Source organism: Podarcis bocagei (assembly GCF_964188305.1).
Source record: "Podarcis bocagei genome assembly, chromosome: 14".
NCBI classification, from domain to species: domain Eukaryota; kingdom Metazoa; phylum Chordata; class Lepidosauria; order Squamata; family Lacertidae; genus Podarcis; species Podarcis bocagei.
In genome coordinates, this window is record NC_138139.1 from 46,603,454 (window position 1) to 46,714,800 (window position 111,347).

The 111,347-nt window shown below is 48.5% G+C and overlaps 3 protein-coding genes across 11 annotated transcripts in view; 1 reads left to right on the plus strand and 2 right to left on the minus strand.

Moving 5' to 3' along the window:
• Nucleotides 1–14,872, plus strand: part of PARN (poly(A)-specific ribonuclease) — a 59,915-nt gene extending 45,043 nt beyond the window's left edge. Inside the window, exons 23-24 of the mRNA XM_081169534.1 lie at nt 1,456–1,640; nt 13,913–14,872. Coding sequence (XP_081025660.1) covers nt 1,456–1,640; nt 13,913–13,965 — 238 coding nt within the window. The 3' untranslated portion in view covers nt 13,966–14,872. The remainder of the gene's footprint in view (nt 1–1,455; nt 1,641–13,912) is intronic.
• A 36,293-nt stretch (nt 14,873–51,165) lies between these two features.
• LOC308572881 (uncharacterized protein) lies at nt 51,166–62,136 on the minus strand. 9 transcript variants are annotated; one of them, XM_081169347.1, is made up of 5 exons: nt 61,446–62,136; nt 59,778–59,835; nt 58,474–58,519; nt 54,912–57,507; nt 51,166–54,464 (listed from the first exon to the last, which is right to left on the minus strand). In XM_081169347.1, exons 1-5 carry the CDS (start codon nt 61,758–61,760, stop codon nt 51,255–51,257), a joined length of 6,225 nt encoding a protein of 2,074 aa, XP_081025473.1. In that variant the 5' UTR covers nt 61,761–62,136; the 3' UTR covers nt 51,166–51,254. The 9 variants fall into 9 exon arrangements, with proteins under 9 accessions (XP_081025473.1, XP_081025471.1, XP_081025469.1 ...); XM_081169345.1 differs by having other exon boundaries at nt 51,166–54,140; nt 54,357–57,507; XM_081169343.1 differs by having other exon boundaries at nt 51,166–52,712; nt 52,824–57,507; nt 61,446–62,135.
• Nucleotides 62,137–64,549: 2,413 nt separating this feature from the next.
• CLCN7 (chloride voltage-gated channel 7) lies at nt 64,550–104,705 on the minus strand. The gene is made up of 25 exons (XM_081169476.1): nt 104,524–104,705; nt 97,971–98,042; nt 96,540–96,611; nt 95,892–95,957; nt 94,953–95,085; nt 91,566–91,675; nt 91,079–91,159; nt 90,293–90,355; nt 89,259–89,342; nt 87,803–87,896; nt 85,022–85,086; nt 84,782–84,898; nt 83,895–83,949; nt 83,104–83,164; nt 81,655–81,793; nt 79,816–79,909; nt 77,845–78,014; nt 76,393–76,444; nt 74,538–74,665; nt 73,377–73,462; nt 72,569–72,701; nt 71,220–71,279; nt 69,097–69,273; nt 68,837–68,917; nt 64,550–66,600 (listed from the first exon to the last, which is right to left on the minus strand). Exons 1-25 carry the CDS (start codon nt 104,641–104,643, stop codon nt 66,514–66,516), a joined length of 2,400 nt encoding a protein of 799 aa, XP_081025602.1. The 5' UTR covers nt 104,644–104,705; the 3' UTR covers nt 64,550–66,513.
• Between the last annotated feature and the right edge of the window lie 6,642 nt (nt 104,706–111,347).

Consider the following 111,347-nt stretch of genomic DNA (forward strand, 5'->3'; position numbering starts at 1 on the left):
AAAGCCGCCCAGAGTGGCTGGGGAAACCCAACCAGATGGGCGGGGTAGAAATAAATTATTATTATTATTATTATTATTATTATTATTATTATTATTATTATTATTATTATTACAGTGGTACCTCAGGTTACATACGCTTCAGGTTACATACGCTTCAGGGTTAAGAACTTTGCTTCAGGATGAGAACAGAAATCGTGCAGCGGCAGCAGGAGGCCCCATTAGCTAAAGTGATACCTCAGGTTAAGAACAGTTTCAGGTTAAGAACAGACCTCTGGAATGAATTAAGCTCTTAACCCGAGGTACCACTGTATAGCTGTCAGGGTAAAGGGGTGTGTCTTCAGCACTCAGTGGAAGCTGTCCAATGAAGAGGCTCAACACACCTGTGCAGGGGCGGGGTTTATGCAGATTAGGGGTTCCCACAGAGGAATGTTCTATCCTGAGCCGCCACCTCCCAAAATTCCAGGGGTGTCGGAACTACCAAGAGGTCCTCCTCTGCCAGTCTTGATACCTGAGACGGCCTGTAGGGAAGGATTCAACCTTTCAGATATCTGAGACCTGAGCCATTTAAGGCTTTAAACACTTAATGTGAGCACCTTGAACTAAGCTTGTGAATGAACCAGCAATCAGCGTGGCTGTTTTGGAACAAAGGTCATGTGAACCTTCTCCTGTTTTATTTATTTCACAAAGCTTGATTGTAGGGAGAAAAAAATCCTCAGAGCCAGTACATTGACTTCATCCCATCTTGTTCAATTGGTAATTCTGTGCAAGAATCACTGATTTTATTTTAAACATTTTCATCCCATTCTTCAGCTGAAAGGGCTCCCAGAATGGCTTAGAAATATGTCCTTACATGACATGTAAGGAAAAAGGATTTAGGGAGAAATATAAAAATCTGCTGGAAAGGAAAACTGCTATCTCCTGTCAAGGCTATTACACTTAAGAGAGTTAATATGGATAGACAGTGGCCACCTAAAAGGGAATTGCTGTACTTTACGGGGGCGGGGGGACCACCCAAACTGAAATCAATGGAAAATATAAGGAACCATGTTACAGTTTTAAACATACGTTTAAAGAAGACTGGAAAACATCTATTGAATATATGGGAAATAATTGTGTATAGCTGAAAACGCTGGCAGCATTCAGATAAATTCAACAGTGTAAATAACTTTTGATATAATGGAATACTGAATGGTATCATTTTTGTAAAATATGCAGGGATTTATGGTATGTAAAATGCAAAATGGAAAGAGAAGAAGGGAAATAAGTCGGTATTTTAAGGATGTAAAATGAGTATTTTAAATTGTAAAACAGAAAATTTAATTATATATATATATATATATATATATATAACAAAACAGAAGGAAAAGGGATTTGGGTGTTGGGGGAGGAGGCGGCAAAAGCAGACTTCTGCATGAGAACCTGAGAACGTCCTCTTTTCTCTCTTTCCCGCCCCAGTTTTTCAGCTACCAGCACCGTGGGGAAGAGAAGCATGAGCCCCATTCAAGAGGAGAGTGGCTGTGACGACGTGGAAGAGAGCGAGATGCAGGAGGATCCCCCAGACTCCTTTGCGGAGCCCTTGGAAGAGGGGAAGAAAAAAGCCAAGAAGTTCAAGAAAGCCAAAAGGGAACATGCCTCAGCAGGTAGGTAGAATACGTAGGTGTGTTGATAAATCAGCACGTCTGGTGCCGCAGAGAGCTTGATTAAGCTCTGCATGGATTTAGGTTTAGTGGGTGGTGCTTGTGGGGTGAGTTTGGCTCTGCCGGTTTGGTAGGGCTGGATGGGGGGGGGGGGAGAGAAACACACTGGTGCTAGAGGTGCTTCTTAGTCTGCCACAGCATTTGACAGCTCTGCATTTGTGGCCGGCCGCTACAATAAGCCAGCAGCAGTAATTTCACTTTGTTGTTGTCGTTGAGTCGTGTCCAACTCTTCGTGACCCCCTGGACCAGAGCACGCCAGGCACTTCTGTCCTCCACTGCCTCCCGCAGTTTGATCAAACTCATGCTGGTAGCTTCAAGAACACCATCCAACCATCTCGTCCTCTGCCGTCCCCTTCTCCTTGTGCCCTCATTCTTCCCCAACATCAGGGTCTTTTCCAGGGAGCCTTCTCTTCTCATGAGGTGGCCAAAGTATTGGAGCCTCAGTTCTGGAAGGATCTGTCCTTCCAGTGAGCACGCAGGGCTGATTTCCTTCAGAATGGAGAGGTTTGATCTTCTTGCAGTCCATGGGACTCTCAAGAGTCTCCTCCAGCACCAGAATTCAAAAGCATCAATTCTTCGGCGATCAGCCTTCTTTATGGTCCAGCTCTCACTTCCATACATCACTACTGGGAAAACCATAGCTTTTACTATACGGACCTTTGTTGGCAAGGTGATGTCTCTAATTTTTAAGATGCTGTCTAGGTTTGTCATTGCTTTTCTCCCAAGAAGCAGGCGTCTTTTAATTTCGTGACTGCTGTCACCATTTGCTAATTTGCTAATTTCACTTTAGCAAAGGCACAAGTTTGTTGTTGTCGTTGAGTCATGTCCAACTCTTTGTGACCCCATGGACCAGAGCACGCCAGGCACTCCTGTCTTCCACTGCCTCCCGCAGTTTGGTCAAACTCATGTTCGTAGCTTAGAGAACACTGTCCAACCATCTCTTTTTTTAAAATAATTTTTATTAATTTTCCAACACAAATAAACAATCATATCAAAATTTCCACAAATTTAACTCTGTTTGGACTTCCTTCAGCTTCTCTGACAATCATCCATATTTACCTCTCAGTTACACATTTCTTCGGTTTATATTGCCATTAACCTTCCCTCCCACTTCTATTTCTTTCTAACAATATATCTCAACTTTCACAGTGCTTCTTGAAACCCCACTAGTGTTGTTTGCACATCTGTCAGAGCTGCTTCAAGATCCTAGCTCACAGAGGATCACGCTAGCCAGCGGTCATTAAGTAAAAGTCTTTATTGAATTACAGTTTCCATTCTCACGCTGCTGTCTGCAACTCTACGTCTACTAGCTAGATCGGCGAGGCTCCGTCTGAGTCTCCGCCCCGTGCGCACCAACTTAATATCCTAGCCTTGCTCCACCTTTTCCTCCTGACTGTCCTCCTCTGGGTCCCTCTACCCCCCGGGGCTTCTTCCTTCCGGGATTCTTCTGACGCTGACCCGGACCCTTCTGCCTCCTTGCGCCGGGCTTTAGGACCTGGTTCCCTTTCGGGGCTGCTCACTGCGCCGCCTTCCTCTGCATTTGAACTTGGCGCGCGCGCCCAACCTTCCACTTTCCTCTTAACCGTTTCTTCGCTCCCCGATGGAGGTGTGGCCACTCCTGACTCCTGCCCTCCCTCCTGTGGTGAGCTGCCAGCGCTTCCCCCCTGGCTCCTTTCCTCTTCCCTGCTTCCTGGCGGTGACGCTGGTCCCGATTTCCAGCTGCTCCCCCCTGAGTCTCCTCTGGCTCTATCTTCCTGGGGTGCCTCTCTAGATTCCCCCCTTGCCCTGGCCACTGGTGCTCCTTTCTGTGAATCCTCTGATTCACTGGAAAGACTGGGAGATCTCGGGTCGTCGTCATCACTCATCCTTTCCTCTGTCTCCTCCCCTTCGCTCTCTGTTTCCTCCCTTGCCCGTGCCTCTGCACCTAAACCCCTGACATCCATCCCCCCCTCGAAGCCCCCCAGTCCCCCCTCCCCTCCTTCCGGTGCTGGAGCTGGGGGCTGCTGTTGCAAAGGGACGAACGTCGGATATCGGTCGCTTCCCGTGGCAGGCCTCCATCGGAACTCTTCCGGGTCTTCCTCCCTGCTCTCGTTGACGACAGTCACCTCCTCTTCCATCTCTGTGCCGCCGTGCTCGAAACCAGGGTCGTCCCCGAAAATGTCCATGTCCGTCTCTCCCGCACTTCCTCCAGGCGGCGTTGCTCGGCCGGAACAGTCCAGCCACTTCCTGCGGAACTGCTCCTCCGGCCTATCGTCCCACCAATACGAGGGTTCTGAGACAGATCCCGAGGGTGACCCCTCCGGGGAACGGACGTCTCGTGTCGGTTCCTCGTCCGAGTCGAACCCCCGGAACGTGCTGTCCGAAAGCGTGGGCGTGAAAAGCCAGTCGTCGAAAAGGTCCGCTGGCATAGGTCTATGTGGGAAGAGGGCATGAAACTCGTCTTTGAGCAGAGGTTCGTCTAAAGCGTAGCCCGGCACCCAGCTGTTCGCACTGGCCGGGGTGCCCTCCCTGGCGAGAAAGTATTCTACTCCCTCTTCCCCCCATCTGGAGTCCAAAATCTCCGTGACTTCGTTGATGCGCTCCTCCTGTGCCACTCCCGCGTGCCCCGTTCCTTCTCTGAGCGGACTCGGCGCCGTTCCGGGTTCCTGGAACCTGTGCGGTGCCTTGTAGGGAGTGAGCACCGATCTGTGGAACACCGGATGCATTCTGGAACCCTCCGGAAGCGCCAGCCTGAAAGCCACCGGGTTGACCTGCTCTTCGACTTGGTAGGGCCCCAGTTGTTTATGCCCTAGTTTCTTCTTGGCCAACGACCTGGCCGGCACTGCGTGGGCTGCTAACCAGACCCAGTCTCCCACGTGGATCTCTTCGCCAACCCTTCTGTGTTTGTCCGCTTGTACCTTGTATGCGTGTTTAGCCAGCTCCAGGTGGCGCCGCAGCTGATCGTGGACTTCCTGCAGCTCCGACGCGAACGCATCTGCTGACTGCGGCTCCCCTTCTCCCCTGCATTCCAGTCCCGGGAAGGTTCTAGGGTGCCGCCCGTTGTTGGCGAAGAACGGCGTGACGCCCGTGGATACGTGCTTCGTGTTGTTGTAGGCAAACTCTGCAAGCGGCAGGTAATCCACCCACGTCGCAGGCTGTTGGTTCGCATAACATCTCAGGTACTGCTGCATGATGGCATTGGCTCGCTCCGCTTGCCCGTTGGTCTGCGGGTGTCTCGCCGACGCCAGATTGATCTTGACGTTTAGGAAGCCCATCAGCTTCTGCCAGAAGTTCGAGATGAACTGCCGCCCGCGGTCGGACAGAATAGACCGTGGCAGACCGTGAACCTTGAACACGTGGTCTATGAACAGTTTGGCGGTTTGCTCTGCCGTGGCCACCTTAGCACACGGAATGAAATGCGCCATCTTGGAGAACAGGTCCACCACCACCAACACTGCCGTCTTGCCCCTTGAGCTGGGCAGATCCGTGACAAAGTCCAGAGCCACCCTTTCCCAAGGTTCGACCGGAGTTTGCAGCGGCTCCAACAGTCCAGCCGGCGGTTTGTGCACCGGCTTTGCCCTCTGGCAGGTGTCACACCTCGCTACGTAGTCTGCGACCTCCCCTCTCATTCCAGGCCACCAGAAATCCCTGGCTACTAATTCCACCGTCTTCTCCTTGCCAAAGTGCCCGGCCGTGGGTGCGTCGTGCAGCTGCTGTAGCACCTTGGCTCGAAGTTCGTCACCCGGCACGTAGATGGCCCCTTTACGGATGAGCAATCCATCTCGTAGCTGGAAACCGTTGGCCGCTGCCTTGCCCCCTCGCACCTCTGCCATCTTCGTTTGTGCGAAGGAGTCCCCCTGCAACGCTCGCCGCACCGCCTCTAGGTCCACGGTCGCCGCGGCGCACGCCCACACTGTCGGTGCAAAGATGTGCATGGCGGCCGCTGGTGTTGCGTCCTCCAGATACTGTGGCTTGCGGGAGAGAGCGTCTGCCATGATGTTGGTGTCCCCCGGGACATACTCTATTCGGAAGTCGAAGTCCGCAAAGAACTCAGCCCAACGTATCTGCCTCTGGTTCAGGAACTGTGCCGTGCGCCAGTGTTCCAGATTCTTGTGGTCCGTGCAAACCTGCACCGTGTGCTTGGCGCCGATCAGAAAGTGCCTCCACGCCTTGAACGCTGCATGAATGGCCAGCAACTCCCTGTCCCATATGGTGTAGTTCTGCTCGGACTTGCTGAGCTTCCTGGAGTAAAACGCTCCCGGCCGCCACACGCCCTGCTGGTCCTTCTGCAGCAGGACCGCCCCCACTGCTCTGTCCGAAGCGTCTGTCTCCACCCTCATCGGCATGCTGGGGTTGACATGAAGCAGCTGCTCTTCCGACGCGAAGAGACGCTTGAGGGCCTGAAAGGACTGCTCCGCCTGCTCTGTCCAGATGAACTTCTTCTTCTTGGAGCTAAGGGTGTCAGTGATGGCCGCCGTCTGCATCGCGAAGCCCTTAATAAACTTGCGATAGAAGTTCGCAAAGCCGACAAACCGTTGGACCTCCTTCCGGTTGCGTGGGCTCTTCCAATCCAACACTGCTCGAACCTTGGCGCTGTCCATGGCGAGCCCCTTGTCAGACAGCTTGTAGCCCAGAAAATCCACCTCCGGCACGTCAAATTGGCACTTCTCCAGCTTGGCGTAGAGCCTGTGTTGCTTTAGCCTGCCCAGCACTTCCTTGACGTGCTTGTCATGTTCTTGCTGCGACTCCGAAAAGATCAGGATGTCATCCAAGAAACAGACGCACGTCTTGTAGAGAAGTCCCGCCAACACGTGATGCATAAATGCTTGAAAAACGTGAGCGCCATTTTGCAGTCCAAAAGGCATAACTCTGTATTCGTAGGTACCCAGTGGCGTGAACATGGCTGTCTTCCACTCATCACCTTCCCGCATGCGAATGAGGTTGTACGCCCCCCGCAGGTCCAACTTGGTGAACACCTTTCCCTTCCGTACCTTCGCCAGGAGGTCGTCGATGCGGGGCATGGGGAAGTCCGACGGCTTGGTCACACTGTTCAAAATCCTGTAATCCACTACGAGTCTTTTTTGGGGCGTGTCTCGCTTCTTAACAAAGAATACAGGACTGCCCCCCACTGCCTTAGACTCCCGGATGAAACCGCGCTCCAAATTATGATCGATGAAGTCTTTGAGTTCCTGCAGTTCGTCCTCAGACATGGAATACAGCTTCCCTTTAGGCAGCGCCGCCCCCGGCAGCAGGTCAATTTTGCAGTCATATGGTCTGTGAGGGGGTAGCCTGTCCGCCTCCTTCTCGCAGAAAACTTCCAGAAATTCTGCGTACTTGTGGGGAATCGCTTGCAGTGTGCCTAGCAGCAGCTGTGACTCCTCTTCCTCTCCTTCCTGCCTGGGTACGATGCAGTGTTCAGCACAAAAGGAAGAGCCGAAGACCAGCTGCCTCTGGAACCAAGCCATCGTTGGGCTGTGCTTGTCCAGCCAACTCATACCCAATACAATGGGCGTGTCAGACAGTTGAGTGACGTTGAAGCTGATGACTTCCCTGTGATTCCCAAGTCGCATCACCATTGGTGGCGTCTGCTTCACCACTTGCCCCCCTAGCAGCTCCCTGCCATCCACCGTGACAACCTGCAGGGGCAGTGTGGCCGGCAGCAACTGCACAGCGTGCCTGTCGACAAATTCCTGCCCTATAAAGTCCGCGTTGCTGCCGGAGTCGATGGTGATTGGCACGTCCATGGTGATTCCATTGGGCAGCTGGAGAGATGCTGTGAGCCTCACTACTGGTTTGGGCGGGAGGGGGTTCACTGGCTGTAAAATTTCTGGGGACTGCGTCACTAACACGTCTGGCTGGGCCCCAGTGCCTCTTCCTCCAGCCAGACATTGTCGTTTCCCTGCTGTGGTCCTCCCTGCTGCGTTGCTGCAGTCACCATTGCTGAGGCTGCAGTAAGCTTGTGGGGCCTCTGGGGACACTCTTTCGCCATATGCCCTGGCTGCTCACAGACGTAACACTTCCTGGTCCCTCTAGGAGGCTTCGCCTTCACTGCTGCCGGTGCTAGGGCTCTGGTTGCTGACTGAGCCCTTGCACCTCCAACCTCCATAGGTTCGGCTCCTCCTCCTGGCGGAGGCGTGGATTGCGCCCGTGCTGCTTCTCTGGGAAAGAAGGAGGGGCCCCCGGCTGGTTCGCGCCCTCCACGTCCTTCGTCCTTGCTCCACGGACGTCCTTCCAGCCTCACCCCCACAGCCAGTGCCCTCTGAACGACCTCCTGGGTGGTTCGGGGTCTCTCCCCCCTCGCTATCTCATCTTTAATCGAGTTGTGCAGTCCCTCCCAAAAGAGGTCTCTTACAGGAGCCGAATCTCTGTCCCATTCCAGGGCGCTGACCAAGGCGAAAAAGCGGGCATGATACTGTCTGACGCTGGCCCTCCCTTGTCTCAGCCCATGCACCTCCTTCCGTGCAAGATCAATGTCAATACTTGATAAGAAACACCCATCCATCGCTTTAATAAAGGCATCCGCATTCTGGAGCGCCGGATCGTTATCTCTCCATAAATTGCGCAACCATGCTTTCGCCCCCCCATGCAGATGGGACATGATGAACCCCACTCTCTCCTGTTCATCTCTAAAGTCTTTATGCAACAGTTGCAGTGCGCACAGTACGTCGGCTCTAAAGTTGGGATACTGTTGCAGGTTCCCATCGAAGTGAGAGAGCAGTCCGCCTGTCCGTCTCGCCAACCCAATTCCCTCCTGCCGGGGTGTTTGCTTTGCCAGTACGTCTAACCTGACCTGGAGATCCCTGCAGGCGGCAGCTGCCTCGTCCTCTCTCTTCCTGGATGCGAGAACCTCGGCGTTCAGTTGTGCCACTGCTTTTCTGAGGTCCTCTATCTGCTGCTCAGCCGTCATGTCTCCTGCCGTTCGTGAGCTCGCTAGTGGGCGCCTGTTTCTCTCCCCTCCTCGAGGCTGCAGATGCCCACAATGTGCAGACGGAGCCTACTGTCAGAGCTGCTTCAAGATCCTAGCTCACAGAGGATCACGCTAGCCAGCGGTCATTAAGTAAAAGTCTTTATTGAATTACAGTTTCCATTCTCACGCTGCTGTCTGCAACTCTACGTCTACTAGCTAGATCGGCGAGGCTCCGTCTGAGTCTCCGCCCCGTGCGCACCAACTTAATATCCTAGCCTTGCTCCACCTTTTCCTCCTGACTGTCCTCCTCTGGGTCCCTCTACCCCCCGGGGCTTCTTCCTTCCGGGATTCTTCTGACGCTGACCCGGACCCTTCTGCCTCCTTGCGCCGGGCTTTAGGACCTGGTTCCCTTTCGGGGCTGCTCACTGCGCCGCCTTCCTCTGCATTTGAACTTGGCGCGCGCGCCCAACCTTCCACTTTCCTCTTAACCGTTTCTTCGCTCCCCGATGGAGGTGTGGCCACTCCTGACTCCTGCCCTCCCTCCTGTGGTGAGCTGCCAGCGCTTCCCCCCTGGCTCCTTTCCTCTTCCCTGCTTCCTGGCGGTGACGCTGGTCCCGATTTCCAGCTGCTCCCCCCTGAGTCTCCTCTGGCTCTATCTTCCTGGGGTGCCTCTCTAGATTCCCCCCTTGCCCTGGCCACTGGTGCTCCTTTCTGTGAATCCTCTGATTCACTGGAAAGACTGGGAGATCTCGGGTCGTCGTCATCACTCATCCTTTCCTCTGTCTCCTCCCCTTCGCTCTCTGTTTCCTCCCTTGCCCGTGCCTCTGCACCTAAACCCCTGACAACATCACACGTTCTTTTCAGATAATCAACAAATTTCACCCAGTCCTCGATGAACTTTTGGTTTCGAAGATATCTAATTTTCCCAGTTAATCTGTCCAATTCTGCATAGTCTGTCAGCTTCAGTCTCCATTCTTCTACCGTCGGTATTTCTTCTTGTTTCCATTTCTGGGCCAGTAGGATTCTTGCTGCTGTAACTGCATATTGGAAAAGTTTAAAGTCCTTTCTTCTTATTTCCTTTCCTGTAATCCCTAAAAGAAAAATCTCTGGTTTCTTTACAAATGTACATTTTAACATCTTTTTCATTTCATTGTATATCATCTCCCAAAATCCCTTCACTTTCTTACATTCCCACCACATGTGATAAAACGTTCCTTCTGTTTCCTTACATTTCCAACACTTATTACACGTCTTATACATTTTTGCTAATTTTACCGGTGTGATATACCATCGGTAGAACATTTTCATAATATTTTCTTTTAGTGCCATACAAGCAGTGAATCTTAAGTTCTCCTTCCACAATTTTTCCCAATCCTCAAACTGTATATTGTAACCAAAATCTTTGGCCCATTGTACCATTACCGATTTAACTTCCTCATCTTTCATATTCCATTCCAACAGTATTTTATACATTTTTGACAAAATTTTACAATCATTATTTATCACTTCTGTCTGGAACTTTGAATCTTTTTCTACATAACCCCTTTCTTTAATACCTTTTTTAAACATTTCATTAACCTGAAAATAATGCAACCAGTCATAAACATGAGAACACTGTCCAACCATCTCATCCTCTATCGTCCTCTTCTCCTTGTGCCCTCCATCTTTCCCAACATCAGGGTCTTTTCCAGGGAGTCTTCTCTTCTCATGAGGTGCCCAAAGTCTTGGAGCCTCAGCTTCAGGATCTGTCCTTCCAGTGAGCACTCAGGGCTGATTTCCTTCAGAATGGATGCGTTTGATCTTCTTGCAGTCCATGGGACTCTCAAGAGTCTCCTCCAGCACTGTAATTCAAAAGCATCAATTCTTTGGCGATCAGCCTTCTTTATGGTCCAGCTTTATTGTTAAAGTAAAGGCACAAGTTACCTTTACTTAATTCTAGTGTCAGACTAGGCCAGTGTTAGTTAACACAAAACAGGGTTAGGGTACAGCAGGATTCTACTTGGCCAGGGTCAGCAACCCACGGCTCCGGAGCCGCATGTGGCTTTTACACCTTTGCCGCGGCTCCGGGGCAGATACTAGCGAGGGGAGGAGGCGCATTGTGCGCCCCGACACTCCCCACTGTGGCGGGCGCTGTACTGGCTGTGATGTCGCATGGGGGCGGTGCGTGCGTTAGTAACGCACCGTCCCAACGTCACCTTCCCGCCCGCTGTCAGATCGCGGCTCCGGAGATATATATGTTTTAAATGTCGCAATGGTTTTGCGGCTCCCAGTTGTTTTTTTCCTTCGAAAACGGGTCCAAGTGGCTCTTTTTGTCTTAAAGGTTGCAGACCCCTGTACTTGGCAAAGGTTTGATTTGTGGCAGCTGGGTAGCTCAGTTGGTAGAGCACGAGGGTCGTGGGTTCGAGCCCCAGGTTAGGCGAAAGATTCCTGCATTGCTGGGGGTTGGACTAAATGACCCTCATGGTCCCTTCCAGCTCTCCGATTCTATGATTTTTTGAGCAGTGATGCTGGTATCTTGTGTCAGCCCTCCAACACGTCTGCTCACAACTCAGCACTGCCAAGCTGCTTCTCTCTCTTTTTTTAACTGCATCTTAATTTATCTTAGGTCTCACATCATTCTTGAAGCTACTACTGAAGTTAATCAAATGCTGCGACGGAATTTAAGCTCCTATAATTCTTTTTCAAATATATTTTAAAGACTTTCCATTTAGATACAAACACCTGTTTTGGTTTGTTCTTTATTTTTTCAGAGAAACTGTCTAGTTCCGCATATTCAATCAATCTTTGAATTCATTCCTGCATAGATGGAAGTTTTTCAGATTTCCAAATTGCAGCAGTTAGGACTCTTGCTGCCACTGTAGCATATAAAAAGATGTCCTTTATTTTTTAAGGGAAGTTCAAATCCGTAATTCCCAGAAGGTAAGCTTCTGGTTTTTTATTGAAAAAGATTTTTAACAGTTTTTGTGTAATTCTAAATGGATGTCCTCCCAAAACACCTCAATTTTCTTGCATTGCCACCACATATGGTAGAAAGTGCCTGATTTTTCTCCACATCTCCAGCAGTCACCCAGGACACCTTTGTGCTTCTCATTATGCACAAGCAAACTGCAACTAAATGGGAGAATAATTCAAGCTGCCCACATGTGACTGAATAGCAGGCCTCTTTGTCCCGAAGGGCTTGTAAACGTCTCGATTATTGCACTCTGCTCCATGTGAGGCTACCGTTGCACCATATCCAGAAGCGCCAGCTGCTACAAAATGCTGGAACTAGACTATTGATGGGAACAGGATATCGCCAGCACATAACCCAGGAGTTTACAAGCTTGGTGCCCAGATATTACGAGGCCAGGTTCAGGTTCCTGTATTTATTGACAAGGCCCTTAGCAAGTTGGAGCCAGCTGATCCCTTATATCCCTGCCTGGTCACTAAGATATTGGGACAGTCTCTGTTGGTCGTCCCCCATGGCTCAGATATGCAGCTCATATTGACTAGAAGCCATGCATTGACCATAGTGACCCTTGCCTGACCGAGATTAGATGGGCTCTGAGCTTCAGGCATATGATAGTGACTTCCTTACTCCAGGTAGTGTTTGGAATAACTGTTTTATGATGAGTTTTAACGGTTTTATTTTCCGTGTGGTTTATTTTTATGTACACCGCTTTAAAAACGCTAATGACCAAGTGGTTGTATTAGTGCTTGACACTACAGCTCCTCAGTTATTTGAGCAGTCATCCCCACACACTAAGTTCTTGAATGCTGTCGCAGGCTGAGAAGCAATTCCGACACTGGTGTGTTTTCCTTCCCTCCAGGCCTGTCAAACTGGCAAAGCCAAGCCTGCCTTCTTACTACTTACAACCACCCTCCTCCTCCTTAGTCTCAGGGTTGCCTCCTGTATGACTCTGCAGGGAGGATGACGGAGACCAAACTAGGATTCGGTGGTTCTGCCTATTGCTGGCTCTAGCGCCACCTGCTGTTGGCCTCCCTGTCTTCTGCTCTTACCAGTCCCACTCAGCCATTTGCTGGGAGTTGTAGCCCAACTACAGGTTTGGAAAGGCTGCTTTTGGAAAGGGCAGCAGGTTTGGAAAGGCTGCTTTTAGTTACGGAAGCTCTGCATAGCTGCCCTGCGTGCCCCAAGTCGCCCTTGACTATAAGACACATTTTTACACCCAAAGGGCAGCGGCCATGACAGCCACAGCCATCCTCGGTCCGTAACGTCACTGTGCCGCTTTGTGGCTAAATGAGGCCCTGACACCCTTCCAAATTACGTTGTTTGAGACCCAGCTTTATTTATTTATTTATCTAAATATTGATTGATTGATTGATTGATTGATTGGGTCTATATATCACCTGCTCGCCAAGGCTCCCAAAGCATCTTGCAATGTAAGCACTAAAACAAATACAGTGGCACCTTGGTTTTCAAACGTCTCTGTTGACAAACATTTTGGAACCCGGACGCCGTAAACCCGAAGTAAATGCTTCCGTTTTCGAACGGCTTCCCCTGAGTTTTTCTCAATTTTCCCAGTTAAATTTGCAAACCGCCCTTTGCACCTTGGTTTTCAAACGTTTCAGAAGTCGAACGGTCTTCCGGAACGGATTACGTTCAAAAACCGAGGTGCCACTTATTATCTTATAACACGAAGACTTGGCAGAGCCTTCTGAGGGTCCCTGAGCTCCCCGGCCTTGGTCCTTACTCGGGATCCCTGCCCAGGCATGAGCAGAGTCTGCTCTTCCGCTTTGACACACGAGACCATAGAATTGCCATTGGAAGGGACCATGAGGATCATCTAGACCAGCAGTTCTCAACCTGTGGGTCCCCAGATGTTCTTGGACTACAACTCACATCATCCCTGAGCCAGCGTGGTGTAGTGGTTAAGAGCGGTGGACTCGTAATCTGGTGAACCAGGTTCGCTTCCCTGCTCCTCCACATGCAGCTACCTTGGGCTAGTCACACTTCTCTGAAGTCTCTCAGCCTCACTCACCTCACAGAGTGTTTGTTGTGGGGGAGGAAGGGAAGGGAGAATGTTAGCCGCTTTGAGACTCCTTCGGGTAGTGATAAAGCGGGATATCAAATCCAAACTCTTCTCTTCTTCTTCTTCTTCTCTGGTCTTGCTAGCTAGGGGTGCTGGGAGTTGTAGTTCAACAACATCTGGGGACCCACAGGTTGAGAAAGGCTGATCTAGTCCAACTCCCTGCAGTACAGGAATCTTTTGCCCAACTCAGGACTCGAACTTGACAACCATGAGATTCAGAATCTCGTGCTCTTGCCAGCTGAGCTATCCCAGCTGTTAGGATGCTCTCCATAACCACTGCGTCATGTGCTTTCCTCCAGAAGACCTCCAGGCCCAGCCCACCCAACTTTTTGACGTTCCAGACACGTGGTAGCATCCGGCTACGACACCAGCGCGAAGCAGACTCCCAGTTCGGACGAATCTGCAGCCCCTCGCACCTCGGCCGGGCTGCCCTTTATTTTAAAACGAAGTGGGGGGGCACGCGTTTATATTAATATACACGAATAAAAAGCAAGATGTCTCTCAGCAATCAGTTTAATTTTTTTTAATTAAAGAAAACCCTACGGAACAATCATCGCTGCCGCCACTCCCCCACCTTCGTACATGTGTGCGTGTAACGCGTCGGCTTTGTTGCTTAACCTGAAATCTTACTTTTTGCTCGTCGTAAATGTTAGAAGACTGAGTGTTTGGTATTGATCACCTTTAAACGGCATGTACCCTGTGAAATTCGCAAAAAGAAGAACCTGTGTGTGTTGTAACTTTGCTCCGCTGCTCCATCAAGGGGGGGCCGGGGGGCGGTTTCTACGCAAGTTGTCTTTAGTCCAGATTTTCACCTGTTGTTGCAAGTTGGCCAGTAACAAAATGCTTTCAGCCACTTGACTCCCTTTCATTCCTCTCTTTCTAGGATCTGTACCCCCACCCACCCCTTTTCCTCCCCCGGCCCCTTAAATTAACATCCTTTGACTTGTCTTTTTTTTGGGGGGGGCACTATTTCCCTCAACCTCACCTTTCATTCGGGAAGTATTTGAGTGTTATATAGAGGTGGGAGGGGGGGGTCATCCTTTTCCTGCTCCCTTTTCCCCCTAACTTTGTGGGTTCTACAAATGGAGACCTGCGACATTAACCAGCCTTAGTTTAAAATACAAAACAAAAGATCTGCTTTGGTAGATTTCATAAACTTGGTTTGATATTTAACATTTTTGTATCATGGAAATGAGAATATGGGGGGCGGGGAATGTATTTCCATAAAGTGAAAATTAAAGATTTTTTTTTTCTTAGGACTTGGGTCTCTCTGTGTGTGCTTTTAAAGAACAATTTTGAATCAGAATCAGAAGAACATTTTATTTGCATCAGCCACTAGCCATAGCAATAAAATAAGAATACAACGTACTGAAGCTAGAAGTAAAAACTTAACTATACAAAATACATTCTGCAGGTTTACAAAAAACCACAATGTTCTTGTTCCCCCACCTTGCAAAAAAAACAACAACCAACCATTTTAGGGTTAATAAGGATTGCATCACAAGCTGTAGAAGAGGGAACAGGTTTTCCCAGCCAGATTTTTTTTTATTTTAAAAAGTTCCAGTTGCTTGTTGATCAATGAGCGCAACCTCGGATGAAGACCGTGCTGAATCTTTTCTATCACCCATTCGCCTTGCTCAAATCATGGGTTTGAGAAAGAGCTCTGCGAGGTAGGCTCACACTATTCATGGCCACTTGGGAGGGGGTCTGAGTGACTTAGCAGAAGGCTGGGGAACCCTGAGCTTCCAGAGATTGTTGGACTCCCAGCTCCCATCAGCCCCAACCAACATGGCCAATGGTATGATGGGAGATTGTAGCCAATGAAAGGCCAAACATCCCCAGCCCTGCACTTATGCCTCTCCACAGTCTCTGCAACATGGAGCCCACCAACTGTTACTGGACTCCATGGTGATGGGCTGGGCTGCTGGGAGCTGGAATCTGGCAGCATCCAGAGAGGCATTAGGTGGGATCCCCCCACTCTTCCAAGACATGCTGCCATTGAGCCTCTTGGGCTTGCTGATCAGAAGGTTGGCAGTTCGAATCCCCATGACGGGGCGAGCTCCTGTTGCTCTGTCCCAGTTCCTGCCAACCTAGCAGTTTGAAAGCACACCAGTGCAAGTAGATAAATAGGTACCGCTGCGGTGGGAAGGTAAACGGCGTTTCTGTGCGCTCTGGTTTCCGTCACAGTGTCCCATTGCGCCAGAAGCGGTTTAGTCCTGCTGGCCACATGACCTGGAAAGCTGTCTATGGACAAGCGCCAACTCCCTCGGCCTGAAAGAAGATGAGCGCCGCAACTCCATAGTCGCCTTTGACTGGACTTGACTGTCCAGGGGTCCTTTACATGCTTAAAGCAACGTCATACCACTTCAAGCCACCATGATTTCCCACCAGAGAATCCTGGGCACTGTAGTTTTAAGGTGCTAAAAGTTGTCAGGAGAGCTACGGTTCCCAGAGTTCCCTGGGAAGAAGGGCTGATTTGTTAAAACCACCATGGAAAACGTAACTCTGGGAGATGAAGAGGGCTCTCCTAAGAACTCTCAACACCCTTAACAGCTCCCAGGATTGTTTGGGGAGGACTGTTCAAAGCCATGTGACACTGCTTTAAAGGTGTCGCGCAGACGGGGCCTGGGTCTCTCAATAGCAACTCCATAGTCGCCTTTGACTGGACTTAACCGTCCAGGGGTCTTTTACCTTTTGCTGCCATGTAATGACCAGATTCATCTTGCAACCCTTTTGCACCCAGCAAGCTGGGAAAGGAACAAAGTTCAGCAGCAGAGGTTCCACGTTCAATCTGTCTCCAGGTAGGATTGAGAAGCTCCTTCCTGAACCCCTGGACAGCTGCTACTTGTCACAGAATTGTAGAGTTGGAAGGGGGGGTCCCCAGGATCATCTGTTTACAGTGGTGCCCCGCAAGACGAATGCCTCGCAAGACGAAAAACTCGCTAGATGAAAGGGTTTTCCGTTTTTGCGTTGCTTTGCTAGACGAATTTCCCTATGGGCTTGCTTCGCAAGACGAAAACGTCTTGCGCTTTTTTAAAAAAGCCGCTTGAAGAGGCGCAGTTGCGATGGACCGTGCTTCGCAAGACGAAAAACATCGCAAGACGAAAAGACTCGCGGAACTAATTCTTTTCGTCTTGCGAGGCACCACTGTATTAATAATATTTTATTACGAGGATTGCATTTATAAAAAGATACGAGCAAGGGGGAAGTGAGAATGAAGAAAAAAAGAATACTGTTCTATTACCCTCCATTTATACAGATGTATATATTCTTATCCTAATACACAATTGTCAATATAGTCTGTGGAGACTCATTCCAAATACCATTGAAGTAGGTTCATATGTTACCAATGGTAGCTTACGGCTTGAATTTTAATGCATCCCATTTATCTGTTGACGGTATCGTAATCTGCTGAAGGTCTTCCTAATGTTTCGGTGGAATCTCTTTCCTCAATACAGACACAACTGGAAGGACTAAGAGACACAACACCGCAATAATAAGACAAACAGTGGGTCATTGCTTGTGGCCTTTGTCGTGGTTTTCAGGAAATCCTTGCTTACCGCCGCCAAACGCTGCGCTCTCTTCGTGAGCCGTAACAAAGGCAAATTGCTCGGCTCCCCTGCTCTCCCCGGGGCAGCGAGAGAATAAATATGGAATTTGCTTGCATATTTGTTCTACAAAGCTTCTGGCCTCGGCTGGCTCTCGACGTCTGCCAGATGAGCAGATGTTTTGGCTGTAGAGGATCCCACCGCAAACTGCGCGGCTCCTTGCTGCAAAGGCGGTTTTGTTTAAGCGAAGACAGAAGTGTCCTTGTGTAGGCCGACGGCTCTGGCTCCAGGCTAGAATCAAAAGTGACGTTCCGTTCCCCGCACACACACCCCAAAACAGAAGCATTGCTCTCCAGCTGCAGCGTTGGCCCAGGCACTTGGGCAACCGGGAAGCAGTTTTCCATACCCTAAAAAAAATAGAGTCCAGCCACACAGCCCAAAAGTACTGCAAGAAGTTAGGGGGCTTTTCGAGCCCACCAGAACAGCTAGACATCAAGTTAAAAAAAGGTAAAGGGACCCCTGACCATTAGGTCCAGTCGTGGCCGACTCGGGGGTTGTGGCGCTCATCTCGCTTTATTGGCCGAGGGAGCCAGCATACAGCTTCCGGGTCATGTGGCCAGCAGGACTAAGCCGCTTCTGGTGAACCAGAGCAGCGCACGGAAACGCCGTTTACCTTCCTGCCGGAGCGGTACCTATTTATCTACTTGCACTTTGACATGCTTTCAAACTGCTAGGTTGGCAGAAGCAGGGACCGAGCAATGGAAGCTCACCCCATCGCAGGGATTTGAACCACCGACCTTCTGATCAGCAAGTCCTAGGCTCTGTGGTTTAACCCACAGTGCCATCTGTGCCCCTAGACATCAAGTACATCATGGCAATGTTGGGAATCTTTTTCCAGGCCGGGGGCTGGCATAGACTGGTTGGATACAGAGGAAAAGTGGGAGGAACCAGCTGAGGAACCCCTAAGGCAACCTTTCTCAACCTGTGGGTCCCCAGATGTTGTTGAACTACAACTCCCATCAGCCCTAGCTAGCAAGGCCAGAGATCAGGGATGGTGGGAGTTGTAGTCCAACAACATCTGGGGACCCACAGACTGAGAACCCACTGCCCTAAGAAGGCTCAGAGCCCAGGGATTGGGAGTGGGATGACAGTGAGTGGTCAGAGGGAGGAGAGAGAAAACCCTGGGAAGAGCGAGGTGTCAGAAGTTGAAGGAGTAACAGGGGGCTCAGTGAGCGGGGACAGCCTGTGGCAGAGAGCAGTCCAGAATCCGAGGCAGAAGCGGAGGCTGGAGAGGAGCAGGGCCAAGAGGCAGAGATTAGGCAGGCTGCTAAAGAGGTCAATGGGTCTCCCCCTTCTGCGGCAACCAGCTTCCCTCCCTGCCAGTCTTCCACAACCAGAAGAGGTAAAGAAGACAGTCAAGGCCGGGGGCGGAGCCTGAGGACACCGCTGGCATCCATCTCTCGACCAAGTCAAACTGCTGCCAATACTTATCTTTTAGGTATTGCATGTGCACAGATCCAGCCCATGCTTAAGGCAACCATTTGGCATGCGGCAAGAACGGTTTATTGAGCAGCGGCCCGAATTGGAAGCGTTTATCCGCCGCCGCCCGCATTCCGCAGAGCGGAGGAGCTAATTTACGTTAGTAATTACGAGTGCTGAACAGAACAGGACAGTTAATTAGATGATGATCGGGCGATGCTGAAACCAGGCAAGAGGCAGAACAAGCTGAAGCAGATGGCATTTACTTTATTTTATTTTTGGAAGAACGTGAGAAGAGCTTGCTGGATCAGGCCAAACAGGGGGCCCTCATCCTGTTCTTAACAGTGGCCAACAAGATTGCCCCCTAGGGAAGCCCACAAACAGGGTCTGAGTCCTCCAAGTGGATTCAGAACAGGCATAGACTGAGCTATCCAGAAAGATGGCCAGTCTTATCACGTGTGTTTACTACTTTGGGCTCCATTGGGAAGGCAGCTGGGATATGAATGTAATTAATATTGTTACTGTTATCATTTTATTTTAGTATTATCATTTAGTAGAACAGTACAGTGGTGCCCCGCAAGACGAATGCCTCGCTAGACGGAAAACTCGCTAGACGAAAGAGTTTTCCGTTTTGGAGGTGGTTCGCAAAACTAATCTCCTATTGGCTTGCTTCGCAAGACGACAATGTCTTGCGAGTTCCTGCTGGTTTTTTTTCCTCCCCCCCCCCCTTTTCTAAGCTGCTAAGCCGCTTATCAGCTGATCTGATCAGCAGATAAGCCACTAAAAGCCGCTAATAGCGCTAATCCGCTAATCTGTCAATGGGCTTGCTTTGCAAGACGAAAAAACCGCTAGACGAAGAGAATCACAGAACGGATTCTTTTCGTCTTGCAAGGCACCACTGTATCCTATGCTTCTAAGCTGCGCCAGGGATGCGAATGTGGAACTGAAGCGGTGCGGTGCAAAGTTTAGAAGCAAACAAGCAAGGCCGCTGGGCCCTTCCAAACTGTGCCCAAATTCTCAGTGTGCACCAGTTTCTTATCACTCTTGTTTACTGCTCATTAGGGTGAAAATATTTCCCTTTTCAACAATGCCATTAGCGGTGAATGAAATGGGAGTGGGGGAGAGAGGGAGGCTCAGGAAAGCCAGCCAAAGCAAAGTCTGAAGTCTGCCTTGTTATTTGTGCTATGTAGCCACTATAAAATGCAGCTGCTAAAATGGCAGCAAGGCAACCTCCAGAAGTCACTGGACTCCAACTCCCATCAGCCCTCTCTGTTGGCCATGCTGGGCTGGGATGGATGGGAGCTGGGGTTCACCAAGATGTGGATGCACACAGTTGAAGAACACGACCCTGGACTCCCTAGATCAGGCATAGGCAAACTTGGCCTATCCAGATGTTTTCGGACTACAACTCCCATGATCCCAAGCTAACAGGACTAGTGGTCAGGGATGATGGGAATTGTACTCCCAAAACATCTGGAGGGCCGAGTTTGCCTATGCCTGCCCTAGATGGTGGGCAAGGCTGATCGACAAGTCTGAAGGTCCCTCCAGACTAGGGCTGGGCGATATAATGTTAAATCGTCCCAAACCAGTTTGAAGTCCACAGCATGATATCGGTTTTGACTTGGCGATATATCCCAACTCATGATATGTTTCCATGTGTGTGCTATGCAAAAACCAGAATTGGGGGGGGGGGGACCGTTAAGCCAACTACTGTCTCTACATAGCTCCATCCTTATTTCAGACATCATGATATATCGGTATATAAGGATGTTTAGCTGGTGATACATCACAATATTGAAAACCAGTTCTCACCCAGCCCTATCTACTCCAGACTGGTGTGTGCATGTGTCCTGCAACATGTCAAAATGCAATAATAGTGTATTAATGGTAATTTTTGGGACACGGGTGGTGCTGTGGGTTAAACCACAGAGCCTAGGACTTGCTGATCAGAAGATTGGCGGTTCGAATCCCCGCAACGGGGTGAGCTCACTCCCTGCTCCTGCCAACCTAGCAGTTCGAAAGCACGTCAAAGTGCAAGTAGATAAATAGGTACCACTCCGGGAAGGTAAACGGCGTTTCCGTGCGCTGCTCTGGTTCGCCAGAAGCGGCTTAGTCCTGCTGGCCACATGACCTGGAAGCTGTATGCCGGTTCCCTTGGCCAATAAAGCGAGATGAGCGCCGCAACCCCAGAATTGGCCACGACTGGACCTAATGGTCAGGGGTCCCTTGACCTTTAATGGTAAATTTATTCTGGGCTGTCCATGCATCTTCTAGCCATTATTGCTTCTTCTGCAACGCTCCCCCCAACATTTCTGTTCTTCTGCTGTCGTGGGCAGCTTTGCACTACAGCGCAACAAAAAAAGACACAAGCAGTTTCTCCTAATGCAAATGCCATTTTCACTGACGCATGCATGTCTATTTACACTTTCTCCAAAATATTTGCATCCTCGTAAACATTCTCTGGCTGTAGCGCTGCACTGCAGAACTTGTGTGACTTTCAAAGGATGGCTTGCCTTTAAATCAGAACAGAATTGAATTCCTTGCCCCACCATCCTTTCAAAGCTTTGCATGGCTTCAGTGCAGATTCCCGTGCCAAGGTAAAGGCAGTGCCAGATTTACATATAAGCTAAACAAGCTATAGCTTAAGGTCCCACTCCCTTGGAGGCCCCCCAAAAATTTAAAGGGGGAAAAAACTGGATGTACATTTCCAAAATAAAAGATAAAAAGCAAATAAAATAAAACCTACATACAGCAACAGTGTTTTGTGTTGTGTAGGCTCCTGTGATGTAAGTCATGGGCCCTGCCTGCTCCCTAAAAAATCACTGGTTTGCTCATTTCTTTATATAGGGTGCCTACATTCTGCACAGACTGGTTGCATGGCAACATGTGCAAATGGCTTGAGATACCTATTAGGTCCATAAATTACCATATAGCATATATTCAATACAAAAAAGAGCGACAATTTGTTGTTGACAAAGGACAGCTGGACATATAAAGGGCCCCATTACCGTCAGTAGCTTAGGGCCTCATCAAACCTAAATCCGGCCCTGGGTAAGGGTCACAGCCATGGCTCTGTCACTCAGTGGCGTAGCGTGGGTTGTCAGCACCCGGGGCAAGGCAAGTAATTTGCGCCCCCTAACCCTAACCCCCAGATGTTGCGCCCAGTGCCGCCGGCCCCCCCTGCACCCCCCACGCTACACCACTGCTGTCACTTTAACCTCTAGCTCCACAAACCAGGGACACTACTCCCCCAGTAGACTGCCCACTAGGCAATGCAGCCTTCAGGCTGGGAAAGCTTCCTCAGCCCTGCTGTACACATTACCGTATTGGCCTGAATATAAGCTGCACTATTTCCCCAAATTCCGACCGTGGAAAGTTAAAGTGGAACTGAAATTCGTGACCTTACAAAAATTAGCTTTTACGGTGTCACTGCTGAAACATGCAGCAAAACGGGGGGGGGGGGGAATGTTTTATTGCCGATTTGCAAGCTTGAGACTGTTTAACTCACTTGCGGGTCCTCTCTGGTACCCGTAGGATTTTCTTATACATTTCCCATTTAAGGGTGTGAGTGCCTGCGGAATTGTAGTAATTGAATAGCAATTTGCAATTTTAGCAATTGTAATTTTTGGGTAGTCTTCCCTCCCCCCCCCCCCAATAATTTTAAAGGTGCGGCTTAATTGTGGGTGTGGCTTATATTCGAGCCAATACGGTACTTACTACAAAGAATGGAGGTAGAAACTGTCTCTCATGCCTTGTTACGCTGCCGTTTCTACGGGAATATAAGCTCAGTATTTATTACACCTGCTATGCAAAAATCTCCAAATGAATCCGAACTTCAATGTCTAAAATCCCTGGTAGAGGACAAGGATCCTGAGATCACATTGGGGGTAGCCAAATTCTGTGCAATTGCCCTAAAACTTAGGGAACAAGCTGTGCTACCATAATGATTAAGGCCTTAAATGATAATTTTATGTTTTAGTGATTAAGTTTTAATTTATATATTTTTTAAACTGTTGCTATACAGTCATACCTCGGGTTAAATATGCTTCGAGTTGAGCACGTTCGAGTTGCTCTCCTCGGCAACCAGGAAGTAATGGAGCGCATGTGCAGACGCTCAAAATGACGTCACGCGCATGCGCAGAAGCACAAAAAAGCGGCGCGCGTGTGTGCAGACACACCGTCGCTAGTTACATTTACCTCTAGATGTGAACGGGGCTCCAGAACGGATCCCATTCGTATCTAGAGGTACCACTGTATCTGTTTTGTCCCTGTTATACCTAATTGCAAATTCAAATGTATCCCTAACGTGTTTTATGACTTCCTTGATATTGTATGTGAGCTGGAACTGGTCTGTGACCGAAGTAATAAACTCATTCATATGGTACTCACTACAAAGAAAGTCCCGGCTTGTTCGATGGCGTTTATTCTGAGGCTGGTATGTCCAGGCCTGCCGTCAGATTCGGAACAAAACGCATCCTGTATTTTGGCCTGCAGTCAGCTCAGCTCTCGGCTATGGCAAGGCTCCCAGACCGCTTGGGCTGTTGTCCTGTGCTTGCTTCCTAATGGGTTTCAAAGATCAAGAGCGCTTGGAGCGTTTGCTAAGCCATCTACCTGCTTTTCCCCGAGGGTGTCATCACCCAGAAACTCCCAGGGCAGGGCGTTCCTGAATGCACCAAACAGCAGCAAAGATGAATGCGCCAGGCATTTAGACAATGCCTGCATTCCACAGGACCTTCCCCGAGCATTTGGCATTTCAGGCTATGCTCGGTTTCCTACGCGGCTGGGTCACAGCACATGCCGCTGCCAGAAACGGTCCGTGTGGCTGCCACTTTTGTGAAGCAAGCTCTCCCTCCAATGCTATTGCTTTTATATTGTGTGATGCGGTGAGTTCCCGTTGCTCGATCCCTGCTCCTGCCAACCTAGCAGTTCGAAAGCACGTCAAAGTGCAAGTAGATAAATAGGTACCGCTCTGGCGAGAAGGTAAACGGCTCTGGTTCGCCAGAAGTGGCTTAGTCATGCTGGCCACATGTACGCCGGCTCCCTCGGCCAATAAAGCGAGATGAGCGCCGCAACCCCAAAGTCGTCCACAACTGGACCTAACGGTCAGGGGTCCCTTTACCTAATGCACAACTGCACCTTAGGCTCCCAGGAGCATCAGAAGAGCTGGCTGGATTAGAAGAAGGGCCCATCTAATTCAGCGTCCTGCTTCGTCTCCACCTCCTGTTTGGCTCCCTTGCCTTTCACCCCACCAGTTCCCACCAACACTGATGGAATCGCCACCACTTGCAGCAAGCCAAGTCCTCTAGGCCAGTGTTTCCCAACCGGTGTTCCGTGGCACACTAGTGTGCCGCGAGACGTTGCCTGGTGTGCCGTGGGAGGGAGGCGGGCGAGTCGGGCGGCGAGAGGCGGGGCGGCGGCGGCGAGGAGAGGCCGCCCAGCGCGGGGCTCTCGCCGTCTGCTTGCCTGGCTGCCTGCGTGGCGCTGACGTCACGGGGCTGTAACGTGCCCCACATAGGCACACGCGGGGCGGCGAGCGAGCTCCCTCCCACATCCCATCGCCGCTCGCTTCGGCCGGCCTACTGGGCTGTCGCAGGCGGAAGGCCTGCGCATGCGCGAGGTTTTCGCGCCTTCGGGATTCCCTTCACGCCTTCCTCCTCCCGGGTCCTTGAGAGCGCGGGAAGCGGCAGCGCGAGACCGGCGTTGAGCCTGGTAGGTATTGCGCTTGCCAAGGCAGTCATTTGGGAAATGAAAACTTGCAAAGCAAGCAACCAGTTCAATCTGAAGTACGTGTATGCTTAATATCCTGTATCTGAAACCTGTTCTGCCCCCTCCCCCACACTTGGTGCCATTTTCATCTACACATGCAGCAGAGTAAGTTGACCCAGAATAGTACCAATTCAGATGGCAGATGGGAGAATGACAGTGCTGAATGCTTTCCCATGTAGAACAGTCCCTGCAAATAAAAACCTAGCATATTTGGAAGAGGGATGCTAGCCTAACCATTACCTTCTATGCTGTTACTATTTTTTTATTTTTTTTTTACATAAGTAAAAAGTGACCTTTCCCCATCTGGCATGATACAAGCCCATTCTTACAACTCAGAATTTTTTTGACTATTTCAGCTACATATGTAGAATATGCCTTCATTGATTCCTATTAAAGAGAGTTACTTTATATATAGTCAATATAGGCACAGAGTTAATTTTTTAAACATTTTCTAATGGTGGTGTGCCTCGAGATTTTTTTCATGAAACAAGTGTGCCTTTGCCCAAAAAAAGGTTGGGAAACACTGCTCTAGGCGACAGCTATACCATGTGAGAAAATTCAGGGCTTCGTTCATCCCCGCAGTATACTCCAGAGAAGCAGGCTGTTCTCTCTGACCTGCATCACCATGCCTTCCAAAGAGGATGGGCTTCTCTCTCTCCTGACTGGGCCAGGAGTGCAGGAGAGCAAGGGCAGCGTTCCAGAAAAAGCAGACAGACAAAAGTCTTCCTCCCTCTCTCATAACACATCCAGTGCCGATGCTGAATGTTGGACGATTGGGGAGAGATAAAAGGAAGTATTTCTTCACGCAGTGCATACTTAAACAGGGGGCAGTAATGGCAACCAACCTGGGTGTGTTTTAAGACTTTACGTTAATATATAAATTAAATGTTCATAAATTTACAAGGCAAACACATACATAAGTATATAAACCACGTGTCTGAAATAGTACAGGAGAGCATTTTGACTCTCCCAAATTGACCTCAAATGTTTCTCTGCAAGGAGGAAGGAAATGGGAAAGTCTCCCCATTGTCGTATTTGCCATCACAAAAGAATGGCCGGGCTGCCAAAGTAAAGCCATCAATGGCCATTGTCAGGTATCCTGGCAGACAGGATTTCTGTTGTAGACCACCTCCTTCTGTGATGTTGTTAGGAGCTCGTCCTACACTTGAGTAGAACTCTGGCAGAGACACATGCCTGACTGGCATGTTCTCTCCCTCCTGGTAGATCGTTCAGGAGCTTCAAAAGCTTTCTTCTGCCTGAACATCACAGCGACTGATGCCAACAGACATCGGCACACTTAGGGATCCACAGAGTTTGCGCAGTTGCATAACGGACCTCAGCAACTCAGCATTTTGGCTAATCCACTTTATTTACATATAAACACACACGGAGCCCTGCAACATGGCTCCCTCTCTCTCTAGCATCAGACAGCAAAGAGAAAGAACGAAGGACAACCGTCCCACTTCACGGAATACAGTAACACAAACATCCTGTCTCCGTCACTTCCCACTTTGTGGAGCCAAAACATACACCGTCATGTGAAAGACAACAATCCCATGACTGAAATCACGGAGCAGGAATTCTAACAGTATGTATGATATGATGCTCTTCCGGCTTGTCAACATCCTCCTTAAATTGTGGTACCCAGAATTGGATGCAGCGTTCCAGGTGTGGTCTGACCAAGGCAGCATAGAGTGGATTAAAAGAGGATTATTAGACAAATGCACAGAGGAGAGGGTTATCCATGGCTATTAACCATGATGGCTCGGGCTCTGCCTCCACGGCTGGAGTCAGTATTGCTCCCATATACCAATTTCTGGAAATCTCAGGAGGGGAGATGGCGCCTGTGTTCAGGTCCTACTTATGAGTTTCTCACAGGGAGAGTCTGGTTGGACACCAAGAGAACAGGAAGCTAGATGGACCCTGGCCTGATCCAGCAGGACTCTTCTGATCATAGCTGTAAACTTTCCCCTTTTCTTCCAAGGAATCCTATTCAGAATAAGGGAATTCCCCTTTTTAAAAGGGAAACGTTGACAGCTATGCTTCTGATGTCTTTATGAGTTCTCTAGCAACCAGCAGATACAGCACATGGTTGATTTAAGCACTGATCACAGCAAAAGGAGCCACCGGCAACTGGTTGCTCTGGCAAGCGGTCAGAATCCTGCTCAGATTCTAACATAAACTGGCGATGTTCAGGGTATTTATTCCAAAGAGATGAATCACCGAGCTGCGAGAAAGAAGATGAAAACACAAGTCATTGGCGCTTTCATCCAGATTTTTTAAAAAGAAGAAGAAAGAACACTTAAAAAAAAAAAAGAGATTATTTTCAGCCCTTCACTGGATATTCAGGAAATTGCTGCACCTTCCAGAGTATTAATCACACACTGACAGGGTGCCAAAGATGTGAGGCAGGAATGCTGAGCAAACCAACCCGAGCTGAGGAATTCTGGAACGGGTTTGTAGGGGAAAGGGAAGAGGGAGGTCTGGGAGGATTAAACTCTCCTGCTCCTTCCAGCTGGGATCAGTTCCCCTCTCCAGAGGGAACCAACCTACTGAAGGCCATTAATCATTATGGCCTGAGGCATCTCCCAGTCCTCAAGTCTAGAGTGAGGGAGATAAGACTGTCTTTCACCTCCCCAGATGTCTTCAGGGCCATTCAGTTGCCGGTCACAATCTGCAGGCTGCCAGCTTCCTTCTGAGCTTTCCAATGGATATATTAATATTAATATTAATATTAATATTATTCTCAAGAAAATCACCATTTTATAGTTCAAATCAGGGAAAATAAATACAGTAAATGGACAAAAGTACAAAGAACATGCATCACACAGGGAAGGGAAAGGAAGCCACGATCGGAAGTGGTAACAACGAAACTGACCAATCACTGTGCTAGATTCCAACTCCTACTTCACACATTAAACGCTCACTTCTGTCCAAGACTCAGGAAACACCGTGACAGGAAATGAGGCCGCCATTGGGGTGGCAACAGAACTGACAATTGTAGCAGGAACCCCCCCACCCCAATCATTCTGTTTGCACAAACTTCACACACACTCACACTCGCACACTACATACGCCACATTTCTGTTATAAATTCATAGAAAATCAACCATACATCGGATTTGCACTGTTCCATTTTTTACTCCATGTGACAAGAACTATCAAAGGGGGGTGCTTGGTTTCTGGTCAGCCATAATCCCTTCAGCATACCAGCACATCCACAGGAGCCCTGCCCAGTTGCTATGTCAACCCTGATAATCCCAGACAGAAGACAATCAAAAATCACAAAGAACAGTGGATTCACCACAGGCTGAAACAAAGGACAATGATCAGATTTTCCCTCTGGGGGCAGGAAACTGCAAACTCCCCATTGTCACCTGGAAAGTACTCATGGGGAGGGGGAAAGGAGGAACCAGCTGGGTGACAGGACACTCAGGTTACCACCACAACTCCTCCCTCAACCCCTCCTTTCTGTAATGTATGCATGATGTCAACCCCTCCTTTCTGTAATGTATGCATGATGTTTCTGGGGGTGGGCTTGACCTGGAGGAGGGGAATTTCAAAAGTTTTTATAAGGCCTTGCAGCCCATTGTTCTGGGTCTTTCCTCTCTCCTGCAAGTGAGGGGAACACCCTGATGCATCAGTTCAATAAAGGCCAAGCCTACAGGCTGCTGTTTTGCTCCAAGTTATCCTGGTTGGTGTCTTTGTTTTGTCCAAGAGAGCCCTCGGATTTTTCCTATAACACAATTCACCATGCTAGAGAAGAAACTATTAAAAAAAAAAGCTTCTTCTCCCGTTAGATTCACAACACTGGAGCCTTGTTCTCTGGTTTCCAAAGACTAAACTACAGGTAACATTACTGTTTTGCTATTAGCATCCAATCAGGATTGGGACATCTGTGAAAGACAGAGAAGGCTGCTGCTGCTGTTTTTAAACCTTCTCCTCCTGTCTGAGGCACCCCAGAAACTTCTATTTAACAAAGAATGCTGCAGCACGATTGCTGACAGGAGTGAGGTCTTGTCACCATATAACACGTGTGCTCAGAGGTCAAGAAGACTCCTGAGAACTAGTCTGTTAAGGGCAGTGTTTTTCTGGGGGTACGCAGGGGTACACATACCCCTAAACAATGGACATATATTTAAAATCTCAGCAGCATCACCCTCCAGCTAGATGCGGACAGAGGCCCCATGGGTGGAAATACAGGACAAACTGCATCCTGTGTTGAATCAATACAGGACGTAGGATTTTACACTGAAATACTGGTCGATTCTGGATGGGTGGCAACGCTATGTAACTGTTGCCCTCTCTTAACTCTGTGGACTTCGCCTGCACACCTCTGCTTGCTTGATCACTGGATAAGGAGGGCAGTCAGCAAAGAAGGAATGGGTACAAAAACTTATGGAATATGCAGGAAAGGCGAAACTTACCAGAAGAATAAGAAATTACGATAACAAACTTTTTTAAACAAAAGAATGGAAATGGTTTGTCGAATATTTACAAAGCAAATATTTACAGATAAATTGCAGACAGATAAAAACATTAGCAGGATTGTTGTAATAACCTGCAGTTTCATAAGTGTGTATCCAATGAGAATAGGGACGTCCTAAGGAAAAGTGAGATGCTGTTTTGCAGGGATTAGCCAAGTCTACAAAACATTTTTACAGGGGAGTAATAAATTTACACACATTCACTTAAAACACACCCTTGCCACGCACATGCACACAAACACAGCATATTCAAGTACTTTCTTTCTTTCTAAAGACAGATAAAGTAGACTCACTTAGAGTCAGTTCCAGCAGGGCAATGCAAGAAAGCATGCCAATTTTGATTATTTATACATCGTTCTTAAAGGCACCACCAGCAGAAACAAGAATGAAAGTCAGAGGAAAACAATATTAAAATGCAAGGAACAGAATCAGCACAATAGCCTAAGCTGGCCTTCCCGACCCAAGATTGTCCAGTAGTTTTGGACTACAACTCCCATCAGCCCCCTACCATCCTGGCCATGTTGCCTGAGGCTGATGGGAGTTGTAGTCCAAAGCATCTGGAGGGCCTCAGTTAAAGGAGATTGGCTTGAGCAAATCAAAAGGCCTGTGCCTTTGAGTGGAAATGGCATCCAAGTTGGCACCAGGCAATCTTCCCTGGGAAAAGCATTCCCAAGTCAGGGTGCTACAACAGATAAGGCCCCGTCACAAGCAGGGATGGGGGGAGAAATTCAATTCAGTTCACATTTAAAGGCAAACTTAGCAAACACACATTTTTCCAAAACAAGTAGCAAACAAAAACACCGCCATCCTGCAAAATTGGCACTTCTCCAAATTTTGCAATCCAGTTCTCCAGCCAAGTAAGTAATGTGTATTTAAAAAGCCTAGAGTAAAGCCTGCATATTAAGGCATATACAGTGGTACCTCGGGTTAAGTACTTAATTCATTCTGGAGGTCCGTTCTTAACTTGAAACTGTTCTTAACCTAAAGCACCACTTTAGCTAATGGGGCCTCCTGCTGCCGCCGCGCCGCCGGAGCCCAATTTCTGTTCTTATCCTGAAGCAAAGTACTTAACCCGAGGTACTACATCTGGGTTAGCGGAGTCTGTAACCTGAAGCATATGTAACCTGAAGCGTATGTAACCCGAGGTACCACTGTACTAATGAAAACAGCATACAAAAGTTATATGTGGTGGGAAAATATGTACATTAGGCAAAACTACATACAAAAATGTGTATAATGGATAGATTTGCATTAAAATGCCGATGCAGAACAAACTGATGCAGGAATGTGTAGAACTGAGCTCGAGATTGAAAAAATAAGAAAGTGAAACCAAATTTGTGTAGATTTACTCATCCGTAAACCACACACCATATGCATCCCTCCTCATCCCAAACTATTGTGGGGAGGGGGGGCTGCAGCAAGGTCTTGAAGTCAGGTCTCTACCTGCAGGACTGATGCCTCCTCTACAGGTCAAATCCATCTGTTCCCAACTCTTTAATGGTCCTTAATGGTGCCCCAAATCCACCACCTTGGGGGTCTGCCTCACCTTACCTCATGGTCGAGAGCATGCAGTTAGCAAGAGTCATAACCATGCAGTGATCTTCCATCACGGCTGAAAAATGGCTCCATAAATAACACGGTCAAATATTTTAACAGCCCTTCACTAGATTAATGTACTATTGCCTTGAAATGACAACTTGAGTTTAAAATAATAGAGTGGGGGGGGGGGAGAATGCAGTTTACTTTGGGCCAAGTCAAATACCATCTGGCTCAACAACTCCCTAAATATTTGAAGCCACACCCCAGACTAGAAAAATGGGGTGGAGGGTAGGAGGAGGAGAGCAAAAGCTGGTTTTCAGCCACAATATTTAGAGCTCCTGATTAATTCTGAGTCACGGAGGAATCTTGGAATCCTGGTCTCCCTCTTTCTCGTGAAACACAATCCTCAATGAAGGCCTTCTCGGTAGTGGCGCCTGCCCTGTGGAACGTCCTCCCATCAGATGTCAAGGAAATAAGCAACTACCATGGTACCTCAGGTTAAGTACTTTAAGTACTTCAATTCGTTCCGGAGGTCCGTTCTTAACCTGAAGCACCACTTTAGCTAATGGGGCCTCCTGCTGCTGCCGTGCCGCCGGAGCACAATTTCTGTTCTCATCCTGAAGCAAAGTTCTTAACCCGAGGAACTATTTCTGGGTTAGCGGAGTCTGTAACCTGAAGCGTATGTAACCCGAGGTACCACTGTATCTTACTTTTAAAAGACATCTGAAGGCAGCCCTGTTTAGGGAAGTTTAGGGAATGTTTAGTGTTGTATTGTGTCTTTAACATTCGGTTGAGAGTCACCCAGAGTGGCTGGGGAAACCCAGCCAGATGGGCAGGGTATAAATAATAAATTATTATTATTATTATTATTATTATTATTATTATTATTATTACATCCGAGAGATTACAGAAGGGATAGAAAGAGCCACCGGCCATTACAGAAGGGAAACTGAGGATCTTCTAGTCCAAACCCCTGAATGCAGAAATATTCTGCTGTCCCACACAGGGATCGAACCTGCAACCTTGGCATTATGAGTACCACACTCTAACCAACTGAGCTATGCCAGAGCCAGGCCTAAGAGCTTCTGCATTCCCAGTGGGATTTTGGATTTACAAGACCTTGCCCAAGAACACCTGAGGACGAAACTCAAAAGTTGCTCCTTAGCTCTTGAAAGGTGGGGTTGGGAGGGAGGAGGAAAGGGAGGCAAAACTAATTTTTTCTTCACATGGCACATAATCGAACTACGGAACTCACTTTCACAGGAGGCAGTGATGGGTACCAACAAGGATGGCTTTAGAACTGGAGGAGAAAGGCTATGAATGAATGACTTCTACACACGGTGCCTATGCTCAGGGCCGGATTTAGGTTTGATGAGGCCCTAAGCTACTAAAGGTAATGGGGCCCTTTGTATGCCAAGTTGTCCTTTGTCAACAACAAATTGCCGCTGTTTTTTTGTATTGACTATCTGCTATATGGTAATTTATGGACCTAATAGGTATCTCAAGCCATTTGCACATGTGGCCATGCAACCAGTCCATGCAGAATGTAGGCACCCTATATATAGAAATGAGCAAACCAGTGATATTTTAGGGAGGAGGCTAGCAGGTGGGGCCCATTACTTACATTATAGGAGCCTACTCAACACAAAACACTGTTGCTGTATGTAGGCTTTATTTTATTTGTTTTTTTACCTTATATTTTGTAAATATAAATCCAGTTTTCTTTTCCTTTAATTTTTTTTGGGGGGCCCCCAAGAGAGTGGGGCCCTAAGCTATAGCTTGTTTAGCTTATACATAAATCTGGCACTGCCTATGCTTCTGAAAACTGGAAATCACAAGAGGGGAGAGCAGTGGTGTAGCGTGGGGGGTGCAGGGGGGGCCGGCCGCACCGGGCGCAACATCTGGGGGTTAGGGTTAGGGGGCGCAAATCCACGGGTTAGGGGGCGCAAATTACTTGCCTTGCCCCGGGTGCTGACAACCCACGCTACGCCACTGGGGGAGAGGGCTCCTGTACTCAGGTCTTGCTTGCAAGCTTCCCGTAGGCATCTGGTCGGCTATGATCTAGTTGAGATTCTTGCATTGCAGCGGGTTGGACTAGATGACCCCCTGGGTTCCCTTCCAACTACCATTCCATTATGATGATGATGATGATGATGAATATACCGCCCTATACCCGGGGGTCTCAGGGCAGTTCACAGAATAAAATCAAGACATAAAACCACAAAGCACCCAACAAAAATAAAACAACAACACAACAGCCCCCCCCCCAATTTAAAAAAAAAAAACACATTTTAAAAGGGCATAGGATGTAAATCAGATCAACCAAAGGCCTGGTTGAAAACGAAAGTTTTTGCCTGGTGTCTAAAGATGCACAGTGGTACCTCAGGTTAATAACTTAATTTGTTCTGGAGGTCCATTCTTAACCTGAAACTGTTCTTAACCTGAAGCACCACTTTAGCTAATGGGGCCTCCCGCTGCCACCGCTGCACGATTTCTGTTCTCATCCTGAAACAAAGTTCTTAACCCGAGGTACTATTTCTGGGTTAGCGGAGTCTGTAACTTGAAGCGTCTGTAACCTGAAGCATATGTAACCCGAGGTACCACTGTATAATGAAGGCGTCAGGCAAACTTCCCTAGGATTCTTGATGAGCCCTTGGTCTGATCCAGCAAGCCTCTTCTGTTGTTCCTGTGACAGGAAGGACCCTGCCTTGGAAGATACAATCCCAGGTCTCAGTGTGTATCCTGCCAACCACAGCCCCAACAACCAGTTCCAAATTCCCTGCCGTATCTGTTTTTGTTTTTCCCCCAAAGTCACCAATCAGCCCAAGATGGAGAGCGGTTATCAGGCTCTTCCCGCCTGTCAACTTAGCCCACCAAAATATTTATCTGCTCACTACAGTCAAAGCACGAGGCGTTGGCACTGGGCTCGACGAGCAAGCGGTCCTCAAAAGAGATCCCAGCAACTTGCCCACAACGTTGCTTTTATTTTATTTTTTTTATAAAAAATTTATTCCTTTTTCTTTTTCATTCATTACATACACCTCAAATTCTTAACATTTACTATGTATTCCTCACTCCCTCCCCTCCTAGGCTTCCCCCAACTCCCGCTTCTGGTTTGTTTCTCCTTTCACCCACTTTGCTACCTCCTGACAGAAAAAGTTACTAATAACATAACATCAAACCTAAAAACATACAAGTAAAAGTAAGTACACCGTAATCTTTCTCTATCTTCTACACGCTTTTCTAATACAGATAGTGTGAATGTTTATTTAAAATCCACACAACGTTGCTTTTAATTTAGCTTTTCTTTCTGGGAAGGAAACCTTGTCAGCAGGTATCAACGCTTCCTAAGCTCAGGACGGAACTAACCGCCCAGTAACTCCCAGCAAAAGTCCCAGAGAATACAATTTGGGTAACAGATGTACAGTAGTGCTGTTTCGCCCAAGAAACAAGTACTATGGACAAAACCCTTGTCAAACTGGGAAAGGCCATGGCCTAGTGGTCATAGAATCATAGGATTGTAGAGTTAGGAGGGATCATTCAAGTCCAACCCCCTGCAAGGCAGGAATACCCAGCTGTCCCATGCGGGGATCGAACTCGCAATCTTGGCATTATTGGCACCATGCTCTAGCCAACTGAGCTATCCGGGCAGAGCATCCGTCTTGCAGGCAGAAGGTCCCCTAAGCTAAGAAAATCCAGCACTGTTCAAGCAGTTCCCCCAAATTCAGCTGAAAACCCAACTTTGATTTGCTCCTTGCAAACAGCTGAAAGCCTGCAAATTTTGACAATAAACCTGATTTGCAATGGTGGTTGAATAATTTTGATGGCAACTGTATCTGAGTTTCTAGCACTGCTTGCAGGGCTCTATTGAATGGCCTTCTGGTGTGTGGAAAGGCGACGCAAGCAGCCCTGGATGAGGCAGGTGTCTCAGGTGCTTTGGGACATGTAGGGGCAGCCCGACTGCGCCCTCGGATTCACTCCAAGACCCGTCCAACGAGAAGCACACGTTCCCAAGGCTCTCCCGCTCCCGTCTCTAGCGAAACGCAATCCCATCCCTGCCAAGCCGCTCCCGGGAGGCCCCCAGCGGCGCTCGAGACGTCTTCCCGGGATTTACGACTGACTAAACCCGTTGATCAACAGGTGGTCCTCCTCGGCGGGGTTTAGGCTAAAAATAAGGCAAAGGTAAACGCAGCTCCGTGGGCCCACAGGTGTTTTCCTCCACACCAAGCCGTCGGTGGCTCCAGCCTTGGAGAAAAGTCGGCCGACCTGAGTCCGGCCGACCGGAAGGATACTGCAAGAGCAATAAGGATTTTTAGGGGCATTATGGTGGTGCAAAAGAAACACATCTGCCCCCAAAAGTCCCTCATTTTCCCTGCGTTGAAGAGCAATGATGGTGCTGGGTAAATAAGTTTATGTTTCACACTCGTACAAAGAGCTCCGAGTGCCAGGCGAGGTTACGATACAGTCCAATAATCTTTATTGTCATTGTCCCATACAGAACAACGAAATTGAAAAAATCTACATCAGACATTCAAAAACCAACAAGCCAGCTATCCCAGCTATCCCAGCCTGGTTAACCCCCTAAAAACTCTGATACCCCATAATTAAATACATAATAAAAAATTCTCTGTCCTCCCACCTTTTCTCTGCACAACCACCTTGTGAGGTAGGCTGAAAGAGAGAGAGTAACGGGCCTACAATAACGCAATGAACTTCATGGCTGAAGGGGGTTTGCGCCTGGGTCTCCCAAGCTCTCGTCCGACCTCCTGACCAACCGCTACACCACAAAGTGAATCTTGGCATATATACTAACCATGTATATATTCTTAAGTTGTGGGTTTTCGGCAAAGTCCCTAATAAATAAATCGTTGAGATCCAGTGTTAGAAGACCCCTTTAAATTAATGGACATGACTAAGGCTGTGAACAAGCCAGATGTTTAAAGCACATCCCCTTCTCTCTCTCTCTCTCTCTCTCTCTCTCTCTCTCTATATATATATATATATATATCCCAGAAACTGTAGTTTAAGGGTGCTGGGAGTTGTAGCACAGTGCAGGGGTAAACTACAGTTCCCAAAAAAAGGGCCAGGGGGTGGGTGTCATGGTATGTAAACAGCCTTAGGTCCGTTCATTTCGCTGCATCTAACTGAGTGGGGATATACAGTGGTGCCTCGCAAGACGAAAATAATCCGTTCTGTGATTCTCTTCGTCTAGCGGTTTTTTCGTCTTGCGAAGCAAGCCCATTGACGGATTAGCGGATTAGCGCTATTAGCGGCTTATCTGCTGATCGGATCAGCTGATAAGCGGCTTAGCGGCTTAGAAAAAGGGCGGGAGGGGAAAAAACCACCAGGAACTCGCAAGACATTGTCGTCTTGCGAAGCAAGCCCATAGGAGATTCGTTTTGCGAAGCACCTCCAAAACGGAAAACTCTTTCGTCTAGCGAGTTTTCCGTCTTGCGAGGCATTCGTCTTGCGGGGCACCACTGTACAACCCTACATTACACAGAGGAAAGTCAGGCAGCCCACGACAATTTGAACATAACAGGCAAGCATTGAACAAGAGCCCATTCACATGTTGCTGTCATAAACCCAGGTTTGCATACCAAGGCAATGTTGGCTCCCAAGTTTTGGGGCGGCCTCGGGTGAGAGAGTAAGTGCTTCCCTTACTTCCATCGTTGCCAACTGCTGAGGCTCCTCTGCCTCGATACCAGACAAAGCCAATGAGCAAGCAGGCAATGGCAGTCGCTCCTCTGCCTTTCTCACCGCTGGAATTGGCTCAATTATCCCCTCCAGGCTGGAGGGGCAGGTAAACAAGCAAGCTGCAATGGTGAAAAGGAGGGAAAAGGTTCGTTGTCCGGGAGGAGGGAGCTATTGGGGTGCGAGGCCTCAGCACATGCCGACCTATGACCCCGACCCTGTGCACCAAACGGGCATTGAACAGAGAGCCAAAGCAAATGCCAATTCTCAGGGCAGGTCTGCTATGCCGCACAGAATTATTTGGATACAATTCTGTACGCACTGCAGGTCCCTATTTAACATATACAACCAGCATTAAGAGAGGAGGGACGGGCAAATTCGCCAGCTTTCGTTTCCCTCAGTTTTTCGTTTTTTCAGTCTTCAGTTTTCCACATTTTCACATCGGTTTATGATTTATTTATTTTTAAGTCCTCATGAAAATTCGACAGCATCAGTGCAAATTTCTCCTAATAAGACACGTTTGCACGCATTTTGCCTAATATGCTTTTCTTTTCTTTTTTGCAAAGTGGTTTCCCCAAATATAATGCATTTTTTGCAGGGTATTTTCACTAATGTATGCATATTTATGCACAGTTTACCCTGGTGTATGTATTTCTGCAGCCCTTCCTCGGCTGGAGGACTGCATTGCACAGAACTGTGGATTTTGAAGGAATGTTCTGTGTTTTGGTTCTCACGTTGATTCAGAAAGTACCAGTTAGGAGAGTCTGCCTCCATAAGGGAACTGATTCTAATTTCTCCTACATCCAATATGGCAACATACTTGTAATGTACTTCAAAGAACAAACACATTTGTTCATGTGTTACAAGCAATTTAACACATATAGGTGAGCTTACTGCTGGTTGTGTATGTAAAATTCCTTGCTACATTCATCACACACAACGTTTTTAGATGTACACGCTGACAGAATCTGGGGTGCAGAGAAGCCCATCGCCCCCTACAGAGTCAGGTTTCATCAGTCCAGCCTCCCACCTTCCCACAAGACGATTATGGCTCTCTCTCGAAACATGAAATCCTCGTCCAAAATCCTTATCTGGTTTGTACCTTTCTTAGGCCAATGACACAGTCACAAAACAGCATGCAAGCTTCTGAGTACCTCAGGACTCTTCCTCAGGCTTGATGGTAAAGAAAACGAAGAGTTCTGGGGAACTCAGATGCCTTGGGGGCTATTTTTGAAGGCAACTCAGAAACTACAACTAAGCAGAATGCGGCAGCTAGACTGGTGACAGGGAGTGGCCGCTGGGACCCTACAACACCGGTCTGAAAGGATCTTCACTGGCTCCCAGTATGTTTCCGAGTACAATTCAAAGTGTTGGAGTTGACCTTTAAAGCCCTAAATGGCCTCGGTCCAGTATATCTGAAGGAGCGTCTCCACCCCCATCGTTCTGCCTGGACACTGAGGTTCAACATCAAGGGCCTTCTGGCGGTTCCCTCATTGCGAGAAGCCAAGTTACAGGGAACCAGGCAGAGGGCCTTCTTGGTAGTGGCACCCGCCCTGTGGAACACCCTCCCACCAGATGTCAAAGGGAAAAACAACTACCAGACATCTGAAGGCAGCCCTGTTTAGGGAAGCTTTTAATGTTTGATGAATTATTATGTTTTAATATTTTGCTGGAAGCTGCCCAGAGTGGCTGGGGAAACCCAGCCATAATGGCATGGTATAAATAATAAATTATTATTATTATAACAAATGAGAAGGTAGGGTACCAGGCTGACGGCCTTCTCGGTAGTGGCGCCCACCCTGTGGAACGCCCTCCCATCAGATGTCAAGGAGACTAATAACTACACAACTTTTAGAAGACATCTGAAGGCAGCTCTGTATAAGGACATTTTTAATGTTTGACGCTTTATTTTGTTTTTATATGTGCTGGAAGCCGCGAAGAGTGGCTGGGGAAACACAGTCAGAAGGGCAGGTTGTTGTTGTTGTTGTTTTGTAATATTCTGGTTTGCCTAAGAAAGGTAAGGCCCCGATATGGATATGGGATTTCCCTTCTTTTTATAAAGAAGAACATCATGAGCTAATTGGGTACTCTACCCATAGACAGAGGCATAAATAGACAAAGGAACAGACCTGAGGAAGGAGACCACAGGACCCTTAGCGCCCTCCTACTCCATGCTCTTTGGTTGGGGAGAGAGAATGGAGGTCTTGCTTGCCAAAACAGACCACAATACAGTGGTACCTCGGGTTAAGAACTTAATTCGTTCTGGAGGTCTGTTCTTAACCTGAAACTGTTCTTAACCTTTAGCTAATGGGGCCTCCCACTGCCGCTGTGCGATTTCTGTTCTCATCCTGAAGCAAAGTTCTTAACCCGAGGTACTGTTTCTGGATTAGCGGAGCCTGTAACTTGAAGCGTCTGTCACCTGAAGCGTCTGTAACTCGAGGTACCAGTGTATATGGAAACTGTAACATGGCTATCCTGTGAAACGGGCCCTTCTCCAAATTTTGCAAGGCAGTTCTCAAACCTAATGTATGTAGAATGTAGATATTACGGCAAAGTGTGCATCGAAGTACAGTCATACCTCATGTTACGGACGTCTCAGGTTACGTGTACTGTCCTCATAGCAGAGCGTTAAACAATTTTGTGGTCATGGCTTGGGGGTGTGTGCACAGGGTACATCATGCCCCTGCCTGGGGTCAAAAAGAGGGTCCTCGTAGCCAAAGGAGGGGAGCCAGAAAATTCCTGTTACCTCAGAAAACATTTGCTTTTTATGCACGAAGACGAGCACTGACATTTTCAGTAAGCCTACATAAAACGCCAAGACACTTATTCTTCTGCCAACGTGCCCCACCCCCCTAGCAACTTCTCTCAGGCAACCCAGAAGTGGCAGCCCTGAAGCCCTGGCAAAAGATAGCATGAGCAGGTAAGGCGAGAAGGCAGGTTTGCCTTGCCCCTCCCGCAGGAGATGTGCTCCGCCTACTGACAAGACTGCCCTCTGCCACTGAGGCCGAATAACCGCTAAGAAGGGAAGCTGACGGGCAGCTCTGGGAGAGTGAAAGGGGAAATGAAAGAAGAATGGCAGACAAAATTAATGGACAATGTAGAATTGGACAAAATGACAGGAAGGATTCGAAACCTGCAGGACCAGAGATTCACAGAAGATTGGAAGAAGTATATGAACTACCTGAAGAGCAATTGTAATCAACAAATTACGCTACTAGGACTACAAGAAGTTTTGTAAGGAGAAATATATGAAACGTTACAAAGTAGAAAAAGAATAGAGATATTAGTTATGAGATTTAAATGTAATAGGGAAAGTAAGAAATGTATATTAAGAGATTAGATGGGAAAATTTTCAGATGAGATTGATGGAAGTAAAAAAAAATTGTATAAGATGTAAAAGTATGTTTAATTACTGTTGAAAATGATATGTTAAAAAACTAATAATAATTTATATAAAAAAAACAAAAACAAAAGGGGAGGACACAAAGAATGGCTGCTCCAGGGTCAAAAACGCCTTCAAAGGATGACCCAGAGTTCAGTGGACCTGCCTGCTCATTTTCCATAACTTCTTTGCCTTACATTCTGTTGCAAGCAGAGGCGGTCTTTTCCTCCCATCAGCTCTGCACCCCCACAAAAAAAAAAGCTCATCCAACACTCTTTGGACACTTCAGACACTTTTTCAGCTTGCTTCTAACAGATTCAGCAAAGCCACTGTTGCACAACCACACGGTTCCTTCACAAACCGTAACATACTTTAAAAGATTCCAGATGTCAAAAAGGCACACAGGAACTGGAAGCGGGGCAGCTATGCAACGCTCGCAAAAACGTTTTGCAATGAGAACGCGTCAATCTTTTGGCAAGATCTACCTAATAAACACCATCCAAGTTCAGGGCCGGCCCACCTGTCTGTAAGACAAGGTAAGGCGACCGCAACAGGCGGCAGGATCCACAGGGGCAGCAGATCCTGGTGTAGATCTTTATTCCCACCCGCCAATCCATGTTCCTGATGCAGATATTAACTCACCCCTTCTTCCCTGCTGGGGAGGGGGTGCCATTTTGTGGTTTGCCTCAGGTGTCAAAATGTCTTGAGCAGACCCTGACCAAGGTAATACCTAGCTCAATTCTGAGTGAGGCACAGTTGAATATATTACAGTATTCCGTTTTAGGTTGGTTTCATTTTTCGTTTGAATCTATGTTGCATCTTTGTTTTCGTATTTCACTCCAAGTTCATTTTCTGTAGAAAAGCAACTAATACAGTAAATCTAAAAAAAATGCGTAATGAATTAAATTCCGGTATCGTTAATGGGGAAAGGCCTGCTAGAAGCGTGTGGTTTTTTTAATCTGCTTTTCCTGTCACATGTTAATCTCGCAGCTGATTTCCTGTCCATGAGGACTGCTGGAGTTCTCAAGGAATTTCCCCTGGACAAATGGAGGGACAGTTCTCACATCACACGACCAGGGTTAGCCAAAAACATTTTGGCACCTGAGGCGAACCACAAAACACCACGCTCCCTTCCTGCAAGGGAACGAGGGGTGACTGATTATTTACATCAGGAATTTAGGTTGCTCGACTTGTGGATGATTTGGTGCTTTTGCACAACAAAACTGTTTCCACTCACCCCCCAAAAAGGAAAAACACTCCTGGATATATATATTTTACAGTAAGGAAATTGGCAGGGAAATGCACTGAAAATGTGTGGGGTAACAGGGACTTGGCGCAACATTGTATAAACGCCCCATAAATAAATTAGAATGAATAGCCAATAAACAACAGAAGGCACAAAGTGGAATTTGTGCAAAGCAATCAAGAGGAGAACTCAAGAAACAGGCTGCCTGCAGGTGACCCAAGGCTGATTTGCTACGCCAGTTAAGATGCAGGTATTTTGTTAAGATACAGGTATTTTGTAGAAACTCCATGCAAACCCTCCGCTCTCTCAGCCACCGCAAAACAGGGTTCCTTTGCAGACCAACGTGAGCTCCAGAAGAGGGACTTTGTGGGCCAGTTGGATAAAACGTAAGCTCATCTCGCCCCCAAAACCCCGACTCTGGAACCACCGCATCCAAAAGTTCACTTTTATTTCACAGATTGCTCCACTGGATTTTTTCCCTGCCTAGATTTCTCCCTTACGAGAGTTTCCCAACCCTCCTGACAAGCTGAGACGAGACAGCAAAATTTCCTGCACTGTGCAGAAAGACACACACACACCCCCATCTCCCCACCAACCAAGCGCAGATCTTACTCAGAGTCTGCTGACTCTCATTCACGGCCAGATAGCAAAGTCTTTGAAGGATCAGATTTACGCTTGTTATCAAGGGTGGGGTTAAGCTCTGGTAGAAATGAGCTGCAAGAGCCACAATCTGATGGGAACTTTGAACATCCAGATCACCCCAGTCTCTGCAGAATTCACTAGACCACAGTCCTGTGGCAGACCATGGAAGCAGCTTCACAGTGGTGGCTGCAGAGTAGACCTCTGAATTTGGCTCCCCTGAAATCCCTCAAAGACCAGAACAACCCGCCTCTTCTTACCCCAGAGGCAAATCTGCGCACCATGTGCTTTCCGACAGGCCCCATCCCAACCTCTGCTGTTTTCCTTCCAATTTACCATCACCTCCCCAATACGCTCTGTGCCATGGGTGCAGCCCAGGGAGGGGGGCAGGGAGGGGCACCTGCCCCCCCCCAAATCAGTAGAAGTCCAATAAAAATACAGAGCAAACTGAGGTTCTGCTGCCCCTAACAAAAGGCCTGCCCGCCCCCCGCCACAAAAATCCTGGCTATACCCATGCTCTGCACCCGCAACTTTCTTCAGAAACACAGATTTGTAAGAAGTGCTTCACTGGATCAGATCAAGGACTCATCCAGCCCAGTGGAATTCTCCCTCTGGGGGTATACTGGGCCTATCCATGGAGGTTCCATGCATTACTTTTATAGAATCATAGAATCATAGAATCATAGAGTTGGAAGAGACCACAAGGGCCATCGAGTCCAACCCCCTGCCAAGCAGGAAACACCATCAAAGAACTCCTGACATATGGTTGTCAAGCCTCTGCTTAAAGACCTCCAAAGTAGGAGACTCCACCACACTCCTTGGCAGCAAATTCCACTGTCGAACAGCTCTTACTGTCAGGAAGTTCTTCCTAATGTTTAGGTGGAATCTTCTTTCTTGTAGTTTGGATCCATTGCTCCTGGTCCGCTTCTCTGGAGCAGCAGAAAACAACCTTTCTCCCTCCTCTATCTGACATCCTTTTATATATTTGAACATGGCTATCATATCACCCCTTCTCCAGGCTAAACATGCCCAGCTCCCTTAGCCGTTCCTCATAAGGCATCGTTTCCAGGCCTTTGACCATTTTGGTTGCCCTCCTCTGGCTACACCCATGGCACAGAGCGTATTGGGGAGGTGATGGTAAATTTTAATTTACTGCTTTGCAGAAGCCGCTGACACCTCAACTGCCCTGTTCTGCGCAATACTATTCATTATTATTTAAACCATATATTTCCCCCGTCCTCCCTGCACAGGTCACAAGGCAGCACCATTTCACACAAAAAAAGACAAAGCATGCAAAAAAACCAACAGCCCTAAAAACCCACGGATTACACCCAGAAGTCAAAACTGACAGCAGGAGTCTTGGCGAAAGCCAAGGTTCTCTGGAATAAAAAGCCAGGCATGCCTGTTTGTTTTCCAGATGCGGCACCTGAGATTTCAGTGATGCACCCACCCACCTCAAAGCCTGCAAGGGAGGGGGGAGGTAGGTGAGATAGCTCAGTTTGTAGAGCATGAGACTCCTAATCTCGGGTCACGGGTTCGAAGCCCACGTGGGGCCAAAGATTCCTGCGTTGCAGGGGGTTGGACTGGATGACCCTCGTGGTCCCTTCCAACTCTACAATTCTATGATTCTACGGGCTTCTAAAATTATACACCACGTGGAGAAAGCAGAGAGAAGTTTTTCCGCCTCTCTCCTAAAACTTGAGCTCAGCACCACCCAGTCCAGCTGATGGTCAGGCAAGAGTAAGTTCTTATTGTTATTATTAATGCAAAGCTGTCAACGTTTCCCTTTTCTTGCGAGGAATCCTATTTGGAATAAGGGGATTTCCCTTAATAAAATGGGAACGTTGACAGCTATGTATTAATGTGCGAAACTCACTGACACAAGACCCGAGGGTTTTAGGAGGGGTTGAGGCCCATTCATGCATCAACGGCTCCTCTTTGTGTTGGATAAGCGGAACCTCCATACCTAAGTGCAGTCTACCTCTGAATCCCAGGTAGTCAGGGCTGTCAGCTTCAGGCATCCCATGGGGAGAAGGGCTGCATCCAGCCGGCCAGCCAGCAAGCAAGCGCCCTGGCTTAGGGACCCTCCAGCAACCCTCGATCCAGCAGGGTCTCCTTCCGAGATGTCCTTACGAAGCCCCCAAAGGGAACTGTCTGAGCACGTACAAAGCAGGCTGTGTCTGGCACCATCGCTGTCCTCCAGGAGGCTGGACGCGCTGTATTTTGCAAAGCAAAGCAGCCACGTGGAGACAGTCAAGCCATTGCGGGGGGGGGGGGGAGTCAGGCCAGCGGAGCCAGGGCTCCACGTGGGTCTTTTTTGGGGGGGGGGCTTGGTTTCTGCATCCCCGTCCTTTAAAAATAAAATAATAAAATGCTCTCGTGTCCCAACCCCGCCAAGCCACCTGCTTCCTGAGTTCCACATCTCGGGCAGAGCAAGGAGCCCAGCTCCAGGGGGTGGGACGGGAGCGCGCGCCCCCCCCCACTCCTCTCTCTCTCTCTCTCCAGCCGAGCAGGCGGGCGCCAGTGTCTGCTGCGCGCTCCCGGGGGAACCCCGGTGCTCCGTCTGGCTGGCTGGCGGCTTCCGCCTCCCCCCGCCTGCCCCCCCATCTGACAAAAGCCCACCGGGGTGGGAGGGGGGAAAGGGGGCGGGGAGCTGCCAGGGGGGTCTCCCCCCCCCGCACTTCTGATTGCATAACACCAAGAGACAGGCAAGGGAGAGAGGGAAGGAAGGAGGGGGTGCAGCCCGCCCCCCCTCTTTACCCCCCTCCTCAAATACACCTGCAGGCGAGGATCCCCGCGCGGAGGAGAGACCCGGGGGAATCCCCAGAGGGGCTCCCCCGAGAGGACTCACCCGGCGGCGTTGCACAGGCGGGGGTGTCAGAAGAGATTCCGCCAGCGGCGGCGGCGGCTGGGGGGGGGGGCACGGGGAATCTCCCGGCTGCCTGGGGCCGAGGCCGGGGAGGGGGAAGAGGCGACCGGGCGCCTCCCGGCGTGGCCGCCGCCTCTCCCTCCCTCCTTGGCTGCCTGGCTGCTTCTCCTCCCCGGCGAAAGCGTGACTCAGGCGGGTGGCGGTGGGGAGGGGGGTGTTTTGGCCGGGACCCCCCCCCCAAAAAAAATCTTACCGCGGCCGATCGCCCATGAGGGAGTCTCCCCGAGTTGTCTGCCTGTCTGCTTGCCTGGCTGCCCCGCGGGGCAGCGACTCCTCTGCCCGCCCCGTCGGCGGAGACAGGGGGGTGTGGCCCGCCAGCCAAGGGAAGGCTGGCCCAGGCAGGGAGAAGAGCTCTGGCTGTGGGGTGGGGTGGTGGCATATAAAGCCGATTTGCGGGGGGGGGGGGACTGGGGAAGCGGCTGTCTGCTTCCCCCCCAAAAAAATCGCTCCGGTCCCACATCTGGCCAGAGGTGTCTCTGCGCTGCCAGGGTGCCCCCTCTTTCTCTCTCTGCAGTTGAAGTGTTGGTGAGCACCCCGGGACCTCGCGCAACGGGGGCCCTTCCTCGCCCATGCAAAGGCCTGGAGCTCACGCATTAAAGGAAAAAGAACGAGGAGGGGAGAAGAAAAGCTGCTGCTCCCCCCAACACTCCGTCTCCGCTTTGCAATATCCCCCTGCCTCTTTAAGAAGCAACAAGCAACCGCGCGCCCGGAGCGTAGGAACAGGCTCCCAGGCTTCGCCAAGCCGGCGCCCCTTGCAGACGTTGCCGACTGCAACTGAGATGCCAAGCGGGACGCAGGGAGGCGACAGGCAAGCAGGTAAGGTCCCTGCCCCGACCAGCTTGCTTGCAGTCCAACATGCTCCGGAAGGGGATCGGGGTGTAGTATAGGCGCTGGAAGAAAGAGGAGACTTTGCAGCACAGCCAGGGCTCTTGCGTTATCAGGCAGCTGCAGCAGGGAGAGAAGCAAGCGAGTAGATGCAATTTTGAAATTGCCACCACGCCCACCCGCAGCTACACAAGGCTCCGGAGCTGGAGGAGAAAGGCCTCGCGGACGGTTCTGTAGGAACAGCAGCTGGAACCAGCGACCGCAGGCGCAACTTGGATGTTTCCACACTTTATTCCTGCCTGGGGGAAAGGGCAAGAATGGCTGTTTGCCTCTTCTCCTCCACCACCTGATCTCAAAACATATTACTGTATGGGGCCTTCTGAAGGACTGCCGCAGTTACCAGGAGTCGTTCACGTATATCTGCGCCTGTCTTAGGGACTAGAATCTTAACTTTTAAAGTGCATGCCCAGGATTCATCTAGTTTCTGCACTTGGAACACAATCCCGCCTGTCATTGCAGGGGGTTGGATTGGTGACCCTCAGGGTCCCTTCCAACTCTACAATTCTACTATCTTCTTACACACCTGAGTTCAATTACATTTATATTATATTTTGTATTAATTGTATTGCATTGTATCTAACAAAAATACTTAATTTTATAAAAAATTTATAATTTTAATTTTATAAAATTAATTTAATTTTTTTAAAAAAAGGTTCTGTAGCCTCCAGCAGCTTGCCTGGAAGCTGCGTAGCATAGGCTGATATTCCACCCCTATTATTATTCATTATTATGATTTATTAAATGTATCAAATGCCTATGTTTCTCAGCGACTCACGATAAAATCCTAGACATTTCAGGACTAGGTATGATCAGATAGAACAGGCTCACTGTACATGTTCAGAGGTACTGTCCTCTTTTTAAATATTGCATCTTATGGCATGACTCTAAGAAAGCAAACACGAGTTCTGAGCCCCAGCGAGCCTTTTGCATACATTAGGCACTGCCTCCACACCCATTGGCTGAAATTCTGTGATGTCATAGTGGCTTCCGCAATGAGGCAGGCCATCTGTACAGTCACAGAATGCGCCTGAACATTCCAACTGCTAGGGAGGAAAATCATCAGTGCAAAGGGACAAGGAACATCAGATAACATGTGCTGTTGTGGGTGGAAAATATTAGGAAGCTGCCTTGTACCAGCTCAGACCATTGGTCCCATCTAGTTCAGTACTGTCCACACTGACTGCCAGCAGCTCTCCAGGGTTTCAGATGGCCTCTCTCCCTGCAGTGTGGAGATGCGAGCGACCACTGAGTATGATCTTTCCTCTGAAATAAGGCATACATAGAATACGTAGAAAAAACCCCAATACATTAACTAATGCTTTCTACTTTGGGGGGAGGGAGGGGCAAAAATTGCAATTTTGTTCTGACTATTCCCCAATTTCCAAAAGCTAGCATTTAATAACATTTAGGTAAAAAAGTAGCATTTAGTAACATTTAAGCAGCTCATCAGTGGGATATGCTAAAATACACAATTTAAAAACAAAACTTCCCCAAACTTCCCATAAACACAGTTTCTTACTGTTATCTTTTGAGCCATCAGCATTCAGGTCATTCGAAAGAACCATTCTGCCAGTTCAATTAGCAATAACTGCTTGTTTATCATCCGAGGTCACACTCCGAACAATCCCTGGGAACCGAAACCAAGGCGGAAACTTCTCGGTGGCTCGCATTACTTGGTTCAGTATTATTGCTGCCGCTCACTTTTAATTTCCTTTGCGGAATGCGCCCTGGGAATCATTTATTGAGATAAATAAATAAACAGCAGGATGGATTTGCTGCCCTCCAATGGTCGCACATGAGGTCTGATTTGCAAAAGCAAAAAGTTCTGTTGCAAAAGAGGGCGCTGCCTGAATTTCAGCAGGTGCGGTTATTGTGGCCTTTGTGACAGACATGAAGAGTCACCTGTTGAACTTTTGCCTGCTGTGCAGGAGGCTGACCAGAAGAATAGGAATCAACCTTCACTGTCAGAGAACAATGCAAATCATTATAGCATCTTATGCACTAAGGAATAGGAATTTGCACCATAGGCTTGCAACCAGGCTGAAACTGGTTGTCTTATTTACATTTGCGCCTTGCTGTTCCCTAATTGTAATTTTTTTAAAAAATAAGATATTTATTAAAAAAAATAGATATAAGAAAAAAATGAAAAATAAACATACAAAATAATAAACAATTAAAAACACATATTAATTTTCAATGACATAACTTCCATACCCTTATTTCCTCCTACCTTCCCTTCTTTGTATTCCAGTTCAATTTGTTAGTTCAGCAAATCCTTACCATTAAACTTTTACCCATTTATAATCCTTTTTTCATGTCTCCTAAAGCATTACAGCTGGAAACCACTTAGTTTCTATCCAACATCTTTCTAACATTCATTCATTTTACAATATTTCTTTAAATAGTCCTTAAATTTATTCCAGTCTTCTTTCACCGACTCTTCTCCCTGGTCTCGGATTCTGCCAGTCGTCTCAGCCAGGCTGTTCCCTAATTGTAATCAAGGCAGTTGCCAGCTGCTGCTCCTCCCCCCCCCCCCAACGTCTCACTCTTTTTTGCTCTGCAAATCCGGTTTCCTTTCCGACAACCTGCAAGCACAGTTAAGTCTGGTGCTGCAAGAACGCCCTCTAGTGGCTCCAGGTGTGTTTTCCCCCCTGGATGCTGCTCACCACTGTTGTGAATTGCGCCGTGATGCGCCTTTCATCATGAGGACTAGAACATTATCTTTCCATAATGCAAGGCATTTAAGAAGTATCGCCATTCCCAGCCCAGCAAAAGCACTTAAGTGGAGGTGTTGAGCGTGCAATGACTACGTTGCCTTTCCTCCCCTCGCTTTGTTTCTTGGGGGAAAGCTTGGCGCGTGGTGGGTTGCTCTTATAAGGCGCAGGAGCTAGGAAAAGAAATCGGCAACCCCAGCAGTGCAAGGCAATTCCAGGCTGATCGATCTCCCTTTAACGTGGGAAAAACCCCTTAAATCAAAAGCCGACCTGGTACGATTAAGGCGCAGGACCCTGACGAGTGAATGCTCTCCCCGTGTTTGCTTTCACGTGGGAAACAAACGGAGTCGAGCTGAGATCGCTAGATTCCCTTGCGGTGTGGCTCCTCGCCCCCCCTTTTTTATTCTTCTTCTTTAAACTTTCGCTTTCGGGTCTTAAATTGCCCTAAAAATGAGCCCCTCCCTCTCATTCTCTCTGGCGCGCCCACCGGGGCGAGGGGAAGAGGCATTCGGCCCGCACGGGGTTTTAGCGAGGCACGGACGGGGTTCGAACCCGTGATCTTCGGTTTACGAGACCGACGCCTTACCACTTGGCCACCGCGCCTGCGTTGAAAGTCTCGCCTCACTCCCATCTAGGCTGGCGCCGCTCCCGAGGCGGCGGCGACGCCGGCGCGCGCCCCCGACGCTCGCTGTGCTGTCTTGCTTTTTTTTTCTTGTCCGCCGCCAAGCGGCAGCCCTGGGAAGTGCACTCCTTGGAACTCCACACACCCCCAGCACACACCTCAGTGCGCATGCGCCTGGGTGTTCGCTTGGGTCTGTTGCAAAAAGACGGTCCGATCCCGTTCTTGCAACTCCGCACCGAGCAAACGCAGAGGAGCCCCGGGAAGAGACAGGACACCTGCGAGGAGGCGGGCACATGCCCCCCACCCAAATCCCCGATTGCGAGCTGCTCTTTCCTTTTCATTTAATTTTTGTTCCACTAAAGCAGATCGGTGGACAAACACAGTATTGAAAGTTGCACAAGGCTGTCATTGAACTTATTATTCCAAAACATTGCAAAAAAAAAAACACCACCCATTTTTCCATGAATCAAGCTTGTTTTATATGTAATATTGTAAGCTAATTTAATTATTGATTTACGTGTAAGCTAAACAAGCTATAGCTTAGGACCCCACTCTCTTAACCCCCCCCCCAAAAAATTCCACTATTAATATACTTCTTAATTGAATTTCAGTTCAACAATTACTTTGATAAAATACATATTTTGTTACGTGCAAATGGCTTTAGATACCTATTAGATCCATAAATTAACATACAGCATATATTCAACACAAAAACCAGCGGCCATTTGTTGTTGACAAAGGACAGCTGGACATATAAAGGGTCCCATTACCTTCAGTAGCTTAGGGCCTCATCAAACCTCCATCATGGATGCTTGAGTTGAGATTCCTGCATAAAATACTTTTTATGTATGCAGCGGCGGGGGCGGGAATGCTACTAGCCCAGAGATGGAGGAAGGAGGAGTACCAACAAAAGAAGAATGGCAGATGAAACTCATGGACTATGCAGAGATGGCGAAACTGACGGGAAAGATCCGAAACCAGGAAGATCAAGTATTTTCTAAAGACTGCAGTAAATTTGTAATTTATTTAAAAGATCACTGCAAACGGTTAAAATCTTCGGCAGGGATGTAATGACACTTGTAATGTGGCAATTACTTATGATAATTATGGTTATTTAAAATAGATGGATAATGGTAAAAGATGCAGCAATAATAATAATAATTTATTTATACCCCGCCCATATGGCTGGGTTTCCCCAGCCACTCTGGGCAGCTCCCAACAGAATATTAAAATACAATAACCTATTAAACATTAAAAGCTTCCCTAAACAGGGCTGCCTTCAGATGTCTTCTAAAAGTCTGGTAGTTGTTTTTCTCTTTGACATCTGATGGGAGGGCATTCCACAGGGCGGGCGCCACTAACGAGAAGGCCCTCTGCCTGGTTCCCTGTAGCTTTGCTTCTTGCAATGAGGGAACTGCCAGAAGGCCCTCGGAGCTGGAGCTTAGTGTCTGGGCTGAACGATGGGGGTGGAGACGCTCCTTCAGGTATACTGGACCAAGGCCGTTTAGGGCTTTCAAGGTCAGCACCAACACTTTGAATTGTGCTCGGAAACGTACTGGGAGCCAGTGTAGGTCTTTAAATTTTAAACATGGAACCCATGGAGGGAGGGAGGGTGGCCTGAAAGTTCAAAAGAACCTTGTACTTTAATGTTTGAAATGGTTATGTTAAAATGCATAAAATTATGAAAAAACAATAAAAAATTATTTTAAAATAAAAAGATACAGTATTCCTGCATTGCAGGGGGTTGGACTAGATGACCCTTGGGTCCCTTCTAACAATTCTGTGTTTCTGTGGGCCAACAATAACACCTTGACTTTGGCCCAGGAGCAAATGGACAACCAGTGCAGAAACTCTGATCAGGCTTCCTAGTTGCAGTTTAGTTACTCTGCCAACAGCTTGCGATGAGTGGAGCGGGCAAATCTGCTCATTTTCAGTTTCTCTCTGTTTCTTATTTCCCCCATCTTTAAATTCTCCACACATTTCCACATCCGTTATTTTATTATTATTTTTAAAGTCCTCATGAAACTCCACCAGCATTTTAGTGCAAATGTCTAATGCAGGCAACAACTATTTTGCATGTGTTCAAAGAACAAGCAACCACGCATGCGCGCATTGCCGCAACCCAGATGGGGCCAGAAAAGGGGGTGGGGTCGTACAAAAGAGGGCATAATGGGGCACGGTGGACTTCCATGCTTTCCGCTGATGCGCACGGGGGTCAGGAACGCAACCCCCCTGCAAAATGGTCATTGCCCGTATACATCTTTTGTATGAAATTCCGCCCAATATAGACATTTATGCAATGCATTTCCCTAATGTTTATTTTTCTCCCAATAATATGAATCTCTAGACGTTATTTTCATTTGCACGTGCATCTATTTGCACACTTTACCCCAGTATATTATTTTTTTCCCACACATTACTTGGCAGGAGATCTGCGCTGCAGAATTAAATCGGAATGCAAATTTCAAAGGCTATCGCTGTGTTTTGGTTTGCAGAGTGCTTTAGAAAGTGTGGGGTTTTGTAGCAAACGGAACCAAATTTTTCCTTCCTCCATCCCTAGGAGTGAGAATCTCCCCACGACATTAGCAAACTGTCATAAAACAGCAGAAGAAGGCCAGCAGCTGGGCTTCGCTTTCAGGCAAATATCTTTAATAGTTTCTTCCTCCCCACCCCAATATTCCTTCTGCTTCTGAAGAAATCCCCTTCTCTCTCTAAGACGTCACAGCAGGTTTTTTTGCCACCCCTTTTGCCTCCTTTTCCAAGCCGGAAGGAGCAGAGTTAGTTGGAGCAGTTTTGGATTTGCTATCCCATCGCACCACCTGGGGAACCCGGTTCCCGTTCATTTTCAAAATCCGCTTTGGAAGGACCCAGCAAACAGGTTTGACTGCCACCCCACTTTTATCCAGGGACATGCAGACGTAACAGAAGGGCCGGCTCGGCTTGGGCTGAGGGTCAGCGGAATGGCTCGGCTGTGCCGATTTCTTTGTTTTCCTTCCTCTTGCCTCTTTGTCAAAGCCAACGTGGACCTGCAGCTCTGCTCCCTGGGATGGAAGCAGCCGGGCTTCCATTTTCTTCTTCAAGTGCAGATTCAGTTTCTCTTTCACCAGGTCCAGCTCGAGGAAGAGGCTTGCCCTTATAATGGAGGCCTCCTTTTTCCGGATCCTGGCCTTCTCCATCTCTGGCTTGCTTCCACCGGCCACCCCTTTCTCCGTTTCTGCCTCCTTTCCACCAGTGGAAGGAGAAGGAAGCAGGGAGCCAGACTCAGTCGCTGGTTCCTTTTGCCCACTCCTTGCTTTCTCAGCTCGGCCAGCCTCTTTCGCCTTCTCTTCAAAGAAAGGCAAAAGAACCCTGCGGCGCACCCCTTCCGACTCCTTTTGCTGCTGCTTTGTAGTTCCAGTACTTCCACCGACCTCTGTTCCTTCCTTATCCAGGGAAACCGGGAGAACCTTTTGGACTGGCCCTCCCTCCTCCTCCTTTGGCTGCTCCTTTGTTTCTGCAGTCCCAGGACTTCCACCAACCTCTGTGTCTTTCTTCTCAAGGGGAACTGGGAGAACCTTCTGGGCTGGAGCTCCCTCCTGCTGGTCCTTTGCCTGCTCCTTTGTTTCTGCAGTCCCAGGACTTCCACCGACCTCTGTGTCTTTCTTCTCAAGGGGAACTGGGAGAACCTTCTGATCTGGCCCTCCCTCCTGCTCCTTTGGCTGCTCCTTTGATTCCACAGTTCTAGTAGTTCTACCAACCATCGTTCCTTTCTCATCAAAGGTAACCTTGTGAACCTTCTGGGCTGTCCCTGCCTCCTGCTCCTTTGGCTGCTCCTTTGTTTCTGCAGTCCCAGGACTTCCACCGACCTCTGTGTCTTTCTTATCAAGGGGAACTGGGGGAACCTTCTGGCCTGGAGCTCCCTCCTGCTCCTTTGGCTGCTCCTTTGTTTCTGCTGCCCCAGGACTTCCACCGACCTCTGTGTCTTTCTTATCAAGGGGAACAAGAAGAACCTTCTGATCTGGCCCTCCCTCCTGCTCCTTTGGCTGCTCCTTTGTTTCTGCAGTCCCAGGACTACCACCGACCTCTGTGTCTTTCTTATCAAGGGGAACTGGGAGAACCTTCTGATCTGGCCCTCCCTCCTGCTCCTTTGGCTGCTCCTTTGTTTCTGCAGTCCCAGGACTACCACCGACCTCTGTGTCTTTCTTATCAAGGGGAACTGGGGGAACCTTCTGGCCTGGAGCTCCCTCCTGCTGGTCCTTTGGCTGCTCCTTTGTTTCTGCTGCCCCAGGACTTCCACCGACCTCTGTGTCTTTCTTATCAAGGGGAACTGGGAGAACCTTCTGATCTGGCCCTCCCTCCTGCTCCTTTGGCTGCTCCTTTGTTTCTGCTGCCCCAGGACTTCCACCAACCTCTGTGTCTTTCTTTTCAAGGGGAACTGGGAGAACCTTCTGATCTGGCCCTCCCTCCTGCTCCTTTGGCTGCTCCTTTGTTTCTGCTGCCCCAGGACTTCCACCGACCTCTGTGTCTTTCTTATCAAGGGGAACTGGGAGAACCTTCTGATCTGGCCCTCCCTCCTGCTGGTCCTTTGGCTGCTCCTTTGTTTCTGAAGTCCCAGGACTACCACCGACCTCTGTGTCTTTCTTATCAAGGGGAACTGGGGGAACCTTCTGGCCTGGAGCTCCCTCCTGCTGGTCCTTTGGCTGCTCCTTTGTTTCTGCTGCCCCAGGACTTCCACCGACCTCTGTGTCTTTCTTATCAAGGGGAACTGGGAGAACCTTCTGATCTGGCCCTCCCTCCTGCTCCTTTGGCTGCTCCTTTGTTTCTGCAGTCCCAGGACTTCCACCGACCTCTGTGCCTTTCTTATCAAGGGGAACCGGGAGAACCGTCTGGACTGGACCTGTCTCCTGCTCCTTTGACTGGTCCTTTGATACCGTAGTTCCACTGACCATTGCTCCCTTGTCAACAAAGGTAACCTTGTGAACTGGCGCTCCTTCCACCTGCATTTTTTGGTCCTTTGATTTTGCAGTTGCAGTTCTTTCACCAATATCTTTTTCTTTCACATCAAGGGAAATATTGTGGTGTATCCCTCCCACCACCTCCTTCTGGAGGTCCCTTGATTCCACAGTTACAGTTCTCCCAGTGATCACTATTCCTTTCTCATCAAAGGAGATTGGAAGAACCTTGTGGTCTGGCCCTTCCTTCACCTCCTTTTGGTGGTCCTTTGATTCCACCATAAGAGTGCTTCCACTCATCTTTGTTACTTTTTCATCAATGGAAATGGCAAGAACCTTGTGGCATGGTCCTCCCTCTACCTCTTTTGGTTGGTCCCTTGATTCTACCATAAGAGTGCTTCCACTTATCTCTGTTATTTTCTCATCAATGGAAATTGCAATAACCTTGTGGCATGGTCCTCCCTCTACCTTCTTTGGTTGGTCCCTTGATTCCACAATTCCAGTTCTTTCAGAGATCACTGTTCCTTTTTCATCAAGGGAAATTGGGACAGCTTTGTAGTGTGGACTTCCCTCCACCGCCACCTCCTTTTGATGTTCCCTTAATTCCACAATGCCAGTTCTCCCAGTGATCACTATTCCTTTCTCATCAAAGGAGATTGGAAGAACCTTGTGGTCTGGCCGTTCCTTCACCTCCTTTTGGTGGTCCTTTGATTCCACCATAACAGTGCTTCCACTCATCTTTGTTACTTTCTCATCAATGGAAATGGCAAGAACCTTGTGGCATGGTTCTCCCTCTACCTCTTTTGGTTGGTCCCTTGATTCCACAATTACAGTTCTTCCAGCGATCACTATTGCTTTCTCATCAAATGAGCTTGGAAGAACCTTGTGGCCTGGCCCTTCTTCCAGCTCCTTTTGAAGTTCCTTTGTTTCTACAGGTCTGGTTCTTCCTCCGACCTCTGTTGCTTTCTCATCAAATAAGATCGGGATAACCTTGTAGTGTGGCCCTCCCTCCACCTCCACCTCCTTTTGGTGTTCCCTTAATTCCACAATTCCAATTCTTCCAGTGATCGCTTTTTCTTTTTCATCAAGCAAAACTGAGAGAACCTTGTAGTGTGGCCCTCCCTCCACCTCCTTTTGTTGGTCCCTTGTTTCTACCATAACAGTGCTTCCACTCATCTCTGTTACTTTTTCATCAGTGGAAATTGCAAGAACCTTGTGGCATGCCCCTTCCTCTGCCTCCTTTTGTTGGTCCCTTGATTCCACAGTTACAGTTCTTCTAGTGATCACTGCTCCTTTCTCATCAAAGGAGATTGGAAGAACCTTGTGACCTGGCCCTCCTTCCAGCTCCTTTTGAAGTTCCTTTGTTTCTGCAGTTCTGGTTCTTCTTCCAACCAGTTCTTCCTCTGCTGCTTTCTCATCAAATAAGATTGAGAGAACCTTGGGACATGGTCCTCCCTCTACCTCCTTTGGTTGGTCCCTTGATTCCAGAATTCCAGTTCTTCCAGTGATCACTGTTCCTTTTTCATCAATGAAAATTGGGAGAACCTTATAGTGTGGACCTCCCTCCACCTCCTTTTGGTGTTCCCTTAATTCCACCATTCCAGTTCTTCCCGTGATCACTGCTCCTTTCTCATCAAAGGAGAATGGAAGAACCTTGTGACCTGGTCCTCCTTCGAGCTCCTTTTGATGTTCCTTTGTTTCTGCAGTTCTGGGTCTTCTTCTGACCTCTGTTCCTTTATCAGCAATGAAAATTGGGAGAACCTCGTGGCATGGTCCTCTCCCTACCTCCTTTTGGTGGTCTCTTGATTCCACCATTCCAGTTCTTCCAGTGATCTCTGTTCCTTTCTCATCAAAGGGAATTGCGAGAACCTTGTGATGTGACGCTCTCTCCAGCTCCTTTTGGCAGTCCTTTGATTCTGCAGTTCTGGTTCTTCCTCCAACCTCTTTTCCTTTCTCATCAAAGGAAATTGCAAGAACCTCGCGGCATGGTCCTCTCTCTACCCCCTTTTGTTGGTCCTTTGATTCCACCATTCCAGTTCTTCCACTGACTTCTATCATTTTCTCATCAAAAGCAATTGCGAGAACTTCGTGGCTTGGCCCTCCCTCCAGCTCCGTTCGGTGGTCCCTTAATTTCGCCGTTGCAGCTCTTCCACTGACCACTGTTCCTCTCTCATCAATGAAAATCGGGAGAATCACGCAGGATGATCTCCCCGCTAGCTCCTCCTGGAAGTGCCTTAATTCACGGCCTCTGATCCCTTGTCTGCCCTCAGCCTCCACTCCTTTTTCCGCTCCTTCTCTTCCAGCTGACGTTCCATCGGTACTCAAGGAAAACCGGAGAACCTTGCTGGAGGATGCTGTCTCTGCTTGCATCCCCATTTTGTGTGGCTCTGGGGGCTCTGGGACTATCAGCATTTGATCCAAGCCAAGAGGTGTTTCCTCCTTGGGATGCCTCCTCAAAATGATGCTGGGTGTGCAAGGCCCAGGGGGCGCCCTTTTCATGATACTTGTTTCGGTCCTGCTCAGCTGTGAAGAACTGTAGGTCAGCTCTGCCACCGACTTTGAATAGGGCGTTGGAAGTTTCGACTTGTAGGCCAAGTATTTGTGTCCGATGTTCAGGTCAATGATGCAAGGAGCCTCTCCAGTGGCGAAGGGCAGGCAGACGTGTTTGGGCCTTGGGGATTTGTTGCCAAAACGGATCGGCTTGGGCAGAGGATTTGCAGAAAGGACCTTGTAGAGTCGGAAGGATTTTTCCACCATTTCTGGAAAGGCGCCCGTCTGCATTTCTAACATCTTCACCGTCATGTGGAAAGTGAGCTTCTTCACGTCTTCTGGCTCCATCGAGAGGAGAATATACTGCCCAGGGGAAGTCCTGGTTTTATGGCCTGGCCTCTTCGTGAGGAAACAAGGCTTCCCGCTCTCTTTCGGCTGGTCCTCCAAATGGAGAAGGTAGTACTTCCCGGTTCCTGGAGATTCTCGTAAAGGTTTCGCATAGAGCACCGTGGCGTTTCTGTGTGGAGACTCAAGAGGCAGGGGGCTTCGGGCACAAATTACCTTTCTCTTTGGCCTCTGGGGTCTGCTTTCAAGCTCCCTGGAAAATTCGTCCGCACAGGGTCGAAACCACGATTCAGACTTGGAGACGAGGGTGGGGACGCCACACCGCCTCTGAACCATTTTCTTTTTGACGTGAAATTCAAGAGAGCCTCTGGTTTCCCTGTCCATCTCTTCCAGGACTAAAGGGGCCAGCTCAGAGTCACGCAGAGGGAAGCTGGTGCCAGAGATTGCCTTTGTCGCAGGCCGCTGACCGGTGGGAGAAGACGGCTTTGGCAAGCTTTCCTCTGAGGCGCTAGAATGTTCCTGTGCGCACGTCACTTCCATATCTATACACGGAAGTGGCATTTGGTCCGAGCAGGACAATTCTGGAGGTTTCTCTTCCCTCTCCTCTTGATCCGTGCAACTTTCAACGCTGTCTTTGTCCATCAGTTTGGGAGGAGAGGGTGGCTTGGCCTTATGTGATGGTGCAGGGCCCATACAAATTGCGACGCATTTTTCCACCAAGATGACCTCGTCTTCTTTTTTATAAGTCGCGCTCTGGAGAATATTTATCTGTGTAAACGGAGCAATAGGCGGGAAGGAAGGGATTCTTATGACTTCTGTATGTTTTTCAGGCAGCAATGGGACCTCCAACGGTTCGCGCTTTGGCACTATCAAGCAGGGCTCCTCCGAATTGGAGCAGGAATCGGAGCTTTTGCTTTCCGTCACGTCCGAGGAATCTAATACGGTCCACGAAGTATCTCTAGCATCCTGGAAGTTTTCGGAACTCGAATGCAGGTCCAGACATTTTAAATGAGGTAGGCAGGAGGAGGAGGAGGAAGATGAGGAGGAGGAGGAGGAGGAAGCATGGCTTAAGATGGCCTCATACTTCCGTGGAGGAAATCCATCATATTTTGGACATAAACACTCCTCTTGATGCCAATTTCTCATATCTTCACATGGAACAAGAGAACAGTGGTGAATTTCACAAGGCTGCTCACAACTGCAAGAAATAAGACAAAACAGAGTTGTTTTGTACATTTGGTGCGTTAATAAGGGTCAGGTCCAACTGAATTTTAATTTTGTGTGTGTGTGCATATATATATATAGTGGTTTACAAATGCTTTAAAATAATAGATCCATTGAAATTAGTGAGCCTGGGTATTGCATACCCATTAATTTCCCAGAGGGCTATTCTGAGTAATGCTAACATTGGACACCACCCAAATTCCTACCATTTCCAAAAGTTCACATTTTTTAAAATTACATGTCTATGCAATTTCTAAGATCGGGCTGGGCAATCACATGAGGACGAGAAAAGAAAAGGCAGCGTGGAAAAGAAAGTACCAAGTTAGCATAAAGCAAGATAAAACTTTGTTTTTGTGTTGAGGGGAGTGGGGACCGAGTTGTGTCCTGCAAAACATTTTAGGAACCGCCTTAGGATGGAATTCAACGCCAGGGAGATACAGAACAGGCACACTGAACTTAGTGGGCAGGTCTAACTTCTATGTCATTGTGTCCACTCTGGAGGAAAACAACAGAGGGAAAAGAGGGACAGGGATGGCAGAACATCTGATTTGCGTGCAATAAGTCCCAGATTCAGTCCTCAGCATCTCTAAGTACAGCCTGGAAAGACCTGAAAGCCTGGAAAGCTGCTGCCTGATACAAGCCTGATTCTTGTTCACATTCATCCCTTGTTAGCTTTTCTGGTTTGCATTCATCCCTTGTTAGCGTATCTTGTTAGCATTCACCCTTTGTTAGTGTTTCTTGTTTGCATTTATCCCTTGTTAGCATTTCTTGTTTGCACTCATCCCTTGTTAGCTTTCACACCAGCTGGGACATAAGGGGCTGCCTTTTACTCCCCAGGGCCCTTACCAGTCTTCTCCCAGAAGACTCCCCACCTGGGCGCCCCCTAGAACACAGCCCAAATAACATCCCTTTTGTCTAGAGTTACTGAGGACATACCTACCTTTCGAAATAAGAAGTTAACGGTCTCCCACAAACACAAAGACATTCTACGACAAAAAAATAATTATTATTTGTTTTGAAGATTTATTATAGCTCTGTAATGTTTAATCAATGAGTGACATCGACTCAGGGGTACGAAAACCTTTTTGGCCTGAGAGTAGTGGGTGGGGCCGAATTAAAAGTAGGCGGAGCAACACATGTAAATTTTACCTTTAGTTTCCACACAAACGCTCCTCTCTATCTATCCTCCATTCACTTCTGTGGGAGGGTTTTTTCTTTAATTGTCATTCCCACGTCAACAACTGTCCCGCCAGCATTGCCATGACGAAGCATGTTTTATTTTACTTTATTTATAAAGGTATTTATAAAACTGCCAGCTTGCAATAAGAAGTGGCGTACACCACGTTAAACCAAGAACAGACGTCCCACACCGATGGCAGTATAGATCTCCGCAGAGACAATGCAATTACTACAGGACTTGGAAAAGAACAAGTTAAGGGCAGTGTTAGAAACTGAGATATGAAATCTAGGAGCTAAATGGCACTTTCAACCTAGGTTATGGGCTCAGCAGCGGAATGTCTAGGCACGCTTTTTATAACAAGAATACAAAGCTGGAAATGAATGAACTGCGGCTAAAATATTATGTTCATTTTTCACATGGTCTAGTTCTTTCCTGCCCACCCACCCACCCACTTCTCCAGTCTTCTTCCAGTTACTCTCTGAACTGGAAGTGGGGAGGCAGAAAAAGGTCCTCCTTTCCTTCCACTCGGGGACGCAGGTGGCACTGTGGTCTATCACTGAGCCTCTTGTGCTTGCTGATCAGAAGGTTGGCGGTTCGAATCCTCGCGACAGGGTGAGTTCCTGTTGCTCAGTCCCTGCTCCTGCCAACCTAGCAGTTCGAAAGCACACCAAAAAGTGCAAGTAGATAAATAGGTACCACTCCAGCGGGAAGGTAAATGGCGTTTCCATGCGCTGCTCTGGTTTGCCAGAAGTGGCTTAGTCATGCTGGCCACATGACCTGGAAAAACTGTCTGCGGACAAACGCCGGCCCCCTCGGCCTGTAACGAGAGATGAGAGCTGCAACCCCAGAGTCATCTGTGACTGGACTCAACTGTCAGGGGTCCTTTACCTTTACCTTTACTTTCCCCCCCTTCCACTCTGCAGCTTTAATCTGAAATCTTAGGCGCAGTACTGCACCCAGAGCTCAGAAACTGCTCTCGCTAATGAAATTCCCTGTTGCAAAATGCACCTGGAACAATGGGAGTTTCAAACACTGTTTAAGGAAGAAAGGTTAGAAAAACATACCATTTTTTCCTGGTGCTTCCCGCTCTGCTTCTCTCTCTAGTTCGGGAATTGTTTTCACCTGTGTGAAGGCAGATGAGTAAAGTGAAAAACGGATTACCCGCTTTCCAGTTCTCTTAGATAGCCGTCCTCTTATGTCAGCCTTCGCCACAGAATCATAGGGGTTGGAAGGGACCCCAAAGGTCATCTTGCCCAACTCCTTGCAATGCCATGATCACAACTAAACAATCCATGAGAGAAGGCTGCCCAACTTCTGCCTAAAAACCTTCAACGCAGGAGAGTCCACCACCTCCCGAGGGAGACAGTTCCACCATTGAATAGTTCTTACCATCAGAAAGTTCTTCCTAATATTTAGTCAGAATCTCCTTTATTGTAATTTGAATCTGTTAATCCTGGTCGTACCTTCTGGAACTGCTGAGATATTTGATGATAGCTATCCTATCTCCTCTCACTCAGGTAGTAAAATCCATGTTAAATTGCTGTTTTAAGGGTTGTTTTTAAAAGTCTGGAACGGATTACAGTGGTACCTCGGTGTCAGGGCTGCCTCAGGTCTCAGCTCACCAAAGACCAACGCCAAGTTCTTCTTATATACAAGGATGTTTATTGCAGTTCATAGTAAGTTCCACAAGCGAGGCGCGCAGCCCCCACGTCTGTTAACCTTAGACGGTAGAAGTCCCCTCTGAATCAGTCCCTTCCCTACACCAGTTTAAGAGGCTTACGCTGCTCCACCTCTTTCTCTCTTTCCTTTTCCGAAGGGTCCTTCTGCCCGCTGGGCTTCCGCTCCTCCTGGATTCCCCTGACGCTGAATCCTCAGACTGCTCTTCCCCCCTCCTGCGGGCTTTGGGACCTGGCTCCTCCTCCGGGCTCCCTGTACTTCCGCGCGCCTCCACATTTGAACTTGGCGCGCGCGCCCAACCTCTAACCTTCCTTTTGACAGTTATGCTACTCCCTTCACTGCCCTCCTCCCCTTCCGGGAGGACGGCTTGTTCTGACCCCTCCTCCTTCTCTGCTGCCGGAGCTGTTTCCCCTGACACACTGGAACCTCCCCCCCCTTCGCTGCGCTCTGGTGGGGAAGCTGGCCCTGATTCCCAGCTGCCGCTTTGGGGTCCCCTGCTGGCCCCCCGCTCCTGACACTCTCCCCCTGGGGCTCCCCTTGCCCTGACCGCAGGCGCCCCCTTCTGGGAATCCTCTGATTCGCTGGAGAGACTCATGGAATCCCTTGCGTCATTGTCATCCTCTTCCTCGCTGTCCTGGGATTCCTCTCCATCGCTCTCCATTTCCTGCCTTCCCTGTGACTCTGTTCCTGTACCCCTGACACTTGGGTTAAGTACTTAATTCGTTCCGGAGGTCCATTCTTAGCCTGAAACTGTTCTTAACCTGAAGCACCACTTTAGCTAATGGGGCCTCCTGCTGCCACCGCACGATTTCTGTTCTCATCCTGAAGCAAAGTTCTTAACCTGAGGTACTATTTCTGGGTTACCGGAGTCTGTAACCTGAAGCATATGTAACCCAAGGTACCACTGTAATCCGTTTTGCATTACTTTCTATGGGAAAGTGCGCCTTGGTTTCGGAACAGACTTCCGGAACGGGTTAAGTTTGAGAACCAAGGTACCACTGTAATTTTCTCTGCCATAACTACTGAATACGCTTTAAGGAGAAACATCTCTTTACCGAGCTGACAGTCGCCTCACGAGGCTTTGCTTGCGAAGAAGCTGGGCCCGATGAAGTCCAGATGTTTAGCACCAGCCACAGAAGCAGCACGGCCGATCCCACCAGGAGAAACCCCCAGGGAGAGTCCGAAAGCCAGCAGAAGCCATGCTGCAAGCAGAAAGACTTGCGGAATTTCAGCAGCTTGTTCCCCTCCTGGAAGGGGGTGACAGGGTCTTCCCGCACTACTATCCTGCCGCTGTGGGGGGAAGGATCTCTGTTTGGCTTCTTCCCCAACAGCAGGGAACTCAGCACCAAAGCTGCATATGCGTGTCTCATGCTAGGTCCACGCCGCTGCGTCAAGGGCGCATTCCAAGCGCCTGTTTGTGTGTGTTTTACATCCGCCCCATCGCGCCAGGAAGCCAAGCTGGGACCTTTGCGACAGCCAGGTTGCCGGTCCGATAAAAGATGGGGCAGGTCTCCGTACAAAATGTTGGCCTCTCATCTCAGTTATGTCACAATAAGATCACTGCAGGGCCTGGTTGCTAAGGGACTGATTTGTGGCTCAAAGCTGGTGGAGAGGGATGCTTTCGGGGTGAACACAGTTTATCAAACTTGTTCCCCTTAACGCCGCTATCTGTCAGGAGCCCAGGTTCCCAGCTTGATAACACACTAAAGGTAAAGGGACCCCTGACCATTAGGTCCAGTCATGGCCAGCTCTGGGGTTGTGGCGCTCATCTCACTTTATTGGCCGAGGGAGCCGGCGTACAGCTTCGGGGTCATGTGGCCAGCATGCCTAAGCCACTTCTGGTAAACCAGAGCAGCGCACGGAAACGCCGTTTACCTTCCTGCCGAAGCAGTACCTATTTATCTGCTTGCACTTTGACGTACTTTCAAACTGCTAGGTTGGCAGGAGCAAGGACCGAGCAACGGGAGCTCACCCCGTCGCGGGGATTCGAACCGCCAACCTTCTGATCAACAAGTCCTAGGCTCTGTGGTTTAACCCACAGCGCCACCCGTGTCCCGCTAACACAGTAAGCGTAGGTAATTAAAAAGGAGGATTTATTGCAAAAACAAACAGATCGCTCCGGATGGCTCTAACGCAGCCGCCGGCATTATCACTCAAGATGACCCTTCTGAAGACTCCTTCCGGTGTCTACAGAATATATTGAACTGTCACCCTTTGCATCTCGTTTTGCTTCCGATCTAGCAGCCCTCCCATTCGCCGACTCTTCAGACTTATTGGATTAGCTCCTGCCTCTTCCTTTTCTGACCAACTATCTCTGTGCGTATTCACTCCTGTTTGTGCTTCCTGAGAGATTTGACTGCGTTCCAGCCTGCTTTCCGCTACAGCCTTATCATCCTGCCATTCAAGGTCAGAAGGAAGCGAAGCCTGCAGCTGTCGGCTCTCCTCTGCCTGAGTGAAATCCCAGCCTCTCTGTTCCTGGCTGCTTTTTGCAGCCCGCTGTAAAACTTCGCTTAGAGCTGGCGCATTCATGACACTATCCTTTATAGCTTTAAGAGTTCTAAGATGTGGTCAGCTTTTGTAACCAAGCTCCTTCCTAACAGGTGGCTAAGGATTCGTCCTCCAACACAGATCGTTGTAGGCTTGGAACCTCAGATCTCTTGAGCCCTCAAGAAACAGCGTACTCTTCAAGGGTCCCCATTTTCCAGGGAACACCCCAGAATTACTAAAGCCATCCTAGCTTCTGATTTGATCCCAGGATGTCCCTGTTTTCCCTGCCACTGCAGTTGCCACTGAGCTTGATGAGCATGAGTTGGTGCTTATCCCATGTGGCGGCGGTGGCTGACATCCCATGGTGTCTCCCTGGCCACTGCTGCTATAGGCTTCTCCCTTGGACAGCTTATAAGCGGCTGATGAGGAGCGTGGGACGAAGTGGAGATCTATATGTGGGCCACCTTTCTGCAGTTTTGTTTTGATTGCAACACTTTTTGCTTTTGTGTGTGTGTTATTGGTTTGTTGTGGTTTTGTTCTTGTTTTTTTATTACAGGGAGGTTTTTCTCTGTTTTAAAGTTTTGTTGGAAGCCCAGAGTGGCTGGGGCAACCCACTCAGATGGGCAGCCTATAAATAATAAAGTTATTATTATTAACTTTATTGAAAGTTCAAAAATACATAATTATATGTGCACTAAATATGGTGGGACGTAAATGAGAGAGAGAAAAAGAGAAACAGAACCCGTGTAGAAGGGAAAATAAAGGGGGGGTGAACCCAAAACTGTATACATTATAGTCATATCTCGGGTTGAAGTAGCTTCGACCCGAGTTTTGGGTTGCGCGCTGTGGCGACCCGGAAGTAACGGAGCATGTTATTTCCGGGTTTCGCCACTCACACATGTGCAGACGGTCAAATTGATGTCACGCACATGAACAGAAGCAGCGAATCGCGACCCGCGCAGACGCGGGTTGCGTTCGCTGCTGGATGTGAACGGGGCTCCGGAACAGATCCCATTCGCATCCAGAGGTACCACTGTACAAGGTTGTTATTGTACTTCACCAGATCTTAACCTATTACAGTATTTTTAAGAACGGATTCCAAATATCATTGAATTTGTCCATGGCAAGTCTGTGTTTATAGGCAAGTTGTTCATATGTTGTGAGTTTGTATAAGGGATATATATTATTATATTTTTATGTATCTTGTGGTTTATTTTGAATTTTTAAGTCGTGAACCGTCCCAAGATCTGCGGATGACGGACGGCATACAAATTTAATGAACACAATAAAAAACAGCCAAACAGTTGCTTGGTTTTAATGACACCTTCGCTGCACCTTCCAAACCTTCGCTATACCTTCCAAACTCCCCCACCCTAGACACCCTTTCTAGTTCCATCCCCAAACCAGGTATATGTTTATTAAGGACCTTTTCCACTGGACCTGCCCCCCCACGCCCAAAGGACCTCTTCAATACCAGAGATATTGCAGCAACAGGAATCAGAAGGGGGGGGGGGAGAATACTGTTGCCCTCTTGGGTTTCCCATAATGGGCATCTGGTTGGCAGCTGTTGAGAGCAGAATGCTAAACCAGATGGGCCACTGGCCTGATCCAGCTCCTCATACGTCCTTTAGGATAAGGAAGTAAGCACAACACAGGAGAGAGAGAGAGCGCGAAAGTATAAATAGTTTCCTTTTTAATTTCAGCACAAAAAAGAGAACTCTTCCACCAGGTGTTCCACGTGATAGAAAACAGCAGAGGAGACAGGTGTCTGCCAGATGTGGGGAAGGACCAGGAGTCAGGAAATGGGCCTGCTGGCTGCCAACACCCCTCACACCAAGCCTGTAAAGTAGGCATAGGCAAACTCCGGCCCTCCAGATGTTTTGAGACTACAATTCCCATCATCCCTGACCACTGGTCCTGTTAGCTAGGGATGATGGGAGTTGTAGTCCAAAATAGAGAAAACCTTGCTATAAGCTTAGGGAGGCCCGTTTGCCCTTTGCTAAATCGTCCCCTGGATTCCTTTCCTCCCACCCTATGCTATTAGAAGCTCTGGGCAAGCATGCCCTGATGTACACAGATGCTGAAAAGAGGAGGCCCCAGTCCTTGGGGGTGAGACAGGCTGCTTCAGGTTGAAGTGGGCACATTGGTTTGGTCCAGCATCTCGTTAAACTGGGTGCTTCTTGCCAAAACGCCACCCGCCCAGCTCACCTGCCCTTCCTGCCTCTTCTGCAGTGGTGGCTGGAGCCCAATGGGCGAAAGGCAGGGAGCCCAACAGTAGGTGGCGCCAAGGCCAGAGCCAGGCAGAGCCAGCTATTTCTAGCTAAGTCTTCCAGCTGAGCATAGAGGAGGAAGCTAACACAGACAGGATTGCTTGTAAGAAGGCAGGCAGGGTTTTGTTTTTCCCCAGGGGGGTTGCAGGCTGATATTGGCGGGGCGGCGCCCAATTTGCCCTACCGGACTGGCCTCCACTGTAATCTTCCCTACTGACAGCTAAACATGCAAACAGGCGCAAGGCAGTGTGAGAATTAGGAGTGGGGTGGGGGAGAGAAAGTGGATCCAAACAACCATGAACGAAGGCAGGCTGCTGTTTATAAGGGGTGGGGGGAGAAAGACCCTCTGAACCTATCAGGAAGACTCTCCGCCTGGGAGTGGCGGGTGAGGACAAGGGGCTGTACGCAAGCCCAGCGGTGTAAGCTCTTCACAGCTGCAGATCCAGAGGGAGCGAGTGCCGCCGCGAGGGCTTCCCACAATCTCAGCCTGGGTGTGAAGGATTTGGGAGGAAGAGAGATCTAAGGGTAAGGGAGCAGGGCTGGGACATTGCTGAGTGTTGAACCAGCTGCCAGAGTTTCACAGCTGGGTGATGAGCTCTTGGCGCAGTGGCTGGATTGGGAAAATGCCACCCTTGCCCTGCCTAATTCTGTCAACATGCCTGGTAACGTTAAATCAGGGGCGGCTAAGCAGATTCTTGTTGAGTCCACCAGCCCTGATCACTGGCCACAGAGATGGGGGGGGGTGTCCAGCAGCAACCTGGAGAAGGACCACAGTTCAGTCCCCGCTCCCTTGCTTTACACACAAGTTAAAAACGACAACATTGAGCTGTATGGGAGGTGTGTTGCGACTGTTCCCAGGAAATGCCAGCCCGGGTCTCCAGTCCAGCATTGCTCAGAGCATTTTTTGCACAGCAGGATTGACAAAAGGGGTGGGGTAGTGAGTCTTGGAAGGCACATTTGGCAGTAGCTGGGCCAGAGGAAGAAAGCTTGGTCAGAAATGGACACACACACACACACCTCCCAGCCCAGGTCTGTAACAGAGACAGGGACTCCCCAGACAGCTGTCTCTTTCCAATTGTGGGGGACGCCCCTCCTGAAGCCCCGGGGAACCCCCAAGCAGTTGTACAGAGCCTATCTGCAGTCCCGTGCGGAGAACCCAAGGTCAGGATGGCGAGAGGAGCGCAAGGCTGAAGAAAGAGGAGAATGGCGACAAGGAGGAGAGGCCGGGGACACAGCGAAGTGCGGGACTCCACACGCCGGGCGTTTCAGGGTTTGGCTTCACGTCCGCGGTCTCCCAAGGGCAACGGCGCCGGGAGGCTGGCGGGAGCCTGGTGCACAGCAAGGTCCACAGAACCCAGCGGCAAAGTCACGTCTGTGCCAGGGGCAGCTCCTCCAAGCCTTCCTTCCCCAGGCGATATCGGGCCAGATCCTTCCGTGTGACCAGACCCACCACCTATAGAGAGAAAAAGGCAGGATTTCAGGTCACTCAGAAGCGGCAGAACCAGACCCTGAGCAGAGGTGCTTCTAGGCAAAAAGGTAAAGGACCCCTAGATGGTTAAGTCCAGTCAAAGGCGACTATGGGGTTGCGGCGCTCATCTCGCTTTCAGGCTGAGGGAGCCGGCGTTTGTCCGCAGACAGCTTTCCGGGTCATGTGGAGAGCAGGACTAAGCCGCAACCGGACACTGTGTTGGAAACCAGAGCGCACGGAAACACCGTTCACCTTCCCACCGCAGCGGTACCTATTTATCTACTTGCACTGGCATGCTTTCGAACTGCTAGGTTGGCAGGAGCTGGGACAGAGCAACAGGAGCTCACCAGTGTCACACGGATTCGAACTGCCGACCTTCTGATAAGCAAGCCCAAGAGGCTCAGTGGTTTAGACCACAGTGCCACCTAAGAGGTGCTTCTAACCCAGAGGTACCCAAATGTGGAGGTGCTTCAGAAGCTGCTGGACTCACATTTTCCCTGACAGGTGACCATGTTTGCTGAGGCTGATGGGATTCTGCTCCCAGACTTTGGAACTCCATCCCTGGAGAAGCTAGACCAGGGGTCAGCAAACCTTTCCAGCAGGGGGCTGGTCCACTGCCCCTTAGACCTTGTGGGGGGCTGGACTATATTTTTTGGGCGGGGGGGGGGGGGAATGAACGAATTCCTATGCCCCACAAGTAACCCAGAGATGCATTTTAAATAAAAGGACCGGCCCCCAGGCCTTAGTTTGCCTGCCCATGAGCTAGACTGTCTCCCTCCTTGCTGTCTTTCCCCTGGCAGGTAAAGACTGTTATTCCAACAGGCTTTTGGGAACTGACTGCCTTTTAGAAAAGGGCTTTTCGTTTGTCTGTCTGTTTCTGCTATCAGTGTTTTAATAGATTTGCATTTACATTCCATTACAGTTTACCCTTTAGCCATTATCTTTTCTATGTTTATATGTGTTATATGTGCTTAGCTAGCTGCCCAGATCACTTGGCTAGAGCGCGGCGATGATCATGCCAAGGTCGTGGGTTCGACCCCATACAGGTCCTCCTGCACTGCACGGGGGCTGGACTAGAGGACCTTTATGGGGCTCCCTTCCAACTCTACACTGCTAAGATTCCATCTGCGTTTGTTTTAAACTTCTGTGAGTTGCCTTGAATTCTGGTTCTGAGAAAAGGTGGGATAAAATGAAACTAATACAGTCATACCTCAGGTTACAGACGCTTCAGGTTGCGTTTTTTCAGGTTACGGAGCGCCGAACCCGGAAGTACTGAAACGGGTTACTTCCGGGCTTCGGCGATCATGCTTTGTGCATGCACAGAAGCGCCGAATCGCAACCCGCACATGCGCAGACACATAGCTGCGGGTTGCAAACGTGCTTCCCGCATGGATCATGTTCGCAACCCGAGTATCCACTATAATCAATTCATTAGGAAATAATAATAATAATAATAATAATAATAATAATAATAATAATGTAAAAAATGTAAAGAAGACAAAAGGCTACATTAATGCCTGGGTCAGACTACTGGTCTATCTAGCCCAGCTTTCCAGGATCCCCAACAGAGAGGGTCTTCCCCAACCCTACCTGGAGATACAGGGACTCAAACCTGGGACCCTCCCCATGCAAAAGGTGAGCTCTGCCACTGGGTGTCAGGCTTCAGGGAATCCGATACCTCCCCTGCTGGAAGCCAGCAAGGAGATAAACAAGAGTTCTTACCAAGTAATTTATTCCATAGTTCACAGAGAGAAACAAAAGAATGCAGCCTCCCTAAAATAATGGCGTTGCTCTGAATAAAATCCCACCCGCTCCATCTCTCCTATCCTGCGTCATCCCTGCGACGGCTAATCTGAGCTTTCTGCCTCTGAGCCTTCTGTTCTCCTACCCTCAATGCCTGCCTGGTCCTGGGAGGGGGGGGGTCAGGAATTCTCTCCAAGGACACCAAGTCTGTCAGCTGCCTCTCCCCAGTGCTTCGTCTTCTTCCTGCCCCTCTCCCAATATTTCCCAGCTTCTCCCCTCTGCAGCCTCTGAACTATGCCCTTCTGCAAACCACTGTTCTAAATCTATACTGTCCTCCTGTTCTTGGGAAGGTTCAGGAGAAGAGGCGAGTGGCCTCCACCATTCCTCCTCTGTCCAGCCACTGACACTGGGCTGCAAGACCACTTCCTTGAGATCTCCTGCCATCTTGAGCAAGATGTTTCTTCCAGCCTTGACTCACCTGGTTATGATTATCCACCACCACGAGGTGGCGCAAGCCCAGGGCCCGGAACAACTTGTAAACCCTCGTTAGGGTGGCTTCCTGCAAACCGGGGAAATCATATTAGACAAGAGAAAGGCAATGAGTCCCCACCCCACCCCAGTAAAACAAAAACAACCCAGGATGCTGTTACGGGACGAGGAAGCCCTCGTCACCAGCAGCATCCCTCCCTCGAGATGCCTTCAAAGCAATAGACGTTGCCGCCCTCAACCCGGTCCTACCAAGGGCACGGTGTAAGGCGAGGGGTTCATGAATTCGGTCAGGTCCATCATGCACTCGCGCTCGTCCTGGGAGACGTGGATCGACTGGATGGGGGGGAAGCGGGGGTAGGCGTCCCGGAAGTCCTTCAGCTTCAGCCGCCGCTGCACCAGGGACAGGTTGGCTCTCTCCACGAAGACCTAAAAGGGGTCAGGCATGGTGGTGGCACAGGGCAAACAGACAGGGATGCCTGCTAGCCTAGGCTTGCTGCCCTCTTCCTTGGGGTTCCCCCAAGTCCTCCTGCTGCCTGGGGAACCGTCCCATCCTGCAGAGAGGGTTGACTCCAACCGCACTGTGACTTGAAACCAAATGTTGGATTAGGCGAAAACCAGGCCTCGGGCTGATTTAAAAAGGGGCATCGGATGTCAATGTGTTGCGGGAGGGGGGCTTATTTGTTTCTTTTTGGTCTTTTTTATTATGCATTTTGTGTTTTTTTAAATTGCGATTTTATGCTGTGAACCGCCCCGAGATGGATATGGGTGGATATGGATAAAGGGTGGTATACAATTTTAATAAAATTGTTGTTGTTTGTTGTTGTTGTTGTTGCAGCTACAGGACTCTCTCCCGCAGGGAGACAGTGATGGCCACCAACCCTGATGGTTTATTATTATTATTATTATTAATTAAACTTGCATACCGTCCTTCATCCATAGATCTTGGGGCTGCGCACTCCATTAAAAGGCAAGATAAAAACGCCAAAAATACATAAGAACAAGAACAAACTGGGCCAATCCACGGAAGGCTTCTGCCCATCATTGCTATGCTATGTCTCCATAATCATGGAATCATAGAGTTGGAAGAGACCACAAGGGCCATCGAGTCCAACCCCCTGCCAAGCAGGAAACACCATCAGAGCACTCCTGACATATGGTTGTCAAGCCTCTGCTTAAAGACCTCCAAAGGAGGAGACTCCACCACACTCCTTGGCAGCAAATTCCACTGTCAAACAGCTCTTACTGTCAGGAAGTTCTTCCTAATGTTTAGGTGGAATCTTCTTTCTTGTAGTTTGGATCCATTGCTCCGTGTCCGCTTCTCTGGAGCAGCAGAAAACAACCTTTCTCCCTCCTCTATGTGACATCCTTTTATATATTTGAACATGGCTATCATATCACCGCTTAACCTCCTCTTCTCCAGGCTAAACATGCCCAGCTCCCTTAGCCGTTCCTCATAAGGCATCGTTTCCAGGCCTTTGACCATTTTGGTTGCCCTCCTCTGGACACGTTCCAGTTTGTCAGTGTCCTTCTTGAATCGGAGGCAGCAATTCTTCTTGCTGGGAACTGCAGGAGGGGAGAGGGCTCTTTTGCTAGGGGGTTTCCCACAGGCAACTAGTCGACCACAATGAGAACAGGATGCTGGACTAGGTGAGCTCTTGGGCCAGATCCACAGGGCTCCCCTTACGTCAGCGGTTCTCAACCTGCGGGTCCCCAGATCTCGTTGGACTACAACTCCCATCATCCCTGAGCTCTGTGGCCTTGCTAGCTAGGGGTGATGGGAGTTGTAGTTCAACAACATCTGGGAACCCACAGGTTGAGAAAGGCTGCCTTATGTTCTTGCGACTTCTGTTTGCACACTGGATATTGCCTTCTGCCTCCTCACACCACACACACCCCAATCTGTTCTGGAGGGTTGGGGGGAACCCCAGGAGTAGATGGGTTAAGAGGCGTGCAGAGGAAAAGGAGGGGGAGCTCCGTCGCCACAACCAGAAGTTGTTTTGCTCACACATTGACTTTAAGTCACATACGACCCAGAGAAGCCGACCAGTCTGGCAGCAGAGCAGGAGTGGGGAACCTGCGCCCCAATCAAGATGTTGCTGGACTACAACTCCCATCATCCTGACCACGCTGGCTGGGGCTGATGGGAATTGTAGTCCAACATCCGGAGGAGGACCAGGTTCCCCATTCCCTGCAGTGCTTTGTTTGTTTGTTTTTATTTAACCAAATTTATATACCCCTTGATTATAGGGAAGAACTCCAAGCGGCTTCTGAGATATATTCAAATTATCAATAATAGTCGTTCAAAACATTAACAGCGAAAGAAACTGAAATGTGCCGGAGGAGATGATCTGTGACTGAGCTGCGGCCCTCACCTTGTGCTTCAGGAGGACAATCAACTGGGAGCGCAGGATCAGGCCTCGCAGTCCCGCTGCCTGCAAGGAGAGAGGCTGTCATTGGGGTCCCTCTTGTGTAGAACTCTCTTGGCCCCAACAATTCCCCACCCATCCTTTCCACATGATTTTAGACACCAGGAAGGACAACCAGGCATTTAAACATCTGGGCTGCTGCTGTTGTTTCCCCTGGAGCTTATTTCAGAATTAGTTTGTTGTCATTTTGCGGTTTTCTTCGCTCAGAATTATAAACCTGCAAGTACACTGTATGAGCGGTGGGCAAGTGGTAAGGCATCAATCTGGTAAATCAAAGATCACGGGTTCAAACCCCGCCTGTGCCTCAAAAAATTGAAGAGTCATTACCTTGCCCTGGTGGGCACGCAAGACAGATACTAAAAGAAGGGGCTTGTTTTTGCAAGGCAGTGTAGTGCAGTGGCTAGAGTAATACACTACGACCTGGGAGACCAGGGTTCGAATCCAGCCCAGGATTCGTAATACACTACGACCTGGGAGACCAGGGTTCGAATCCAGCCCAGGAAGCTCACTGGGTGTGTGACCTTGGGGCAGTCACCATTTCTCAGCCTAACCTACCACACAGGGCTGTTGGGAGAGTAAAACAGGACACTGAGCTCCTTGGGAGACAATAAAAGGTAAAGCTAACCATTAGGTCCAGTCGTGACTGACTCTGGGGTTGTGGCGCTCATCTCGCTTTATTGGCCGAGGGAGCCGGCGTACAGCTTCCGGGTCATCTGGCCAGCATGACTAAGCTGCTTCTGGCGAACCAGAGCAGCGCACGGAAACGCCGTTTACCTTCCCGCCGGAGCGGTACCTATTGATCTACTTGCACTTTGACGTGCTTTTGAACTGCTAGGTTGGCAGGAGCTGGTACCGAGCAACGGGAGCTCACCCCGTCATGGGGATTCGAACCGCCGACCTTCTGATCGGCAAGTCCTAGGCTCTGTGGTTTAACCCACAGCACCACCACACAATGGCAGTGCATAAATGTAATAAATAAGACAATACCTAATACATCTTATGAACACACGTATGCATTTTACTCAAGTTCCGCAAGTGGGCCTTAAAAAATGTAGGAGCCTGCCTTAGCCGGACCTTTGCTCCATCTAGCCCAATACTGTCGACACTGGCAGTCAGAAATGGCCTTCCAAAGGTGTCAAACTGGGTTTTTCCCCAGCCCTACCTGGCGATTGGACCTGGGACGATCTATGTGAGAAGCAGGTGCCCTCTGCTGAGGCATGGCCCTTTCCTAACCTTTTCTCCAAGAAACAGGGTTCCGAGCATCAAGGCACCCAAGTCAGTTCTCGCCGCCCTACCTGATCGCTGCCTGGAATGCTCTCCACCACAGGGAACCCGTTGTGGTTGGACGACGTATCGCTGAGGATGTCCACAATGACGCCCACTTTCTCAATCCTTCGGAGGGAGGTCACCGGGGTGCTCATCACTTCTCTGCAGAGGGGGAAAAAATGAAACAACACACAGAGATCACGTTAAAAGCCCACAGAGGGGAGGAGTGTGGGCTGCGGGGCCTTCTCTGTGGTGGCCCCCTTCGTTGTGGAATTTCCTTCCACACACAAAGAGGAGCACCTGGCTTCTCCGGTACACAGCTTTCGGATAATGCTGAAGACACAGATCTGTTACCCTGGCCTTTTGACTCGGCCCCCTACACTCCCTCTTTAAACAAGCCCCTTTGTTCATTGTCATGGGGACTAGCATCTTGCTTTGCTGTTGCAGGAAGGTCTTAAGAGCTCATGTCTTGCACTCATAAGGTCCTAGGTTCAGTTCCCAGCATCCCCAGGCAGGGATGGGAAAACATCCCCCACCTGAAAGCTCAGTGAGTTTAATGGTCCAATGTTCTCACTTGGTATAAGACAACTTCCCAGATTAAAACATACAAAGAACGAGGTCTCCCTGAATTTGTCAGGGTCAGATTTGGGTTATGTGCTTTCGGGACTCGATTTGTTATTTGTTTCAACGCTGGATTTTAAAATGCTGCAACCCCGCTGCTGCTGTAGGGTGGGATGATATATTTAAGAACAGTAATACCACCAGCAGCACTTTCGGGTTTTTTGATACACTGAGAACCCGTACAAACCCTGCTGTGGCCTGATCCTGTCAGCTTACCTGGCGGTAAACGAGTGGGATGTGACAGGGGCTTCCCAGTGCAGGAAGGGGACACTCTGAAGCTGGATGTGCATATCATACAAACCCTGGAAAGAGAAGAAATTGTGAGCTGGGGCACATCTGGTGGGCAGGGCCAGATATAGGTTTGGTGAGCCCCTAAGCTACTGAAGGTAATGGGGCCCTTTATAGGCCTAGCTGTCCTTTGTCAACAACAAATCCTACAGGTACCAGAGAGGACCCGCAAGTGGGATAAACAGTCTTAAACTCGCAAATCGACAATAAAACTTTTTTTGGGTTCCATTTTACCGTATGTCTGTTTCAGCAGCGATATTGTAAAAGCCCATTTTTGTAGGTTTGCAAATTTAAGCTGCACTTTTAACTTTTCACGGTCGGAATTTGTGAAAATAGTGTGGCTTATAGTCAGGCCGATACAGTAATATGTACAGAAGGCTGAGGAAACTTTCCCAGCCTGAAGGCTGCATTGCCTAGTGGGCAGTCTACTGGGGGCATAATGCCCCTGGTTTGCGGAGCTAGAGGTTAAAGTGGCAGAATGATGGCTGTGGCCCTTACCCAGGGCTGGATTTAGGTTTGATGAGGCCCTAAGCTACTGGAGGTAATGGGGCCCTTTGTATGTCCAGCTGTCCTTTGCCAACAACAAATTGTCGCTGTTTTTTGTGTTGAATATATGCTATATGGTAATTTATTTTTTTTAATCTGAGTCCTCCAAAACAGGGGGTGTCTTACACACAGGGGCTTGTTATACACAGAAAAATACGGTAGCTGGTTCACAGAGTTTGGCCTTTCCTGGGGCACAATGTATTTGTTAAGAATTATATCTGGCCTTTCCCCCAGGCTAACCAACCATCCGCTGAACCAAGCAGTGCCATGCAGAATGAAACATGGAATATATAAAACCTCCAGGCCTGTCCTGTCCTCTGGGTCACAAGAACAGCCCTGCTGGGTCGGACCAAGGCAGGGGAATCTAACCCTAAAACCCTCTTTTCACTGCAACCAGTCACAGGCCTCCACGAAGCCCCCTGCAGGACACGGAGGCAATTCTGCCCTGTCGAATGCTGCTCCCCAGCGTTCCGTGGTAGAGTCCCCCTGGAGAGGGAGGTTCTAGGTGGCCGGTACGACCAGCAGCCGCAGGCAGACCCTCACCTCGACAAAATAATCCCCCACAATCTTGGCCGTCATCAGCACCAGCATGATTGGGAAGCCGTAGGTAACGTTGCCTGTCGCCTCCATCATGATAACCGTCAGGCTGAGTGTCATCCTCACAATGCCCCCTAGGAAGAAAATGCTGCGTTGAACCTCAAGGACTGCCTTCTCCCCATATGAACCAACCCGGACCCTGAGATCATCCTCTGAGACCCTTCTTTGTGTGCCTCCTCCTCGAGAGGTCCGGAGGGTGGCAAAATGAGAATGGGCCCAGGACCTCCATAGGCACTGTCCAGGATTGCACCCGCTAACACAGCGGTTTGACTTCACCCCAGGAAGCACACTCCATTGTCTCTCGAGGCAGGTAAAGGGAAAGGGACCCCTGACATGGACGACTCTGGGGTTGCAGCGCTCATCTCGCTTTATTGGCCGAGGGAGCCGGCGGATAGCTTCTGGGTCATGTGGCTAACATGACTAAGCCGCTTCTGGCGAACCAGAGCAGTGCACGGAAATGCCGTTTACCTTCCCGCCAGAGCAGTACCTATTTATCTACTTGCACTTTGTCGTGCTTTCGAACTGCTAGGTTGGCAGGAGCAGGGACCGAGCAACGGGAGCTCACCCCGTTGCGGGGATTCGAACCACCGACCTTCTGATCAGCAAGTCCTAGGCTCTGTGGTTTAACCCACAGCGCCACCCGCGTCCCCTCGAGGCAGGTAGATGCCCACAAATCAGTAATGTGTGCTATTTTAAGAACATATCTTAATGTGTTTTATGTTTCAACAGGAATATGTTTTGATTTTAAGAATCCAATTATTATTTAATTTTATTGATTTCTAATTTCAAACAGTGAGGAGTGGTTCCTGTAATCTGCTTTAAATTTCATTAGCTCCCCTCGTGCTGCTGTGGCCTTCGAAATAATGCAACATGTGGTTTTTTTGTTCATACTGAGCTACTGTCCTTCCTCAGAGCGAACCTGTAATTAGTGCCATAGCCGTTTTAAAAGAGCAGGACGAAGATGAACCCCTTTCTGAAAAGGTTCTAAAAAAAAAAAGACTGAACGGCTAAACCAGCAGTGAGAAAGCTGGTTGGACTCCAGCTCCCATCGGCCCCAGCCAGTGTGGCCAATGGTCAAGGATGATGGGTGTTGTAGTCCGATAGCTGGAAGGCCAGAGGTTTCTCATCCTTGTGCTAAATAGACACAAAGCAGATATAGTTCATTATAATCTAATCTACTGTATTTTTCCATGTATAAGGCTGTTGCCCCCCAATTTTTTTAAGTTTAAAATTGGGGGTCAACTTATACACGGAATGTTGCAATTAAATATATAAATAATTTTATTTCTTAATTTGGGGCTCAAAAAATAGGGGTCGTCTTATACTTGGGAACGTCTTATACACGAAAAAATACAGTAATATAATATAATTTCATTATTAATATGCCACCCATCTGCCTTGGATGCCCCAGCCACTCTGGGTGGCTCCCAACAAAATACTTAAAACACATCAAACATTAAAAACTTCCCTATACAGGGCTGCCTTCAGATGTCACAGAGTTCCCTGGGAAGAGGAACTGAGTGTTAAACCACTCTTGGGAATCACAACTCTGTGAGGAGAACAGAATTCTTTTAACAAAGCATCCCTTTATAAGCCATAACTCCCAGGGTTATTATTATTATTTGCAGAAGGAGCCATGATTGTTTAAAGCAAGATGAGGATGCTTAAATGCATGGTGCAGACGGGGCCCAGGAAAGAAAGTTTGGTTAAAGGGTTAAAGCCTAACCTGCAAGACCCACCTTCCCACTTCCCAATAAGCGGAGCCCCTTTCTCCTCCCTGCCCCAGACGTGTATCACTCACCCAGCTGTGCCGCGGCTCCCATCAAGGCATACTTCCCTGGGTCGGCCCAGATCTGAAAGCCCCAAGAGAGAGGAACAGTCATCGCTCAGGACAGTGGGACTAAGCAAGAGGTCGGAGGGTCTCCGATCCAGGCCCCCTCCCTCCCCATTCACTGGAGAAATGGACCTTTCACACCGTGAACAGCAGTAACAAACCGGGGCATGGCATCTGCCCCCCTACTCGCCTAGACCGGTGGTGGTGGATCTCTAGGCCAAGGGGACGGTTGGGTGTCATGGACAGGCTGGAGGCAGGGGAGGGGAAGGGGAGCCACCAGCTGGGGAACCCCCAGGGGAAGAAGGCTGGCTTGCCCACCCATCTGACTGCTCCAGAGAAGCGGACACGGAGCAATGGATCCAAACTACAAGAAAGAAGATTCCATCTAAACATTAGGAAGAACTTCCTGACAGTAAGAGCTGTTCGACAGTGGAATTTGCTGCCAAGGAGTGTGGTGGAGTCTCCTACTTTGGAGGTCTTTAAGCAGAGGCTTGACAACCATATGTCAGGAGTGCTCTGATGGTGTTTCCTGCTTGGCAGGGGGTTGGACTCGATGGCCCTTGTGGTCTCTTCCAACTCTATGATTCTATGACTGGGTTGCCTCAACCACTCTGGGTGGCTCCCAACAAAATATTCAAAACACAACAAAGCCTCAAGCATTAAAAAAACACTCTCTCTGTACAGGGCTGCCTTCAGAATGTCTTCTGAAAGTCAGATAGTTGTTTATCTGCTTGATATCTGACAGGAGGGCGTTTCACGGGGGCGGGCACCACTGCTGAAACTGCTCCATTCTGAACTTAAAAACGGAAAGCGTAATGCTGGTGGCCAACAAAAGGGGTTCAAAGACTCTCTCAAAAAATGTAGTGTAAACACCGGCAACCGGGAAACATTGGCCTGCGAACGCTCCAATTGGAGAACAGCCTTTACCAAAGGCGTCCTGGGCTTTGAAAGCGCTTGAACTCAGGATGAAAGGGAGAAATGCGCTAAGGGGAAGGCACGCTTGGCAAACCCTCACCGTGATCAACTCCCGCCCGGAAACCTATGTCCCCACTGTGGAAGGATGTGTGGATCCAGAATCAGCCTCCACAGCCACTTACAGACTCACTTTTAAAACTGTGTTCATGGAAGACAATCTTATTTGGCTACGAGGGATCGCCAGATAAGAAGACCACTACTGAGAAGGCCCTCTGCCTGGTTCCCTGTAACCTCACTTCTCGCAGTGAGGGAACTGCCAGGAGGCCCTTGGAGCTGAAAAGCTTCCACTTCTTCTTCCTGGCGAAGATCAAACGCCCTCCGTCTTCCCAGCTCCCCTCCCACCCGTGAAAACCAGGGGCTTGTTTTCTGCAAAGGTTCTCCGGACCGTAAGGGAGTGGGCGGGTGGGGAGAGAGGATCGAAACCACAAGGCGAGGGCAACTTACCCAGCCGCTGGTCATGTAGGAGAGAGAGATGCCAAACAGGCGGCCCCAGGCGGCACCGATCAGCAGGGAGGGGATGAAAACACCTGCCGAAACTGTTAGCCCGTAGGTCCAACAAGCCAGGAAGAAGTACATCAAGGTGAACAGCCCCAAAGTCATGGGGTCGTACGTGCCTAAGAGGGAGAGCAAAGAGCATCACTCCCCACAACCTGCAACCAGCAGCAAGATTCGCTCAGCAAATCGGCAGGGTGCTCCCACCTTATTACAGGGGGCGTGCATTTTAGCCCCTCAAAGAAGAAGGTCTCAAGAGCCATCTTTGGGTTTTTCCTGGTTCAAAAAATTAGGTTGAAGCCACGTTTCCCAAACTTGGGTCTCTAGCTGGTTTTGGACTACAACTCCTATCAGTGAGTTGTAGGACCAGTGGTCAGGTGTTATGGGAACTGTAGTCCAAAAACAGGTTGAGACCCAAGTTTGGGAAACACAATGACATCAACTCTCAAAACATTGACAAATAATACTTATCCACTCTTAACAGTTACAATAATTACTGAACTACGGTAAAAAAAACAACTGCAAGTCACAATGCATAAAATACAGTCATATCTTGGATTTCGAACGCCTTGGCTCCCGAACGATGGAAACCTGGAAGTGACTGTTCCGGTTTTCGAATGATTTTCGCAAGCGGAACGTCTGGCGTGGCTTCTGATTGGCTGCAGGAGCTTTCTGCAGCCAATCAGAAGCCGCACTTTGGTTTCTGAATGTTTTGGAAGTCAAACGGACTTCCGGAATGGATTCCATTCGACTTGCAAGGTACGACTGTATCACAATACATCTAAAACATGTCCAAATCACCCTAACCTTCCCTGTGATAATACCATAGCTGTCAACTTTTCCCATTTCTTGCAAGGAATCCTATTTGGAATAAGGGAATTTCCCTTTAAAAAGGGGAAACGTTGACAGCTATGGATAATAGCCGCTAGGGCAGCTCTATGTGCCTTTCCTAATTAAAACATTGTGTGCAGCAAAACAAATCATGGACTTGGGAACAAATCCCAAGCTGGGCTCTAGGGTACTGTGAAAAGAAAATTCAATTCCTTCATCCGGCTCCACTGCCACAGGAACATCAGGTAAAGCCTTTAGAAAGGAGGAAAGCCAAGGACTGTTGCAAGCCCCCTGCCGTCCCGTTTTAGATTTCAGGAATGCACATTTAGGCTAAACATTTGGAGGGGGTGGGAGGAAGGAGAAGAGACTCATGAACTGTGGGAGCAGATTAAGCGATGGAACAAGTTGCATCTCCCACAGAGCTGGAGAGAGCTCTCCTTCTTCGGAGGCATGCAAGGAAGGGCCAGGAAGGTTGGGAAATAATACAATTTAAAAGCAAATGAATCCTACCTCGAATACAACCCCCCCCCCCACAACAATTCACAGTAATTCAGGTAGATCACATAAATTTCCAGGCCCAATTCAAAGTGCTGGTTTTGACCTATAAAGACTATAAAAGGGGTGGCTATAGGAATGGACAACAAGAAGTGAAGGATGAAATGGATATTAATGAAGAGTTGATGTGGCTACAAGAGCAAAAGATGGACATATGTTTGCAACTGGAGCCGGAAACCTGATTTTTTTTAAAAAGAAACTTTATTAAATTAGGTAATTTGGTTTGATTTGTAAAAACTTGGAAAGCCAATAAAAATAATTTGGGGGAAAAGACTGTTCTCAGAAGATAGATAGATAGATAGATAGATAGATAGATAGATAGATAGATAATTATTGTTGGTCTGTGTATCCATCTAAATATGCTGTCACCAATATCAGTGGGGTCTTGTTGGGAGGGGGGAATAACATTTGCTGGTCGTGGAGCTGGATTTAGGCCCTGAGACAGGAACTAGCCAACCCTGCTATAGAATATTAGGAAGAATACATCCCTCCATCGATTGGCGATGGTTGGACGCTGCTAGTTGGGGAGCAACCGACCTGGGGGGTCATGAAAAAGGCGGACGACACTCTTCTCTGGTGTGTTGAAGAAGGCGGCAGCCATAGAGTTGTATTCGCCATCAGGACAGAAGAGCTGGCGGGGAGAGGAGAAGTCGTGTTATTGCAGGCACAGTAAAAAGTAAAAAAGGAAAGGAAAGGAAAAGAAATAAGAAGCGCGGGTCCAACACCACAGGCTGCTGTTCCTTATGAGCACTGGATTCAATAATATTATTATTATTATTATTATTATTATTATTATTATTATTATTATTATACCAGCCTATACCTGGAGGTCTCAGGTTAGTTCACAGAAAAGATCACAACATATATAATCAGAATAAAAACAACAACCCAGTAAGAGCCACATTTTAAAAGGGTGTAGGATGTCAAACAGAACAACCAAAGGCCTGGTTGAAAAGGAACGTTTTTGTCTGGTGGGCACCAGGTGAACATCCCTGGGGAAAGCATTCCACGGATGGGGAGCCACTGCAGAGAAGGCCCCGTTCTCGTGTTGCCACCCCCCGGACCTCCTGAGGAAGAGGCACACAAAGAATGGCCTCAGAAGATGATCTCAGGGTCTGGGTAGGTTCCTATGGAAAGAGGTGGTCCTTGAGGTATTGCGGTCCTGAGCCGTTTAACATCTGGGGCAGGGAACGGCTCAGAGATTTGGCTTGAGAAGGGCTTGCAAATAAACCCAGGGGTGATATCAAATCGCAAATGTGTGTACCAGCCTGCTGTCCTCTCGTAAAAGCGATGCTCACTTATGAAAGGAAGAGACGTTCCCCCACACCCCAAACACACACACACACATTTTCAAAAGCTTCTCTGCATGATGCCAGAGAGGTAAAGCTTTGCTTGCCAAAGCTACATACAAACTTGGGCTCACTGCCAGGAGCAGCGGCTGCGCAACTTTGCCAGCTGGATGCGCCCAGCATCTCACCAACAGCGGCTAGCTCCCATTGGGCTGAAAGCAGGGTGACGGACAGCAGGGGGAGCCACAGAAAACAACAGCAGCAGATGACTAATTCCGGTATTGTCCGCCATCTTCCTCCCTGCCGCGCTCTACAAGGGCAAGGCTGAAGTCATGTGTACACATTGCACCTTGAAAACACATCCGGAACACATCTTTGCCTTCAGAGAATTCTGGGCACTGTAGCTTGCCCCTCACAGAGTTACAGCTCTCAGAGACCCTTAACTAGGGCCAGGGCCTTTTCAGTACTGGCCCCAACTTGGTGGCACGCTCTGTCCCAAGAGACTGGGGCCCTGAGGGACTTGACATCTTTCCGCAGGACCTGCAAGACAGAGCTGTTCTGCCTGGCCTTTGGTTTGGACTCAGTCTGACCCTTATGTTTCCCTCCCCTTATGGTTTTGATCTATGGGCTACTATTAAAATGAGGCTGCATTTTAAATTGCATTTTAACCTGTATTTTAAATCCCCCCCCATTATGTTTTTACTGCAATTTTACTGGTGTTAGCCAACCTGAGCCCGGCTCTGGCCGGGGTGGGCAGGGTATAAATAAAATGTATTATTATTATTATTATTATTATTATTATTGTTATTATTATTATTATTAAAAAAACCACAATACCCAGAATTCTTTGAGGGAAAGAAAGTGCTTTAAGGGCACAGTGTTGAGACGAAGCTGAAGGAAACTCATTTCCTTTTTGTGAGCGAAGAGAGAGGCGTGTGGGGTCCAGTTGACAGAAGACAGAACTTGGTGAGAAGGTGCCTAACGGACCTGCCTCCACTTCTCTCCTGCCTCAAGCCCCCGTTGCCCAAAGGCATCCATTCTGGGGGCAGCCGGCACCCACAGTCCCCCTCTGCCACTCGTTTCCCACCTGGAGTGAGTAGGCCATGCCGCTGCCTTGCAGGGGCTGGCAGTCTGCCGAGGTGTAGATCATGACAAAGGCCACAGCCGCTGTCACAGCGCCCACCAGCATGGCCTCGATGACCTGGAGGCACGGCCGGTGGATATACCTGGGGAGATTGAAGAAAAGAAAAAACACAAGGGGTTAGGGAGCAGGGCCGGCCCAACGCATTTTGCCACCTGAAGCAACGGACAAATAGCAGCCCCTTCTCCCATCATCCAGCCCGGACACTGAGATCCAGCACTGATGGCCTTCTGGCTGTTCCCTCGCTGCGAGAAGTGAGGTTACAGGGAACCAGGGAGAGGGCCTTCTTGGTGGTGGCGCCTGCCCTGTGGAACGCCCTCCCAGCAGATGTCAAGGTAATAAACAACTATTTTACTTTTAAAAGACACCTGAAGGCGGCCCTGTTTAGGGAAGTTTTTAATGTCTGACGCTGTATTGTTTTTGATACTTGGTTGGAAGCCGCCCAGAGTGGCTGGGGAGACCCAGTCAGATGGTTGGGGTATAAATATTAAATTATTATTATTATTATTATTATTATATTCCGATTCCAAATATGGAAGCCAACTGGATCTTGCTTCGAGACTGGAGAGACAGGAGCATCCTCCATCAGTCACTGGGCGACTTTGGGGGCCAGTCACTGACGCTCAGCCTAACCAACCTCACAGGGTTGTTCTGAGGATTAAATAAGGAAGGAGAGGCGTGTGCGTCTCACCTTGAGCTCCTTGGAGGAGAGGTGAGAGGCAAATGTAATAATAAAAAACTGAGTTAAGGAGATGAGTGGCAGCCTGTGATTCATTCCATCTCTTTCCAACAGGTACACACACACACACACACACCCCACACAGTCCCAGAACTGTAAGTCCTAAAAAGGAGTTCCTGCCCAGGCACTTCGGTTATTTCCTTTAGCTAAAAATTAAGATGGCCTTTCTCCAGACCTGGCTGCTTTCCGGCAAGGTGGGCGGCTGCAGAGCTGAGCTCATTTGCTCCCGTAAAAGCAACCCTCGCCCCAAAAGGAAAGCCATCTGGGGAAATAAGCAGAGGCCTGACAAAGGCAGAAGTGTGCCAGACTTTATAAAAAAAAGAAGAACGCAAACGAAAGTACTATCGCAGGTTTCCGGCTCAAACAAACATCCAGGCAGGAATGTGAAGCGGCCTCTGAAATGCTGGTTCAGCCAAATTCTGGGTGGCTCAGCTCAGCGACGCCTGTGAATGGAGCTAAGCTCCGAACCCTGTGTCAAAAGAAAGGGCCCGGCGGTGTAAAAAGCTGAAATGCAAAGCCTTTTAAAGAGGCATCCATTGTTGGACGTGCAGCAGTTGGCTTGAGCCATCCTGCAATGGGTTTTACTCCAGTCCTTGCCCTGGGTCTGAAGTTTGCTGCTTGTTATATTCCGGGTTACCTTCTGCCAGGGTTTTTACCTGATGCGGAACATCGTCAGCCAGTAGTTCAAGGCGTTGAACATGGCTCCGAGAACTCCACCTGCAGCCAGGAGGAAGAAAAACACCTGACAATAGGTCTTGACAGAGTCAGAGCAAAGAACCAGCCGCTCAAAACCACACAAATCAGAATGGAGTAAGTTAGAAGTATAGGTTGCAGAAATCCCATAACTCTCTCTTTGGGGCAGCTGTGGAAAAGATGCATCTGACTGGGATGAAGGCAAGGTGGAGAACAGTTTTGCAAAGGAAATCCTCTACATTTCCACTCTGCTGTACGATCAGGAAAATCCTACGCCCACCCCAGACATAGGGTCATGTCTTCCCCCTCCATCTCCCTTTCTTCTGGGGCTCACAGTAAGCCAGGAAATCCCCCCAGTTCCACAGAGGAAAATTCTGTATTGTGTGCAGGGGCCGAGGTATTAAGGAATTAAGTTCTTTGCCAGATGCTGGAATCTCCGCAGAAATGCAGAGGATTGTGGAGTCAACAGAGCACAGAGGAGTTTTGCCCTGTGGAAAGGCAGGCACAGAGAAAGGACTGCATGCCCCAAAATGGCCTTTGGGCTGATAACAGACACAGCTCCTTTCTAGCTGTTGACCATGACGGATTTGCTGCTGCATGTCAGGCATGCATTACTGGTGGAACTTATTTCTTTTTAAAACGGGGGGGGGGGGCACATGCACACTCCCCCAGCCTCGGAGTAACATCTGTGAAAGAGATTGATGCACAAACAGGGAAGTCACATTATCGTGTTGCTTAAATAGGGGCCACTTACCCACCACTCCCATGAATATGAAGATTGGGATTTCTTGAAAAGTGTACCCCATCTTCTGCAAAAGGAAGAAAGAAAGCAGGTGTGAGCTCTGGAAACTGTGACAGCAGTAAAGCACCTCAAGGACGGAACTGCCTTCTACTGCGCCACCATGTTTTCAAAATATGTATCATAGAATCATAGAGCTGGAAGGGACCCCCGAGGGTCATCTAGACCAGCCCCCTGCAATGCAGGAATCTTTTTGCCGGAGGATGGGACTCAAACCCACGACCCTGAGGTTAAGAGCCTCGTGCTCTACCCAATGAGCTATTGGGAACATAGGAAGCTGCCTTACGCTGATGCAAGCCCATTGGGGCCACTTAGCCTACACTGACTGGCAGCAGCTCTCCAGAGTTTCAGGAAGGGGACAATACCCCATACAGACACACACACACACACACTTTTCAATTTAACAACAATAATCTTCCTTTACATTTGTATCCCTCATTTCGACTTCTTACAGGGAACCAGGCAGAGGGCCTTCTCGGTAGTGGCACCCGCCCTGTGGAACACCCTCCCACCAGATGTCAAAGAGAAAAACAACTACCAGACTTTTAGAAGATATCTGAAGGCAGCCCTGTTTAGGGAAGCTTTTAATGTTTGATGTATTACGGTATTTTAATATTCTGTTGAAAGCCGCCCAGAGTGGCTGGGGAAACCCAGCCAGATGGGCAGGGTATAAATAAATTATTATTATTATTATTATTATTATTATTATTATTATTATTATTATCATCATCATCATCATCATTCTCTCCACTCCTTCTCTGGTTACGTAGAGAATTTGTGTGTGGAGGCCAGAGGAGGAGGAGGTGGCAGCAGCGAAGCTTCGAAAGGATGTTGCCTTTTACCTCGGAGTCAAACCGGCCGAAGTTGATGAGTCCGGGGCTGGACAGGTCCCAGGGATTCCCTTTGTAAATGCTCAGGATGGAGTTCAGGGTGAAGGTGGAGATCATGGAGGCAAAGAACTGCAGAGAGAGAGAGAGGGGAGCGGTGAGGAGCATGGCCAGAGTCGGCCTGTCTGCCGAGGACTCGCCTTGCAGTCCCCACTCCCCTGCCCTGGGAAAGCTCTCCCAGCCCCCCAGACTCACAATCCTCCAGGTCAGGAACTGGTTCCAAAAGGAAGCGCCTTCTTCCAAGCTGAACAGGACACCACCTGGTGGGAGGGAAAGGCAGAGCCAGTGAGACTTGGCTTGTCCGCCCGGAGGCAGGAGCTGAGCGGCTCAAGGTAGGAACACCAGGCGCGGATTGAGAATGGGCCTTTTCATATAAAGATTTGATGGAAAACAAAACTCCTAGATGGTTGTCGCCATTGGAGGCCAAAGCTGTGAAAAAACTCAATATGGAGGCCAAATGGCCAAAGTATTGGGAAATTTTGGAACAAGAGGGCGACAAATTGAAACTACAGGGTCAAGAGAAATTGAAGACCAAAGTACGAGATTGGCTCCATTATTATCAAATAATGGAGGTTTATAAACAAGACAGGAAAATTGGCTTCCAGGTGGAGAAATCAAAATTAGAAACAGAACCGTTAGAGCCCAATGCTAAGAATTTGTCTAGAATGTATAACTTGTTGCTGAAATGGAATACACAAGATGAAACAGTTAAATCAGCCATGATTAAGTGGGCACAGGACATTGGTCATAACATTATGTTTGCTGACTGGGAACAGTTGTGGACCACCGGTATAAAATTTACGGCATGTAATGCCTTAAAGGAAAATATTATGAAAATGATTTACAGGTGGTACATGACCCCAGTCAAGCTAGCAAAAATATACCATTTGCCTGATAATAAGTGTTGGAAATGCAAAGAAACTGAAGGTACTTTTTTTCACCTTTGCTGGACGTGCCCGAAGATTAAGGCTTTCTGGGAAATGATATATAATGAAATGAAAAAGGTGCTTAAATGTACTTTCCCTAAGAAACCAGAGGCCTTTCTCTTGGGCATTGTCGGCCAATTGGTGCCAAAGAAAGATAGAACTTTTTTTATGTACGCCACCACAGCAGCAAGAGTACTCATCGCAAAGCATTGGAAGACTCAAGATCTACCCACTCTGGAAGAATGGCAGATGAAGGTGATAGACTACATGGGACTGGCTGAAATGACTGGCAGAATCCGTGATCAGGGGAAAGAGACGGCGGAAGAAGATTGGAAGAAATTTAAGAAATATTGTAAAATTAATGAAAGCTAAAATGTCGAGGTTTTAGGAAAAAAGAGGGGTTTACAGCTGTAAAAGATTAAGTAAAAGAAAGTAATAAGGGACAAATTTGACAAAATTAAATGTTAGGATTTGCTGAAATAATTTTGGAAATTGGGATGTAGAAAGGGGAGGTTTGGGGGAGTCAAAGAAGTAAGGTTTATGAAAAAAAGGATATGAAATTATACATGTTTGTTTGTTTCTTTATTTGTTTGTATTGTCTATAAAAAATCTTTGTAAAACCAATAAAAAATTTATATATATAAAAAAGAGAGAATGGGCCTTTTCTGCGATGGCTCCCCGTCTGAGGAATGCTCCCCCCAGGGAGGTCTGTCTGGCGCCTTCATTGTACACCTTTAGGCACCCCGCGAAAACGTTGCTCTTTAACCAGGCCTTTGGCTGATCAACATCCGATGCCCTTTTAAATGGATTAGTCATACCTCATGTTACGTTTGCTTCAGGTTGAGCGTTTTCAGGTTGCGTCCCAGAATGGGTTACTTCCAGGTTTTGCCGTTCGCGCATGCGCACAAAAAAGACATAATGCGCATGCGCAGAAGTGACAAATCGCGACCTGCGCATGCACAGATGCGGGTTGCGTTCCTTTCAGGTTGCGAACAGGGATCCAGAAGGGATCCCGTTCGCAACCAGAGGTACCACTGTATTGGTTGTTTCTGTTATTATATTTATTATGTATTTTGTGGTTTTTATATTGTAATTTTATTTTGTGAAACACCCTGTGATCTGCAGGTATAGGGCAGCATATAATTAACGACAACGGCAACAACAGTTTAGGGCTGTGTAATCGGAGGGGAAAACCATGGTTTTCCCAGTAGTGATGTATGGAAGTGAGAGCTGGACCGTAAAAGAAGGCTGGTCGCTGAAGAATTGATGCTTTTGAATTATGGTGCTGGAGGAGACTCTTGAGAGTCCCATGGACTGCAAGAAGATCAAACCTCTCCATTCTGAAGGAAACCAGCCCTGAGTGCTCACTGGAAGGACAGATCCTGAAGCTGAGGCTCCAATACTTTGGCCACCTCATGAGAAGAGAAGACTCCCTGGAAAAGACCCTGGTGTTGGGAAAGATGGAGGGCACAAGGAGAAGGGGACGAAAGAGGATGAGATGGTTGGACAGTGTTCTCTAAGCTACGAACATGAGTTTGACCAAACTGCGGGAGGCAGTGGAAGACAGGAGTGCCTGGCGTGCTCTGGTCCATGGGGTCACGAAGAGTCGGACACGACTAAACGACTAAACAACAACAACAACAATCGGAGGGGGTGCCTTCTTAAACCTAGATAGCGAGGTGCTGGGCTTTGAGAAGGAGGCGCGAGGCTCTGACAGGGTCCTGGAGTTTCCCTGGCTCTCCATTTATTTATTCATTTCCCCCGCCCACATAAGGTTGCAGTCGCACAAGTAAAGCAAGAGAAAGCTGCATGCTTACTGTATTAATATCATGACCATCTCTAGCATTAGCATCATTATCACCACAGTTATCACCATGGCTCATAATGGGTTGCAGTAAACGGTTTTGCCAGAAGACACAGACGCTCTGAGACACTTGGACAAAGCAACCAGTAACAGGAATAACAATGATGCTTATCGTCATCAATAATACTAATGAAGTGCAGCAAACACCTCTCTAGTTTTGCCAGTGGGAAAGAAAAGGAGCTTTACCGACAGGAGCCCCAAAGGCAGCCGAAACGCCAGCAGCAGCTCCGGCGGAGACGAAATCCCGCTTCTCCGTGTCCCTCCGGAAATATTCAAAGATCTAAAAGCAAACACAGCCCGGAGTGGATTAGAACTTGGGAATGGGTCTCTTAACACACATGAGCGCAAAAAGCCCTGGATGCTCTGCAACCCCTAAGTAACTCAAGCAATGCCCGCCCCCCACCCAACGAATGAGCCCACCACAAAGACCACTAGCAGCTTCCTTTGTGTACTGTGAAGAATGCTAGCTTGCCAAGACGGCCCAGGACTACGAAGCAACTTTGGTGAGGGAGGAGGACAACTGCTTCAAACCCCTTCCTTCAATGGTTCCAACGGCCATGAGGTCAGCTGTCCAAGGAAATGAGGGTGTAAACAAACCAACCCCTGTGTTGCTAAATATCAGTCAGCAATATCAAAAGCAACACGATGGCCAGAAACAATAAGAATGTGAAAAACTTTATGGAATAATTCAAAACATCAAAACTAACAAACTGAAGTCTCTGAAAGTCCTTAAATGAATTACGGTGCCAGACATTACCCGGCGGAGAGCAAGCTGTGAAGCTTTGTATAATCAGCAAATGTCCAATTCTGATGTCCAACTCTGAACTCTGCTGAACAGTGTTTCCAGATAACAACTACTGTTTCGCTGAATTCTTCATCAGCCAATTAGTTCAACACTAGTAAGTAGAAAGATATGTAATTTCTTCATTAACCAATCTGTTTTCGAATAGATATAATGAAAAATACTCTGGAGCAGTGCTCATGCGATTATGTAGTCAACTGTAGTCACATAATTGCATGAGCACTGTTCCAGAGTATTTTTCATTATATCTATTCATAAACTTTCAGAGACTTCAGTTTGTTAGTTTTGATGTTTTGAATTACTGTATTCCATAGAGTTTTTTCACATTGTTTCTGGCCATGAGTGTGGCAGCGACCAACTGCCTTCCTCTTGGTCCAGACAATGTCACTCGCTCTGCTCACAGATCTGATGGGAAGCCTGTGTTGGTCTGGTTGCTCTCCCAGGCAGTCAGCATCTGCACAGGAAGAACTAGGCAACTCTGCCGAAAGTCCTATAATGTTAAAATCGGGTGTCTGAACTTGCTACTCCCCTCTTCCCTCCCCATCCCTTTTTCCTCGCATGCTATGTCTGTTTATGCAGTTTCATGCTAGAGGGCAGAGACTCTTTTGCGACGCAGGTTGTGCAACCCGGGTATGCCCATTTGGTTAACAGGTGGGGTGCAAATGCTTTAAGCTTGAGAAGTGGGAGAGAGGCAGGCCTCATACCTGCCCCCTGGCATCTCCAACATCTGCTACCAGGATCGGGGCTATGAGAGACAGCGGAAGCCGCCACTCAGTGAGGAGGTCCTGGCCTGCGGGGGCTGGAAACCCAGCGCAAGCAACCCACTTGTAGGAAACGAACCTTGAAGTCTCTCTTCAGAGAAGTTGACCGCCCTTGAGATATGCCAGCTGCGATGACAGCTCCAGAGTGAATCATCGGCCCTTCCTGAAACCAAGAGAAGCAGAATTGAGAGGGAGGTAGAAGCTGGCTTGCAAGACTATGCTCCAAGCAGGGCCAGATTTAGGTTTGATGAGGCCCTAAGCTACTGAAGGTAATGGGGCCCTTTATATGTCCAGCTGTCCTTTGACAACAACAAATTGTCACTGTTGAATATATGCTATATGGTAATTTATGGACCTAATAGGTATCTAAAGCCATTTGCACATGTTGCCATGAAACCAGTCCATGCAGAATGTAGGCACCCTATATATAGAAAGGAGCAAACTAGTGATATTTTAGTGAGTAAGCTAGCAGGCGGGGGCCATTACTTACATCATAGGAGCCTACACAACACAAAACACTGTTGCTGTATGTATGTTTTATTTTATTTTATTTATCTTATATTAAATTGATTTTTGAATTTTGAATTTATTGTTATTCATGTTTTATACTGTATTTTATGCTGTTTTTGTTGCATCAATTAAGTGTTTTAAATTTGTTGTTAACCCGGTTTTCTGAACCAAGAAGGGTGGGGTATAAATAAAAATATATTATTATTATTATTATTATTATTATTATTATTATTATTATTATTATTATACCAGATGAGCTATTGGCCTGACTTGGCAGGTTCTTATGTTGGCGCAACATCTCCCTAAACAATTATTCTGATCGCAGCAAAACAAGCTGCCTGAGGCACAGTTTTCTTTTCTTCCCATTGTCAAAGCCACAAAGCACGTCTCGTTCGCCATGATCCTAAGGCGGAAGTTGGGTACAGGCCAATACAAATGGCAAGGGCAAAGGCTAACGAAAAAGCGCCATTGAGAGCAATGGCTGCTAAGCAGAAACCTTCCCAGAATGCAATGCAAAATAGCCGGGAAGGTGGCATTGTTAAATAGGAAAGACAGGAGCAGCTGCCTTTTGGGGTGAAGTTTCTGCTTCCTCTCCTCAGTTACCTTTCCGACCGCCAGGCCTCCGACCACAGAGAAAATCACACCACAGACTTTAACCACCAGTGTCTACAAAGAAAGGAGATACATCATCATCATCATCATCATTATCATTATTATTTTAAAGTTCCCATTCTGGGCTGAACTCTGGGCTCCTATGCTCAGTTCCCTCAGACACAAAGCGCTGAGCGGACGCAAGAGAGGAGTCCACGTTTAACCTTCAAAGATCTTGCCAGAAAAGAAACAGGCGCCGAACCAAAACACAAGACTCTCGTTCCAAAGGAAGTGAGGCGAGAGAACTACTCTGATCTTTGTCACCAAAGACAAGTGAGCTAGTTCGCTGATCCTTATTTCCCTCACGGAGCTACAATTCCCAGAGCTCCCTGGCAAGAGGGACTGACTCTTAAAACCGCTCGGGAACTGTAGTTCCGTGAGGGAGAAAAGGGCTCTCCTAGCAACTCTCGGCTTCCCAGAATCCTTTGGGGGAAGCCATAGTTGTTTAAAGCAGCCTGATTCTGGCTTCAAATGCATAGTGCAAATAGGGCGCTAGGTGAAAAGCAGAAGATCACACAACGGCGGCAGACACGTCTAGCAACATGTTTGGATGTGTGGCAGAGAAATGGGCCATTTTTCATGTCCAGTTTTACACACACACACGCGTGCGCACACACACAAAATGTTCTCACTAAGGAAGCGGAGGGGCAACTTTCCCTCATAAGAGTCTCAGGTGGATCAGGGGAAAGGAGGGACACTCTGAAAATTGCCAGGCACAACCTGTCCTCCCTCTCTCACCTTCAGCCGGACCACGTGGGGGATCTTAACTCCATTGAGGTAGCACTTGATCTGAGGTATTCCACTACCAGCTGCCACAGGCTACAAGAAAAACAACAACAGAGAAAATAAGTTTGCTTGGGTGTATTTCTGTCATTCAAACAGCTCCGAGACTGGGCAGTCGCTACGTATTACCCTCCACACGCAAATCGTAAGCGTGGCATCACGGTTTGGATGCCGAACTAGGACCTGGGAGACCGGGGTTCGAATCCTCCCCTCAGCTGCAAAGCTCCCTGGGTGAACTTGGGCCAGTCACCGCCTCTTGCAGTATTAGCTACCTCACAAGGTGGTTGTGAGAGTTAAAATGGGGTGTGTAAAGCGCATATGGCTCCTTGGACGAAAGGCAAGGCAGAAACGGGATCATGAAACTCATTGGGAGCATCACCCTTTGCCAAGGCGCAAATTGCAAAATGGCGGCGCGGGCGAGAGACCCAGGCAGAGGCCTTACCTCAATAAAAGCAACGATAACGGCCCCGACCATCACAATGCTCGCGTTCAGCGTGGCCCAGAGCAGCAGAGAGAAGGACAAGCCGCCTGTCTTGGTGAACTTGTCAATATCTGAGGAAAGCAGGTTAAAAGGGGAAAACAATATCTGGCCATGGATTTGGGGAGAGGGCAGGATGTGTGTAAAATAGGCATGGGTGATATATCGACATATCGCCCAGGGCCGGTATGAGGAGCAGACTGCGATGTTGGTTTCACTAAGCGGTATATCGGTGATGAAACCGTTATGCTCCCGAGTCCCTCTGCCAGGGGCGCAGCTTCATCCAGGAGATGCTGCTAGCAAGGGGATTTGGAAGCACGGCGGTTTCACCAGCGATATACTGCTGAGTGAAATACGTATCACGGTCTGCTCCTAGAATCATAGAATCATAGAGTTGGAAGAGACCACAAGGGCCATCGAGTCCAACCCCCTGCCAAGCAGGAAACACCATCAGAGCACTCCTGACATATGGTTGTCAAGCCTCTGCTTAAAGACCTCCAAAGTAGGAGACTCCACCACACTCCTTGGCAGCAAATTCCACTGTCGAACAGCTCTTACTGTCAGGAAGTTCTTCCTAATGTTTAGGTGGAATCTTCTTTCTTGTAGTTTGGATCCATTGCTCCGTGTCCGCTTCTCTGGAGCAGCAGAAAATAACCTTTCTCCCTCCTCTATATGACATCCTTTTATATATTTGAACATGGCTATCATATCACCCCTTAACCTCCTCTTCTCCAGGCTAAACATGCCCAGCTCCCTTAGCCGTTCCTCATAAGGCATCGTTTCCAGGCCTTTGACCATTTTGGTTGCCCTCCTCTGGACACGTTCCAGTTTGTCAGTGTCCTTCTTGAACTGTGGTGCCCAGAACTGGACACAGTACTCCAGGTGAGGTCTGACCAGAGCAGAATACAGTGGCACTATTACTTCCCTTGATCTAGATGCTATAATCCTATTGATGCAGCCCAGAATTGCATTGGCTTTTTTAGCTGCCGTGTCACACTGTTGGCTCATGTCAAGTTTGTGGTCAACCAAGACTCCTAGATCCTTTTCACATGTACTGCTCTCAAGCCAGGTGTCACCCATCTTGTATTTGTGCCTCTCATTTTTTTTGCCCAAGTGCAATACTTTACATTTCTCCCTGTTAAAATTCATCTTGTTTGTTTTTGCCCAGTTCTCTAATCTGTCAAGGTCGTTTTGAAGTGTGATCCTGTCCTCTGGGGTGTTAGCCACCCCTCCCAGTTTGGTGTCATCTGCAAATTTGATCAGGATGCTCCTCATACGGAGCAGAGGGAGAAACAAGCTGCATCGGTTCCTCCCTATTTGGGGACTTCCCTGGCTTTTTTCTGGCCCACGTAGGACCAGTCTGGATAGTTGGCCTTGGTGAAGATTTGATGTTTTCATCCCCCAAAAAGTTTCTGATTTGAGTTTACTGAAATGAGGCTGCATTTTAATGTTGTATTTTAATCCTGTTTTCAAGTTGTATTTTAATCAATTGTTTTTATACCTGGTGTTAGCCACCCTGAGCCCGGTCTTGGCTGGGGAGGGCTGGGTATAAATAAAATTTATTATTATTAGTATCTTCAAACTGCTCAGCTGATGGGCGCCCGATTGCTGCTCCCTTCTGCCAAGCGTTTAGCGGAGCCCCCAGTCTGGCACTGGCTTGCCCAAGCCGGCAGTGGGGTGGGGGCTCCGTGAAACTGTCCCCCCTCATCTGAGCGACCCCGATTGCTCAGCGGGGGTGGGGGGTGGGAGGCTTCTTCTATGCCCCAGCTGCAAAAAGCCTGATGCTGCTGTGGTGTCAGATCGCTCAGAGTGGGGGCCGGAAGAAGTCTCCCCCCCCCCCGCGCATCTGAACGATTTGAGGCTGCAGATGGAGTGGGGGGAACTTCTTCTAGGCTACAACTGAGCAAACCCTGACGTTGCTGAGGTTTCAGGGCTCACTCAGCTGAAGTGGGGGGAGCCCTCCAGCCCCCAGCTGAGCAGCAGCCAGGGCCAGCTACATTGGCCCTAGCCTGCGAGGCGCTGAGGTGGAAGGGCCCAGGTGAGAGCAGCGGCCGTTCCACCCTGTGTCTAGCCCAGGCTTCCTCAGCCTTAGCCCTCCAGATGTTTTGAGACTACAATTCCCATCATCCCTGACCACTGGGCCTGCTAGCTAGGGATCATGGGAGTTGTAGGCCAAAAAACATCTGGAGGGCCGAGTTTGAGGAAGCCTGGTCTAGCCGGCTGGGGCCAATGCAGCTTGTTTCAACATCACGGCATATTGCCAAACCACGACGTCTGGCTGTCTTTGGTGAAAAATGCTGAAAAATCTAACGTCACCCAGCCCTGGTGTAAAAGAAGACAGGCCTCAGCTTGATACATTACAGTCATGTTAGTACTGGAATATGTTTTATACCTTTTCACCTACGTCCACCTGGTACACTGCAGATACAGTGGTGCCCCGCAAGACGAATGCCTCGCAAGACGGAAAACCCGCTAGACGAAAGAGTTTTCCGTTTTGGAGGTGCTTCGCAAAACGAATTTCCTACGGGCTTGCTTCGCAAGACGACAATGTCTTGCGAGTTCCTGCTGGTTTTTTCCCCTCCCCCCCTTTTTCTAAGCCGCTAAGCCGCTTATCAGCTGATCCGATCAGCAGATAAGCCGCTAATAGCGCCAATCCGCTAATCCGTCAATGGGCTTGCTTCGCAAGACGAAAAAACCGCTAGACGAAGAGAATCACAGAACGGATTCTTTTCGTCTTGCGAGGCACCACTGTATTCTGAACTCCAACTCCCACCAGCCCCATGCTTGCCATCCAAGCTATTCTGCCACCATCAGGGATGGCGGAGGACACCATTCTGTCCAATTCCATTGCCTTTCTGGTTGGCTTTCATTCGCAGCACATGGCGAAGGAGCCCTCCTGTCCTTCGCCCGCAGGCAGCAAAACACCTCATGCCGGCCCTGAGCCTGGGGCGTAGGAAGGGGGGCGGTGGGGGCAGACCGCCCTGGGTGCCCTCACTGAGGGGGGTGACATTCGGCACGCTGCCCGCCACTCCCAAGCCTACCCCAAGCCGTTGGGGTAAAGGGGGTGAGCTGCGCCGCTTTGCCGGCAGCATTCCCCCCTTCCCCCTTCGTTCTGACAGCTCGGGGGAGGCTTGGGAGTTGTGGGCGGGCGGTGCCGAATGTCCGCCATGGGGGGCCTCACTCCACCCCCTTGAACGGCTCGCTCTGCCCCTGGCTGCACGCCCACTCTGGGACCCGAGCAGCTATCCTGTGCCTGGGAGGGCACCCTCCGCACCATGCCCCCCTGGGGAGCATGCCCACTGTGGGCAGCACGGAAATATACTCTGCGACTCCCCTGCACTCAAAGGATACTGCCCTTCACCACTTTGTATTTCAGGCCAGCAATGTATTCCACCACAATGTCGATGAAGCAAGCAACGAGGCCAGTGAGGATCCCGATCATGGCGCAGATGACCCACCGCCGAATCTCCACCGTCCGGAACGCCTGCGTTCGAAGAAGTCGCAATCAGAGGGCTCTGCGTTATTATGCTGCTTCTTACTGACACGATTCAATTTATGAGCGGCCTAATATAAATCACCTCTCTATTTGGGGAATAATATTCCACTTTCATCTTGGGAAAGGCTATGGGAAACAGATTTGAAATTTTTGGTGCGCTGTGGATTGTAAAGAAAACTATATGAAAATGATAAATACCATTGGTGTTTAACTCCCAGTAAGCTAGCAAAAATGTATAAGGCAGGTGCAAATATCTGCTGGAAATGTAAAGAAAAAGACGGCACCTTTTATCATATGTGGTGGTCTCGTAAGGTAATAAAAAGCATTCTGGGAAATGATATATAACGAACTGAAAAAAATGCTTAAAATAACTTTTATAAAAGTTATTATGTAGCTGGATGATGGCTTCCATTACTGACATTTTCTGTGGATTTTTGCATGGTTTTAATTGCAATGCTCTTTCTTCCCGATTTTACGCGATGCTTTAAAATGTTTTGTAAGTCACTTAGAGGCTCTCTGTGTAGCAAGCGACTAATAAGCTGACTAAATAATACTGGACTGTGTCAAACATGAGTCATATGGAGTAGAAATCAAGGGATATTACATTATTTTCAGTGTGTCTACTCTGAGTAGAATGCAGTTGGATATCGCACAGCAACAAGAACAGATTAGGTTCCGCTGTATTTTTAAAATGAGGACTTTTGGATGTGGGGAGGGAGGCGTACACATAACCAGATCTGAGATTTTGCAGGAGGAACCCCACAGCAATCCTTCGGCCCTGGAGATGGACTGACCGTATGTTTGATCCTCTTCTCTTCATCCAAGAACAGCTGGTTCTCACAGTTGTCATAGTCCAAGCTCTTAACCAGCAAAAAAAGAGAGAGAAGGGAAGTGAGAAAATAGAAACAGGAAGCCAGGGGAATGCAGCCTGCTCGGGAAAGGCTCACTTTGCCTCAAAACTTACTAAAAGCAGCACTTTCCAAGATTGCACCATCCCACCAATGCCCTCATGTAGCCTTGTATTCAAGTAGTAGTCGCCTGATCGCCATAGGCGAACAGGAATTCCGTGGAGGGCGAATCAGTGGAGGAAGGACCGAATGTTCTTTACCTCCCTTGCGCCCTGCACTGAGAAGAATTGAAGCTTCTTCCGCCTTGCCCAGCCCAGAAAAACAACCAAATGCTGCAGCTTTTTATTACTTTAACCAGTTGAATTATTAGTTAACAAGATTCATATAGATTCAGAGGGTCACAAGCTCCACACCTCTGTGCAAAATAAGCAAACAAGGACGAGCAGACCTCTCCATAACCTTTGTGGGTTTATTGTTTACAAAATCTGCTGGATAGCTCTCCCGGGTGGTGGGTAGATCTCCCAGGTTATAACCAACGTTCCCACCATCGCACGCCAGTTCCTTTCCAGTTGGAACCTTAAGCTGGCTGCCCACCTCGTACTTGAGAGAGAGGACTTTCTCGCTGTGAGGGATCTCATTAGGGTGTGCCCGAGGCTGATCCATTTCCTGCAAGACACAATCGTCATGATTCTTAACACCCCCTATCAAAAACTGGACTTGTTTTATTCTTTTATTTCACGAAATCAACACGCCACCTAGAAAACCTCAAAGCGGCTTGCAAAAATAATAAGAGCAGTGAGATCATTCATAAAAGCAATTAAAACATTCGAAAAATGGAAACCGGCAACAGACCTCAAAACTCCTCGGCGTTCTAAATACCTGGCTAGGCCTTAGGTTTCAGGGCTGAGGTGCAGCCTTCTCAAACTTGGTGAGCTCCAGGTGTTCTGGAGCCTGCGGCAGATGGGAACCGTAGTCCAGAACATCTGAAGGGCAGCAGGGTGGGGTGGGGGTTGTCTTATCAGCCCCCAACTTGGAAGCACCACCTCAGGGCCGGGGGCAAAATCTGGCCCTCCAGGCCTCTCCATGTGAACCTTGGGAGGGGTTGGTGTGGGAGAAGAGAAACTATCCTAGTGCATAAATAGGAAAAACTGCATGCGTTGCCACGCCAATTGTTGCTTCTGGCCCCGCCCACCAGCGACATGCGGTCCTCAGGAGGTTGTCCAGGAAGGAAGGTGGCTCTCAGGCTCAACAAAAAGTTTCTCCCTTCTCTAGAGCGGGGGTCAGCAAACTTCTTCAGCAGGGGGCTGGTCCACTGTCCCTCAGACCTTGTGGGGGGCCGGACTATACAGTGGTGCCCCGCAAGACGAATGCCTCGCAAGACGGAAAACTCGCTAGACGAAAGAGTTTTCCGTTTTGGAGGTGCTTCGCAAAACAAATTTCCTATGGGCTTGCTTCGCAAGACGACAATGTCTTGCGAGTTCCTGCTGGTTTTTTTTCCTCCTCCCCCCCCTTTTCCTAAGCCGCTAATCCTCTTATCAGCTGATCCGATCAGCAGATAAGCCGCTAAAAGCGCTAATAGCGCTAATCCGCTAATCCTTCAATGGGCTTGCTTCGCAAGACGAAAAAACCGCTAGACGAAGAGAATCACAGAACGGATTCTTTTCGTCTTGCGAGGCACCACTGTATTTTGAAAATAAAAATAAAAATGAATGAATTCCTATGCCCCACAAATAACCCAAAGATGCATTTTAAATAAAAGGACACATTCTACTCATGTAAAAACACCAGGCAAGCCCCACAAATAACCCAGAGATGCATTTTAAATAAAAGCACACATTCTACTCATGTAAAAACATGCTGATTCCTGGATCGTCCGCGGGCTGGATTTAGAAGGCGATTGGGCCGGATCCAGCCCCTGGGCCTTAGTTTATCTACCCATGCTCGGGTGCCCGAAATGTCCCCTCCGAGGCAGTTTCTGAGTGCCACCCACGGCCTCTTGGCTCCCCCTCTGCAATTCTCACTTACTGGTTCATGTTCATCGTCGAGGTCCACGTAGCTCATGCGCCCAAGTCGCAAGGAAGAAGAGGACGGGGTGAGCTGAGGGGGCAAACAAACAGGCATGTCAGTGTGCTAGTCAGAGGAATCAGCTACCAGGCCTCAGGTAAAGCCTCGTCCCTAGATCAGTGTTTCCCAACCTTTTTTGGGCAAAGGCACACTTGTTTGATGAAAAAAATATCGAGGCACACCACCATTACAGCCCCCTGACGTCAGCGCGCATCGTCACGCCGGGAGGGACGCACGAAAGTGTAAGTTTCAATTTTTTTTCCTCCCCCTTGCCGGGGAACCTCCAAGCTTTGGGGGTGGGGGGGGGAGGAGGCAGCAAAGCGAGGCAGGAAGGAGAGCGCGGCTTGGCTGGGTGAGCTTTGGCAGGGGCAGGGAATGAGAGCCGCGAGGCGGGCGCTGCGGACGGAGGCGCTGCCCGCCGAGCTCGCAGGCAGCCAGGCAGGCAGACGGCGAGAGCCCCGCGCTGGGCGGCCTCTCCTCGCCGCCGCTGCCCCGCCTCTCGCCGCCCGACTCGCCCGCCTCCCTCCAGGCAACATCTCGCGGCACACCAGGCAACATCTCGTGGCACACTAGTGCAGTATTTCCCAACCTTTTTTGGGCAACGGCACACCTGTTTAATGAAAAAAATCTCGCGGCACACCACCATTACAGCCCCGTGACGTCAGCGCGCAGCGTCACGCCGGGAGGGACGCACGAAAGTGAAAGTTTTTAATTTTTTTCCTTCCCCCCTTGCCGGGGAACCTCCAAGCTTTGGGGGTGGGGGGGGGAGGAGGCAGCAGAGCGAGGGACTGAGGGACGGCGGCAGCTGAGGCGGCTGTTGTGGTGGTGGCGGCGATAGCGGGCGGAGGAGGGGGCGGCGGCGGGAGTTGCTGCTGCTGTTGTTGCTGCTGCTGCCCGGACATGCCGGCCTCCTCCTCCTCCGCTGTCTCGCGCTCCTCCCTTTTGCACGCGCTGCCCCGCCGCTTGGCACCACCACCGCAGAGCCGCCCCCGGCTCGACGCGGATCCTCGCCGCCACCGCCTCACCACCTGACTCGCCCGCCTCCCTCCCACGGCACACCAGCCGACGTCTCACGGCACACTAGTGTGCCGCGGAACACCGGTTGGGAAACACTGCACTAGTGTGCCGCGGAACAGTGGTTGGGAAACACTGCCCTAGATGAAAAGGCAAGGTATTTTCATGGTCCTGTCCTTCCACAGTTGTTTACCAAACCCTTGCTATTTGGACTGCTGTGTCTGTAAATGGCTGGGTTAGCTGCATATGTGGATAGGAATGCAACATGAATACAGTGGTACCTCAGGTTACAGACGCTTCAGGTTACAGACTCCGCTAACCCAGAAATAGTACCTCGGTTTAAGAACTTTGCTTCAGGATGAGAACAGAAATCGTGCGGCTGCAGCGCAGCGGCAGAGGGAGGCCCCATTAGCTAAAGTTGTACCTCAGCTTAAGAACAGTTTCAGGTTAAGAACGGACCTCCAGAATGAATGAAGTTCTTAACCCGAGGTACCACTGTATGTATATATTTAAAATAAATGTTACTATGATTAAATTTATTTCTCACGCACCGTTCCCCCAAGGGGAAGGTCACAAAAGTTTTAAAAATCAATATTAAAAAGAATCTAAACGAACTGCAAGGACAAGAAAATTGTTGATAGGTTTATTATCTTTTTCGTAAACCACTCTGAGGTTTTTGTTTACAGTTAAGCAGTGTATAAATTGCATTAAATAAATATGAAGAGGGTTGGTCCTGTGAATATATGTTTGTGTACGTACATACATACATACGTACATACATGTGTGGGTGTGTTCAGTTAAACATCTGGCTAGTTCAGATGACAACCTTGAGCTAGGGTAAGAACACTGAGAACTTAAAGAATAAAAGTCACTTTATCCAGGGGCAGTGCACATATATATTGGCCTATTCCAGCCTATTTTTCTTAATGGTGACTGCTTCTGCTCAGAAAAAGCATTTTGGTTCCAGAAATGTATTCTGATTGTACAGATAAAATTCTACAGGATGAATTGCTTGGCAGGGGGTTGAACTCGATGGCCCTTGTGGTCCCTTCCAACTCTATGATTCTATGATTCTATGCTGCTAGTGTGTGAAAACAGTCCAGATCCAATGATCCCAAGGCATGCACCTCTAGATTACAGAGATGTCAGGTGCCATACTGGCGCCCAGGCATCTTCACTTGGTTGCAACTGGCTGATAAAAAGGTAAAGGGACCCTCTGACAGTTAAGTCCAGTCACAAGCGACTCTGGGGTTGCGGCGCTCATCTCGCTTTACTGGCTGAGGGAGCCGGCATTTGTCTGCAGACAGCTTCCAGGTCATGTGGCCAGCATGACTAAGCCACTTCTGGCAAACCAGAGCAGCGCACGGAAACGCCGTTTACCTTCCCGCCGCAGTGGTACCTATTTATCTACTAGCACTTTGACATGCTTTCAAACTGCTAGGTTGGCAGGAGCAGGGACCAATCAAAGGGAGCTTACCCTGTCGCAGGGATTCGAACCGCCAACCTTCTGATTGGCAAGCCCTAGGCCCTGTTGTTTAGACCACAGCGCCACCTGTGTCCAAGTGGCCAATAGCTAGGTGCAAAATGTGCCTAGCGCCTGGCTTATTTAGAACACTGATCTTCATCCCCTCCCTCAGTCTGTGGCTTCTATCCAATGTTAGACTCCTTGAAATTAACAGACATGACTCATTTATTCTATCCATTCCAACGAGTCTACTCAGAGTAGGACTGCACCGCTTTGTGCTGTTGCCCTTTTATATATTAACTGCGCGTCAACCTGGATGTTATGAAACTCAAGGGAGGGGCATTGAAATAATTTTAGAAGGAAAAAAAACAGAAGGAAAAAACAAAACATGTAATGCTGAAGGAATTTAAGACATCATAATTCAGATAATCCTCCTCCTTATGCAACGAAAACAAAGCCCACGGAAGTCTTTTTGTCAACCGCTTTGAGGTTTTATTACAATCAAGCAGTATATAATTTTTAAGAAATAAAATGAAAAAGCAACGATCTATGTCAACTGGAAAGGAGTCAACATCAGCAAGTCACAGCTTGCCAGTCTGAAAGGCAAGAATCTGAATGAGAGGTGCTGAATTTCCAGTTCTTGGTCATGGGTCACTCAGTTCACTGCAAGCTTAAAAAGGGGGTTAAAGAATTTTTAAAATGCTGGCTGATAACTGCTGGACAGAGGGGTTGCTCTGCACAGCATCAGAGCACTTGGGAAACAAAGAATTCAAGGGAGCACAAACCATCACAATTCCCAGCATCCGCTTATATAGACACACAGAGAGAAAGCATTTCACCTTTCCAAGTCAAACGCGGCATCCTAAAATGGATGGACTTGGCTCCCAGTTCCCTAGAGAACTTCCTGAGCAGCCAGGAAGAAACTCAAACAATAGCAAAGCTTTGGGGCAGAGGGGCACATCTGGAACAAGACAATCTCCTGGTCTTGGAGGTGTACGATTGGGGTGGGGGGGCAGGGGCCCCAAAGCTTAATTTGGGATGCAGAGATGTGCAACCATAAGCCCCATATTTAGGCCATGCGACAGTCTGTTCCGGGAGCAATTCCTCCTCAATTCTTAATTTATTAAGTGGGCTGGCAAACTGCCAAGCAAGCAAAATGATGTGCAAACTGTTCACAATCAAGGAGTTCTAAGGCAGTGCTCTTCATCCAGGCCTTTTATGATAGATTCCCTGATGCTGGAGCTCTTAGTTCTGATCATTCAAGATCTCAGAGGTAGAAGAAAGCACTCTGTCAAGCTCACTTAGCGGAAAGAGGCAATTCTTGAGCAGCAGGAATAATACTAACATATGTGCGTGCTGCTTTTTTCCTGCCATAGTCTTCCAAAAGCAGCTTACAACAATTTTGTTGTTGTAAATATTTCAGAAAAAAAAAAAAACAGATCTGCAGAGATAAAAACGGTCTCAGAAGGCCAAAAAACCAACACATTTATTGTGGGAAATTTCCTCTTTTGAGGTAAGGCACGTGAAACCTGACTGCCAACATGTGACATTCCAAAATATAATGCAACACTTTGACTTGGTTAAGAAGGAAATGTATTTTAGCTAGGGGGGTAAATCACAGCGTTTCATATATTTAACCACACCGCTGCCAGCTTGACCTCATGAGACTCCAAAAGGACCGAGACAACTGCTTTGCACTCATAGCAAGACTGGGAACAATCAAATCAATTGTTGAGTGTAAAGTCTCCGTGTTTATAATGTCAACACTCAGGGGAAGCTGGGAGCTGCTCCTTCAAAACTCTGAATGGGTTGAAACAAGAGGGTGGTTATTACAACTTGCAGAGACACAACTCACTAGCTGGGAGCCTGAAATGGGGAAATGCCCGACTTTTGCAAAACTGTCCATCAGCTAATTGCTAGGGCTTTGGGTGCTTTGAGACCAGAACTATTCAGTCCCCAACACCCAGCTGATGATTGGTGCTGAGAAAAGGTCACTATCTATCAGTGTTAGAAACTGAGATATGAAAGCTAGGAGCTAAATGGCACCTTAAACCTAGGTTACAGGCGCAACAACAGAATGCCTAGGCGCACTATTTTAATAACAAGAATACTGTACAAAGCTGAAAATGAATGAATTGCAGCTAAAATATTATGTTCATTTTTCACATGGTCTAGTCCTTCCTTCCCCTGCTCACTCCCCTAATATTCTTAAGAGGGTCTCTTCTCCGGTTTTCAGACAGTAGCTAGAAGTGGAGAGGCAGAAAAAGATTCTCCTTTCCTACCAGTCTGCAGTTTTAATCTGAAATCTTAGGAGCAGTATTGTGTCCAGAGCTCCCTGGGTCAACCTAATGTAGCTCACAGGATAGGTGTAGTCAGGGGAGGGCTTCCCCCCCCCCCAAATCAAGTAAATAAATAAAAATACTCAAACAGAAACTGCAGAAAGATTTTGACAGATTTTTCTGAACAATCGGAGTCAAAAGAAAATAATTTGAAACCCCTGCTGTCGAGACATTTCATTCTGAATTTGCTAGACAGAGCCAGGAATAGGGTGATTTGGGTGTCCTGCCCCAACCCCAAACTTAAATCCTGGCTACACCCCTGGCTCACAGGATTGTATAAATGAGGAGGTGGGGAAAGTAAAGTATGCTGTCTTGAGCTGCTTGTTAAATGCAATAAAGAAACGAACACAAGAAGCAGGCATAATTGTGGCCAGACCAATGGCCCGTCCAGTTTCAGACAAGAGATGGTCATTGCCATAACATTAAAGCAACAGTCTATTCTTCATGCTTCAGAATAGTGGTCTAAATTAAATAAGCACACAGGTCACTGTTTTATACTGAATCTGACCATGGGTCTGCCTATCTGCACCAACTGGAACTCTGGGTTTCTCAACAGGCAAAACCCAGCCCTACCTGGATGCCAGACGTTGAACATGAGACCTTATGCATGCAAAGCTGATGCTCTAACCACTGAGCTTAGAGCCCTTTCCCTATAGACCAGCAAGCAGTACACTTATAACTCACCTCTGAAACCACCTGGGGAATCTGTAACTGGGGGAAAAGGATGCTCATCTAGGTCAGGCTAGAGCCAAGCTGGGCCAGGACGGAAGAAAGCGCAAATCCAGAAACCAGACTCACCAGCCTCAGATGCACCTGAATGCTGCAGACCCCGCTCAAATTCATTACCAAACCCCACACATGCAGCTGCCTCTTATCAGGGAGCCCTGCACACAAGACCTGCAAAGGGGCCACCCGTTTCCCCCGACGTGTGAGGGGGAAGCACTTTGCACATGCTCAGAGCACGCTTTATACTTGCTTTTACTTATTTGCGTATTCAGAATGTTTATATGCTGTCCCCTCACCCGAGATGACAAGGCACCCGAGATGTCATGCGTGTCACAGCTGTGCCATGGAACTGAGAATGCACCCTGAGTCTATGCAAAGGTGACAACGAAGCCACGAAAGAGCAGGTGACACGGGCAGCCCCTTTGCTCGTATCGTAGGATTTTACGGTTGGAAGGGATCCCAAGGGTCATCTAGTCCAACCCCCTGCAATGCAGGAATAATGCAGACAGACTCGTCCCCACCCTACCCCCAGCAGTGTTCAGGTCCAGCTGGATCAGGCCAGAGACCCCTTTCAACCAAGCATCCTGCCTCTAGTAGGGGCAGCGGCCAGTCACACACACACACAAGCAGGCAGACACAGGCAGGCAGCACACCCCCCCCCCGGCCAGTCCAGAGGCAGCCACAGAGGAGGATGACCGCCTTAAGAAGGGGCTCCTGGACTCAACAGCTACTGAAACAACTCCCCGGCCTGGAGGAGAACCTTTCAATTCTTCATTCCGGAAAGGCACTCTGGACATGCTCAGGAACACCGCCCCTCCCACCCCCACCAATCGAGCCCTTGGGGAGGTCGACTCCAGTCTTCGTTTCACATCTGTCAGGCGGACGAGCAGAGTTTTACAACAATAACGTCCCGGGGCAGCAGTAAAGTAGACTTCGCCTGCTGCTGGAGGCTCCCCGGCTCGGCGCTCACCTGGCGGGGCGGGGCGGCGGCCCCTCCGCCCGTGCCGTTGAGCAGCGGCGTGGCCTCGCCTTGGCCCTCCGCCTCGCCCTCCCGGCCGGACCACGACACCATCTTGGCCACGTTCGCCATCGCCCGTCCGGCCAGCGGAGACAGGAGGCCGGGGATGCCCCGCGAAGAAACCACGAGCCAGCGGTCATGTGACCCGTCCCCGCAGCCGCGGAGGGGCACGTGACTCGCCTCCAAAGCCCCGCCCCAACTCCCCTTCCCGCGGCATCATGGGAGTTGTAGTCCTCAGGATTCCCCCAATACATGCATTTTTTGTGTGCTTTCATTCCTGGGCAGTATTAGTATAGGCTTTATTTTCACTTTTAGCGCTTATCATTTTAACAACGTTTAAAATTTTTAATCTGACCAGTCTTTGATCATGTTTATTTTTTTGCTTTTATCCTGAGCATGTGCAGAGCGCGGGAATCGTTGCAGCAGTTCCTGAGCCCCTGCGTCTTTTCTCTCTGTTTTCGGTACGAAAATAAATAAAAGCACCCTGTGAGAGACATTGACTCCCAACAAAAAATTATGGCAGTTTATTTAATTTTTTTTAATGCTGTGAACCGACCTCGAATCTTCGGAGGAAAGGAGGCATACAAAGTTAATAAATAAATAGCGGACTCTCCAATTGTCCCTATTTTCCAGGGACATCCCTGATTTATAGAAGTCTTCCCGGTTTCTGATTTGATCCCAGAATGTCCCGCTTTTCCTTAGGACGTCCCTATTTTCATTGGAGAAATGTTGGAGGGTATGGAGTTATCCAACCCCCCAAGCTGTCTGAAGGCAATCTTGTATAGGGCAGGTTTTTTTATGTTTTTATATACGTTGGAAGCTGCCCAGAGTAGCTGGGGCAACCTAGGAAGAGATGTGGTATATAAATAGTAAAATTATCATTATGGAATGGGACATCCCTATTTTCACTGGAGAAATGTTGGAGGATATGAAATAGACAATTTCAATGTGGAAAACCAGCCAGGTGACAACTTTGCACGATTTATTCCTGAATTATGTCTGATCCCATGAGAGATGTGATTAGTTGTGGCTGATACATTGACAACCTTCGCCAAACGGATGCCCCCAGACATCTGGAGGGCACCAGGTTGCCAAAATCTGTCTCATAGGAGCACCCAAAATAATCTCGGCTTGGAGCATCTGAAACTTTGATATACTTTGGAGGGTTTTGTGAGATTCTGGGTGTCTCCTGCTCCAGCCAGCCAGGGCTAAGCCCCAGAGCATTTTATTTTACAAATCATAAATGAATTAGGAAGCGCTGAAAAGACACTCCTAGGTTTTAAAGCACATTTGAAGCACATTCCCAACTCCCTCCATGAATTCTGGGCACTGTAGTTTACCCCTCAGTGAAAACTCCTATCAGCCCTCCACAAACTACAGTGCCCAGAATTCTTTGAGGTAAATAATGTGCTTTGAATGTGCTTTAAATGTATGCACCCACAATCTGAGAGTCTTCACTGTTGCTCACAAGATCTTACAGCCATTCTCCTGTCCTGCTGCTGCAGAAGGATGGGTCAATCTATGGGTTTCAATCCATTTCTTATTCCCCCCCCCCCATCTCAAATTTAGTTCTCCACATTTGCAATTACTATTTTTCAAAGTCCTCGTGCGTAGATTTCTCCCAACTAACACATTTTTGTATGCACTTTTCACTAATCACATATCTTTGCAAAGCCGTTTGCCATAATACAGCACACTTTTGCATGTTATTTTCGCCAATTTAGGCATGCTTTATCCTTGTCTTATGTGTTTTCTGTACTTTACTTTGTGTTTGAGTTCCCGTACTGCTTTGGAAAGTATGAATTATGTAGATTTGAATGTGAACTGAATCAATTCCCCCCACCAACCACCTTGTTCCTGTTCAGAAGCGAGAGGCCTCCCTGCTCCCCAGCAACTCCTTTGAACCGGCCCATCTGTCTGGGAAAAACCTGGTGAGGGTGGAAAGTCCAGTGACTGGACATGACCCAGCAGGATGAATGATCTTGAGTCATCAAAACACCAACCTGACCTTCTTGCCTCTCGCTTCCATTTTTCTCCTTCCAATCCCTTGCTTTCTACAGACCTGGCACCGTTCTCAAAGGCGAGGGAAAGAGCACGAGAAGCGGCTTTGAAAACAAGGCTAAGGAAGGAACCTCTGCCTCTCTTGATCTAGTCGTACTCCAAGTCCCATCAGCCTTAGCCAACACGGCCATTGGTTGGGGTTGATGGGAGTTGTAGTCCAGCAACATCTGGAGAGTAGCAGGTTCCGCACTCCTGACCCAAGTGGATGGATCTGTCTTGGCAGCTGTTAATTCATATTTACTTAGAAAATGGATGGGAAACCTATTGTCTCACCGTGGAGGCAAAGCACAGCCTTCATGGCTAGTAGCCATCAATAGCCTTATTTTCCATGAATTTACCTAATTCCTTTTGAAAGCCATCTAGGCTGGTGGCCCTCATTGCCTCCTGCAGGAGTGAGAGCCATAAAAACAGAATTGTAGAGTTGGAAGGGACCCCATGGGATCATCTAGACCAACCCCCTGCAATGTAGGAATCTTTCTCCCCAGTGTGGGGCTCAAACCCACGACCCTGAGATTAAGAGTCCTTCCTTTTATCTGTCCCAAATCTTGCAACGTTTGGCGTCATTGGAGACCCCTTGAGTATTAGGAGAGATGGCCTTTGGTTTGGACTCAGTCTGACCCTTATGTTTCCCTCCCCTTAAGGTCTTGATTTATCGGCTACTTTTAAAATGAGGCTGCATTTTAAATTGCATTTTAACCTGTATTTTAAATTGGTTTTTTCCCCCTTTTCTCCCCCCCCCCATTATGTTTTTACTGTGATTTTATTGGTGCTAGCTGCCCTGAGCCCACCTCTGGCTGGGAAGGGCGGGGTATAAATAAAAATCTATTATTATTATTATTATTATTATTATTATTATTATTATTATTATTATTTACACCTCTGTCATGTCCCCTCTTCAACACCTTTTTTCTAAGCTAAAAAGTCCCAGACGCCACAATTTTTCTCCATATGGAAGTCTCTCCATTCCTACTCTGAACCTTTTCGAATTCTACAGCATCCTTCTTGAGGTGAGGAGACAAGAACGGTACACGGTATTCCAAACGCAGCTAGATAAAAACAGATAGATAGAAGCCAGAGCAACAATAATGAGAGGAGAATATAGTGGGTCTCTCCAATATGTATTTCATTTTATACAATACAGCAAAATTAAACATGGCTTGGGGCTGTGGAAGCAGAGAGCAGCGGGGCTGCAACCGGACAGGAGAAGTACAAAATGGGTGGGAAACCTGGGAGAAGATCATAATTGTCCAGCTGGAAGGAGCTTATTGCTATATTTCTTTCAGGATTATCTTTGCCAGTTATGAAGCCTAACTTTCCAGTAGACAAGGCAGAACTTTACATTAAATTTGCAGCGGATGCTTCTGTTTAGTTTTCCTCTCCAGTACAGATGTGTTTGGAGCAATAAGCAAGAATGTTATCTACTTTTAAAAGAAGGAATGGAGATGAACGCTGGAAGGAAGAGTCAAATTACATGTGATGGGCAGTTCCTCGATTCCTTCCACTATTTTTTTAAAATGAAAAGCAGTCAATGGGAGGCTGAAATAGGGAGAGGAGACTCGGTGTCTGGAGGGCTGGCTTAACCCTGCTCAAACCTGCCTCATCCCAGCTGCTTTTCTGCTCATAAGGGGGGAGAGAGACGGATCCTGTATATTTTCCCCTGCAGCAAAAGGGGAGAGGGGGGAATTTGGAGTTGAGAGGCGGGTTAAGCAGCCACTTGCTGCACAAGTCCTCTGTTTCCAACTTGGTCTGCTTTTTTCACAGCTGCTTTTCATTTAACAATATTACTTTTTAAAACCCTAACTGTATCAGTAAGGAAAATCCATGCACTGCACACTATGTCTTGTTGTTTAGTTGTTTAGTCATGTCCGACTCTTAGTGGCTGTGGGAAAATGATTGCTTGTACATGAGAGCATGAGCAAAGTTCTTATTGTTGCAGGGTGATTTCATAGCTAGAAGCATCCTTGGAGCATGAACAGCGCGTGAACAGCTCGTGCTGTCCTATATGATTGGCTAACGTAGCATGGCCTGATGCTCGCATAGTCTAGTGCGAATGTCCTTATCTGCTGGCTAGAACAAATTGCTTGGCTTGTATTTTGTATCTTTCTGATTTCACACAATAAAAGCTGTGCTGCATTAGCCCTAGGAGCTGCCATATTAGCCCTAAGAGCTGCCATATTTCGGAACCTATCATGGTGTGAGACTGATTTTTCTTTGGATGCCGAGCTGCAACTCGACAATTGGTGCCCCGTGTGACTGCCTTCGGACTTCACGTTGTTTTTCATTATTCAGCACTCACCAACACGTCGTTCATCCACGTAGTGGATCCCTGGTGAGTGCTCCCGTGTGATTTCTTTCGGACTTCATGCTGTTTTACAACGTTCAGCCTCACCTCGCCCGGCAGGGCTGCAGACGCGTCGTTCATCCACGTAGTGGATCCCTGGTGAGAGCTCCCGTGTGAATGTGATTCTAGACTACGTTACGGACTTATCAGCACTTATCTCCGCCCGGACAGGGCAAAAGGCGCCTCCCTCATCCTCCCTCATCCTCCTAAGGATCCCTCCGGTAAGTGCTCCCTGCTCTTTTTGCAACTCTTGCAATCATGGGAAAGTCTCTCTCTGCACCACAGAAAAAATTTTTTAAAGACCTTAAATTCCTTTTGGCCAGTAACAACCTTGCTGTTCGGAAAGCTGACCTTAAGTCCCTTATAAAAGCCCTGGACACTCACTGTCCCTGGTTCCCCCAGGACGGAAATTGGGGGTTAGACGATTGGAAAAAAATTGGACACTTCTTTCAAAATCATCCACAGATTGATGTCAAAGTTTTGCATGCCTGGTGTAACGTCTACAAAGCTATGTCGTGCTTAACTCCTTCAAACATTCTTCTGGCTGCTGCAACAGCTTCTTCGCCCGCCCTCCCGGCTGCCGCTTTGCCTGCCTCAAACCTACCTCCTAAACCGCCGGACATTTTCCCTTCGGCTCCTCCTGTCACTCCCCTGCATTCTTCACCTTCAGCACCCCCCGCTCTTCCACCTCCTGCGCCCAAGGCCTCTGGCACCGCTTCTACTACTCCTCTCCAAGAATCTCTCCGTGCCGCTGCCCCATTGTTGGGTTTTGATTGTACAACTCCTAATCTCTTTCCTGTGATTGCTCCTGCACCCCCAGCCCCCATCATGCTGACCCAAACCGATGTTCTCGATGGGCTGACGGGAGGAGGCAATTTTCTTACTGCTGCCCAACAGCTAACTCTCCATCCTCAGTATTGGGAGGCCACTACAACTGCTGCCCAAGAGGCTTTGGCCTCTGTCACTGATGACAAGAATGAGCGCGATGGCCGATGTGGAAGCATCAGACAGGACCCTGCAAAGCCCTATGGACAATTTGTTGATCGCTTGTACAATACCTTCAAGCGGCAAGTTCAGGACCTGGCAGCACAAGAACTGATTGTACGCCAGCTTGCGTTTGCTAATGAAAATGAGGACTGTAAGCAAGCGCTGCGCCTTCTAATGGCAACATCAAATATAGCCATTGCTGATATGCTTAAAGCCTGCCAGTCAGTGGGCACTGCTAGCCACGGCCTGCTAGCCACGGCCTTGTCCTCCGCCGTGTCCCAAAATCCTGCAAAGGCTACAACCTGTTGGATTGACAGTGGCTAAGGAGAAAATCCAGCGGACTTTACCCATTACGTACCTGGGACACAAGCTGACAGCATCTGCAGCCATTCCAGTTACGCCTCAACTACAGTTTCCTGGTCATCTTAAACTGGTGGATTTACAACAAATTCTTGGACAGCTGAATTGGATAAAGAGTTATTTGGACCTGCCCACCTCCACTTTGTCTCCACTATTTTCTGCCCTTAAAGGACATAAGGATCCAGCAGACAAGACCACAGTCATTTCTTTTGATGCAGTCAACCCTAGAGGCCTGCATCCCCTGGCAATTTGGCAAATGGATGTCACCCACACGCCTTCTTTGGCTCCATTTTCTAAGGTACATCTCACTGTGGACACTGCCTCTGTGTCACCACGTTTCATTGGGCTTGGACTTTTGACTCAGCAGTACAAGGAGCAATACATCAGACTTATTTACAGCAAATGGGCTCCTGTATCTGCAGAAATGGTTGTGTGATTTCTTCTGGATTATGGTTTTTACATGCCAATAATCGAGCCACGAAATACCACGCAGGTTGCTCGGAAACAGCCATTGGAATAATTTACCATTCTCATCCTTATTGGCATCACTTGAATTTTACCCCCCATATTTTTTTTTTCCTCCTCCCTCAGGAGTCCTGCCTTATGATGTGTTCCTCTGAGCATGTACAGAGGGCTGTCTTGGAACTATTGTGGACTCTTGGCAAGGGAGGGGGTGAGGGGATTTCAGTGTGTTCCAGTTGTTTCATTTTTGTGCTTTGGCATGGTTCCCGGACAGAAAGCAAGTTGCAATATGGTTCTTTAACATAGCCTGCGAATACAATGGGCTCTGTTCTCGACCTTGTTGCAATTCTTTTAGTTACAGCAAGCGGAATATGCTTGGCTAGTGCCTTTTAGCTGCTGAGAAAAATGATTTTTAAAAGTTTCTCAAAGCTTTGAGCTTTTTTTTGGTGGTGGTATTCTAATATTCCTATAAATGCTTCATATAAGATTAGCAATAATATGAAGGACAATCGCATAAGTTTACCTCCTGTATTTCTATCGCTTGTAGAATTAGCTCCTTATTGTT

What these genes read in the sequence shown, in the direction of transcription:
- CLCN7 (XM_081169476.1), bottom strand. Translation starts at nt 104,643, where the DNA reads ATGGCGAACGTGGCCAAGATGGTGTCGTGGTCCGGCCGGGAGGGCGAG. An exon ending in CTCTGAAGAGAGACTTCAAG is followed by an intron (nt 87,897 to 89,258) that starts GTTCGTTTCCTA and finishes GTTTGCTTTTAG; the next exon opens with ATCTTTGAATATTTCCGGAG. An exon ending in TCGGCCGGTTTGACTCCGAG is followed by an intron (nt 83,950 to 84,781) that starts GTAAAAGGCAAC and finishes TTCCTTTTGCAG; the next exon opens with AAGATGGGGTACACTTTTCA.
- LOC308572881 (XM_081169340.1), bottom strand. Translation starts at nt 61,760, where the DNA reads ATGAGACACGCATATGCAGCTTTGGTGCTGAGTTCCCTGCTGTTGGGG. An exon ending in GTGAGGCGACTGTCAGCTCG is followed by an intron (nt 59,836 to 61,445) that starts GTAAAGAGATGT and finishes GCCTTCACACAG; the next exon opens with GTGAAAACAATTCCCGAACT. An exon ending in GGAAGCACCAGGAAAAAATG is followed by an intron (nt 58,520 to 59,777) that starts GTATGTTTTTCT and finishes TTTTTGTCGTAG; the next exon opens with AATGTCTTTGTGTTTGTGGG.